We start from the raw sequence: 144,179 nt of genomic DNA on the forward strand, positions 1-144,179 counted from the left end.
AAAGACATAGTTCCAACTGCCTTGGTCGTAACATAGAATAGGAATTAGGTATTACATTGACTGCCATAATTAACTTCAGGGGAAACATTGACATAAATGAGGTTTCAGTTTCACCTTGGTATTATACATTTTCTAATCTCATACTTTCTTTTGTGTGGATTATTTAGAGAGTAGGAGTATAAGAGCGCTGCTGTATAACAGGCCTGCTGTTTCAGGATGAGAAGGGCTGTATCGTTATAAAAGCTTCTCTTTAATGCCAAAGATGAGTAACTGGCAGCTAGTTTCAGAAAGAAAAGTATATCCTCTATAGCTTTTTATCAACTTACATTAAAAAAGTCTAATTGATAACTCAACTGAACTTAAAAAGGAAAAAGGAAATCCAGTTTATCCTGTCCCACAACTGCCACATATACACTGTAGGATTTCACCTATGAACAAGTTTATAAAATTAGAGTAGACTATTTAAAAGGACACAAATGTAAATGGATAGTAAAAGTCCTTTTTTACACTGATGGAAAACAAGACAGGATTCAGCTCACTGAAACTTAATATTCTCAATGAAAATAAATGAGTCTGTCACTTTAATAGGCAGTGATCCTGTTGCTTTCCCTAAGTGGCTGAATTCTTACAGATATCCAGAAGTTAGAATGGCTCACATGGCACATACAAGAGAACCATATGATCAGGCCCAGTCAACATGGGCTTATGAAAGGCAGGTCCTGTTTGACCAACCTGATCTCCTTCTGTGACAAGGCAACCTAACTAGTAGATGACGGAAAGGCTGTGGTTGTTGTGTACTTAGACTTCAGTAAAGCCTTTGACACCATATCCCACAGCATCCTCCTGAAGAAGCTGGCAGCTCATAGCCTGGATGGGTGTGCTTTGCAATGGGTAAAGAACTGGCTGGACAGCCAGCCCCAAAGAGTTGTGGTGGAAGGAGCCAAATCCAGTTGGCAGCCGGTGACGAGTGGTGTTCCCCAGGGCTCAGTGTTGGAGCCAGTTCTGTTTAGTATCTTCATCAATGATCTGGATGAGGGGATAGAGTGCACCCTCAGTAAGTTTGCAGATGACACCAAATTGGGTGGGCATGTTGACCTGCTGGAAGGTAGGAAGGCCATACAGAGGGTTCTGGACCAGTTGGATCTTTGGGCTGAGGCCAATTGTATGAGGTTTAACAAGGCCAAGTGCTGGGTCATGCACTTGGGTCATAACAACCCCATGGAGGACTACAAGCTGGGGGAAGAGTGGCTGGAAAGCTGCCGGGCAGAGAGGAATCTGGGGCTGTTGATTGACAGACAGCTGAACATGAGCCAGCAGTGTGCCCAGGTGGCCAAAAAGGCCAACACCGTCCTGGCTTGTATCAGGAATAGTGTGGCCAGCAGGACTAGAGAAGTGATTGTGCCACTGTACTTGGTGCTGGTGAGGCCATACCTTGAATACTGTGTTCAGTTTTGGGCCCCTCATCATAAGAAGGACATTGAGCTGTTGAAGATAGTTCAGAGGAGGGCGACGAGACTGGTGAGGGGTCTGGAGCACAAGTCTGATGAGGAGGACCTGAGGGAACTGGGGTTGTTTAGCCTGGAGAAAAGGAGACTGAGCGGAGGAGACCTTATTGCTCTCTACAGCTACCTGAAAGAAGGTTGTAGCATGCAGGGTGTTGGTCTCTTCTCCCAAGTAGCAAGTGATAGGACAAGGGGAAATGGCTTCAAGTTGCGCCAGGAGAGTTTTAGATTGGATATTAGGAAAAAAGTCTTCACAGAAAGGGTTGTCAGGCATTGGAACAGGCTGCTGAGGGAAGTGGTGGAGTCACCATCCCTGCAGGTGTTTAGACAAGGGTCTTAGGGACATGATTTAGTGCAAGAGTTAGGTTATGGTTGGATTCAAGGATCCTGAGGGCCTCTTGCAACTGAAGTGATTCTATGATTCTAGGGACTAAAACTTGGGTTACCTAGGAATCTTAGCTGCTAAACTAGGGAGTCATATTCCCCCATAGATGCTCTACTTTTTGTGCCAAATCTTGGGAATCAGATACACATGCAAATTAATAGAGCTCATTAAGTTACCATCTATCAGCTGAACCATGGTAACCAGCCTAGAGTACTCGTCTCCTGTGGCAAATGTGAGACAAACGCTCAGTAATTCACACCTGGTTTCTATACTTGAGACTACTTAGCTGCCTGCTTTTTAGGCCAGAACAGCTTGGAGCACAAATTCTCCACTGGTGCTTCTGTTAAAAAGAAAAAAAAAAGGAAGTTTAGGTGCTTCCAGGGTTAAAGATGGGTTCCCTTTTTTGTTCAATTTTTGAACTCAGGTATGTCAAGGTCCTTTTTGGAAACCTTAGCGCCTTGTTGGAGTTTAGCAAGAGTTCACAAGGATGTGAAGCAAGGTTAGCGGGACCTGCGTGGAAGGGAAACTCTCGACCCCCTCGCGACTCAGGGCACGGTGGCAGCAGCAAAACTGCCTTTTTCCGGGCACATTCCCCGTGTCCTGAGCGCCAAGGCACCCGCTGCGACCAAGTCTCCTGAGCCACCTGATGCGGGGCCGGCAGCGAGTTCACAGACAAAGGGACGCGCCGGCCGGTCGGTCGGCCATCGCACCGGGCCGCCGTAGCCTCAGTCGCTGCTTTGCCCCGCGGGGTGCTGGTGGCTGGGGAGCAGCTCCCGTGCCCTCCCAGCTCCCCACAGCGGCTGCGGGGACGCGGCCGGAGTACCTAAGCGCCCGGGAGCTGCAGGCGCGGGGACGCGGGCGGTTGGCAGCCTCAGGTGGTGGTTTGCTACCCCACACCGGTCCAGCCCCTGCGCGCCGCGGGCAGGGCTCGCTCGGAAGCAGGAGGGGCGCCCCTTGCCGCCTTCCCCCTCTCCTGCCCTCCGGCCTGCCCCACGCCGTCCCCCACTGAATGGTTTCTGTCCCGGATCCACGGCCGGGGCCTGCCCAGCCCGGCGGCGGCAGCGCCGGCAGGGTTAACCCTGAGGAATGCGGCGGGAGGAATGTGCATGCAGATGAGATGGATGCTAATCTCATGCTAATGAGCGGCGGCCGCGGCCGCCCGGGGCTCAGCCGGGCTCCCCGCGCCCAGACGGCAGCTGGGCTCCGCCGGTAACCCTGACCCGGGCTGCCGCGGCGCGGGCAAGGCGGCAGCCCGGGCATGGTGGACTGAGACCCGGCCGCGCATGAGGGCTTTCCTGGGCTTCCGTGAGCGGCCTGCTGCGTGTTCCCAGCCCCCCCTCCCGGCCCCTTCCCCGTCCCCCCGGCTCGGGTGGGGGCTTTTTCCCGCTTCCCGTCTTTCTTTCCGTCCCTATGGAGCAGCTACCCCCGCCGCCCGATCATGCCTAGGAAAGCGGGGAATGGGCAGCTCCCTTTACCCGATGGCTGGGAGGAGGCGAGGGATTACGACGGCAAAGTCTTCTACATCGACCACAACACCAAGCAGACCAGCTGGATTGACCCCCGGGACAGGTGGGTGCTCGGGCGGGGAGGTGGCGAGGCCCGGGCCGGCGGGGTGGGTTCGGAGCGGCGCTGCCGGGCCCCTCGCCGCTCAGGCGGATCCGTCGCAGAGGGACGGGGCGGGGGGGAGCACTGGAGTGTGCCTCTCTCGGGACGGGGGAGCGGGGTGAGGAGAAGCCCCTGCTTGCAGCCGGGCACGCCGTGCCCTCCTTCCCATCGGCGTGGGTACAGCCTGTTGAGTGAGCTGATGTTGGCGGGGTGTATGTGTGGGACGCTCGTAGAGTTCTTCCCGGAGGCCACGGGGGTCGCTGGCGTTCGAGGAGGTCCAGACAGGTACCGAAGTTGCCGAGTCCCTCCCAAAACGGAGGCGCTGGCTCTTCGCCATCCCTTCTGCTCCGGGCTCCGCGCTGCGGGGCCGCCTCCCTGCCGGCCGGCGGAGCGTCCTGGCCGCCTGTCCCTCCCTTGGCCCCCCCACGTCCCGGTCCTGGGCACTGCCTGCCCCGAGAGCTCTGCGCTGCTGGGGGTGCTGGGCCTCGGTGCTAGCTAGGCCTCAGCCAGCCCAAATCCCCTCAGCACCCCGCCAGCCGGAGCACGGGCTGTTTGCTGCGCTTTCCCGGTCCGAGCGCTGTAAATCGGCAAAACTCCTTTGAAAGTGCTTCGGTGTGCGAGGTAAACAGCTCACAGGCTTCTCCGCCGGGAGTCAACGGGGCAAGACTTGCAGCTGGGGAGGGATTCTGGAGCTTTGGGTGGGCTTCCATAGCCGTTTTTAAATAGCTGGATGATAGACGTCCAAGATACCTCTTTTAAAACGTATATTTTGTCCAAAGTGGTCCCGAAAAGAAATTAAACCCCAAGCTTTGTATGTATTATGAAATACAGTGTTGCTATTGAAAACAGCGTGGGCTAATTATCAAAAACTTTTAAGACATTATAAATGTATGCAACAAGCTGCACTGAATTATAAATGAAGGCTTTGGCTTGTATTTCTCTGGTGAAATTAGAAAAGGTAGTTGTGGTGAAGCTTGCTGGCTATAAGTTGCATACTGAAAGTTCTGACAAGCATCATGTGCTGGTTAGGCCCACTTCCCTGTGCTACTTGCTATAACAGCAAATTCCAGTAGTGGCAAACTTAATACTTAAATTCCTTCGTACTTCAAAACATGTTAAATGTTAGTTAGCTGGTAAGGTATACATGACAGTGTTATTAATTACACCCAGCCTTCTCAGATGATCTTTTTTTACATCAGACAGCAAAAACTTCTGGTTTTACTGTCTCTAGAAATAGTGGATTTGAAGATCTATATAGTTTTAGACTTTTCATTTGTGTTTGCAGAGCAAAATACAAGATGGTATAATCATACCATGAGGTATGGGATATTGGAGTGTATTTGTTATAATACCGCCTCATGAATATAGTAATTTTAAATAGTTTTTTCACACATTCTGTAGTCCTGAAAAGTTCAAGAGTATTCATATTGGGTGGTAAAATTTGAGCCTTCACTCTCATAAACACTAGACAGCTAAGTGGGTAACACTTGTATGTTTGCCACTTTATGGGAATAGGATGAATATTGTTTCATTAACACCTTGATTGCAGGTGATAAAGAAATCAAGCTCTGAGACTTGATAAACTGTAATGAGAATGAAGGAAGTAAAGACCTTTTTCCAGAAAGAGTGGTGTTTGAAATAATTGTTAACCTATGTCAGTCATGCAAAACAAACAGAAAGAGGGATTTTGCCCTGGGTGCTTGAGAGAATTTGTGCTTTAGTTAGTGTACATAGCTCAACTGTGAAGCTGAATTGCCTGCACAGAAGAGAGACTGATAAGCCCATTTAATGTGCAGCTTACAGTATTTGTATTTACAATATCTGTATTTACAATCTGCATTTATAATGGTAACGTGGTTTGGAAAAGCGAATAAGAAATGCTTGAAAGTCCTGTGATGACTTTGCTCTAGATTCCACTGTATCTTCCAGGTACTTAGAGAATATATGTTCAGAAACCATGCAGGACATAATTAGGGCTTGCTGTCAGAAAAATTGAAAAATCATCTTCCAAGTTTGTCAATACAATAAAGTCTGGATTCGTGCTGTTTCTAGTACTTACCTTAAATTGTCAAAATGCAGATAATGGATTCTACAGAAAGATTGAAAACGTGTTCCCTTGTTTGATGATACTTTAGGACTCTTTTTTTTCAACTATTTTCTCTGGTCGAGGTCATAAAGTTTTCATAACATACTTGTGTAACATTATAGTACATGGGGTCCTAAAATCTTTCATTGGTAAAGCACGTGTAGAATACATAGATTTTTATGGACAATATTCCTTCTACTGCTGTTATATTGCATTCCGTGGATGATTAAATAGAAAAGACACACTGATGTTTTAAAACCATTTTTATCGTCTTTGATTTAGAAGATACAAATAGTGAAGACTAGTACTGTGAGACATCAGCCCTGTGTCTGTGGGTTGCCAGGTGTATTTGAGAACAATTAGAAATGTCTTTGTTACTGGTTTAAAATATTCATGTCCAGAAATAGGCAGACAGTTGAAAACGCCATATTTCAAAGCTGCTTGAAAAAATTTGTGGTTGGTTGGTTTATTTTTAATATAGTGATGCTTTTTCTCATATGCTTTTTGTAGACTATTCTGATAGTACATATTGTAACTGCTTGTATGGTGCAGGTCTGTTATTATAATGATAGCCTTGTGTACAGCTGTGAAAAAAAAAAATCAGCTTCAAGCTTGGGGCTCAGTTTTCAGTTTTGCCCCCTTCATTTATATGAGTAATCTGTTTGTTGTCTTTTAGGAGTGTTGTGGAAGCTATTTGAGTTGCTCTGTTCTTCAGGGTTTTTTAGTGTTGTACACTATTCAAGAATGATTTTTTTTTTATCTTCAGACACTTTGGGTACTGTGTTGATTTGTTTTGAAGACTGGTGAAGAGAGGGCACTTTAACATATAAAGGGTGAGAAAGAGAAACATAAAGGCAAGAATGTAGGAGTTGTAGCAACATTTTCACTCACTAAATATATAGATGTTATTTCTTTGTTTATGACTCTTCCAAGCTACAGCAAACTGAGAACTTGCTGATCTTGACAGTTCTTCTGAAACTGGTTTATTGTAAGATGGGAAATAGCCCAAAATGCCAATCGTATCCTGCTACTACTTGACAAAGTTATAAAAAAACAACTGTGGACTGAAGAGGATGAGCCAGATGAAAAGGTGAGAAAGGGTTAGAGGAATTAATACTTTTCTTTGAAGTTCCCTTGAAACTCTTTCAAGTTCCTGGGATATGGAGTTACACTAAGGTGTTGGTATGTGTATCGTTTTTGTTTGCTTGTTTTTTCTCTGATAGACAATTAAGAGAGGCTTAGGATGGAGACAGAAATTTGGAAAGGAAATTTTTTTCATTTTTTCCATTGTTCAACGTGTTATCAGTAGGCCTTGTGTTTGTTATATTCCTTAGTGGAACCAGCAGAATAGAGTGCCAAGGAGGAGCGGAATAGGAATCTCAGTACCCTCAAATCCTCAGCAGTTGGATGATGTTGAGCTTTCTCACCAGGAATGCAGGGCTTCTCATCTTCTCATCTTGGTTTCTGTACAGTAAATTGTCCATACTCCACTGCTGATCACCACTGACTCAAAATAGATATGTTGTTTTTTTATTTTTATAGCTTGCTTAAAATGAGTTCCTCATCACAAATTCTGAAGCCGCAAGTGTTCTTTGTTAAAATGTTTATCTGAACTCCTGTTGGAGTGGTAAGGAGTGAGCTGCTATGAAAACAAAGCTATCCTTCAATTCTGCCTCCTTTTTACTTCTCTTGCCACTGAGGAGAAAAACCTGTTTAAAATAAATGAGTCCCTTTGAAATAGTTGGTAGTATACGTTTGCTACAGTGTTTCTAGAGTACTTGCTAACAATATAACCAAGAAAGTGCTTGAGAAACATGGGATGTGCAGAAAATGGAGAACTGTACGAGTTAAGACATTGTGAAAGAGTTTTCTTTGTGGTGATGTGGAGAGGGAAGGCAGTTTGCATTGCTGATTTCATCTTTTGCGGAGGTGAAAACAACAGAATTTTTATCATAGCTATAACTTGTGCAAGATTTGCCTGAATTAGAACCTTTTCCAGGTTTCGGCAATTAAACGTTGCATGCCCTTTTCCCTTAGAAAAGAAGGGCGCTTTATTTCTTACTTTTTCACTGGAACTTGCCTTCTCGTGTCCTGTGAACAGCAGAGGCTGTGAGGAGTGAAGATACTGAGGTTGAAGTTACTCGAGCAGGGGGACTTTGGTCCTGTGTCTCTCCTGGGCACTGCTGTAGCCCAGGGTGCATGGTAGGAGGCTGCCAGTCATAGTGGAGACTCAGAGAAACAGGAGGCATGTAAGATACTGTGGTGGTGAAAGTTCAAGGTAGCAAATAAGAGGTAAGCAGAAAAGGGGATAGCATGACAGGAGGCATCATCAGAGGCTGGAAAATACATTTGTATCTGTTCTTTTTTGCATGGAAGTGAGCTGTACTGTGACAGATGAATAGAATAACTTCTACTGTCTGAAGTGCCTGGTGTCTGAGGCAAGTACTGTTCTGTGTGAAATTGGTGACTGCAGGACTTCAGCTAACACAGGAAAGAATTCTGAAACATTAAAACTTCTGGGTGGGTGGGAGTGAACAAAATTTAGCTGAAAAGCAGGAGTATGATTCATCTATCCTTTGAAGAATAATGATGTTAAATTGAAGTGTTCATTACATTTTGAAAGGGATGGATCTTAATTCTATTTTAAGTGCAAATCTCAACATTGCTGATTTAAGGTACAACTAGAGCAACTACCTGATAAATCCTTTCTTTAGGCGGTTGCTTGCTAAAAATGACTTAAATGCAAACCATTACCGAAAGGTTTCTGTTCTCATGCCCTTTCTATTTTACCTTGCAACTCCCTTGTTTGCTAGTAGCTGAGGAGGGAGTGGGTCTTTCACATTTTTGGTGGCACCCCTACATAACTGATGAAATTCTAACCTTAACAAGAAGTAATCATCTGCCTATTTTGGAAAATAGTTAGAGGATCAATCACTTGATGACACTTCAAGGTGTACAAATTGCAATTATCCTGTAGTGAGATAGCACAATGATTTTTTTTTTTTCCACTCTGCTTCATCCTGAAGTATCATATGCTGGTTTTTATCCTAATTCCATATAATCTGTTCCTGTCTCCTTGTCTGCTCAGGAATGTGCATATTTCCCATGAAACTCTCTGATATCCCATTCTGGTTTCACTGACAGGTTGGGAACTGCTTTTACTTAATTGATGTATATTTATTCAAAATAAAACCCGTGATACAAGTACTGAACTTGCAATGAGAGACTAGCTGTGTCTGAACTTCTGACACCTTCATTTGTTTATCCAGTGTAAAGTAGAATTCTAATATTACAGTGCTAATATAGCTGTGATAGCATCAGACAGTGTTAAAATACATAGTGATTGTTGTATGTGGGTTTTTTAACTAGTCTGTCATTTGCTTGGGGCTATGTGTTGTTGATTTTAGCATTAGTGAAAATGGCTATGGTAACTCTGAGATAATGCATTTATTCTTTATTTCCTTGGGAGTGATAGGGCTGCACTATATCTTTCATCTCAGAGCATGTGAAGTTAACAAGTCAGGAAATGCTATGGAGTATTCGCTTGTGTGTGCAAAGTATGTACCACTGCTTAAAGCCAAGGACTGTGACCCGGTATGTGAAGTGGGGCAAGTGGTCTAGATGGTGGTTTATCCAGACCTGTGTCTGTAGTACTTGCCTACTGGAGATATTTTGATTAAAACCTATCTCGACTTACAAGATAGTGTTACTGTAGTTGTAATGCACAATGTAAGCCTTGATGAGAAATTGTACACATGAAGAAAAATACACCTTTTATCAAATGAATGGAACTGAGCTGTTTGCTGGAGATACTGTCCTACTACAATATAGTTAAATGAAGGAATCATTCCAAATTTAGACTTTCAGAGAAGAGGAAATGGCTTTACTTTGAAGTAATGGCTGTGAATGAAGTTTTCATTTCTACAAGTAAGGGTCAATATATAGATCAAATAGGACAAATTATTTACAACTTCAGAGAGCTGTGCAGATTACATTAAGAGTTCTTGTTTTCTTCCAGTTAAATAACTTGTGCTCAATCCTTTGGTTAAAATTCTGTGCTTTGAACATGTTATTAAGGTTATTAGAATAAGAGGGTTTCTCAACTTCCAGTCACTAATGAATGTAACATCTAGAGAGCAGTTGAATTTGGTGAAGTAGATTTTGCTTCAGTTTTCTTGCTACTTTTTTCTTTTTAGCCTAAAAAATATAATAGGTGTTTGAGATTTCACAATTTTTATATCACACAGGTGACTAAAAACTAGAAGAATAATCATGGAAGTGATGGAAAAGACTGAAAATGGATGAACATACAGTACTATTTCCATGGTGACACACCTTCAGAAAGGCAGGAATAGAAACAATGCTGACATTCCACAACTGTTATGCTGGGACATGTAAATTTTTATTACAGTGACCTGTAAGGGAAATGGCAAAGGATTGCAGAGGGGTAACACAGTCCACTGAGTGTGGGCTGTCATGATTCTGTTTACCTGTCCCTTTCCTGCCACCAAAGAGTAACCGGCCCCCAGGAGATGATCTGGCTAACATGAAGCCCCTTGGTTTTAGGGTTGTTTTGCAGCAGAATCAGCTCATTGTGTCACTGAATGGATAGCGGTGTGAGACAGGAGGCAAGTCCAGAGCTGGGAGCAAAAGGCAAGAGCGATGCTGTAGAAACCAAGATGCACATAATCCTAGCTGATGTGGATCTGTCTTTGTAGATGTCTGTTTCTTTTGTTGGCTTTCTCCATTGTTTTCTTGTGTGTGTCTTTGTATTCACCTTTGCTTTACTGTGAACCACCAGTACAGCTGTCCCAGACATCTTGATCCTAAACATGTTTTCTGTCACCAAGAAACCTTTATGTTGTTAGAAACTTTTTACCAGCTTTTTAAATGTTTGTTACTGTGAACCTCTTGTTGAAGAGAAATTTTGTCATTGCACAGTTGCAGAATTAGATCCCGTTTTTTGGGAATGTGTTGCTGTTGACAATATGCTTATGAATAGCTAATTTCTACTGCTTATGAAAGGAGATCAGAAATTCTTTGACTTTGGTGCATTTTTTTCCTAATTATTCATAAAATATGTTTTAGAGACCGCTGCAAAGTATCTCACCAGAATGTTGGTGTAGTTCAAGACTTAAAATGTTTTAACGTGTGAAGCAAACTGAAGCCATTTGTCTTCCTGTATTTGAGGGAGTCATCTGTATGGACAAATTGACTTGTCTTTCATGTGGAAGAAGCAGCTAGTGGCTGCAAAGGGGAGTGGTACAGTAGTTATGGTTTCCATTTTATGTTGCTTGAGTATTTTGTAAGAATTTGCTCTGTGGGTGTAGGGTTTGGGTCTTTTTAAATAGCACATTTTAAGTGTTGCTGAACACAAATGCTCTTCCCACTAAGTTTTTCTGTGCAAAACCGTTAGTGACAGTGAAGTTCCTACCTGATGAAGTCAGTCTCTGGCTCTTGTTTTTGAAATGCTAATGAACAGGCTTCTTGGGGCAGGGGGAGGTTGCTCTCCTCCCCAACCCCTTCTACCCCTGCCTTTACGTATACTTTTTTAAGGCTAATTTGCTTCTGGAATTTTTTGGTTGGTTAGGACTTCTGGGCTAGAGGCAGACTGTCAGTGGTATGAATGTATTCTGTCAACTGAAACAATCATTTGCATCTCATAGAACAAGATCAGATGCTATCCTTTGAACTGTTTGTACTTGAAGAAAGGCAACTTTATCTCATCAACTCTGAATACATATTGTATTCAAAGGGATTGTTTGGGTATGTAAAGACGCATTTTCTTGGGACAGCAAACTCAAATTTCTGCAAATTCTTGCTGCGTGCTGTAAAATACTGTGTATTCGACCTGCTTTACTGTGTCTGTGCTATTTTTCTGACTTCGTTAGACCAAACTTCAATTGTTATTTGAAAAACAAAAACCATACTGGGATGCCTTCCATAATATGCTGTTTATTCCAATAATCAGGCTTTCAGTGTCTAGAAACACTTTTTTTTTTTTTTTTTTTTTTTTTCTTTCAGTATAGAGGAAATGATGTAGAAGAACATGTATTTTAACTAAATCCTGCTAGGACACCCTCTTTGAATTAGCAACTTTCTCATGTTGTTATTGAAGGAACAGTACTTTACACACCTATTGTTTCTTTCCAAAGTACTTTTAAGTGCTAAACTGCAGTCCTGTCCAGATAAGCCTATCTTATGGCCTCCAGATGTGACCTGTGAAGAATTCTTACTCTGATTCAATGCCTTGCCCTTCGCTCTTAAGAGCTCACCACCCTCCCAGAGCTGGGAATGTCTAACAAATATGTGGGTATTTTTAATAATGTAGCAGATGAACTTTCGATATTCTGCAAATTATGTGCAAGCATGTCATGCCAGTGGTAGTAAATATGCCCCACACATGAGGAATGGTGCCTGCCTTTTAGCTGTGGGGCAGGCATGTAGGCATCTTAGTAGCATCTTGTCAAGTAACAGGGTTTGACTGAAGTGCAGTTGTCCCCTGTCATACACCTGCATGGCAGTGTATTTATTGGGATCACACTGTGGGGAAACAATTCTGGTTGCTCTTTGGGGCATTTTTGGTCATTGGAGGGCAGGGTGATTTGCTCTGTGGTTCTCTAATACTTCCAGAAGAAGAGGTATGGCCTGTTTAAGCTGAAAAACTGGGCATTGTGGCCTCACTCACTGTCTGTGGTGGGTTGCAGAAAATTGCCAGGGAAAGACTTTCTTTGTTGTTGGTGAGGAAACAATAGGGTGGGATTTTTCCTTTGTTTAATACCGTCAATTGTTAAACTGTAGTCTAGTCCAGAAAGGCCTGTCTCATGGCCTGATGATCGGACTGAGAAACAGTACTCTTATTCAAAGCCTAGTCCTTTCATTCTTGATTTCCTTGGTTATGCTTAAGTGTTTATGTAGACTTACAACTTTCTACCTCTTCACCAATGTTAACAAAATGTTTCTGAGAAAACTCTTATTTCTTGTTAGAAATAACCCTGTGCAAAAATTCATTTGGTTAATAAACACTGTGTATCAGAGAAATAGATGTGATTCAGATTTATGAACTAGATTTTTTAAAACGCTTTTGTTTAACAAATGATTACAGTGTCGTCCTGTGTTGCCATTCATGTTCATGAGCCATTCCGGCTGTGCAGGAGCTCTAGGTGAGTGCTGCTCTCCTCACTGCAGCCTGAGACAGAGCCCAACCAGGGGCTGCTGGTTTGGGTTTCCATTCCACAAAGACCCCATGGAGACCAGTGGTTGTGGAGGAAGGTTTACGGTGCAGTAAGGTTGGAGTGGCTGGGAGCTGATCTAGGGAGGGGACATCTGAATGATTTTTTTTTCCTGTTGAGAGGGCAATGGGGAAAGTGGCACATGTAATGGAATCTAATGGACTGTCTGTGGTTACCATTGCTTACGGTTGTTAAGCTTCTTTGACCTATAGTAAGCCTTTGGTGTTTTTGTCTGAGGTGTGTAGGATATAAAATTTCCCCATGAGCAAAATGACATTTCTGGTCCATAAATCATCCACCACTCAAATGTACTTCTCGAAACTTCAAAATGTGTGTTGGTAGCTGGGGTTTGGTTTAAATTTTAAAACACTTCTGCTCTTGTGAGTTACACTGTGAATACCCAGCTTGAGGTATCTTTGTACATATAATTTCTTGGTACAGCATCACATAATGTAATTTAAATTTTTTATTATTTGTAAAGAGATGTGGCAAGTATCCTGTGAGAAACTCAGGAGCCTTCAGAAGTTTAGGAGCTTAGTAGCTTCTTTTTTTTTAGGAAGTGATAGCTGTGTAGGAACATACCAACACATTACTTCTGTTCTTAATTTGTTGTTAAAACTTTGACAGAAGGTAGATCCTGGTTCTGCCTTAAGGAATATGGGGGACTTAATTATGCATTTTGTATACTACTATGGGGATGTATTCCCAGGTGTACCTAAGCCCAGTGTCCATCCAGATCTGACCACCATATTTCCAAGGCCTGTACAGTGTGTTCTCAGTGTGGTCACGTATTACCAAAATAAAAATCAAGTCCTTTTCAGCTCATTCTGTCAGTGGCTGTCTTTTAACACATGCTATCTTGTACAGCAATTTGTGATAAATTTTCAAGTATGACCTTGCAAATATGATTGTATTTTATTACATTGATTTTAATCACATTCCCAGTAATGGTCAACTTTCTTGTCTGCAGGATCTAACCCAAATGGTGTGGTGGTTTTTTGTCTGTTTTTTATTGCTTGAGACTTTTAGTGCAAAGACTTGCACTTGCCTCTCCCTTTTTAGTTTGGATTGAATAGTATAGTGGTGAACAATTCTATTTTGGTGTACCATGGACCTCTCTCAGAGAGATTTGCAAAATAAGCTGTGGTAAGAGTTAAAGGCACAGAACTATTCAGTACTGAATTCCAGAGTGAACAGTGAGTGACAAACTGCCAAAACTGGAACTGCGATGTCCACAGAGTTGGAGTGAAATAGAGAAAACAAATACTGCTCAGATGATGTGATCTCTGAGGGTCTGACGTGAGTTTCACCCTTCTGAAGTAAGTAATAGTGTTCCCTTTAATTTACTGGCTTGGAATGTAGACCTGTAGAGAACCCTCAGAAATTGAGGTTTTCTGTGTTTCTGGATCTTAGTGTTCCCGAACAGTAGGAGTTTTGCCAAAGCTTTTCCTATTTCCCACATTCTTTTGCAGTTGCCAGCCTTGTTTGATGCAGAAGTGGCAGGCTGCAATGGGGCTTCAGTGGGTTACAGCGTGAAGAAGGATCATTTGGAATGGAAGTATTAAATATTTAGAATATATTTTGCTGAAGCATTGAATAGTAAATGCTTGTACATAAGAGGATGCAATTCAAGACAGCAACCTGACAAGGAGTAAAGACCTATTTCTGTCATGTTGTGAGTATTGCTATGTTTGAAGTGAACTGTTAACATATTTACAGTAATTCTGGTAAACAGTAGAATGCTATGGATGTGAATAATCATTTGAGACCGCTACAGGACATTCCTGAAATAGTGTTCAAATGACTAGAGAAATTATGGGATGCAGCAAAGCACACAAACACTGTAAGCCTTTTAGCCAGGCTAGTGCAGCCAGTGGTTTACTACTGCAGTAAGGAAGGCTTAATTCACAGGAACTTACACAGTAAACAGATGATTTATTCAAGTTTCCCAGCTTCGCATGTTCTTTTCTGGTTTTTCTCTGTTATTTATAATTCCTAGGCTCTCTTTTTAGATCTGCTCTTTGAGAGAAAGACTTCAGTGAACTCAAGTTTGAGGTTTGCAGAGGAGTTGTTAATTGGTTACACTGCTGTGTTAGCTAAACTAACGATACTGTGGTCTAGAAGGAGAATTGCTCATAGGAAACATTATTATGGTGATATGGATTACACTTTTTGGTTCTTGTTTGCTTGTCTGGTGGCTGTTCTGCCTTGCTAGCATGACTTATGATGATTAAAATGAGCCATGGGCTTCTGTGCTGTGGCAGGGTGCTAATTTGCACGCAGGACCTGGCTGGCCCATTTGCTCAGAATGTATGAAGCCATCAAAACTGTATTTTTTCAGGGAAGATTTTGGCAAGAAAATGAGCTTTGAGGACAAATGTGGAACAGTTAAGGGTTTTGTCTTAAACATCTTTAAAATCTCTTATACTTGATGTTTTGTGTCCCTTTCTTTCCAGTTAGGTTTTGCTGAAAAGTTGTAAGGTATCTTCTTTCTGGTCATAGGTGTGGTGCCTAACGTGGCTAGTATAGTAAAAATGTATGAAGAGTATATTAAAACAAAAACCACACACAGAAAAACAAACAAGCAAACCAACAAAACACACAACAACCAAAAAAACACAAACAACAAAGTAGTGTTCCCATAATCAACACTTCATTTGTTATTTTATTCTAAGTTTGGCAGGCGTACTAGATAGTTAAGCAGCTTCAGGCAGCTGCCTGCAGTTCTTGTGAAACGATTCCACTACAGGTGGCTGTTGTGGAGGGGTGACAGTGCTTATCACAGGACCCTCCATGTGGCAGTACTGTCATTGCTGTTTATTGAGATAGTAGGTTTCTAACAGATCTTTGGGGAATAAACTAATTAACAGCTATTTTGTAATACTTGATTTGAAAAGCTTTTAAAAATGGGCAGAATTAGAACTTTATCTGAATGCTCTCTTTTTCATTGGGTGTAAACAGCATCCGTTTGAGACACACAGTGATGATGAATGCAGTAACATTCAGATATCATGAAAGGTTTCATGTGGCCTTGAGGATGGCGATGTCCTGATGGGGATATTACAGTTACATAAAAAAAACTGTATAAGAACTGAAATACTTAACATTAAACTTAAGACAATAAAAGGTCATATCCCAACAAAAGCTTGTAGTACTACTGCATCAGTGAAAAGTTAGTTTACTTCCTTTTTATTTTTCCCTTTAAAAAAAAAAGGATCATCTTCCTTAAACTAGCTTTGGAGACTAAGGATAAGTTAGGTACAGAAGGTCTACCAAATTAATACTGACTGGTATTCCATACAGATGTTGATGTATGTGAAAGTAACAGCAGGCAATTGATGAAAAGTATATTTTTTAATAGAAGCCACAGTGTTTTAACATGGAGATAGAATTTATACTTTTTGTTATGTTGAAAATGATGGGCCAATATATAATCTGTATCCCCAAGGAGCTTTAAAAATAATTGCAAGTGGAATTGCAATGATTTACTGAATTAAAAAAAACGTGGAAGCATAGACTGGGATTTGTGGGCAAACACTAGAACACACTGCTCTGAGTGGTTGTGGACACGACTTGGAGAACCTGGTCTGATTTCAGAGCTGTCCTGCATTGGGCCAGGTGTCGGACCAGGTGACCTTCAGAGGTTCCTTCCCACATACATTATTCTGTGACTACCTTTTTTTAAAAAGGGAAAAAATATTTTCTCTGGAAGACTGGCCTGCTATTACTAAAAGCAAATATTTCAGGATTTTATTACTGGCCTTTCCTTCATTATTTGTCTGGCATGTGTGGGTAAATGTGACTTTATCAGGGTTAGATCATCAAGCTAACTAAACATCATATTTTGGAAAAAAGACTGGTTTCAGATAAGTAATGTGTTGATGTAATCTGTTGAAATTTAAGGAGAGTACTTACTACCATACCCTGACACGAAGTCCTTAGTCCCAGACACCTGTGCCTTTAATAGAAAAATTGGATGATGATGAAGTAGATGCAGAACAAGGAGACTAAAATGTACTATATTGGAATTGGATTTTGAGGGTAATAGGAGGGTTACTAGTGCTGTTTTGCAATGTAATGGCAGTAACTCAACCACTGTCCATTTTAGTAATGTCTGTAAAATGATCTAAAGTTTCATTTTTCTCTAGCTGTCAATCCTGCAAGCAAAACTATGGAAATTAAATTTTTTTCTCACTTTGAAGACCAGCTCTGCTCTATGTTGTATAGATATGCATCTCCAACACCCAGCAGTGAGCATGTACTAATAACCTGAATTTTAGAATTTGATAAGGGAAGTGTATATTACGTCTAGTGATTGTTTTATTAAAGATACACTGCAAACAGAATAGTGCCCGCCCCCCCCCCCCCCCCAATGTTAAAGTTACTGCTACTAAATATACTAAAAGCATCCAGTTATGATTTTTTTGTGTTCCTTCAAATGTGACTTCGGAAGGCGCAACACTTTAAAGTTTATTCCAGAAGGCACTTTCAGAGATGGATGATTGAAGACAACTCTCCTGAATGGCACCTTGCTGTACTTCATAGATCATAACAGCTTTTATTCACCACTGTGATTGTTTTTTAAATTACTACCTGTGGATGGACTTGGATGAGTTGGCCTGCTGGCTGCATATTTGGTTTGATTGGGGCCTATCTTGAAGTTGCCTTTACATTACATGGGGTTCTTGATGACCCTAACATTTTCTAATCTTCTTTGTACTGCATGGCTTGTTTTATTTCTTAGATTCTTGCCATTTTACAAGCATAGTAATTTTATCATTAATTGCTTTCTTGTTAAAAAAAAAGGTGTCATTTCAACCTAAGATATACAGAGATGCTTCTTTTAGAATGACAAAGATGCTGCTTATTTTGCATTGTTTTTCCACTGGAAGCTGTAGATTATGTCATGAATAATTATTATACTAATAGTTGCTGATGGACTGAAAACTGTTTAATTTATAAGAGATACATTTGTCACAGGGAAAGCTCCAAGTGACATCCATAACAGTGGTGTACAAAAGCAATACTGCTTGAATACTTTATTAAAAATATCAATATAGCAGTGGCAAGTTACTTGTTTTTCCACAGGTGGACATTTCATTGGTCTGTCACTAACAAGACAGACAGATGAAAAGAGAGAAAAGGAATGTCATAAGACAAAGTGACAATTGAAGTTAATTGAAGTATTTTGAATAAACTTTTTTTTCAGAAGTTGCAGTGTTGATAAGTCTAAATAAAACATTTCATTCTTCTGTTTTGATTATTTTTTTTTTTTTATCAGGGGCTCTTTTGGGAGTGTAAAAGACTGGGAAGATTTTTTTGCTTGTTAGGCAGGGTATTGGTCTGGAATGTGAAAGAATCTGATTCCAGTCCCTTTCCTGGCTCAGAATGACTCGGTGCTATTGAAAAACCATTTTCCTTGAATAATGAGACAGAAGAGCGTACCTGAGCATCCCAGGCCTGGTTCCTGAACTGTTTTAACCCAAGGCAACAGGAAAATCTAGGTTACAGTTTTGAAAATTGAATATTCTGAAAATATTCTGGGGAGAAAGACAGATGAATAAAAAGAAGCGAAGCTGTAGAAATTCCTGTGAAATGTAGTTGTTGTCCTCTAGATAGCTCTAAGAGGTGTGTGCCTATCACTAGAAATATTTAACCAATCAAAGGATATCCGTAGTCTCCATAAATTCCTCTCAGATTTTTATCAACAGCAGTTCCCAGCTTCAGTTGCCATGTCCCATGTTCCCTCTGTTCTAGCATTTGATCTTTTCTCTTTTCATTCAGAAAATAGCTTGAGTGAATATGCAGAAGACAGGAGTGTGGTGGAAAGAGTGGATCTCAGCCTATTCAGATATGTAGCTCCATCTGTATGAATAGTATGGGATAAATAAAAGGTGCGTAAGGGTGATGGCAACAGGAGAACACAACATTTTTAAATGCCCTGAAATCCTCAAAACGTTTTAGGTTGTTGACGGCTTAACCACACAACTAGGATTGTTAGCAACTGGCAGGAGGAGCATGATTTGCTCTGTTAGTTCTGGTTCTTGGGCCACAAAGATATGCTTAGCCAGGCCTTCCTTCTGCAGACCCTCAAAAATTGAGTTCTGGAGGCCTAGCTGTGTTTTGGGCTACCTTTGCCATTGGAAATTGCTTTCTCCCTTTCTTTTCCCCCCCCCCTGAGGCATATAGCAGCTGAAGGGAGCAAAACAGAAGGAAACAAAGACATGAAGGTCAGGGTTGGGGTGTTCTGGTCCTTGTATTGTCTTAGTGGGGAGTTTGCAGGCTACAGATGTTCCCCATACCACAGCTGAGGGATTTCTCTGACCCCTGTCCACCTCAGTCTGTCCCTAGTGACTGCAAATCGTGTTCTGCAAGTGATACTCTGCTCTACGGACAAATAGACTTAGCAGTCTTTCTGCCCAGTGTGAGTATCATACCACTGGTTCATTTTGCCTCTATCCCTACTGTCTGAAGCAGTTACCACACTGCAGCAGACCCTGTTACAACCCATTCACAAGTACTCGGGCCACCTGTAAAGGACTTTGGTTATAGCCTAAGTGTAGTGAGCATCAGTACAGTACAGGTCCTTTAGACATCAATTAAACTTCCTAGACAGGTTTGTGAAAGGAAGAGATTTTGTTTTCCCAAAGCCCAGTGAAAGGGTCAAAAAATGCTCTAGCTTGCTTTTTTTTCAGCTGGCACAGTGGATTGCCATGCTCCATCAGACAGACTAATTCTTTTGCTGCCAGTGAGGGTCACCAAGCACTGCTGCTTCCTTGTGTATCTCCCAGCAGCTGGTTTCAGAGGGACAACAGGAACAACAATCCAGGCTTGGAAAAACAAGAAGACGACATTGTTAGTTACTTCGCAAACTCTATCCATTTCTTGTGCTGAAAGCCATACATTTCTTCTGCAGGCTCTGGTCAAAAGAAGACAGATGTCATTATTAAAAAACCCAAATGTGGCAGTGTTTGGTTTTTTAGGCTTTGTGTGTGTGTGTGCGTGGTTATGGATTCTAGGATTCCAAATAAAAGATGTCTGTTGTTATAATTAGATTCTTGAAGGCAGGAACCACTTCTAGACAGAATGTCTTGTATGTGTTGATATAGAAATGCTAATAATGGTTGAAATACTGTAATGTTGAGGAGTTAGCAGCACTGGTACCTGGAAACTGCTCTGGTACCATTTGGTGGAAGTCTCTTGTTCTTTAAAGTGATATTCTGATTCATGTAAGTTTATGCACACCAAACCAGAGACCTTGTTACAAGCTGTTTATTGTAAATACAAGTGATAAAACTTTAACATGGAAAAGGCAGTAAGGTGAAGGAGAGCAAATATGATGGGCAAAATAAAATGCTTTTTGTATCTGTGGTATGAAGCAGTGAAGTCAGCAAAAAGGACAGAAGTTAGATCCTTTCACCTGGACTTCCAATGAAAGCGCAGAATTTTTCCACTATTCAGTGTAAAAACTTATGAAACACAGGCGTTGGGTTGAAAAAAAGCAGTGAAAAGCTATGCAGATCACCTTTAGGAAGGAATGTGGGTGCTTTATTTTATTGCAAAACCCTGCATTTCTTCCTCACTGTTTTTGCCTATAAAAGTTCAGTTCTTCATAGCATGGCACAAAAAGAGATGCTCGGTATAATGACAACTGAAACCCTGACATGATCAGCCTGCAAGTATGTTAAAAAATGTTTAGAACTAAAAGAAAAGAGTGGATTTTTTTCATTAAATAAGCACGCAGCGCTGATGATTCCTGTTAACTTCTACCATTTCAAAGACTTGACAGAAGATCAAATCTCCCTTTTTATGGCTGATTTAAATCAATCATTGTTCTGTCTGGCAAAATTCCAAGCCCACATATTAAAGCTCTTCTGAGAATTATCCTTCCCCCACCCTAGGTTAGATCTGCCAGATCAGGAAATTCCAGCTTCTTCTCTTAAATTTACTATGGAATCCCGAGAGTCTAAAATGCAGAAAACAGATTTTTTTCTTTTTTGGCTTTCCTTGGACTGTGAATAATCACGATCCTCTCTTTCTTCCTAAGCTTTTCACATACTTTCTAAAATAGAACTTTAGCCACTCCGAGTGCCTGCAGATAAGCTAAAAAAGAATTGCATGGACTGTCATGAGCTTGGAAATCTGTCCTCTTGTTAGGTCAGATTCCATGCTTGTATGCTTTCTGACTGAATCTTAATTTTACTTATAGTTGCTTTACTTAATATACTGTAGAGCACTGAAATGCTTGCAGGTACCTAATGGTATTTTCAACAGATTAGAAGTTTGACTCCTATTTAATTACAGTGCACCTACTTTTAAGTTTTCCAATGCTTCTGGAAATTGTTTTAGATGACTCATGTCTATGGGACGAGTCAGAAGCCTAGCCTCCAAGTAGATATGTTTTAAAATAAAAGTTTGAATGATACATAAAGTAATTTCCCAAAGGAACCTAAGGATATCAGGTAGAACTGGAGGAAAAAAAGAGTATCTCAAAGTATTAATATTTATGTTAGAGATTTTTCATGAAAGCAAACGATGTGGATTCATTTATGAGAGATAGTAAGGTACTTCCATTGAGAAGCTTAAAGAGATTGCATAAGTAAGTAGTAGAGATTTATATATGGACTATCTTTTAAGAGCAATCTTTTCTATTCAGTTTAAAAGAATAATAAGTGGCAAATGGAGATGTAATGCTTATCTTGGCAAGGAGTGACTGTGTATTTCTACTGTGAGAGCTCATGTTGAGGTTTTTCATTACTCAAACTGCATAAAAACTTTGCATCTAACAAAATACTTAAAGTGATTTTTATGAAGTAATCATTTAAAAATACCATGTCTAAGAAATTCAAGAAGTCTGTGAAATTGCAGCTTGCTAGTCAGCTGAATTTATTGAAACATTGCTTATATGGCAACTTGTCTCTTCCAGTACCAAATATATATATAGCGTGGGAGATTACTGTTTAATCAATTGTTTATGCCTAGGCGTTGCTTTTCTCTGAAAGTGCCTCTGCTTAGTATTTGAGAAAGTATGGTAGTTTTCAGTGTCATTAGCAGTTGTTTTTTAAACTGTTTCCTTACTCTAGAGCCTAGTTTTGGCTAAAAAAAAGTCAAAATATCAAAAGTAAAACCTCTCACAGAAGGATAAAATATTTTTAGGTTTTATTTTGGCAAACCTGACAAAAGGTAACTAAGGTATTAATCACCTACAAAGTCTGCTTATAGCATTGTTGTGGGCAAGGGCAAGGCTGCCTTTGGTGTAGAAGGAGGCTGCACGTGGAAGTTTCCTTGGCTTGTTCTGTGAAGTTGTGTGTCCTTCACACTGATTTACATTGTTCTCCTTTGAAATTCAAGTAGCCAGTAGATCAAGGTATTGCAATAAAAATAAATGTTCCTAATTGCCCAAGGATTTCCATTTCATAATACAACAGGAATGAAATGCTGTTCTCTGTAATTTCGTCCCTTTTCTCGGAAATATGGCTTTGCAACCAGCTAAAGTTCGTTGTTAGTCCAAAAACCCACCAAAATCCGCATAAAATCTGCACAAAGTAGTTAAGCACCCCTCCAATTTTGCATGCTTAGTCTTTATATGTCTGTTTTAACAGCTTAATTGTTAAGAGTAGTAGTAGTAATCACGTATACTACAGTACTGCCCACAGTTTGCAGCAAGAACCAGGGTTTCCGTGTCTGTTCCTAACTGTTGTTTCATGACTAGTTCACACCAATCTGAACTGGGACTGCAAGTGGTTTCACCCTCTCTCTTGCATTGGCATTTGTACCAGTAGTGAACTTGTTAGGCAGCTAAACTGGTTTAAAAAAAAAAAAAAATCAATTTCTCCTACTGTTTTATTTCTTTGAACTGACTTACTATAGAGTCAGATGAGTGCCAGCACAAGTAGAAGAGAAGAAGCATGTACATGTAGCATGGAGGAAGAGCAGAACTGTGATAGCCAGGTTAGATCCACTTAAATTGTTATGAAACCTCAGTATTTGGTTTAACAAGTAACAAAGAATATTTTTTTGTAGTCAAGATACACACTGGCGGAGTTCTAAGCTCCAAGAAATGAAGGCAAGGCAGGAGTGAATACATATATATGTATGTGTGTGCATGTGGTTTGGAAGTATGGTGACAGCAAAGATTTAAAAATTATATGCAAACCCCATGATCAGCTGTGAGATCAGAGTTACTCAAGTACAACTTCTTGGGGTAGCTTGTTCCACTGCATGCCTGTCCTTATGGTGATATTTTCTTTTTCCTTATATCCAGTCTGAACTTGTTTCAGCTTATGCCTGTTTTCTCTCATCCTCCCACCATGCCCACTCCTGCAAAGAGCCTGATGCAGTCGTCTTGAAAACTTCCTTGCAGGTAGGAGCTGCCTCTTCTCCAGGCTGAACAAACCCCTGTCCCTCAGCCTCTCCTCACAGAACAAGTGCTCCCAGCCATCCTGCTGGCCTTTCTCTGGATTTGCTCGGGTTTTTTGATGTTTTTCTTGCTGTAGGAGACCAGAACTGGATGCAGTCTGATTTGACATGCAGTCTGCTGAGTGCAGAGTGGAGGGGGTAATCACTTCCTTTGATCTGCTGGCCACACTCTGGCTGATACAGGAGACTGTTGGCCTTCTCTGCAGCCAGGGCACTGGATCACTGCCAGTTCACTGCCCACCACGTCCCCAGAGCTGCTTCACAGCTGATCAGTCCCAGCCTGTGTCCCTCTAAGGAGCATTTCTTTCCTGGATGCAGGACTTCCCATTTATTATTGCTGAATCTCTGAGGGTTCCTGTTTGCCCATTCCTGTAGCCCAAGTCCTTCTGAACAGTGGTCATGTCCTTGACAATATTGATTTCCACCTGCCCCAGTCTGATGTCATCTGCAAGTCTGATGAGAACACACTCTGATGCCTCCTCCCAATCACTGATACAGAGGTTAAACAGGACAGGTCCCTCCAATAATCCACTTCTTACTGACTTCCAGGTAGAATACAACCCACTGACCACCCCAAAAGAAGCCAAGCCTGGACTGCAGGCTGCTCATACAAGACTAAAACAGATGGAGAGAACTGGTATCATGTTTTTAGTCAAAAGTGGAGAATAATTGTGACTTCTTTCCATTCAAGATGGAACCTGTTGCTGTGAGCATTGTGGGAGTTGTACTGCAGCAGTAATTGATTACTTTCTCGACTTGGGTTACCTTTCAATTTTTATTAGAATTCAATATTGACCATATGTCATTTCCCAGAAATTAGATTACTGTAAATCTAAGAAATGTCAAATTTGAGTGATATTTATTTTTTAAAAACATCGTGTGTGCATATAACTCTACAGAAGAAGAAAAAATAAAAAAGGAAAAACTCTAGTGGCTCATTATAAAATGTTAAATAAGTGTTTATTAAATAAGAATACATTAAAGGGACTTCAAAGATGTATTTGCTTATGAGTTGCAGTAGCTCTGTAATGCTCTCTGTAGTGAGGCTGTTTGAAGAATTCTTTCTAACAAATGTCCAGTTTGAAGTGTGTGCACAAGGCCAAACTATTTTTTTCCCTCCCTCTGGGAAGCATTCTCTTCACTTTCATCATTGTGATTTAACTCTTAGGATTTGTCTGTTATGTGTTCCTGTCTGTTGCCAAAGAAGAAAGACTGTGGCATACTGTTTAGCTATGCTGCTATTTTAGTAGCTGTCTTGAAAAGTATTGCCTCTCTTATGGGCTTTCGTTTGTTTTGTTGTCTTTAATCATTAATGTAAAGGTGAGCATCTCCTATGTAACTACTCTTTTATTTAAATTTACTTTGAGACAAGATATTGTATCTGACATGGTTTCTGTCTTTGGAGTTTGAATGGCCGGTCGTAACAGCCTCGGGAAAGGAAGGAGTAGCAGATTTAATTAATCTTTCTGCATGTGCTAGCAGAGGAGCAAATTTAGAATAGAAACTCCAAAAGAAAAATTTCTGTCCTTGTAACTTGGTAACCAAGCTGTTTGGTGTTTTGGCTTCTGTTAAATGTTGAGCTGATTCAAAGAGCCATCCATGCAATCACAGAATGGTTTGGGTTGGAAGGGACCTTGAAGATCATGTAGTCACAACCCCTTGCCATGGGCAGGGACATCTTCCACTAGACCAGGTTGCTCAGAGCCCCATCCAGCCTGGCCTTGAACACTGCCAGGGATGGGGCATCCACAGCTTCTCTGGGCAGCCGGTTCCAGTGCCTCACCTCCCTCATGGTGAAAAATGTCTTCCTTATATCTAGTCTAAATCTACTCTCTTTCAGTTTATAAGCCACTACCCCTTGTCCTATCACTGCATGCCCTTGTAAAAAGTCCATCTCCAGCTTTCTTGTAGGTACCTTTAGGTACTAGCAAGCTGCTATAAGGTCTCCCCAGAGCCTTCTCCTCTCCAGGCTGAACAACCCCAACTCTCTCAGCCTGTCCTCATAGGAGAGGTGCTCCAGCCCTCTGATCATCTTCATGGCCTTTTGTCTGGAGTTTCTCCAACAGGTCCACGTGTCCTCCTTATGCTGAGGGCTCCAGGGTTGGATGCAGTACTCCAGGGGTCTCACAAGAGTGGAGTAGAGAGGGAGAATCACTTCCCTTGACTTGCTGGCTGTACTTCTTTTGATGCAGTCCAGGGTACAATTGGCTTTCTCGGCTGTGAGTACACATTGCTGGGTCATGTTGAGCTTCTCATCAACCAACACCCCAAGTCCTTCTCAGGGCTGCTCTGAATCCATTTTCTGCTTAGCCTGTATTTGTGCTTGGGTTTGCCCCAACCTAGGGCAGGACCTCAGGCTTGGCCTTGAGGAACTTCTTGAGGTTCACATAGGTCTACAAGGAGTTGAATGACTTCTTCAGTGGTGTTGGCAAAAATACGTAATGTCTCCTGCTTCAGCTAAAAGTTAATCAGCAACTGAATTTGAAAATGTGCAAAATAACCTCACTCTGGTATTCTTATCTTCTTTTCCCTTCTTGCATACACTTTCACCTTGAAAGACAGGGCTGATAAAACATTGCTGTTACGTACTCACAGGAGTATTGTGAATATTGCTTTGATGTTTGTAGGTTTATTTGAAGAAATTATGATAATTTAGTCTGTGCTATTAGCAACTATAGCCCAGGACTAGGTTTTAATATGTACTATGTTCTCTGAAGTAAATTTTTAACCTGGATTAGAATAATCTTTTTAAGCTAGTGATGCAAACTGCTAATAAACCTGAAGGAAGTGCATTTGCACATGTGAGAAAGGTACACAGCTCTATTCCAGTCTGGTCAGTAGAGCATTAGCTCATCTGGCAGTTCCAGGTTCCCTTTTACAGTATCTCACAGAATTCCTCAGCAATCTTTGCAAATTACTGCCTTGGAAGTATTTTCCCTGCTATGAACAACTGCTTGTGCCAAATGTACTGAGTAAAGAGGGATATGTGATAAGCAATTGTATGCTGGGGGTAGAGGAAAGGCTTAGAAGGGTTCAGTGCTTGGTTTTGTTCTTTTTTTTTTTTTTTCTTTGTTTATCTTTTTTTTTTTTTTTCTTGTTTGAACTACTTCTAGGAACCAAAAAGCATATCTGACCTGAAAGATGTTTAGTCAGTTTGACATGAGAGGCATAAGCTGGTTTCTTTTTTTTTGTTTCTTTTTTTTTTTTTTTTTTTTTTTAATAGAAAGCCACACTGCAATAAACTGCATGTGTGCTGCGTTCCTCCTAGTGACTACTAGAAAATTTGCGGTATTCATTACAGGTTTTGGGGTGTTTTTTTAAGGCAGTTTCTGGGAGTGGGGATGAGGCAAGGAAGTCACAGCAGAACACTTAGGTGTTTCCTGTTGGATAATTGTTGCATATTTCCCATTCCTCAAACCATACTGCCACTGGGAAGAAATTTAATTTAAAACTTGAATTCAGTTAATATTGTGAATAAAGAAATACAAAAACAGTAGAAATACTGAATTAACTCTACATTGATTTTGTTTATTATAATACTATTTTGAGAGTGTCTTGGAATATGTGAAGAAAGGCAGTTTAATTTTGATAAAAGCATTATGAACTAGAGTTCTACATACTAAAATAATTGGTGGAAGGGATTAAATGTAGGCCAGAATATCTGTATATCTGAAGTCTTTTTATAATTGTAGTTTCACAATACTGTAATGTTACGGTACCCTGACACTTCTGCATCTTGCACTTTTAAGTTCAATGTTAGATTTGTGTAAAGGAAACATACTTGCTACAGCTGCTTCTTGTTATTTCACTTTTGTGCAGTTTTACTAATATATGTCATGCTGTGGCTTCCATCACTCTGCTCTCAAGAATGTAAAGATTTTTCTAGAGGCTGTATTCTGTGAAACCATAACTGAAGTTATTTGAGGGAAGTTTGTTTGCACCAAGGGTTGGCAGACTTTTTAATGGTTTACTATTAATATGAAAATATAAATATATTCCTTCCTTTTTTTTGTATTATGCTGCTTGTAGTTTTATAAAATCAATGGTGTGTTTATTCATTTTCCATGCAAAAAATTAATATAGTAACACAATAAATTATAATATCTATAAAATGTATTATAATTTTAATTATTAGTATATTAATACATTAATTATTAGTATATTAATACATTTTAAAGATTTCTCTTTCTCTGGTAGCATCTGGAAATAGAGCTGCCCAGTGCCCAGAGGCTGGCCAAAGGACTGCACACCCTTTGAGCTCTCATCTAGCTGTGTTCTGCAAAACACGTAATGATTTGATGAAGTATGCATTAAAAATTGCTAGAAAACAAATGATGGGATGAGAAGAAACTTCTCAGTGAGGGTGACAGAGCACTGGAACAGGCTGCCCAGGGGAGTTGTGGAGTCTCCTACTCTGGAGACATTTAAAACTCACCTGGACACATTCCCGTGTAGCCTCATCTCAGTGTTCCTGCTCTGACAGGGGGATTGGACTAGATGATCTTTGATGTCCCTTACAATCTGTAACATTCTGTGATTATGTGAAGCTAGAAACTGGGACATGAAGAACTCAGTATGGAGAATAATGTTTGGAGTGGAGTGCTGTCTCCCTCTGGGCACGATTTGTAGGTCTGTAGCTGAATTGCAGTGACCTTGGGGTTTACTCAAGTTCGCTCCTCCCACCTTCTGGAATGATTGGAGTACTGGCTGGAGTGCTTTACAGCGCTGAAGTCCAATGTTTGTGAGGTTATTTGAGATGTTCAGATGGATGGTAGTTTTCAGAAGTGCTTGTCACACATTTAAGTGTCCTGCTACTGAAATTGGCAACACTCCTGCTGACTTCAGTGGGAGCAGAGTTAGGTGAGGAGAGTCTTCAAATGTCCTCTCTATAAATCCAAAGGTTCCTTGCAATACAAGTGTTTGTTTACAAGAGGAGTGAAGGGGAGTTTGCAGCACCAAATTTTCAAACTAATTTTCTATAGCTGATGAGGTGAGTAGTGGGGTGATTTGGACTGGTGTCTTTATGAAATTACAGAAAGGAGGAGGGGGAAACATCAGGGACAGGGAAGATTTTTGAATGCTGACGTTAGCTATCGTGACTCTTCTCTGGTTTTGACTGTGTTCTTTCTTGGAAATGCATTTCTCTTCCTGAGCCTTAATTTTCACACTACATAAGTCACAGAATGTTAGGGATTGGAAGGGACCGCAAAAGATCATCTAGTCCAATCCCCCTGCTGGAGCAGGAACACTTAGATGAGGTTACACAGGAGTGTGTCCACGTGGGTTTTGAATGTCTGCAGAGTAGGAGACTCCACAACCCCCCCTGGGCAGCCTGTTCCAGTGTTCTGATACCCTTACTGAGAAGAAGTTTCCTCTCAAATTTAGGTGGAAGCTCTTGTGTTCCAGTTTGAACCCACTGCCCCTTGTCCTACCGTTGGTTGTCACCGAGAAGAGCTTGGCTCCATCCTCGTAACACTCACCCTTTATTTATTTGTAAACGTTAATAATGTCACACCTCAGTCTCCTCTTCTCCAAGCTAGAGAGACCCAGCTCCCTCAGCCTTTCAGTTCTATACTTAACCCTATGGTAGTTAACTATCTGCCATGAAGATTGCTTTTGATACTTAGTGCCTGACAGAGAGCCAAGCTGACAAATCATCCAAAATAACAGAATAAATGTTTGAATTCCCTATTATAAGTGTTTCAGTTTTGATTTATTCTAATAAAGTATTCCAATCTATGGACATTTTCCTCCCATTGTTTGTTATACCATGCTTCAATTAAATGGTAAACCTTTGGGGACAGATGTTTCTCCTGTTTGCATATGGAAATTATTGCAGAGTTTATGCCTTTTTTTTGAATTCCACAAACCAATGCTTGACTGGGTCTGTGGTTTTGGTGGTTTATTTTATTTTTGTTTGGATGGATTTTTTTACTTGTGTATTTACTTGTGTATTTCTAAGGGTACATCTTTGTATTGTAGAGGAATGCTTTGACAATAAACGTATGAAATGAGAAGCAGAGTGGTACAAGACAGGTTAAGGAAACGTTTACAAGTCCGGTTTGCATGTAGAAATTGTAGAATTGGGAGCACTTAAAATTACTGGGAAAATATAATGCTGTTCACCGTCTCAGATTAAAAGTAATAGCTGAGTGTCTTAACAGTTCTCCATTGATGACAACACAGTTTCCCTCTATCAAGAGCATACAGCCACGTATATACAAATAACCTATAGCAACCCTGCACATAATAGCCTTTTCATAATGTCACTGCATTTGAGCTTTCCGGGGGAAAGCTCAAAGGTCGTATCGTTGGTTTATGGCTGTGGAATTATCCCTGTGCTAGGGTATGGTTATCAGACATTCCTCACATTCCAGGTGTCTAATATTATAGTGCTTACAGGCCAGCACAGGACCAACTGCTGTGTCAAAGAAAACCCCAGGAGAAAACATGCATGGCATTAACCCATTTCCACTCTTCTGCTCCCCCTTCCCCCATAACCTTTCAAAATGTCTTCTTTGCATTGAACTTGGCAATGTTAAAGGGATAAACAAATTACAAGTAGTGATTTGGTTGGGGGATTTGCCCTACAAAAACAAATAGCTAGTATGCTGTGCTGGAAAATATTGGTTCTCCTTTTTACTTAAATATTTGGTTCCTTTCAGTACCCTCAAGGATAAAGTGATGTAGCAAAACATAGAGCTGTGTTCAACATGGGCTATTTTCCCTTCACTGATGGTAATTGTTAAGTGGAAGGCCAAAACAGTTTATCATAATCGAAAGGAAAAGGAAACAAAAAACCACGCCAGCAGGCAGTTTGACCTGGTCCTGCAACCAGTGGGTGTGGGTCCCTTCCTTCCCAGCAGCATTCTTCCCCTCCTGGCTCTGGGCTATTCAGTGTATGTGTCTTTTCAGAAGCACCTGTGAAGGGGCAGGGTGAGCTGACATGGAGCTAATGTTAACCCCTTTGTCACTGGGAAGAGGCAGATGTGCTCTGCTTCATTGTTGTTATAATGTGTTTTCATGGCAGCTACTAACACTCATGTGGCATCTGATGGTCAACTGGAAGGTGGCGCGTTCCCCCTCCACTTGCCTCCCCTTGTCTTCTGCTTCTGGTACTGAAACCTTTAAGTTGTGTGTTCTCTGCTTGCGTTCTCTCATGTGCGTGTGTGTGAGAAGGACAACGGTTCCCTGTTTTGTGTGTTTTTCTGTGGAGGACAGGCAGGTTCTTTAGAGGACCTGAAGATTTCCATCCTTAACTTTTCTGTATTGCATAAAGCTTAGGGAGTTTGTGGATGTGTAGGATTTTTGAGCACTGAAAATAAGTCTTTTAACAAAAATTACTATCCTTTTTATTTCTTTATTTTAATATATTTTAAGTACTTAGTTGCTGATGATTTTGCAGGATAGTTGCAAAACTAAGTGAAGTAGGATGAAATTTTTGGGGAAAACTGTGTGTTCCACCATATAAGTTTGGGTGGGTTTTTTTAAATTAATTTAGGTTTGATTTTTTTTCCCCCCTTTGGTTAATTGGTGACTTTCTGGGAGTTTGGTTTGCTTCACCACTGTGGATTTTATTTGTCTCTCTAAGACAAAAAAAAAAAAACCCAGCTAGCTGTCCTTAATTTGTCTAAAGGGATAGCATTCATTATGTAGGGTTTTTTGTCGTTGTTCAGTTATTTTTGTTTTCAAGTTTTGTCTTTGAAAACTTACTTGTTCTGCTGTTAAAATAAGTGGACTCAAATTCTTTACAGTTATAAGTAGATTTTTGGTTTAAAGAACTTGTTGCTCCCAATGTACAATGCATCTTTTCTAGTAAATACATGGCTGTATTGACTTAAAGTTGTTATGTTCGTAATAGATATTGGAAACTAAGAATGTTTGAGATTTCGTTTTTTTGGTGTTGCACAAGTTTAGTAAGTGATGAGTCAATATATTGAATTTAGGATTTTTTGTTGTGGTGGGTTTGCAGAAAGGTTAGGTGATTTGTTTTCATCCTTGCCCTGGCAGTTAAATGTTTAACTAGAACAAGAAGGGTAGTTCTGGAAAACATTTGAGGAATGGAGCACAGTTTTCTACTGCGGTTAGTGCTTGCGCTCAAGACCAGTCATGGGTGAGGTACCAGCTTTTCATTTCTAAGCAGCGCTTACTGAATATGGTGCATGGTTGTGTGCCATTGTTCAGTGTACAAAACTCCGAGCTGGTCTTCAGGAAGGGCTTTTGGCAGTAGCAGTCAGAACTGATCACGGGCTGATCCTGCTGTTTCACATGTGCTGTTAAAGCCGCTGCCTCTCTGGAGGGCTCTCTGACTGCAGACTGAGACACCGTGCAGCACATGGCCCTTCCCAGCAAAGCTTTTCAGAACAGCCTGGAGTACTTTGCCTAAATTACAGAGAAGCTGCTCATCCAGGACTTTAACAAGGTTTAAAAAAAACCCAAAGCCTATGAGGACAGATAATGATTAGATTTTAATTTCTGCTTGATCTGTGTGCTTCCTGAACACAATACTGTGTTCACCTAGGCTGCTGGCTAGTTAGATAAGTCTTTTAATGGGAAATGTATTTTTTAGTCTTAGGTGTTCCTTGAAACATCATTGAATGTGGTCTAGTCCTATCTACATGAACCCGTAGCTGTCTTGTAGTATGGGAGATGATGTAAACCACTGTCACGACAAGTTCAGTACTGGAAACCAAGTTTTTGAACTTGTAAAATACTTGTGAGAGCCCATTATCCCCGTAGTACCTACCCAAATAACGTCCAGCCATTCTATCTTGCTGTAAGGTGGTGACCTTATGTATCAGTCTTAGTATAACCCTCTATCTGCATGGGTGTACATTCTCATTTACCAATAAAACCCTCTAAAACCCAATAAGAGTTTTAAGTCCTGCAGCCTGTTTTAACTATTCAAGGTCTTAATATAATCATAGGGTAGAAATTGCATGCTATTGAAGATGACACTGTGTACATCCATGTGTTTTTTAGAAAACTAGAATCAGTGCCCAAATATCTCAGGTTTCCATTATTTTCATAAAAATTTGACTTCTTCATCTTCATGTTACCAAGAGCCAAATGAGCTGAAATCTGGAAAACAAGTGAAAATTCATGAAATGTGTCCAGGAAGTACTTGCTGATTGATTGAATAAATCAAAAGTGTTTAGCTCTGCTGTGACATTATTCTCTACAGCTAGTTTTTGAGTATCCAGTTGTGGTGCAAAAAGGTGGAGGCATGGTACTGTTCATGTACTGCTGACTGCCCCGTGTAAATGCCAGGAGTGTGGCTGGGAATGTTTGCCTGTAAACCTGTCCTGTTGGGTGCAGGCATGTGCGACACAAACCAGGCATAATGGTGCACGTGCTAGTGGCTAGAGGCATGGAGCGGCATAATTTAACGTTCCTGAGAATTTTTTGTAATTAAAGAATGGGGTGATATTTAGTTTCAAGTACTCTTATTTATTTTGTGTTGGTGTAGAAAAGGTAACATGCATGTTTGCTGTCTTTTAAATATAGACATTTGTTAAGGTTTTGTTGCACACGTCTTGTGAACAAGGTAAACAATGTATGACCTTACTGTATTTATTTATTTTACACCACTATCTTAAAGCAGGGGCTTTAAGCTATCTTAAAGCCTCTGTGCTACTCCTTAGTTGATGTGTTTTAATATTGTACTGATGTCCACTTAGTCACTCTTTCAAAATAATACCTGTAATAAAGTGGCAGTATATCTTGGTAATGCCCTTGTTAAAAGAGAATGTACCTAAGCAATACAAAGCTTGTACATAATGTCTTGGCCTGGCACCTGAATGGGAGGCACTACTGTGTTAAGAACATGGTGTTTAGAAGCTGAAATCCTGTCAACAAACTTATGAATGAGCTTTTCGGAGAGAGGAAGGGATTGTGTGTGGGATTTGCTAGTTTACTGAACCGAACGAATAAAAAATATGGTAAAAGGGTGCTTTATGGGCGTGCAAATTCTGCCCTTTTCTACAGATAAATGGCCCAGTCACTACTTTTAAAGTTAGGAAAGTGACAGCAGTATTATTAATAAAAAGTAAATGTATTTTGTCGCAGCTTCAGCCACTGTAATTTGTAGAAGAGAAAATTGTCTTCCTGATGTAACGTAACTTTCATGCTGTTAATGGATACTGAGCTCAGCCATAGGGAGCAGTACTGCCTCTTTTTAATTCTGACCTGCAACGTGGAACTGGAGCTTGGTCTCTTTTGCCATTTTATATGCACTTTGGTGCCTGGTATAGTATTCGTCCTGCTTAAATTTAGTTACCTTGTATGTGCTAAGGAGCATTGCATTCAGACTCCTTCTGTAGTTACTAGTAAGAGAGGGAAACCTTCGATGTGATCAATCTTTAAATAGATGTGTTGAATCAGACTCTCTAGGGAACCTAAAGGAGTAATTTGTGTTAGACAACTAACTTTTGAAGTTAATGAGATCGATTGCACCCCTGAGTTTTATATAAGAAATCTGTCTTGGGTGCCTAAAGTGAGTAAAATCCATGTTTGGGAGTATATTTGGGATGCGATTAGAAACATGTTTATAGATCCTTCAAAGTCACAATGTCTATTGCGTTAGAAAGTTGGGTAGGAATTGAATTGATTTTAAGATTCAACTTGAGCACTAAATTCAGGAGTTCTAGTGAAGAATTTAGAGCCTTTTTCTTCTATTTATACATTCCTTTCCCTGATCAGTTGATTTAAATTTTTACATTTGCTGGTCTTGAGCTGCCGGATCAAAATAAGAATTAAATATTTTGTCATCCTTTTGCGAAATGAGAAATTAGCAGATGCTGATCACATGTTCCTATTCTGTGTCATTGCGCTAACTGAAAATACTTGTGGGGAAGTGCTCAGAGGAAACTTTTTGTGTTACTGTTGTGTTATTGGTAAGTCATCTGTACACCGTTCTATAATGGTGTGTGTAGTTAAATGAGCCAGATTCCAGGTAGGTGTGCACGTGGTCCTTCCATCACTGGGTTGCTCTTGTTATAATAGGTGCTCATTCCTGCACATCTAAATGGTAACTTGTGTTTTGTCTTCTCAGTTCCCAGAGTGTGGAGAAGAGGTATGTTTTTCAGAACAGTTTCTGTCTAGAAAAAGTGATAATGCATTGTAAGAGAATATAAATAATGTGTAATGTACAATATATGAGAATAAATGGATGTGAAATTTAGTCAGTACAACACTTCATATAAGTGTCATGCAAGATCTTGCTACATGGCAAAGAACATGAGGTCATTTGGGTAGGGGATAATTGGGTTTTAGAGAAAGTTTTCAAATGTGTGTTGAAGATGTTATAGAAGTTGAGCATTGACCCTAGTTATAATTGAATTCAAAACTACAAGTCTTGACTGTAGGTCAAGCACCACACAGCAAAGGAGTTGTTCTTGGAAGTAGTTTTGAAAGAGATTTAGATGAACCTGTTCATAATTCTCAGATGTTTATGTACCTCTTACCAACGTGCATTTTCTTCCTTTCTAATTGAGGAAGTCTCAGATTTTTTTTTTTTTTTCCCCTCTCTGTGTCTCTTCCCTCTCCCCCTGCCTTTCCTGAGATCCAACTACTGTAACCTTTCTCTCTTCCCCACACCCTCCACCACATATATTAGAAATCACAGTGTATCAGTCTTACAAAACTGATGCAAATAATTCTACCTGAGTAAAACATGTCAAGCTGTACTCGCATAGTCCTTCAGAGTGTGGGTAAAATCAGGTCTTGAAGTATCCTGAGGAGGTCAGTGGTGCTGGTATCATCTGGCTTTAGAATAGAGAGAAGACCAAATTCCTGAGTTACCTGTTGATAAAGCAGAGTCATAATCATAATATGGGTAACCTCTGGTTCAGTGTTACAGTTTATTTAATCCTGCGTGGATTCTGGAGAAAAAAGGAGTCAGAGCAAGAATGCAGCATTACTCTTGCATAGAACAATGTGTTGAAAATAGCATGTGTGTATATATATACACACACATACATATGCATACAGATTTTTAATAACAGGCACATTGATAATCTCAGATCACAAAAGTGTGAAATAATACAGTGGATTGTCCATATCTTGACAGAAAGATAGCATTCACTAGTATATGTAATAAATTTCTCACTTTTTGTGGACCCTGACCTTAGGAAGAAACCTTTCTTCTGTGAATTTTTGTGGTCTAGGGAGTACAGCAAGCAAGAAAGTGCACAAAGTTGTCCAAACGGAACAACATTGCACCAACAGTCCATCAGTCTGTAGTTATGTTTCTGTTTCACAGTGTCATCAACCTCTTTATCAACTTCAGATGCACATACAGACTCTTATAGGTGTGGCTGCAGCTGCAATAGCAACTGTTGATGATAACACATGTATCAATGTAGAGTCTACATTTTAAGATCTTAGCTTAACTTTATATTTCGAAAATGTTAAAGAAAAGTGTGGATTTGAAGTGGCAGTACAGCTTCTGAATTTGCAAGCTGTATTTGTCTCCTGTGTTTCCCAGGGCATCTGTGAAGTGATTTGCAATAGCACAATTATATACTGTTTACGTAATGGAAATAGAGAATTCTTCCTGGTTTTCTTAAGAGTAGCTACTTCTTGTTACACATGCCTGCTGCTTTTTCTCTTGATCTGAGGAGTACGCTTCTATCCGTATGCTGAAATTGGACTGTTGCAGCCATATGGGGTTAAGTAGATAAAAATGTTATATATGAGCTAAATGCTAATAAATTAGTCTTCACTTGGAAGGAGTTCTATAAAGTTAAAAAAAATTAAAAGTGCCCATAGCTGAGAATACTTGAGCTTAATGATATGTATTAACCCCCACACACACCTTTTGTTAACTAATTATACTTCACAGTATACTAAATGTGGACTTTAACTCATCCTTTTTAGAGTATCAACATTCTTTAAGAACATGTAAATTGATGACTATAAACGGAAGAAGAATTATAAACCACCTCAGAATATCAGTGCCCTGAGACACAGCACTTAATCCTCTACTATGGTGCAATAAACCTCATTTTTCTTGGGTCATGGTTAATTAATGTAATGGCAGTCTGTCTGTCATAGCTTATTATGTCACAGATAATGATCTTCACACAGACAAGATTCCTTCAGTCCTTGCTCTCAGGTATTATTTCCTTTCCAATTACATCTTGTAACTCTCTTTGCTTTCAACTTTTGTCTTGCTAATTTTCTCTTCCACTTTACTTATCTTCATGTCATGGTAATCTCATCCATTTGCCATATATATGTTGAAAGAAAATATTGTTTATGTTGGGACAGTTCTGAGGACTCAATGCAGTCTAATATCACCCTGTGCTGATTGCTGCTCAGTTGTAAAAGTCCACATCAGGCTCAAAAAATCTTGTGCTATTGAAAGACTGGAACAAAAAATAGAGTCATAGGGATGTAACACTCTTAAGTAATTGTGATCTTGTTATGTACAAACCTTTTCGTGTTTTAAAAATCTGTTCAGGAGCAGTTTTCCTGACATAGTTCAGATCTTAAGGCTGCAATGTCCAAGAATGATCCAGCAGAGCAGAACTTGTCCAGTACTGCCTGTATTTCGGGGCCTCTGTCTCCCTCTTCTTCTTTTGTTTAAGGTCCAGAGTAAGTCACTCAATTAGTTTTCCAGGTTTTTTTAGTGTCACTTTAATTTATGGAATGTCTGGGATGAGAGAGCGGCTGCTATTCATTCTCATGGTGTCTGACTTCTGACAGGTGATAACACCTGGACAGCACATCCACATGGCCAGAATGGTCTGTGGTCTCACCTACAGAATGAGCTATAACAGTAATAAGTCAGTATTTGATTAAAAATAAATTGATATGGAGTGCAGATGAAAAGCCAGGATAGTACTGGGATTATATCCTTCCTGTGGAGGTAGTTTTAACATCAAGTCTTGTGATTGTTGCTAAGTGAGGTGTGTATTTTTGATGAAAGTTGAATGCTTATGTAGAGTTATAAATGAATTTATTACATACCATCTGGGCATGTTTATGCTAGTTTGTTATGATTTCTGCTAGACAGTGTTTCAAATATTTTTACTACTTGAACTACATGACCTGTGTTTTGAGTTAATGTTAAAACATTAAGGCTAAGGATGACATTGAACTTTGTTTTTTTTTTAATTCGGTTTATGACATGTTTTACAAAAATCCACATTTTTAATGTAATTTGAGGTGGGACTTCACAGCAAGATGTGCCCTATAGATGGCACAGGTTCACATGACTAACCAGGTTTACCAAGGGGCTGTTGCTTTTACACGATTGACGACGCTTCCTCTGAGCGGTTGTGTCCTGGGAACTCTGACATGGGTATCCGTGTTCCGTCCGCTGTGTGCTGTGGACAGCCTGGCCAAAGTTTGATTGTGTGCATCGTCCTGGCTTCCAAAGGCTTCTCAGAGCAGCCTTGCTCGGAGCAGTGCCGTGTCCGGGTTTAAAAATGAATGTCAGCAGTGTGAGAGGATACAACAGGTAGGCTTGGCTTACTACTACAGACCTGGTCTCTCCCTAGAGATCACTGGGAGGTTTAATGAATTCAGAAGGATGGAATAGGGAATAACAAACCTAAAGCCTAAGCTTTAAGAGGGATAAACCAGCTTGCTCCCTTTTCTCCCTGCTATATTTTTTTAGCTTCTGTCTTAATAGGTATTCATATGGATAACAAACATATGTATGGAAGAGAGAAAAGCTATACCATTAACTTGTTTCTTTGGTTTTAGGTTAACAAAACCCTTGTCATTTGCGGATTGTGTTGGGGATGAACTACCGTGGGGATGGGAAGCTGCGTATGATCCTCAGATTGGTGTATACTATATTGATCACATCAACCGTAAGTATTTTTCAGTTCGCCATATTGATTATATAAGAAGGCTCATCATGATTTAGAGTTTCCTAAGTAGCTTTTAAAGCATGACTGAGAGTACGGAAAAATTTATTGTGAGAGAAGTGTAGTTAAAGTAACAATTTCTGATTTTCAGTGGACAAACTACCCCATTTGTGTGTGTGGGTTTGTTGGGGATGGTTGCAGATGTATTATAGCTGGCTCAAAATTATTCCTATGACTCTTCATCTTTTGCTGTGGAAGAAGTCCATGTAATGTGTAGTAAATAAAGATAGTTTACTTCTGTTGGTATCTGTAAAGTATATTATGTTTGGTGGCTATTAAATGTTCAGTAATGCACACTGGCAGAGAGAGTCTGTATGAGTAACAAAAACCGGCTTCAGTCTCACTACTGAAAGGAACTACTGTGGATAAGGTAGTAAGGAGTGTGTGGGCTATTTGTAAAAGGGTTACAAGAAAATCTGCTGATACAAAATGACTACACCTGATTTCACATATATTTTTTATTTGCATGGGAATTATGTCTAAGCCATAAAAAACTACAGCAAAATTTGAAATACAATGCTTGTTGACTTATTGAAATGAATATATTCCTGAAAGCATTTTAATCTTCTTTTTATGGGTCTGTTACTCCATATTAATTGACAAATTCCATTTGAGATCAATACCTGAATATAGGTGCCTGCATCTGTGCTAGCAGTGCTGTGTACTTAAAGAATGTTAAGGTGTCTGTGGCCACGTGAAATGCTTTAGGTTAGCAAAGCCAACTGCATGAGGTCAGCAGGTATGGCATGGACAATAAGAGACCAGTGGTCTTTGGAACAAAGGTGGAGATGAGGCTCATTACCCTATGGCATTCTGAAATGTATGGGCAAGTGAATCAACTCTGAGATGTTTAAGCTGCTTTTTCAGTCAATAGTTATATGGTCAATACAGCCTGTGTAATGTAAAGTGTGATGTAGCTGCCTGTTTGGGTGACTGCTTTGAAGAAGAGCTGATTTTGGCTCTTTTGGTTGGGTTGGACTGGGATGCTGATAACCAGAATGAGACATTAGACATCTACTGTGCTTATTGAACCACCTGCAGATAGACACCTAATCTTGAACTGAATCCCATCCAGTTACCTCAATTGGGGTTTTATAGCCCTGCTTTATTGGAATAGCAATGGGAGTCGTCTGATCTTATGTGTGGTGTTAAATGTTTTTGAACTTTAAAAAATTAGGGACATACTTGGTCGAATTCAAAAGGTGAAGAAATAAAAGGATTTCCTTCTGAATCTAAATGCTGTTATAGAAGGAAACTTGTCTTTAGCTTCTGCTTTGGCTAAAACTATAAAATTTAAAGCTATAAAATTTTGAGCAGGCAGTCCACATTTCTGGGTGTTTTGAAAGTGTTTTCAGATTGCTACTCTTCGTCACTCTGATAATTGTGCTCTTTTATTCCATTGTCAGTTCTAAAAATCCCAGCCTTTTAGTTTTGTTGCCTTTAAAAAAAGGGGGGGATTACATATTTTCCTTATGGTTAAATGCTATTTCTGTGCATTGAAGGTGAATTCCTGAACACTACAAGCTGTTCATGGGTTGAAGTTCTGCTTCACATATGTGTAAACTCTTAAGGCTTGGACAGCATTGTCCTGGAATTCTCTTGACATTTGTTAATATGCTGCAAACACTGATGTTTTACTTAATAGAGGAGTTGTGTACATCCATCTGTGCACATCTTTCTGTGGCCGGGCCAAATAAGTGTGATTAGCTAGGTTTCTTTATATTATGTTACTGTGTATGATGGATGACAAAGTGGTATACTTCGATATACTTGAACTGTTTTCCATCGATTGTTCAGTTGTGCATTTGGTTTCTGTTACAGTAACATACACATTGCATTGTAGCGATTTAAATGAAACTTATTATTTTGTAAAATGGTATATTTAAGTTTTGTGTGCTGTATTTTGCAGTGTTTTGGTGAGAGTACTCTTGAGTCAATGGCAGGTGAACTGTTGAAGTGTTTAATGAGCAGATCATTTGCCTGATGTGCCAGGTGTGGAGATTATAACTTCTGCTTTATCTCACTGGAGCACATGTGTTGTTTTGGTGCTATTGAAATCTTTGGTATGGAGGTCACTAATAATTAGGGAGGGAAAAAGCCTTTCTAGAGAGTGTTTTTTGCGCCTGCTTACTGCTTTATTAGCAGTGCAATAATTCAGATGTGTTGAATACGCTTTTTGGATTTGAAATGTTAAAATACTCAGTCAGAACAATGGGTATGTTAGAATGAGGAAGATTCCTTTACTCTTTTACCTGCATGAGTTTTGATTTTGTTAATTCTTTCTTTTATTGGACCAAGAAGCTCAGTGAGAGAGAAAAAACTGCACGTGCTGGTAGGAGAAGGACCAGATGGGTAGATGCCTGAAAAACAGGTTGGATGACATGGAATTTTAGGACCGTAAATGGCAGCTTGAGGGAAGAAATCTGCTCCCATGTATTAAGTAGGGAGAGTTGACTAGAAACGTTTCATGTTCACTGCCTTCTGCCTGGATTCATTTCAGCAAAATGTTTGAAGGAAGTCCCATTGATTCTCTTCTCTCACATCCCATAATTAATTACTCTGAACAGCTTTTCTATTATCTGCTCTTTTCCCCCTTCTTTTCCCCCTTCTTTTCCCCCTTCTTTTCCCCCTTCTTTTCCCCCTTCTTTTCCCCCTTCTTCTCCCCCTTCTTCTCCCCCTTCTTCTCCCCCTTCTTCTCCCCCTTCTTCTCCCCCTTCTTCTCCCCCTTCTTCTCCCCCTTCTTCTCCCCCTTCTTCTCCCCCTTCTTCTCCCCCTTCTTCTCCCCCTTCTTCTCCCCCTTCTTTTCCCCCTTCTTATAATGTCAATTCTTCAAAAAATATTTAAATCAATGCATATTTTTAAATAAAAATAAATATTTTCCAGATCTGTGTAATTACCTGTCTCAGTCCTTTACCTTCCCTTCTCCCATACAAACCTGAGAAAAGCCTGTTTTCCTTAGCTGCTGGGAGAAACTCAGTTTCTTCTCCACAGAGGGGAAGAGTTGGCTGTGAGCAGTCTGCAGTTGTAAAACACTCCTGCAGACGTGAGGAACTTGCTTTTGGTGTCAACATGTCTAAGTGTGATTTGTTTGGTTTTGTCATCACACATTTTCTATAATTTTATATATTTGCTTGAAGTTTGTTTTTTTGTTGTTGTTGTGGTTTTGTTTTTGTTTTTTGTTTTTGTTTTGTTTTGTTTTGTTTTTTTTTCAAATACGGTATTTGTGTTTTGTTTCTGTGTTCTCCTAGCTCTTACTGATTGTCTTAGAGCTTTCTCATGATCCTTTTGGATGAGGTAACACGCTTTGAGAAACACTGACTGAGGTCATTACCTTCTGAATATATTACCCCAATTAGGAGTTTTAATGTGATGCTTTCAGCTTCAAGGGAGACCAGATTACGGGCCATCTGGCAAGGCAGAACATGCATATGATGTGGGTAGCTAATACCATAAGAACCTAAATGCTTACCCTGTGGTTCAGTAGCGCCCTTTGTAAGAAGGATGACTGAAGGGATATGATTTGATGGTCAGGGACTGGGGTGTTCCTTTTGTGCAGAATCCGTCTTACTGTGGTTTGGGAGAGTCAAAAATTTTTATAGCTTACACTATTCACTCTTACAGTCATTATTGCTTGTATGTACTCATGTATTTATCTACTTCAGCTGTCTAATTTGCCAACATTTACTAATTTTGCTAAATAACATAGTCAGGAACTCAAGGCAATACTAAAAATAACACAAACCTATTACTCTATTTTGTATATCTACAGGCAAAGTCATCACTTTCACATTTTTCCAATTCTTTTGCAGGGTTTTCAACATCAGGTGTTAAGTGGCTAAGATGCAAACATTTATGCTCTTAGAGCTTGGATTTGCAAACACTTTTAAGCTGATATAATCTCTGAAAGAATTAGTCCTACTCTATTGCTACCTCTGGCCTTTTGTTCTGTTCCTGCAATGTTTTTGCTTATACTGGCATGAACATTTGCATGGCCAGACAGTGAATCAGATCAGGGAGCTGATTCGAGTTGAAACTAATCTGGTATGGAAAAAAAAGTTGCTGTTTGTTCTCCTTTCCACACCCCTATATATGCAAGCAAGAGAGGGAAGGTGACCTGGGAATGCAAATGGTCAGGTGGAAGAGACAGGGGACAGCTGCTTTTCATGGTAGCACTGGTTAAAGGTATTTTAAAATTACAGCTTTGAACTTCCATCTGTACAGGTTTGCCAGGAAGCAGTTTTGACTCTGAGGCTGTGATTTGCAGGTGCACTTCTCGGGTGGTGGCAGCTGATGCAGCTGTCATTGTTTGCTCTGGTTCCTGCTCCCACATTGTTTCAGCATGAGGATGTGTAGTAAACGCAGACAACGGGGAAGCTCTTGGCTTTCTGCCGCGTGTGAGTTGTCATTCCCCTCCTTCCCTTCCCCACAGCCGCTCAGGTTTTCTGATCCAGATTGTTGCATGGGATGTGTGTAGATAAACAGCTGTGGAGTTAATGGGAGCAAGAAAGGGAAGCTTCTACTTCTGGCTTGACATGAGTCTGTGGGAATCCTGAGCTGGGTGAAACAAGTTCTGTCTTGCCTTCAGCACCCTACATCTTCCTAAATAATTTATCCTCTTTACTTCCAGTTCTCATTTTCAGGCTCAGGAATAACCAGGCAAGTGGTTTTCTTCATTGCATTGGTCTAGTTATCCTGTAAAATACATACTCTGCTTTTAGCAACGTTTAGTGACAAAGGTAACAGGAACTGAATCACAGTATTTAAAAGATAAGAATGGGAAGCAACAACTACTCCTAGCCCAGTTGTATTTCAGACCATCACAATCACTTTATTTTTGCCACTCTGTACTTTGTATTCAATATGGTGATTTTTCTCCCTGCCCTCCATCCCCAGAACTTTTCTTCAAAACAGAGTTAGACATCTACCTTCTCTGCTTCTGCAGCTGCTCCATGCTTAGTTTTAGTTGTCCTCTTTGGAAGCATGAATGCACTTTTCCGAAGCATGAATGCACTGTTTTGTCCTCAAAGAAAAAGAAAATTGGGTCAGAGTGATGCTAAAACCTCAGGAAGCATAGAGGTAGAGGGATTTGTGTTTGCTTAGCTTGACCATAGAATTCACTGGAGGTCTTCATTTCCGCACTTGGTTTCCTTTCTTCTGAAACGTTCAAAGCCTCGCTATTTACTTACACCATTTGACACTCGTAACACAATATTATAACTACAGGTATCCTATTTCTTGCTATAATCTTAAAGGCTTTCAAGCCAGTTTGCACCTGTGAACTGGTTTATGGGAATTTTTGTAGATAGCCTGACTCTTCTCTACTCCAGCCTGGGACTGTAGTACATCTGCATCTATGAAAGTATGGCAGACTGCTTCAGACAAGGGAGAAATCTGAAAATCCCACCATGAGTCAGCAGTTACCATTAACTTGAGGGAGCTGAATGATGTATCATGATCATAAATGTGCAGTCTTTGTTCCCACAACCCATCACTGTCTTCTAAGCAAGTGGTGACATGCAGGCATTTGGGAAACAATTGTGAAGCCACTTTACTGTCAGCAAACACACGGTGAAAGCCTAAGAGCAGTATATTTTATCTTGAATCTTATTTACAGGTAAGTATCTTCTCTGCGCCCTGACTCCCGGAAGGGATTAGGGTAATCTGGTGCCGTGCTGGCTGCAGAAAGAGGGCTCTAGCAAGGAAGCCTCTGGATTCAAGATGATTTTAGCTGCTGACTTTTATGTAAACATCATACTTCTCTGTTTTTCTTATGTCTCAGTTCTGATTGCCACGGCAGTAGAACATTACCTACTTACTGTATAACGTAGAGCAAAATGCTCTGAGTTTCTACTGCATTTGACTGAAATATATGAGCATGTGCTACCCAATACCTAGAGGAAACTAATGTGCCGTAAGGATAACATACTTAATATTTCTTCATAAAAATTTCTGAATAAATATTTCTTGGAAATCTGCTCATGCTTGCACAGTGTAGCTGGAAAATTTTCTCTCATTACTCAAATTCAAGCACAGAATCATTTCATGGAGAAGTGAAGAAGGTGTCTGGTAAAGAGGAGGCATTTTTGTGTGCAGGCTCCGTGGCAGGAAACAAACTGTAGAGAGCTTGGTTGAGAGCATACTCTGAATAACCTAATTTTCCTCCATGTCTCTCTTTATAACCCATATTCCATCTTATTATGTGGTAGATTGTGATTTTCTACGAGTATCCAGCAATGTGTTAGATCATTTTTAAGACACTGTATATGTCATCTTGTTGGGCTGCCTGGTCTTACTGAAACTGCTGTCTCTGTAATGTGCTATTCTTTATTTTTATGTACCGATTGAACAAATATATCAGTGTGAAATGATGTAATATTTGTTTGTGAGTTCTTCCTCTAATTTTTGGGTATGAATTGCCCTTTTTTTTTTTTTGGAATGTGAATTGTAAGTATTTTTAAAAGTGGCGGGAGGGGGAAGCAATAAGGAAAAAAAAAAAGGCATTCAGAAAGCCTCTGGTATGTAAACAATAAAGTGCATTCCTCAAGCTAGTCAGTAACACTTGGTTATTCTCCCTGAAACTAGTGCTGGTACATTTGCTCCTTTGCTGTTCATTAGGACTTGCATCTTAATTGCCTACAATATTTGTTATGCCAGTTGAAGTACAATAAAGTGATATTTGCACTCTTTTTTTCTTAAGTGTACCTTTTTCTGATTGCAGGCAAGAAGTACTGGAGATTTGAAAGCCAGTTTGTTTATCATGAAACGTGGGATATACTTGTAGAATAAACATATCCGCAGGGATTACATAACATTGTTGATAAAATTGCTGTCGCCACCCGGCACTGAGCTAACTCGCATTATTCTGTGGTGGTTGACAGCAGACACCATTTTTCCTCTTCTGATGTTTTATGTTTGCACCATCTTGAAACATTTTTGTGCGAGATACCGTTGATATCTTGATTCTCCTTTGCTGCGACTGGCTCAGTTTGGCTTACCCTCAGCATGCAGTAAGCTGCTTCCCAGGTATCCCCTCCTCCTCAAACCACCTCTGTGGAGCAGGATGTAATCCTGTCACAGCAGAGACATGGGGGGCTGTTAAAAAAACAGTCTGGATTGAGCTTGCGCACTTTTTTGAGCCACTGGGGTTCAGGAGGAGCACCAGTGATGAGCTATTTGGTTTGGGGTTTTGCAGCCTGTGTTACTCGAAGATGGGATTTTGTTTGGTTGGAGGTAGTAGTCCTGCAATTATTATGCAAGACAACCAGAGACATTGGGTGTAATGGAATTATATTTTCATCACTTACTATTTCAGGCAGAGATATTGCCACTCTGACACAGAGTGCCTGGCTGAGCTGTGACATGGTGCAGCCCAGAGCACAGCCGGCTGTGTGGCCACAGACTTCTGTGGTGGTCAGAATGTCTTTTCAGGGCTCAGCCACTGCAGTTTTGCCACCTCTTGTCTTGTAGCCCTGGTTTCCAGGTCTGGAAACTTTCCTGTAAGTTGTATATGAGGGAGAAGGTGCATGGTATTGATGGGTAGATCCATATTTAAGATTCTAGTGGATGAACAGATCCGTAAGTGGGCTTGCTGCTGCCAGAAAAAAAGGATGTCTAGTTCCTTCCCCAGCTGGATTCTTCTTCCTTTATACTGGCTCATTGGATCTTTGGTGACATGGCACAACTCACCTAACCTGCCAGAATGTGGTGTATCTTCATGTTACCTTTTGGAACCAGTGAGTGTTTGGGTGGGTTTCGTGTTTTGTGCTGGGTTGAGCGAGCACCAGAGACTCTGCGAGACAGAACATGCGAATGTGTAACGTTGGGGAGTGTGGGTTGAGGTGACATGGTGGAAACCATCCCTGCCAAAAAGGAGGGCTGTTACAGCAGCTCCAGCTGTGGCACACAATCTCCTGTTGCTTTCATCCTTACAGATCTTAGGTCTCTGGTCCTTGTTTCTAAGCAGGTCAACCACTTTCCCTTGGAATAGTTGCTCTTCTGAGGCGGTGATTCTGCTACATTTACAAACTGAAAAAATACAGTCATATGTTTAAAAAGGTGAAACTCCTCTCTTCAGGGTGAAAAGTATAATGTCACAATTTTGTCTCCTCTTGCTATGTGTGTATCCTCAAGTAGCAATCTAACATCTCCAGCATTTTTTTAGTGGGAGCCCTTGAGAGTATTCATGCTCTGTGTTGCCTAAATGCAACGTGTCTGACCGAACACAGTTTACATGTGGGTCATTCTAGGGCCAATCAATGCTATTGTTTTGTTTGGCAAGGGGAGATGTTGGAAAACTATTGCTTCCACATATTGTTAATCCTGTAGTAAAATGTCCAATTCTCTCTTGTCTAGCAGTAGGGCGTAAGGGAGCCATTCCCTTCCCTGTGGGATTTTCTAGTGGGATTTTAATTTCATGTACTTTTGGGAAATACTGCTGATAAGGTAATAGTTTCCTTCTGTTCAAGTAGACTGTAAAACATTGGCAGAGCTTCTTGGTAGCAAACAGGAACATAACATATGAAAATATCACATTTTAAAAAAATGGCATGCCTGACTATTGTCTGTATCCTATGTATAATATATATCTTATGTATAATTACACAGAGCATGCATAATGTTGATGCCCTTGAAGCAAACTCTAGCCAAAGGAATAAATGAAACTCTCAAGGTGTAAAGTCAGTCCTGGCATTTTGGCTTTGAATTATTGTTCGGGCCAAATTCTTTGCTGAATTTAAGTGCATCAAAACTGGCTGGCAGGGAGCCAGGAAGGGTGCATTTCACAGGGGCAGTGTGATTAAAGCCAGCACAGCTCGCCCTTCTGAGCTGCAGGACTGCGATCATCTCAGTGCACAGGAACGTCCTTGGGTGGAGCTTGTACGGTCCTGCTGGGCGAGACCTCAAGTGTTTTCCATCTCACAGAATTTCCCCCCAGCATGGGTAGTCACTCAGATCTTTAAAAATAGGAGGAAATACACTACTTATATTTTTTTATGAATCTATTAACTATGCACTTGCAGTAATTTGTTTAAAGTTAAGTCAGTTGGTTTTAAATCAAGATCTCTTAATAGAATTGGGTAATTTTGATCTGCAAGTGGCTTTACCAAATGACGCTAAAACAAGTTAAATTAGGAATGTGTAACCAGAATATTAGGTGCACCACCATCCCCTCATCCTGTTAATATGGATTATTGTGATTGGACAGAGAAAGTTGGTATGTAATTTTTTTTTAATTTTTTATTTTAATCTAGGCAGTGCTTTTGATAGAGCCCGATGTACAACTGTAAGTTGTTTAATGATCCATTTTAAGGGGATTCCTTTAGTTCATATGTAAGTTCATGCCACGGAAAACCATAGCCAGTATATAATTTTCATTTTCTGTACAAGAAACAACTGAATTCTTGAATTTAACTATCTAGTGATGCAGAAAGTGTTGGAGAGGTCATGCTCGGTGATTTGTTTGCTCTCCACTGCTGATGATTGAAGTCCAGTTAGCAATTTCTAGAACAGATACAACCCACAGCTCTGGCTGGTGTTCACAACCAGCGCTTACTCCTCACCTGACCAGCAGAAACAACATCATCTCATCTGTCTGGCAAGCAATCTCTTTGTTGCATGATTAGTACCTGCTGCAGATGAAGTTGTAAGGCATCCTATTGCAGTCACCAGTGGAAACATTTATGTGCCCTAAAAGAGGGAATGGCACCTCCCAAGTTTGTTTTACATCAGCTGTTGAATAATAAGGGTAGGAAACTGTTTGGATGTTCTTTGTGGTTTAAATTGCATTCTTTGATTTAAGCGTGAAGGGCTTCACATCTCATTTTGAAATGTTCAGCAAGCTGTTCCCTCAATGATATGCATGTAACTATCTCAATAATATTCTTGTGTATACAAGTTTGACCTTAACAGCAGGTGCTTAAAACATTCTTGTCCAAGGAAAAAAATCCTTACCTTTGTGAGGTTTTATTCTGAGAAGTATAAATATTTGGTTTTGAAAAAACTCTGCTTTTAAAAAGTTTTTATTGGCTCTTGGAAGATGGATGTGCTCAAATGAACATGCTTTTCAAAATGCAGCACTATGGTACCAGAATTAATATCCATAGTTGTCTTTTTTTTTTTTTTTCTTTTTTTAAATCTGTGGGGTAAACCTACTCATTAAAATTGAGACAACTGAAAATTAGGGATGAACAAGCAGATGGTGCTGCTACACAGGCACGTGTTTATAGTTATACATATATCTGAACAACTTGGCAAACAAATTATATGCTTTTTTGAGTTTTCCGGTTCATAATATTTAAGAAAAATACTCCAGAGCCTTCTCTGCTTGGTAAAAGTTGAGTAACAGTTCTGCGATAGTCATTCCAGTACTGCTTTGCTTTTTCCAGAATTAAGTATTTTCCTAGCTGAATGTTCCTTCCAAAATGAAATACATGCAGATAGAATAGCTGAGAATAATTTGACCAGTCAATGTACCTACACGGGCAAATACCCAAACCTCAGTACACTGCAGTTAACAGTGTGCAATTTTTAAAAAGCAGGGTCACCTTTAACTCACTTATGACTCTCAGTATAAAAGATTTCAGCTCATGTAATCATAGTATTGTTCTGCACATGCAGCCTGGGGAAGCAAAAAGAAAATGTTTGATTGTATTTGTCAGCAGTACGAAATGATCTGCTGTTGATCAGCTTTGTCCTTCTCTTGCAGTCACAAGGACAGGGCATCTGTAGGCCACATTTTAGGACTCTGCAGGCTACATTTGGTCTTTGGGCTGCATGTTGAGCAATCCTCCCTTAAAACCTACAAGGCAATTACCTGCAACATGCTTGAAGATGAGACCTTCCAATCTTGTAAGATTATTTGGTGGCTGCTGGTTGCACTCGTAAAACGCAATCACATCATTACATTCTTGTAAAAAAAACAGCATAACTGCTTTTATCCTATTTGATCATTGACCCATGAGAATCCTGCTTCATGTTCTTCATCCTGCTCCACAGAAAAGGACACCTCTGGATACCAGCACTTCTTATCTTGTGTAAAAAACTGTGAATGTGGAGGTGTGTTAAAGTACAGCAGCAATAAGCGGCCACAGATGGGGACATGTGTTGACCATTTAGGAGAGAAAAGGGACCAATTTGCTTCTTTGTGTACCCGATATCTTTGTGGGAAAGATCAGGTAGCTATAAACTTGGAAATATATATGCGTGTGTCCGTAACTGTAGTTAGTTTTTTGGGAGAGAGTGTTCCTGTTGGGATTATTGGAAAACCAACTGTGTATAAAGCTTCTCTGCTTTAATCTTTTATGCACTGCACTTGGTTTTACATGATTTATGCTCTCTATGTATCTATTTTGTACATCTGAGAAATACCTTTCCCAAGTATAACAGAAATGCAAAGGCTTGTCATGTTTCTAAATGGGGGAGTGGGGTGGGTATGTATATTTATTTGTTTTTAAAAGCATCAGTAGTTCCACAGGCATTGTCAGTTCAGGATTCTGTGGGATTAGTTTTATGTGATGCTCCTTTTTATTTGCTTGTCTTTTGTTTTATGTGATATTAAGACCAAAAAAGGCTTTTGAGAAACTGGTAGTCAGTCAATATGGGAAATTGTTATTAACCAGAGCTTGTCCTGATTAGCTTTGCTATTACAAGATCTTTTTTCATCTATGGAGCTGAAAGAGTGCCTTCTCCCCAGGAGTGCACTTCAGCTGCAGGTGAGAGCAATCAGGTTGGTTGTGCTGCAGTTCTTTTTCCCCCCATGCCTTCAGCCACATGTTCTGTTTCCACACACCCCTCAGCATTGGTTCTCACTGTAAAGCAATTTAAAGAACTGCCACTAAAGTGGCAGAAATCTGACCCAGAGAATAAACTTACCTCCTCCTTTTTTTTGCAGAAAAATTCTGAAGTAAATACTCTGCAATTAAATACTTTGGTACTGAATGTCACTTTTTATCTCTGATCTATGTAGATTTACAGTATGTAATTTACAAAGAAAATGGAGCGTGGTGCATGTTTGCATTTAGATTTCCAACTTTTCATGGCTATGTCTTATGAGAATGTTTTTGTATTTCTAGCTTTAAAGGAAGAATATTCATTGTACAGCTTCAAAAACTGCTGAACTAAGTCAGGAAATACTAATGATAAGATTGAACTTTCAGCATTAGCTCTTCCTCTTTGGATGTTTACATTAAAAAATACATAAAAATCTTAAAACCTATAATTAGATTGATCTTATCACATACTTTCTTAATATGTATCACTTCATTATGTCTAATCCTTTCGTCTACACATTCTATGTAATTCTGGCTCCTGTATGGCCATGGTTGCTGGAGTTAAAATGGTTGACCTGAAGCCCCTTGTGAATTAAGGGCCTGTTCCAGCTCACTCATTTATGTTACCTGGGCAAGTCAGTGGGAAGCAGCAGACACCTCAAAAAGGCAGTTTGGTCCCGTGTATCTTGGCACCTGTCTTTGGTGGAGCCAAGTGCCCTCTGAGGGCGGCCCTCGCTGTCTGTTGACCGCAAAAGAGAGTTCTGTCTTAGCTCGGATACTTAGCTGTGGTCAGGGTAAAGTGAGGTGAGATAATCTGGAGAGTTAACACTCTGGTAGTTCAGTTACAGGGAAAGTTCAGAGAGGGAAAGGAGAGAGATAACTGCTATAAAACATGAATAACATATGGCTGTAAAAATTAATGAAGTGGGGAGGAGGGGGGGGGTTGAAAAAATATAATAGCCGGGATTACTTTTCATTTTTGTTCAGAAATGTGTTCAATAAAGTTGAAAGACTTTATTGATTCCATCATTTCTGAGTACTGTGGTGCAATTTTTTTTTTTTCTTGAGTTTTAGGATGTTATTAATTCAAGGTTGAAGATGTAGGAGTGATCTACATAAGCATTTACCTATTGTACCCTAATTCCTAGTTTCGCAATTGATCCCTTAAATACCTTTCTCGCACATGCTATTGTGGCAAAGAAAAACTTAAATAAAATTGAGTATCTGCTTACCAAAGACAAGCTATGATTTATATTTCTATAACTGTGGATTACAGGCAAAGAAACAATTCAGTTGCCAATGGATTTCAGCAGAGGTCTCTTTAAATCCTTTCTTTTTCTCCTATAAAGAAACAACACAAATAGAAGATCCCAGGAAACAATGGAGGCAAGAACAAGAGAGAATGTTAAAAGATTATCTTATGGTAGCCCAGGATGCTCTGAGTACTCAGAAAGAGCTGTACCAGGTGAAGGAGCAGAGGCTGGCACTTGCACTGGATGAGTATGTACGGTTGAATGATGCCTACAAAGAAAAATCAAGCTCTCGTACAAGCTGTAAGTACAGTAGAGAATACAATGTAACTTCATTGATCCGCACCTTGCAGGGGGTCTTGTTTCTCTTTAGGATGAGTTTTCAAGGTTTGCTATGAACACCTTGTACTCTGGCTTTTTCAGAGATATCATCCCTACTTCTTTTTTATTCTTTTTTCTTTTTTTAAAATATATATATAAAGATATTCTGCTGGAGAGAGCCCTCTTCTCTCTGATACAATTGAACTGCTTTGAACCCTGGTTTGGAACAGTTGGCTCTGAAAACTGTTTTTCATGCAGTTTGTCAGAACAAAATTCTGCCAAATCTAGGTTCAAATAGGATCTCTTGCACCTCATGATGCATACTGCAATGACCCAACTGTGTTGACAGCTATCTGCAACAGACCAAGGAGGGAATTTGTTGCTGCTTTATGAGAAAAGCATACAATGATTTTGTAGCCTGTGTGCAGTGATCAGGGGTGAAGTAGAGATACACGTAGAGGTACATACTACAACACTGGGCAAGGAATTGGCATGCAGTAAAGTGCTGTCAGAGGCTTGTTGTTGGCCAAACATCTCTCTCAGAAGCAGATGGTGTGATAAAAGTAACATGTACAGCTGTGGAGGAACTGAGTGGCAGACCTCTGAGGCTTCTGAATAAATCTGCTGCTTCTCAGAAATCCCCTTAGAAGGTTACAGCTTCCAGGAAGAGGTGACCATGAGATGGCCGAGCTAGAAGAGTGGGAACAGAAAGCAAGGGAAAGAAGGCCACGGAGAATGAGGTGCTACTTTAGGATCCTGGGACAGGCAAAGGCGGAGAGATACCAAATAATAGTAAGGGAATAAAGGGGGAAATTTTGATTATTCATTAATTATATCCATCCTGCAATGCTGGCTACTCTATAACAGGCTATATATATATATATATTTAAAGTATTATATGTGTTTCTGCACTTTGTAGTTTTAGATCAATGTGGATTCATTGAGGAAGGGACTAATTAATTATTTAAAAGTACTTAAATATTTGTCTTTTTTTTTAAGTATTCTCAGGCTCCTCATCAAGCACAAAGTATGACCCTGATATTTTGAAGGCTGAAATCTCCACTACAAGATTAAGGGTGAGAGTGATTAACTTATTTATTTCTATACTGTGTGCAAAGTTTATGACTATGGAATGCAAAGCTTAATCTAGCCAGAGGCATCCTGTACCCTGATACTGAAACCTCCTAATATCCTCATTAAATACCACTCAGAGGTTTTTAATGAACTTTTGGAGCTCTCTGTTACTTTCAGGTAATCCATTTTGGAGTAATTTTGACAGATATTCTAGTTAGATCTGGTTTAAATAAAGCTGATAACTATTTTCACTTGTATGCTTTTGTTTTTAAAAGGAAGAATTGAAAACCTTAGGTGAAAATAGAAAAGTAGTAGGCCAAGGTGAGCTGCAGCTAGATGACTGTTTTTACGCCGTTTGCCTTCCATGAGAAATGCACCATTAACTACATGAACAGCCTCACAAACTTACGTTGGTTTAAAAAGCACTTTTCAATAATGGTGTGAAACTTCACTCTGTTTTGTCAAAATGGAAGAGTTCAGATCAAGAATGAGTTTGTGTTCATATTTTGAAAGTGCTGCCAAACAAAAATCAATTATTTGGTTAACTCTGTCCAGTATGGTAACTAACAGACTCCATGTAAAGAATTTTCATTCACAGGTTAGTGTCTACTGAATTAATTGTGAATAAGGAGGTGATGGTGTGGAGGGCATTTAAAATCTTTATAGGGAGTGCATTTATTTAAGCTGTGGCATATAATGCTCTATGGATAGCCTGAGCTTTTGGTAGTTTATAATGAAAAAAATTAGATCAAACCATGGAGGTTAAAAAGGCAGCACCTCAGAGCATGGGCTTTTGATGATGGCTGGAACACAGACACTGCAATACAGACGCTGCAAAGCAACAGCAGTTTCTCAGCTCTTCCATTGCCCCCTCCTGGTTTCCTCACAGACCAGCACTCGTAGAAGCTTCCCAGAGTAACATCCTTCCTCCTTCACCGGGAGTAAGAATTATGATGAGGAGTCTTAAATAATTAATGTTTAAAAGGAACTGCAGAATAGCTCATTCAAGTTTTAAAACCCAGTATAAATCAAGGAGGATGGAATAGACCGTAAAACTGGTGTCTGGATGTTGCCCTCCTGACTGCTTGTACACCTGTTCATCCTTACCCATCTCAGTGTGTAGTCCCTTGTCCTTTAAGGAGAAGGGAAGGTGGTTAGTGAGAAAAATTATTTCAGCACTGGAGGAGGTGGGAAGAAAAGTTTTTAAGTTTAGTAGGGAGAATCAACAGCAGTAAAGACCCTGTCAGGAGCAAGAATGAAAAGACAAGGCGAGAGCTTCTTTCTAAAACGAGTGGAGCAGTAACAGATGTTCCCTTTGGCAAGGGGATCACTAGTATATTTGGGAAATTAACAGTAATTAACAGTGTTCTTGAAGAACAAAACACAGGAATGAATTTAAATATAGTCACAAGTCAAAGAGGGGAAAACTCAGACGTAGTCCTGTGCTCAGTTTCTCCAGTGGCTTAGATCTGTTCACTTCCCAGCTCAAGATGAAGGAACACTGGATCACCTTTTGGCTGCAGATTTACAATTTGTCTGTTCACTGAGAAGAGCAGGTGTGTTAATCACAGTAATTCATTTTCTGGAGGTGCTTTCCTCTCTTCATTGTTCCTTGGAGTCAAGGAACCCAATATCCTGCTGGTTCCAAACACCTGATTTATTGGCATTGCAAAGTCCAAGTTGCGTATGTGCCTAAAATAGGTGACCTGAATCTTGTCTGCAGAGTTTAGAAGGGTGCAGTCCAAGAGTATCTGTGTCAGCATAAAGTGTGTTGTCATCCAAAGACACTGGATATGAAAATCATTGAGGTAAGAAAAAGGGGAGCCCTGTGATTCTAGGACTGGAAAGTGGTTTTCACGGAAGATGGCAAGAGAGGTATGACTATTATCGTAGTTTACCCTTGTTGGAATGTTTGAGGATGCTTGCTACTGTGCCACCTTTTGGCATTTTACACTATATGCATGCGTGGACTTAATGGGAAACAAAGTTAGTCATTAGGAAGCTGCTAGCTAGCTATTTAGAATTTGCACATTGTTTAGTGAACTATTAGGTCAGATGTACTAAACCTGTTTCTCAGACTGGCCAAGGCTTTACTGGTATCATCAGGTTAATGGTGGCTGAAGGGGGGGAAACTCGGCATTTGAGGAAGTTCTGAATGGGCCTTTGGCCTTTTCCTTGTTAGCTGTGCTTAATATATGCGTGTGGAGCCTTTTGGATAAATGAATTGCCTGTTGTGCAATAGGTTGTGGAGAAAATATGACAGAAATCAGACAGCCGTTAAATTAAATAAGCAGAAGAAAGACCTTTCTCGTTAGATCAGAATTGAAGGATCTGATCCTGCAGTGGACTTTGGGGCTTTAATTAGTAATCAGATAATTCAAACAACACATATATCATCACAGTATGTTTATGCATATGCAGTGTGGAGGGGATGCACCTTTATAAAATAACAAGGGGGGGCTGTCGCTGTTGTTCCCTTAGTACTTGAGCACTGAGAACAGCAGAGGTTTAGCGCAGGAGCCGGCTTGAAGGTGCGATTAGGAGGAGGAAGCGAGAGGCCTGTCAGGTGACTGAAGATGATGTGCAGAAGCAGTAGGAAGGGGTTGAAGGATAAAACAAGTGAAGAGTTGTGAAAAAGTGGGAATTATATGAAAGTTTTGAAGGAGAAGACAAGGAGCACGAGAATAGCTTAATGTAAGTATGATGCAGTAAACAGAGTTTGTATTATGATGTAGGTCACATCCTTCTAGAATAATGTGCCTAACTCACATTTCTTTATAATGAAATGATGATGAATTATGGCAGAGGACACTCAGAAGATGATCTTGAGGAAAAACATAAGGGTTTCTGAGAGATCCAATCCTCTAAGTTGAAATCAAGTGTGCTTTCTACTATTGCTAATAATTATCATTTCTGATTTAAGAAAAAAAAAAAAAAAAGTTGTGTGTGTTTCTGAGAAAAGTTGGGACTTCTTCATATTTGACACAGTATTTTACCTGGAACACAGAGGTGATATCTGTTCATTTTCTATAACCTTGATCAGAACACTTAAGAGATTATTCTTGGGGTTTTTGTGCTAGTGAAGGAAGAAATAGTTAAGGAGCACTGAATGTGTACTTAAGAGACATTGCCTATTTATCATGCTAACTATTCAGTATGGTCAAAATAAAAACAGTTTTCTGTCAAGCAAAGCAACTGGAGGCCATATTTTGCAAAAGCCTGGAACTAACCCCTCATCTAAAGAACAGATATTTTATAATAAATATTTTATAGTGTATTTATATTTGCTAATAGCTGAAATAGCAATATTAAGATCAAAAAGCACGGAATATGCAAATTTAGGGAAAGCAGGGAAGGTTTTGCCAGAGACATTTCTATTTAATCGAGGTGCATATTTGTGATCCAAATGTGTTCAGTGTTTGCTGTCTTTCAATGAAGCGAATGTGAATCATATATTTAGTGATCCAGTGTCTGTAAAGCTTTATAAGAAAGGATGGTTCATAGGAAAAAAAAAAAAAAAAAAGAGTCCACACTTAGTCTTTTACAGTCCAAATGATTCGAGAGCTTCCTGGAATGAAAAAGTGAAAATATAATAAGCCTGAAAATAAGCAGGCATGTCCCTGTAGGACAGTTGGAATGCATGCTTAACAAGTAAGGAGTAAATTACTTGTTAAAGTTCTCTCAGGTTTAATAACACAGTGTGGTATCAATACAAATAAGGAATGTGATTTAATCTGCTTGTGTCCCTTTAATACTAAAGCATGTTGCCCATAGACATCAGGAAGAGAACAGATCCTTTTGTTTTTAATATGTGTCAGCAGAGCAATCTACTCTTTTTTTGTCTCATCTGATGTAGAGAATACATTAATTGTTCAAAGCCATGTGTTACGCTGTTTTAACAAGAGGAATTTTCTAACTCTTGCTTTGATTTAACACACAAGGTTAAGAAGCTGAAGAGGGAACTCTCTCAGATGAAGCAAGAGCTGCTGTACAAGGAACAGGGCTTTGAAACACTGCAACAGTGAGTAAAAGAAAATAGTTAAAACTGACCTAATTAAGTCACCTGATTTTTTTGGCATGGAATTGAATCCATCTTATGTGAGAGAATTATTGGAGGAGAAAACGAGAATCTAATAGCTCTTTTTGTTGTAGTTAGGAAGCAGGAGACCTGTAGAAATGGCAAACCTATTGTGTAAGTGTTAACATGAGAAATCTGGTCCCCTCCTATTTTTTTCCATGAGGTAGGTTGTGTTGCAAAAAGGTAGAAAGAAGGACAGTGGTTAAAGGTTCTGAGGAAGAATTTAGCTGCTCTCTGTGTCCCGTTTAAAAATTTTTTAAAAAAGGTAATTAGGTCTTTCCTTCTTCCCACCTCTAAGATCAAAAGAGAGACAGAGAGGAGAGTGTTGTTCTTGGAGGTATAAATGGTGCACAGCTGTGTAGGGTTTGAAATGAGTCACAATTTCACAATTTGAGGATTAGAGACCTGACTTTCTTTGTTCCAGTTGCTGGGATGCCTCGTGTCCAAAGGGCTGATGCTGAACTGGGTGAGCATTCTGGGTATTTAATCAGTTGGATTATTAGGGAATGAATTTTTTTCAGTCTGAGCATTCCCTGCTGCTCCTGACTTACAAAGTTGGGCCCTAAAATATTAGACATAGCTGGAACTGTCACCACAGAGAACTTGCTGCAGAGGAAGCCTTGCTAACAAGCATGTTTTCTTAACTAATGCGAACAGAAATTTATTAATGCTAGTTGTTTTCCATATTGTGGCACGTACCCATACCTTAAGGATACATTACGTGCTGAGTTGTGTGCTCTTCGTACACCAATTCCAGTAGCAGAAGCAATGTTGCAGCATTAATGTAATATTGTCTGGATTCATTTACCCTTTTTCTCAGGACCTCCTACGTATGGCAGCGTTCTGTCAGATAAGTAACAATTTTTATCCTGGAGAGCTTGCAGGATATATAGGAAGATTGACAAAAGATGGGAAAAGTGCGTTTCTGTCTTCCAGGTACTAAAATACAAAGTGATTTGCAAAGGATGACAGAGCATCTGTCTTTGAAGCTGAGAGATTTGGGTTCAGTTCTCAGTCCTAACCAAAATATCTTGTAGGCTGTTGCCTGTGTATTTTAAGATATCAGTTCTGTACAGTAGGATTTTTTTTAATTGGGAGAAAAACATTTCTGGTCCAGGAAATGGCCACTTATAACTAGATATGTGAAAACAGACAACAAATATTTTTCTGCTATGAAGAGTTTGAAGTCAATTTGGAACTGAAACCCCTCAGCATCTTAGGAGGATGCCAGTCAACTCTCTATCCTCCTTCATTTTGACTAAAACAGAAATGTAAGTTTTGTCATTTAAATATATAAAGGCTAGCAAGGAGTGAAGGGAGAAAAGGATTGTTGATTGAATTTATTTGTTCATAAATCAGATTCATTTGAAGCAAAATTTAGAAGAAGAAAGACATATTGATTCCAAAGCTTAAGGTAATAAAAACTCATACTGCTGTCCCAGGATTAAAGGTTAGCCAATCATGCTGGTTTTATTATATTAATTCAACAGTGAAGTATTGTTTCAGAGCAGCTTGCTCACAAGCCATTTTGATAGGAATCCAAAGCATGTTTCAGAAACTGTCAACAGCATTCCACAGAAACACAATGGACATTTGTTGTTAAAATTCAGTCAGCCACTTTCCAACAGTACTAATCCCATTAATTTAAAACAGGAAGATGAAATATCTTACATGTTAGAGATCTGTTTTGTCCATCTTAATTATCTACAGAGTTAAGCAGTTGTGATTTGAATGTGGCACATCATATTACTTGGCAGCACGTGGTGTGTTACCCAGTTGTTCATTCATGATCCCAATTGTTGGCATATTCTGTATATATTTGACCTTAGCAACCTGATCAGTTACCAAAAATTGAGTGTTGTCAGACATTGAGTGCATGCCTACCTAGGAAAGGGTTTGAGGAACTTTCAAGCTGAAACAAATATATCCTTGAATAGAAATCTGAGTGCTGAGTCACATAGGTAATTTTGTTACAAAAATGCAGTTCTAGTTGTCAGGAAGCCAGAAATGCGGAGGAAGGAAAACAGACGTGCTCACAGCTTAAAATGCTGCTTTAGAACCTTGGTATCTTAGTGCACAAAACTGGAAGTAAAATAGAATACTGTTACAGGTGTTTTGTGCAAGCTTCTGTTCTTGCAGGGGTTGCTCGGGATAACTTCTGATCATTAAAATATTTTTTCATTCCTGACTCACAAGGTTAGTGTCTTCTAGCTAAGATGATGGAAGATGATAAAAACAGAAAACCAATTGCATTATAAAATAATTTATCCTCTACTTGATACTTGACTTTTGTGAAGATGGCTGTTGTTTTTAATTTTGTGAAGCACAGCTGCAGTCATTTCTATATGCTATGAAATATTCAGTTAAACCAGAGGTCAGAGAAATGTGTTTACAAACCTTACTTCTTGACGTAAATAAGGAAATACTAAAATGAAATATCTTTTTATCTATAAGTTTGGGGGCTTTTTTGTTTTGTTTTCACAAGTTACAGTTTTAAAAATCATTGATAGTCCAGGAATTTAATAATAAATTGTCCAATGAAAGACAGATGGTATTAATTATCCAGAGATTTTGTGAGTAAAGAGAGTCTGGTGACTGACTGAGCAGAGCAGCTGTTCTAGACTGTGTAGTGCCTGGGATTATGGTGAACGAGAGGGAAGCTGTGACAAGAGTGGAGCTGATTACGCTGCTTCTCTGCAAGGCTGATGAGTACCAAGAAACCTGCTTGTCTGCCCATGTCAGGATGTGGGTCTGGGTAGAGGAATACCGCTGCTTTCTGTGAGGGTCACGGACAGTTAGTGGTATGCAAGGTGTACTCAAAAGCTGCTCTCTGCTGCAGAGAGCTAATGGTGGGGATGGGAACTTTCATAGTCGTGTCAGCAATGCTGCTGTACTCATGAGCACTGTGTGTGTGTTAGCTTGACATTTTTCCCCATGATTAAATAGTAAGTATTTTAATTGTGATTTCAATGTCCTTTTTCCTTTTTGCATGTCTGTTACAGGAAATGCTATCTCTTATCTTCTTCCCTTCTGTTTCCTAATTATGCTTCTGCCTGAAGCTGAACAGCAGAGATGTTACTATTATTTTCTGTATCCAGTTTTAATACTCTGTCTTCCCACAGAATTGACCAAAAAATGTCTGGAGGTCAGAGTGGGTATGAACTATGTGAGGCCAAAGCCATCCTGAGTGAACTGAAGTCCATCAGAAAGGCAATAAGTTCAGGGGAGAGAGAAAAACAAGATTTAATGAAGGTACTTTGAATGGTTGACATAAATATTTGTGTGGATTTGTTTTAACGTGAATAACTTTCCTGATACTAAATACCTAGCATTTTTTACTTTTTAAGCATTTCTCAAAACTCTTTGAGCCAAACTAATATTAAAATCAGTTTTCAGATGCGGCAGCTGAAGCCTGTAACTTTCCTAATTCAAAAAGCCACTATATGTCAGTCAAATAATACAAGTTTCTGAACTTCTATGTAAGGTACAATGCAGATGTTACCTCCAAAGCACTACTGAAAATATTAAGTGGACAAAATTGAGGTGTGTTTCTGTGATGCCTGGGCATTTTCTAACTCAGTGAATGTTTTCCAAATGGAAATTGCCCTATTTCCTTTCCTGAAAGCAGATTCTTTTTTTTTCAATCAGCTAAGTATTTAATTGTTTGACAAGTTTAAAAAGAAAAGGGCACAAAACCATGTGAGTAGCTTAATATGAAGTAAACCCAGAATTTTTATATTCAAGTCTTCTATGTAAACATCTTTTGGAGATAAACTGGTATAAACACAGTAAAGTACAAAGGAACTTTAACACCACTGTCTTCTCTGTTTCCTGGACAGAGTCTTGCAAAGCTAAAAGAGAAATTCCATCTTGACCAGACCATTGGAACATCTCAACCAGACTTGAGTTCCAGCTCTGTAAACTCCCAGCTGTGTTTTTCTAGACAAACTCTGGATACAGGGTCTCAGACTGACATTTCTGGTGAGGTGAGCTTTCTTCCAGTTTGACAAATGTAAAGAGAAATTGAATCAGAATGTCGCGGTTAATGGAACTGGAATAAAATGGTTTACTGTTGCTGATAGGGGGGGGTGTGTGTGTGTGTGTATATATACACGGGTATATATATATATATGCATACATGTTTAAGAGAGAATTACTTAGAATTTTTCTCCTTAAATTTTAAATCAAGATTCAGATCAACTTTTTATGTTTGTCATGAAGCATTTATGACAATTTTATTTAATCAAATAGTTCCAGTACAGTGAAGATCAGCATAAGTAGATATTATTCTTCTGGTCTATCTGTAGGGTATGTTTCACCTTGCAGACTTAATTTGGGATGAAGACGTTTTTAATTTTCAGAAACAAGATCTCACAATTTAAATGTGCAATTTCATTTCACAGAGCTGAAAAACTGTTAGTGAAACTACTTTTTCAGTGATTCATTAAAACCTCTTCTGTTTCACTGACAGTATATTTACATACACAGAAAGCTGTGCTTAATTTGGGTACTTTCTTTGAAGTTCTGTGAACTAAGTTTGTAAGGAAGAGGCTGTGCAAGGTTTTCCAAGCAAAGAGCTAAGCTTGTCTGGGTTTTATAGCAAATTTATTGAAGTCTTACTTTGAAATGCACTGACTTAGTTCTAAATTCTGAGTTCAGTGGAGTTCAAAGTAGGAGATGAAAATTTTGGGTGCGATCACTGCAAGACTTCTTTGAAAATGCTTTTGCTTTACTCTGGTGGGATACGGACAATTGGTAGTAGAGTAGTTAATAAGAGATGAACTGGATCAGAAGAAAACAGCACTGCTTGGTACATCTCAGTAGATTCCTAACTAAGCATTTAACAGCAAGTGCGTGGCTGCAGGTGAGTGTGGTTTTAGTTTAAGTCATGATTGTTCTAGCCTGTGCATAGTCTTTGTTGATTAATTTAGCAGCTTTACACAGCAATAAGGCGATTTTTTTTTTTTTTCTTTCTCAACAGGTTGGAGCAAGAAATAGATCAAATTTAGCAGAGAAGGTCAGATTAAGTCTTCAATATGAAGAAGCAAAGAGAAGGTAATAGGGCTGGAGGCTTTGTTAAGTTACAGGGTTGCGTTGGAAAGGTGGTGTATCCCCCAGCACGAATGCTGCGCTTGCACTGACATCTAGTGGGCTTCTCTCCCGAGGCACCGTGGGCTTCACGGCAAAGTGTGTGTATTTCTTCAGAGGGCAAGCGGCTTTCAGGAGCAGTTGGTGCTTTTGAGCAGTAGGCTTTACATTCAATGCTAAGTTGAATGTGTTTAAAAAAAAAAATGCAGGCGGTGACAAATTAATGGCCATTTCCTCTTGTCCTGTTGCTTGTTACCTGGGAAAAGAGACTGACACCCAGCTCACTACAACCTCCTTTCAGGTAGCTGTAGAAAGCGATAAGGTCTCCCCTCAGTCTCCTTTTCTCCAGGCTGAACAGCCCCAGTTCCCTCAGCCGCTCCTCATCAGACTTGTGCTCCAGGCCCCTGACCAGCTTCATTGCTGGGGTCAGCTGGCTTTCCACTGAAGGAGTTACCAGGTTATTTGTGTCCATTATATCCTTCTTTAGGATAGTCATTTTGGTTTATTATTCAATGAAGGCTCTTCAGCTTTAGAGTTGCTCCAGACTTCCAGTGCAGATTTAGTAGGCTTAATTGTTTCTTTTTTTTTTTTTTTTTTTTTTTCCCCTGGGACTTTGAATAATTTAAATATTTATTTTCACTATGGAGTTGGGTGTTTTTAAAGAGTTTAGCCTAAGGAGAAAAGAAATCAGGAACTGCTCCATCGATGAATGTGGAATGCCTTTCAAATAAAGTTCTGCAGCAGTCGCTCATGAAAGCAGTGCCACTTGGGTGAATTGCCACAGCACTGAAGAATGGGCATCAGAAAGCAGAACGTTCAGCGTTACAATGATGTGTTTTCTGGCACACCAAAAGTGTGGCACAATACCAGGGAAGATTTTACAATTTAAAAAAGTGTGTGGGATATCTCTCTATCAATAATTTATGAAGTGTGTTGTATTATATTCTAATACTTTTCACAAAATTAGGTGTCAGCTATACAGAAACCTTATAGTTTTTGTTATGGAGGTGCTTTGTAATTTAAGGGGAATAGAAATCTAAAAAGTTATCCCATACTCAAAATTCCCTTTTTACTATAAAGAACTAAACAGGGTGATAAAATAAAAAATAACACTTTTCTCCAGATGAAAACTGTGCCTAAAATGCCATTTAATCTGAGATTTAAGTATTATTTCAGTTGGAATACTGTGGCATAGTCAATTACAAAACTAGGAAAAGAAATTTGCAGCTTGTAAGTACACAGTAAAGGCATAGTTAATTCTTATGTTTTGAAGGCAGGAGGCTGCACAACCAACGGGTTTTTTTGCTTAATTTCAAATATATACCCTCCCCATACAGAGTAGTAGCTACCATCCTTGCCAGTAACAGCAGTAATCCTTTATATCCTCATTACAGATCATAAAATTTTATTCTATATTCAATGCATTCAGCAAAGAGTGCTAAAACTGTTGTGTTTGTTTAGTATTGAGCATGTTTCATTTTGGCTCAGAATCATCAGGTACACAATGTTAATTGTCAGATGGTGTTTTAGATGCCGATAGATGGCATTTTTTTCCTCAGGTGTAACTGATGCAAAACCAGATCATCCGCTCTTTTGACTATGTCTTAAAACCAAGCAGTCCCATCATTGTGTTCTTTCATCTCTATCACCCAACAGCTATCAGTAACAGGTCCTTTCAGAACAAGGTTAGGGGGAACCAGTGACCTGGAGATGAGTCTTAACAAATGTCTGAAATCTGAAATTATTCGGTTGTTTTCCCTCTGAGTACTGCTCCTCTAAAGGACTGTTGAATATAAATGATACATGTAACAGCTGCAAAATATGTTGAAATGCTTCATTTCATCCCACCATTTGGTTATGGTAGTACTGCTGATAGCATTTCTGTTTATTTTACATTGTTTTTCTGTGAAAATACCTTGAGTCACCCTTGTTCTTGCAGGGCTTTGGTGGGAGTGTTGGTTGTTTTCATTTTTTAAGCTGTTTTTTTTATATTGAGGTGCAGATGAGAAGGAAATATTACCTGTGGAAAGAAAAAGGGGAGTGGTTCCCTTTAAGCTTCTAGTATAAGCAATGAAATAGTTAGATTCAACATTAACTATTCTTAGCTTTGACCATAAATAAATGCCTCAATGTGCTGTAAAATTAATACTGGAGATGCAAAATAAGCATTATATTATTAGTTTTGTTAATCACAGAAAACAGACTGGAAATAAGAAAAATATATTCCCCAAAATCTGTCAGAACTGCAGAAGGATTATACACACCACATTATTTGTGTGTATTTATGAAGTATGGCATGGGTCATTACCTTAGGTGTAGTGCCTGGTAACATTCAAGTTGCACAGACTTTTAGCATTTGTTGAGATGACTGAGGTGTATTTATCTATGGCAGTTACAAATAAATGAAAGTAACAGATCGGTTCCTCTTGCCTGAGATTGTATGGAAACTTCTTCCTATTTTGATTTCTCACTTCTTGGCCTTTTTCCCAGCCTGCAAGAGGGAGGTGAAGCAGGCTAGGAGCTGTTACAGAGCTCAGAGCTTCCATATCTTTAGCTATGCAGCTGCTTCAGGTATGGCTAAGGCTGGAAGTGACTGAAAGGTATCATCCTGTTAGATATGTGGCACTTCTAACAGGAATTTTTAGGCTTTCCCAGTGGACAATGAGTTTTTATTGCAAGACCTGCACTTTTAAAGCTACACTGCTGAGCCCATGGACAGCATGATTATGGAGACTGAACACTGGAAATAACCTGCCCTGATCAGGACTGAGCTATAGTACAATAGTACAATAACAATGTAGGGAAGTTTCTGCTTCCATTATATGCGTGTATCTGTGCAATATGTGTGGATAATGAAGTCTTGCGTGTCTTAACTCTGTGGTTCAACATCCGCAATGGGAACACCAGTTGCACAAACTCACACGTTTCGAGTTAATGATCTCCTTTCTCTTTAGGTGGCCACTATACTATTACCTTTATTATAATCCCATAGAAGAACAATGCTTTTGCCTGTTAAGATTTGCATACAAGCATGCTGTTGAGCACCTTGCTACGGTGTGTGTTCTTTCTCCATTGTCATTGTTGTTTCTGAGGAGCAGTCAGCCTCCAATAGCTTAGGAAAAATCCATGGTACTTCTAGATGTGCCACTACTACATTACCAGATATTTATTAATGTTCTGATTTTTACTTTGGCTAGGCATTTGAACAGGAGCAAATAATTTTTAATGCATATGCATGTTGCTTTTGGCCTGGATAGATGTCCTGCTTTTCTAGCATAGTCTGTATCCTTGTGAAGCACGACTAATTAAAGCATGACTTTGAGTAGAAAATGTTGTGATATCCTGATACATTTCATAATATTATATCACTTCTCTCTTTGCTGGGATTTGTGTGCTGTGCTGGGCTCAGACAGATCTGCTGTGTTTTATTTTAGCATGGCTAACTTGAAGATTGAACTCTCTAAGCTAGATAGTGAAGCCTGGCCTGGGGCATTGGATGTGGAAAAGGAAAAACTGATGTTAATCAATGAAAAAGAAGAGCTTTTAAAGGAACTCCAGTTTATTACACCATGCAAACGTACTCAAGATGAGCTAGAGCAGCTAGAAGCAGAAAGGAAGAGGCTTGAAGAAGAGCTGCTCTCTGTAAAAAGCACACCCAGTCAAGCACTTGCTGAAAGGTAAGGGGTTGTCTTTTGCTAACATTAAATGCTGCTTTCTGCAATCTAACCTTTGTACTCATTACAGACCCTGAACTATGCCTTGATGGGCTCTTTTCCTTCAGTGACTGTTCCATGTAGAGCTTAATTAAATTTGTTATTAGCCCACTGGGCAGAAACACAAAGAACTCTTCTGTACTGTGAGAGAATGTGAGCACCCTGTATGTGCTCTGCAATATCAGTTGCTCTGCCTTTGTTACCAGCATGAAAATGCCTGTGACAGATGTTAAATAACTGAAGAATGTCAACATATCAGCAGGAGGGCAATACATCATTCACTCGTTTCTGATAATAGCTGTAAACTATTTGAACTCAGGTTACAAAGATTATCTTGATTGTTGCAACATCTGAAGCCTTTGATTGTGAGTTTTATTGCATACAAAAATGCAACCAAAAAGGGGGGCAAAAAAAAGTTCAGAGGAGGCACATAATTGCTGCAAAACTTTTCTAACTTGCTTCTACCTAAATGGTAACTGAAACAACTCCCACAATAAATTGTTTTAGTCAGATTCAGAGTTCGAGAACATCAAAGGTGACTGCCACAAATGGACTTTTCATCAACTGTAAGTGGAAATAAATTTATGGGCACCTCTAGCACACATAAAATGCAATGAACATGAAATGTCATTGCGTGTATTGGTGTAGAAGTAATACAATCAGCACTGTAACCCTTTCCTACTTCCCTCTGCTAGGAAACACCTGCTATTGCTCCAGTTTCACTGAATGGCGGAATTCCTCTTAGTGGCATTAGAACTTGGGTCTTAAACTGTAGCTGAGCAGTGAGGCATTTCTTTTGTTTACAAAGTACATACGTGTGTATTAGGCATGATTTTTTTAAAATGTATTTGAACACTTTATAGTCATTTAAATCGCATTATATTGATAAGCCTTCTTCTAAAACATGTTTGGATTATGTCCTCCTGGAACTATATATTTTTGTAGGAGAAATTACCTGTCTGTAGTAATAGTGGTATATAAATTGCCATGGATCCATTGCTTTCTGACTTCCATTTATACATGGAGACAAAGGGATCAATGATAAAATCACATTCACAAATAAACAATTTGAATCTAAGGTTCTAATAATGTGCTGTTGTTAGTAATAGCTAAACCTTGGCTCATGCTTTAAATAGGTAGGCGGTTTCTTAGTCTTGTGTTTTAGATGTGCCAGTTTAGTGCCAAAGAAAGTTCCGCACCTGATCATTTTCGTGTATGTTTCAGATGCCAAACTTTGCGTACCAAGGGAAGTAAAATTGTCTTCCACTGTCAAAAAGAAATGAAACAGCATATTTTTCCATGTATGTGTGACACAAATAGTTGTTACAGCTTGCATTTTTTCCCTCTATTTTCTTAATTTTTTTCTCTTTTGATTTTCACTCCTGAAAACGTGGAATTTTTTCCTGAGGTTACTGTAAGATTTCATGTCGTACACTGCTGGTTGAGGTAGGATTTATGGTGGCTTCTGGTTTGCTTTTTTGCCAGTCCAGTGAATTCCTACCTGCAACTCTTTATGATATTAAAACTCTCTCTTGATGACTTCTTTCACATTAAGCTATTTTGAGGTTTATTTCTGGTATTTCTGCTATAAACATAAAGAAAATTTTCATTTTGTAAAAGGATTCAGATGGTGAAACTTTTCCTGAAATGTTAATTTGAGAAAAGGACACAGTTAATTCTATCTCATCAACCATCAGCATTTTAATTTTTGGAGATGAGGAAGATTCTCCTCTCCATTATGAGTGGAGGAGCCACACCACCTCCAAAGCGCTGCACTGTTGTTGCATTACTATTTTCTTTCATAAAGTTTCATGAATGCCTTAAGTTTCCAGTGTTCGTGCACGTACCGATACTGAAGCAACAGCGTAAGAAGCTATGGATTGTGTCAGAGTTTGATGTGATGAGGATTTTTTGGTGTGGACTTTTTTTTTTTTTTTTTTTTTAGTTTTTTCTAAAGAGGGGGAATAAACAGAAGACTTGCTCTGACTTAAAAATTTTACAGCATAGCCTGGGGTTATTTTGGAGTAGGATGCTGAAATTACCACTAGTAGATGTGCTCTGAATCAATTTACAGAAGGAGGGTATAAATCATAACATATCAGCTTCAAAAATGCAGACAGGGCGTACTCTGACTGCTTCGAGAAGCCCCGCAGCAACTATATAGCAATATCTAGAATGTGCAACTGTTGAGAACTATTTGCTATTATACTTTCTTGCTTCTGTGTTCATGCCGGGGAGATTCCATCACTCCTTTAGTCCTTGGCAAAGTCTTCTAAGTAATCACAGACAGTTAAACAGATGCATGATTTAACTACTTGATTGTGCTGTTGCCTGTCATAAACAAGTCCATGTAAGTTTGCACTTTAAGTTTGTAATGTTTTTCAAGAGTCTATGCCCCTCTCAGCAATGTTACAATTTAAGATCAAAACTGGAGATAGATGTCTCACTGACACTCAAGTCACTCCTGCAACAAGTAATAGGTTAATTTAGATAGGAGGGGTGCAAACAGGCTAGATGGAGATCCATGTTAGAACAGGTAACAGGATGTTTAGGTGTTTACATGGGCTTTGTAATATTAAAGTTCCTGCTGAAGCTATAAAGAGGGAAGGTTCATTGTTGGAAAGTTTGGGGGGTTGTTTGTTTGCTTTTAATTTGGCCTGATGCAGAATGAAAAAAAAATTCCTGAAATGACAATTTGTTGTGAGATAGTAAAAATATTTCCTGTGTGTCTTGGAACTTCCAGGAGCGATTTTATCATCTGGCTTGTGTTTGTGGCTTGTGACTAACATCTTTCTGAAATTTACTTACAGGTATTAATACTAGTTCTTTAATGACTAGTAGCTCAAATTATACCCAGGAAAGATTTTTTTTTTTTCCAGGAGCTAAATTATATGGGATAAGTTACGTTTTATCAGCTTCCTTAAGATAATAAAGGAAGACAAACTTTCACTTGTACTTTGGAGGAAAACAAACAAACAAAATCAAAACCAAAAACTAAACCAAAACAACCTTTTAGTTTAATAGTACATATTCAGTGGAACAACCCTAGCTGTCTGTTTTGACGACTCCAGTCAGGGAAGTTCCTAGGCTTTTAATTTTCTTTCTTGCCTTTTGCCATTGGTAGCTGAACACATACAGCCATTTATGTGCCCTTTCTTGAAGACAAAATGATAGTTTAGTATTGAAAAGCCAGAAAAGAGTGAAGAGCGCTCTTTCCTGGGAAAAGCAGGCTAGATTATGCTTTAAAAGAAGGCAGAAGGCGATGATAAATAGTAAAATGGTAGGAAAGAGAGTCTGATGCCATGGATGAGCATAATTCTTGGTTTGGAAACCTGTGTGCATGTCTTCCTGAGCAAAGAATGAAGCACTGTGGATGCTTTTAACAGTCCTAGCAGGTTTGGGCAGATGAACACATTAGTGTCGTGTAAGAGCACAGGCAGCGGAGTGGAAGTTCACACCCTGGCTGACCTCGGGGTAACTTATTCACCTTTGCATAACCCAGATTTGCTCGCTGAATAAGCATGGGTGTAAGCAAGTGCTTTTCATGCTTTACTGAATTGAGGACTTAATGTCTTTTTACTGGTATCTGACACGCAAAGAGTGTGAATTCTGGGAACTCTTGAGTATTTCGTTCAGTTTGCATTAGAAAGCAATGGTTGGTTTTGAGGGCTTGTTCTTTGAAGTGTTCTCTGCGTTTGAATTTTAATTTGTATGCCCTTGAGATGCCAGAAAGGTCAAAGGAAAGATTTCTGAGAATAAACAACAAACCTTTTTTTCCCTTTTCTCTCTTTTTTTTTTTTTTTTTTTTTTTTTAATGGAGGTAGGTAATTTGTCCCTCAGATTTGTTGCCTGAGAACTTCTGACGTGTCAGTTGACTGAGCAAGGGCTAGAGGACAATATACTAATCCACAATTACAGGAGGGTTTAGCTGAATCCACTGAGGGAACGCAATTTATTTGGTGTTGTAAATGGAGTGATAAAAGGGAATTATAAAAGGAAGGATCAGTGTAAATGTTAGTGAATCCTTTCTGCTTGCAGCCAGCCAAAAGGAATGGGAGAGTTCTACCATTTGTGGTTTTAGAGTTAGGTTGGATAACAATGCAGGAAGCAATAAATCTTTCTTTTTCATAAAGGTGAACCTTGATAATGAGCATTACAATGCTCTGTGGCTCTGAGGTGATGACAAAGCTGTTGGGGATGTAGAAATCTTTACCAAGGACTCCTAAATATGGTCCATCATCTCAGAACCTTGTGGTTGAATGCTGCTTTGATTTACTGTGCTTTGTCTCTATGTGAAGACTCTGAAATCAAAGGGAGTGCTTTAATTTTAAACTTCCTGCAGTGCTACTCCAATTTCTTGTGTTCTCAGAACTAATGCTGCTATTTGTGTTCCTTTTTCTTTTATCTTTTTTTTTTTTCCCTGAAACTATATAAAGTGAGGAGCCAGTCTACAGCATGGCATTAAAAAACTGTATTAGTGCAGATCTTGTTCTCCTGAAGTTGCAGCTATTTTCCCAGAGCTTACCTGTGACTCTTTTATTGGGTGTGCATTTCCCTTGGTGCAGTGTGAGTCCACCAATGCTTTGTACGCTTAGCAGGTCTGTTACAGTACTTAGTATTCTGCAGGTAGTGTCACTCTGCTGGTGTGGTTTGGCTTTTACAATACGACTGAGAGCTAACACAGTCTCTTTGATTTTAGTAGTTGGCAACCAGATGAAAATATGAGGGATCTTCACTTTGTTTCTGTCTTATCTACAAAGTATTTTAGTCTCTGGGTTATTTTGTAATGCTTTCCTATATTTATATATATGTCTCTTTCCAGGTTGAAATTGGAGGAGAGAAGAAAAAAGTTGGTACAGAAACTTGAAGAAACTACAAAGCTAACTACGTATTTGCATTCACAGCTTAGGAGGTGAGGTTGTACTGCATATTGTAAAGCCGGTTTTCAGCAACAGCCTAGTGGAGCTGGCTGTCTGAACTTCATTCTTAAGTTGTTCTCTGAGCTGGAAGCTGAACGAAATTTGTTTAATATTTACGTAAGACAAAAAAGTCTAACGGCTTCAAGCATTTTGCCACCATACAAACCTGATGAACCTTTATAATTTCAGTAAGCACTCGGGACTGGATTGAATGGATTTTTTTGTGCAGCTTCTATAATTAAGCAGGGAGACATTATTTTGCTTCTGTGTAAATAAATAAATCAGGAATTCTCTAATTGGTCATATCTCCAAAATGCTGTCATCAAGGAGATCAAATAGCTTCTCAGATTTCTGTCTAAAATAAGTTATTAGAACTGTAGCCTTTATTCTGTGTAATAACAGGAGAGGCTCAATGAGTACATGTATGCACATAAACACTTAGGTGAATAGTTGATTCTGGTTTCAGTCTTCAACACTGACTTATGTTTTCTATAGACAGAGAAGTACCCTCAGCAGGATATTTTTTTTCCTGGCAGTTATTGATTCAAAATTTGACTCTTGGTTTATGAAATTCAAAGTGATAACAAAAAAGCAATCAGGTACAGCGACTGTGAACTCAAACTCATTGTTCTGATAGGAATTCTGATATTTAATGTCAATGTAATCTCCTAAGGAAGGGTTTCTCTCACTTCTGGACTTGTACCCTGGGCCACCAAACCATATGTCCATTATATTTATTTAGAAAATCCTGAATTTGGTCAAACTGCTTGCATAGCACAGTGGGATACACCAATCAGACGCTGCATTGATGTTTACCAATTCTCTTAGAAATCAGAAAGGGGCTTTAAGAGGGAAAATGTTTTTAGGTATTCTATAAAGGTCCTCTCAAAATAAGCCATGCCATCCCACTCCTGGGATGTAGGCTGGCTTAGCCATTTCAAACATAGGGGAAGAGTCTTTAAATTCCTTTTTTCTTTTTTTTTTCTTTTTTTTCTTTTTTTTTTTTTTTCAGGGTGCTTGTTTGTTTGGTCTTGTGAGTCTTTTTATCCCATTAAACACAGTTTTCTAGTCCAGTGGCAAAATTTTAAAGTTGATAGCTTTCCTGTTGTTCAGTAAACATCTTTGAAGTGTGTAGAAAGGACTGCCTCGAATTACTTTTCCTGACACTTTTTCCCAGCAGAGTCCTCCTGAGCCCAGGCAGTGACACTCGGTTTCTCTGGCCTGGCAGGGCTCCTTATCTTCTGTTATTAACAGGAAAAGATTGCACGTTACAGCCTTTGCCATGCTTATGTAGTTGGATCTACTGTGCATGTAGAGTGTGTATTGTCTTATAGACATGCAGCAGTTCTGCTGTAGGTCATCTGCTCCTACCTACCATCTTTTCCAGGTGCTCGGGCAGGGGGCGGGCTGCATAAATTGCTTCAGAGGTGGCAGCACTGCTCTGCTGCCATAACATCCTTCCTGGGGATCCCTTTCCCGTCACATGGACCCCATGAGCGCCCACATCAGAGTGGAGCAGGTCACTGAGGGAATATGGCAGCTGAGAAGCCGCTGTTACTGCTGGACCAGGTTGTCAAATCTGCAGCTTCTTCTGGAAGAAAAGAAGCTCTGGCAACAGGCCGTAAGCTGGATAAATTGCCATGATGGTGTGCAGATTGGGTATGCCAATCTATGCCAAGTGTGGCTGCTTAAAAAAATTAATGTTCCAAGCAGCATTCAGTTGTAAAATGTTAATGTGCAGCTCCAGTCAATCTTGTCTCTCCTCGTACCATTTTGCGCTGGTTTAGTTTAGTAACATCAGTGTATATGTTTGTGCTTTCCTTGCAGCCTCTCAGCTAGCACGTTATCTGTGTCTTCGGGGAGCAGTTTGGGATCCTTGGCATCCAGCCGGGGATCTCTGAACACATCAAGCAGAGGGTCGCTGAACTCGCTCAGCTCCACGGATCTCTACTATAACCAAGGCGATCAAATAACAGATTTGGACTACCAGTATAAACTTGACTTCATATTGCAAGAAAAGAGTGGTTACATTCCTTCGGGACCTATCACTACTATTCATGAAAATGAAGTGGTCAGTTCCCATGGGAGACTGGGTTACAATGACTCTCCTTCATCTGCAGACCATCCCAAATTGACTGAACCTCCCAAATCTGTGACATCACTGTCTTCCAGATCCTCTCTGTCCTCCTTGTCCCCCCCAGGCTCTCCATTGGCTTTAGAAGCTGCGTTTTCAGTGTCAGCTCAAAATTCCCCTCTGCATCACCTCACTGCTGACTTTGAAGACTCTGACCTTTTGGGTGATTTTGCAGGCATTAGTCTCTGTGAGAGCCAAATATTATTGGACTCTGAAGCCAGCACAGGATCTCAGATTCCTCCAGATGATAAAGATCTTAATGAAGGCGTTAGGCAGCCTCTGCCTTCTCTACATGAAGGAAGTTCAGGTAATAAAAAAAATCTTATGCCAAATGTATATGTTACATGAAAATTTTGAACTAACAGCAGGTTCTTGAATGGGGAGGTACCTCATGTAACTGAAGAGTATCTTGATCAGCACAGTCATTGGCCATGGTGGGCAGTCAGTAATTCTGAGGGATGTTGAATCTAGTTTTGGGTACAGAGAGCTATGATCGCCCCAATTTCATCTACACTTTTTCAATAGCTGCCTCACAAGGAAAGTTCACGTATTGCAGACTATGTCATGAAGAAGTAACAGAAAATCCTGGAGCTGGATCTTAAAGACACGAAGGATGCACGGTGTTCCCTTGTGTTCCTAGGTATTGTCAGGAATGTGTGGGGATAGAGCCAAAAAACCCTCTGCTGGTTGTTGGTAACTTGAAATCAGATACTTTGTTTCTCACTGACATATAAGTTACAACTGACATCCGAAGTAAAAGAGATTTCTGGAATTCACGTTAGAATATGTGTGTATGTATATCTAGTTATTTGAACCTGCTGTCCCTCAAAGATCTGCAGTTCATTGTTTGAGTCAAGAGATACAAGTAGCCACATGCCATGCAAGTTACAGTGAGACTCTCCCCATTTCTAGCATGGATGGAATAGCTTTTAGCTTTTTAGCCACCTGAGTTGGAGCAGAGCTCCTAAGCTAGTCTAGGCTGCCCCTGCAGTCTGTGGGTGACTTCCAAAATGGTGGGTCATCTTATCTGAAAACATACTTTCCTTTAAGGAGGGACTCTGTGAAGGACTGATGTGAAGGACTGATGGACTCTGTGAGTTATCAAGGTACCCTGAGTCACTAATTAACTTTGAGATGGCTGAATTAGGTGTAATGAATTCCACTTGTAGTCTGTAGTAAAAGCCATGCAACATATTGAGTCACCTTGTATGGTCAAAGCCTTTAGCAGAGTTGGAACTCTGAAAACCCCAGCTGTCATGAACTGGTGGCTTGTCCTGAGTCTTAGACCATTGACTTTGCTACCTTTTGTTAGGGTTGACAGTATGTTGTGCTTTCGCTGCTCATTTATTGACTTTTTCTAGTGTCATTGTTTTTAAGTACGTTGCAAACCATTCACATGTTTACATTACACAGTGGCTCTGTTTTCCCCAGGAGGAACTGGGGGTGCCAGATCTGCGCTAGTGCTGGGCACTGTCAGCCCCATTTGAAACCTGAGCAGTACCTGGTGTACCCTGCTCCACGTGTCCAGGCCTGAGCTGATAGCGAAGTGGCTAACTAAGGAGTTTGGGTGTCTTAGAATAAATACAGCCTAGCTCTAGAGAGCACATTGTCCAAATTCGCTGCCAAGCTTGAACCCTTGTGCCTGGAGTTTGCCGGTTTTTAATAAAAGTACCTGGACATACTGATACAGATATATATATTTTAATGAGAAATTTGCTTTTATTTATATATAAAAAAATGTTGTAACATCTGTCAGTTAATCAGATTAGGTTAGTGCAGTACTGTCGTAATTTCAATATTGACCAGAGCAATGTGGCACCAGAAGAGAAATTTATGGTATATATAGTACAAGCTGGGACTCCCCTGCGTTGTTCAACTGTGCAGAAAGAAAAAAAGAAATTGACTGAAGTCCTAATGGTTGGAACCTGTGAAATGCAAAGTGGAAAAACATGGAAAGAGATTAGGGAGGGAGAGGATCATTTTGTCCTTTGTCTTTTCAGCATAGTGGAACATAGTCTTTGCTTTAGAGCTATATTATGAAAGTTGGAAAAAATAATCAATTTTCCTGCGCATATTTCAGCAGCGCATCCTTTCCAAATTAACAACTTTCAGTCTGTCTATCTTTGTAATGTGGCTGCAACTCACCTAGTCTGTGAACTGAATTTAAGATGGTTTGTAATCTGGGAACACAAAGGGTTATTAGGAATCAAGTATTGTATTGTTTTATATTTATTGCTTTAGACCATTATTTTCAGATGCATCATGAGGTTGTCTAACATTTTTAAGGTTTTTTGATGTCCTGTTATTCTGGATAGTGTCAGGTTGTCTTTTAAGTCTGTAAGTAGTTATGGTTTTAACATAGAACTTCTTCATACTGATACTTCCTCAGGTAGTGTCATATATATGATACAAATTATCTTTAAATCTGTATTAAGACTGTCAAAACAAGCACCCTGATTTTGAAAAGCCAGATATTAATTTATTATCCTTCAGTACCTCTGGTGTCCATGGTAAGATGGGCCTTGTGGTGAGGCCTCAGCACATTAGCAGTGAGACATAGACCTGGGGTTGGTTCAGTTTTTCTACTCCAGTTTCATTCTTGGAACTGCTGCGATGCTGAATGAGAAAGTTTTCAACAAACTCAGCCGGAGGCGGAAAACCTGCATGGAAGATTTCAGCCCACACACTTAAGACAGCAGATCTGAATACTGCTGAATCTTAACTTGGAGGCAGACAAAAACATACCCCAAGACAGTCTAGGTAGTATTGTCATGTAGTAATCTGCATTGCCTCTTTAGATAGAGTGCTCACCTGCTTCTCTGTCTGTGACTTTTCTGTACAGGTGAACCATACAGATATTTGCTTCTCTGCACATGTCACTGCTGTCAGAAACCAAGTTGGAATATCATGTAGTTCTTCCACAGTCACTCTCTGTCATTGTCAAAGTCAATTCAGGCTGCTGTGGTAATTCCTAAGGGTAATCAATAAATCATGTCATCACCTTCACCCCTCGCATGGTGGGGGGGAAGGGAAAGAGCACTTCATCATCAAGCAAAAAGCATTCCTACTGCCATAAATAAAAGCACAAATGCCGCAATCAATCATCTAATCTGAAGCCTTATATTTTAAACATCTTAACAAGATGTAAAGTCATGATTCAGGTAGGGACAATAGCGCATACCAATATCCTCACCCCTTGGCAGACACAAGTACTGCACAGGCCCTCAGCTCTCTGTACTGCAGAACGTGGCTTTCCCTGAGTGCTGCTGCTTCACCGCGTGACACTAGCGTATGGATGCGAGTTGAAGATTAAAGCTAAGTAGTAGTTGATAGTAAAGAGACCATAGCATAAAAAGGTTTTGATGATAATAAGCCAGAGGGGATTTTTCATTTCTAGTAGTTTTATCACTGGGGACAGGGTGTCTGTCTGACTCCTGAATATTTAATAAACAGTAGGCAATCACTTTGCATGTAGCCGAAGTGTTACTGCAGTGCAGAATGAGAACACAGCAAATACAGGTTTAAAGATGAGGATAATGAGGGTTAATAATGAAGATAATGAAGGATAATAACTAGCTCAACAGCTACGGGTGATGATAGGAGCCTGTAACTCTGGGAAGGAATAATAGTTGTACATTTTCAAGTTCATCAGTTTGGTTATATCCCTAGCCAGGATATGTGGTAACAGCAGTACAGTCTCAGAATGTTTAATGATGTGAAACAATGCTACTCTGTGATACTCAGTTATGGGTCACCACTTTCAACTTAACGCCTTTCTAAGCTATGTGCTTCTCTCTTTCTGACTGTTCATCTCTTGGACTAATTTTCATTCTTCTTTCTTTTTCTAGGTGATGACTTCCCGCGGAGAACAGGTCGTCACCTGCTGGACGAGAAGACAGCCTGTGTATCTGCTGCCGTGTCCGATGAGTCTGTAGCTGGAGATAGTGGTGTATATGAAGCTTCTGTGAAACAGTAGGTTTGCGTAATAACACAAGTCTTTCCACCAAAAATTTAAATATATCTATAAGCAATTACATAATATCAGCATAAGCAGTTTATCAGTCTTGCCTTTTTTAGTAAATATTTTGTCCTTTCACATTGAAAGGAAGGCACATTTGCCAAACAATGAAGTTTAATTGCTTTTTTAAGCTAATAAGTTTGCATTAGTTTGCTTGTATAACTTGCTTAAGTAGCATTAATATGCTACCTTCTAATCCTGGGTTTTTTTCTTGCTAGAAGGTATTCTCTTTCCTGAGAGAAAAGCTATATTTAAACTATACAGATTCTGCCATGTGGCTGTATTGACTCTACTCAGAGTGGCTCTTACTACTTCTTGTTTTGTTTAGGTGTAATATTAAGATTGCATAGTGTTTTGCTTGAATATTAATACAGATTTTTTTAAAAAAAGAGGATACAGGAAAGAGAAGATCCTCAGTTGTGATGTCAGTACAAAAATAATCCAGTATGGGGTTTAATATTTCATGCTTCACTGTGGTTAACAGGATACAGGAAATGTATTTGCTCTTGTTGCTTTTTGACAAGACAGAAGTTCTACAGGATTCTTCATACTAGTTTATATGGTATTGTCTGTTTTCTGGCAGTGAGAACACTGGACTTTAGACTGCCTAACAGAGGACTATTGCAAACTGTGAGAGAAACTAAAATCTTTATTTTCCACCTCAGTTTTGGCAAGTTCTTCACATTTAGGATTTTTTTTGTCCTTTTGAATATTCAGAGAGGTGTTTTGGCAGGATCCCTACAAAGATGTAGATGCATGTCTTCTGTTGCCAGGCAAAAAGCTTTTCTATTAGGACAGGTGAAGGTGCGTTATGGTATCATAAATGCATTTTATTGGCCTCTGATAAAATTACTTCTACTTCTCAAGTCTTTCACAAATTAAAAGGTAATAAAATGGAAGAGACCAAACAAAAAACCTGAAATACAAAAGGGATTTTTCCTAAAGTGTTACTATGGCTCTTCAATTTCATCTTAGGTCATTGACCCATATTTCACCCTGAACTCTGCATCCTAGTATTAGTATGCTCGATGTCTTTAGTTAGACCGAATGCAACTTCTCAGGCTGAAATAAACTCCCATCTATTAAAAACTTGGCCTTTGCTTGACTGAGCACCAGTGACTGTGTATTTTGGTTCAGTAACCATTGTTGTCTTCCCATTTGGTTTCAATTCTGAGCCAGTGTGATCAAAACTTATTCTCTGCTCCAGTTATAAGCCCAGTGGATGGAAATGAAAAGGCACTGCACTAAAAGCCATGGATGGTTCTATGGAGAAAGTCTTTACCTGCCCTCTCCAATGGCTGCGAGTGGTGGGACAGCTGGAAATCAGAACAAATTCCTGTCTTCTTCCTGTCTTTACTCACAAAAAGACAAAAGACAATAGTTGCGTCCCTTGGACCTGTGTACAAAAGGAAACTATTGCCATTGGTGCCAGCTGAGATTTACAGACACTAGTTATGCCATATTAGCTCCAGGTGTGGATACTCTTAATTCTTACTGAGTAGGAAATAGTGAAGAGGCAATGAGTGTCTCTGTGTGAGTTGCTTATGCTTAGTACAAGTGTCTTTATGAACACTGTGTACGGAATAACTTATAATTTGTCAGTGTGCTCCTGAAGTTACAGTACAGCGATTTCTACTGTACAGACCAGTTTGTATTGAGGAATTTAAGGCAGGGGAAGAAATAAATGCACTCTATCAAATTAGGCATCAGTCATAAAATGAATAGTAAAAAAGAAACCTCTAAATGCAGAGTCTTAAAATAACGCTGTCATGTCTCGATGAGGCGTGGGATGTCTGTGTCATTCTCCACTTTTCCTGTCTTGCCATTTCTTATTTTGATCTTGTTTATTGATCCCAGGAGTCTAGTTTTAGAAATCAATGAAACACATTAATACCACATCCTCACTCAAACCTCCCAGAAAATGACTGGAAATTATTTTGCCACATGGATTCTCTGTAATTCCATTCAATGCTAGAGTTGCTCTTCAGCTGTGAGACCTGAGTCGCTTTGGTTCTTTGAAAGCTTCTGCAAACAGGCTCAGAGGAAAGATGCTTCTTGTTTGTACAGAAACCTCTTCATTTTCCAAAGCTTCTGCTTCTCAAATATTCTCCAAAGCAGCATTTCATGTTCAGTTTATGTATGGTTTGATGTATTGAAGAAACTTTAATTTCCAATTTTTTATTCTGGTGAGTAAAGAAATACTAAATATGTATAGGAAAATGTCATGAGGTTTTGGGGGTGTTTTTTCCCTTGTTAGTTTGGCCTGCTTCAGTAATCAGCCTGAGGCTCTTCCGACTCATTACCAGAGTTGTCAAACAGTTCAGGTAGCGACTGTCCCTAAACCAGGTATTGCTATTGTGTAGGCTCTAAAATTCTCAGTTGGAGTGCATGCTGTAATTAAATCAGCCTGTTTAGGAGGATGTATATACGTTCTGGGTATGCATACCTTAATTATTGCTGAAAGCTATCTATAATTTTCCTAAATTTGAATATTTGCCTGTTTCCCTAGACCAAATGAAACTGAGGACATTGTATATGGTGAAGATGATGCAACAACTCTAGAGGCTGCCCAGGTACAAATAGGACTCAGGTAAGTGACCAGTAAAGGGAATATTTTTGTTCATACATAAATGAAAATAGTAAACTTCCCTCATGTTGTCCTTTCTTTAACAGATACGTCCACGGCAATTCAAGTTTTGTGATAATCATAGCACAGCTCAGAAATCTTCCAGTGTTTTCGGTCCCCCTTGGCTCTAAAGTGTAAGTCAGACAATCACTGAGCAGTAGTGTTGAAATATCAGAGTATAATAATAAATGATACAAATTTTCCAAAGGAAGGGATTGATTTACTGCTTAATGGCACTAAAATGTGTTCAAAACTTTTCAAACGGTAGTAGTATTTAGCTTTCACGTATTCCAGCAATGCTGCAAGATGAAGTTATCAGGAAATTTGTACGTTCCACTGAAGTGGAACAAAAAGGATTTTTTTAAAACAATGCTTCATGTAGTGTTTCTAAACATTCTGTAGCTTTGTGAGTGCAGAACAGCTACTTGGTAGTTAATAAAAATATTATTTTGATACTTTGCCATTCTTTCAGCTCAGAATGTGGTATTTTTATACTTATCTGGCATTTCAGTGTAAAATGACGTTAAAGTAGTGTGTGTCTTTTAAGTGAGCATTTAAAGGTAAGGGGTAATTTGATAAATTGCAAGTGGACAAGCACAGCCACATTGAGATACACCTGCCCTAGCAACGGGAGCTTGGAGGTCTGTTAAGAATTAGTTCTTGTGTTGAATTGGACAGGAAGATCTAAAAGTAATAACAGGGGAAATCATATGTAGGAAATGAGCAAAAATGCCTGAATAAGAATATATCACCACTGAGATTCTAATCCCAAACTCTCATCTGTACAAATAAGTACAGCTTGCGTCAGCTCCTTGGGGACACTTGAACTTCAGTGAGCTTTTTTGCAGACTGGAAAGCTACCTTAAACTGTTGAGAAGCTTCATAAGATTAGAATAAAACATAATCAGTCCCTGGAAAATTGGGTTTTCTTGCTGGTTCCCTTCCCCCTGTCTCCTGTCACCTTGAATTTGATTGGCAGATCAATAGGAAGCCACTGAATATGGAAAGGATGCATAGGGATGCAGGTCTGGGTGCTTGTTGGATTTTTCTGTTTGTTTTTAATAACAAATGGTTGTCTACTGCCATCCTTCCTTCTCTGACCTCCATCTTTCCACTGCTGACCTTCCAAGTCCTCTAGCATTTAGCACAAGAATATAGAATAACTATTGAAGAAAAAATTGACACAGCTGAGAGGAAAAGTAGATAATGTAGAATCTAAAAAGAACGTCAATAAAATGGTCAGTAAGATAAAGTTAGGTCATAGCTGGCATCTTTTTAGGAATTGAAGTATAAAGTTGTAATTAATAGTCAAGCATCTTCAGAGCAAAAGTCCAGACCTGCTGCTGCTAAAAAGATTTAATAAAACTAAAGCTACCCAAAATGAGGAGGAAGAAAGGACAGGGTAAAAGAAGAACTTTGCAAATAGCATTTTTTCTGTCACTTATGATTGTAGGCATATATATAGACTGTACAGATATGTACAATGATAAAAAAAAATTGGCTGTGGAAAATGATGCGATAACTGTATTTTCTAGAACATCAAATTGGATAGATTAGTATTTTATTGAACCTTTACACAGAGAAGAATAGATTTGACATGAGGCCTTACTGGTATCTGTTGCTTCTACAAAGAAGCTGTTCAGTTTTAGAGTAAGTAGAGCCTAGCTGAGTACTTATTATTTGTGTCAGGATCATTTTTTTCATCAGTTGAGAAGTCACAGGTTTGTCACAGGGAAACCTGAGGCATTGGCTGACTTTTCAACTCTTTTAATTAAAATGAAAGTAAGCGCTCCTGTAAAACAAGGCCAGTGAGCAATTTTTCTTTTACTTCCCTGTTAACCCCTCATTCTGGCCTGATGCCAATAAGTTGGCTAACAGTTATTACAAGAAAGCTCCAATGAACCACCTTTTAAACATACTTTTAATGTATTTTATCTTCTATTCCTACCTCTTTTCTAAGTGTTTCCTAATTGCTCAATCTATTAAAATCGCTGTTTTCAGTAGACCATGCAAATAGCTCACCTACATATCTGTGAAAACAGCAGCAGCATTACTGGAATTACATTACGCTACTGCTTAACTTTGGGATTGGTTTGTCAAAATGCTGGATACCTGCTCTCCAGGCTATACATGCGAACCAAACCACTCAGATCTTACTTTTTATTCCAAGAAGCTTGGCACAACTGGGGAATAAAGGCTATGCCAAATAACAAAATTAAGTATCTCACAGACCTAATTTCTTTTGGTTTAATTAATGTAAAACTAAGTTTTAAATCATAATAGCAGTAACATTACCAGAAACAAGTTTTTTCTTTGGTCCACTTTTTCTCCTTGCTTCATTGTTTCATTGCATTCTATTCTACAGTGAATGTCAATTATATTTAAAGCCAATACTGAAAATACACTAATGCATAGACAGAGAAAAGATGTATAACAGCGACTGTGCTCATTCATGTGTATGAGAAGCTGTGCAATAGGTAAATAACATGTACAGATTGCATTAGGAAATGTCTTTATCAACTAATGCAAGACCTGCAAGTTAGCAAGTGTTACCTGTATCCACATAGTAGCCATTCATATTTGTCTATAAAAAGAATGCAGCTGCATAACAGTTTCAAGTTATTCCCCGTGCTTAAGTTCAGGCTTGCAAGATGCGTTCTTCTAAGTCTCACTTCATGTGGCCCGAGCTGTTTTCTTCCTCAGTTTCCTTAGTTTTCTCTTTTTTTTTTTTTTCCCAGAGATTTGGTTCTGTTTCTTTCAAAGAGTAAAAGACATTACTGCTTTTCAATGCTGCTCACATTGTTCTAACAGTTTAATTTTTACATCCAACCAGATCTTTCATATTTTTTAATTAACATTAAGGTCATGTTTCTTCCCATCTGTGACATGATCTTCAGTGTTCACAGTAATAAACTGGGGGATAAATTTGGATGGAGACAGGAATAGCTACCTTTCTTGCTGCTACCTTACCAGGCACAGGAATTCCTTTTTGGGAGATGTTTGTGTGAGGGGCAGGAGGTGTTTCTCACTCCTCTTTTTCACTCACTCAATTTCTGATTTGTTGCTCTTTCGTTTTTCTTGCTATGCAGCCCATTAGTCGATGGGGTCAACTTCTATCATGTGTCACCAGCGAGTACCACTTTAAATACAGGTAAAGATCTGTTTTGTTTCTGGCAGGTATATTAGACTTGCAGTACTTCCATCCTCAACTGACATCAGCTGTCTGTTCCGCACAAAAGTTCATCCAGCCACGGAAACCATCTTATTCAACGAGATATTCAGAGTAGCGATTTCCCAAGTAACACTGCTACAGAAGACGCTGAGAGTAGATGTTTGTGCTGTCAGTAGAAGTCGTCGGGAAGAATGCTTGGTATGCAGTTTTATTTCTGGCCTCTTTTTTTTTTTTTTTGCATGCATTTGTTTATAGTGTCCCCTCTGATTTTGATGGTCAGGGCTGCTAAAATTCCCCAATACTTGGAAACAAACTCTGAAGTGTAACTTAGTTGTTGCGACAGTACTTAAAATACTGCCTTTCTTGGAAATTCCTGATACAGAAGCTAATCCTGGATGGAAGTTTCAGGAGGTGTTTTGGTAATTCTAACACTGCATTACCTTAACCCTTTAATTACAGATTGATATTCTGTCTTTGCAGTTTTATACATAAAAAATCTCACCAACTTGCAACATTAGTCTAACAGTAGGTTTTAAAGTAAAAGCTGAATAAGATCAACAGTATGTCCAAAAAACAAAAAAGCAAACCCGTGTTACCACAACTTGCCACAAAGAACAAATGAAATTATATTTTTGCATGTTGTCAATTATATGATGTCCACCTTTTTAGTCTTTCTGATCTGCAGAAATAATAAAAAGGCACGACAGTTATAGACCAGCCTATTGGAAACTGGCACTTTTAAAATTTTGTTATTAATTGTGGCCATCATCTAATTTGTGATGCTTCATTTACTTTCAAATTGCTTTTGCATGGTCTGGTACAACTCAGTTTAGTTTTTCACCATGAGTCTGACTTAGTAGCACAGCAAGATTTTTCATTACAAGATGCTGAAGAGATGCTGGAATCTGGTGCTGTTCATGTGCCCTGACTGCTGGGCACAGCCTCTCACTGTCGAAAATGTAGAAATTAACTTAGTTCCTGGGGAATGTGTTGGCCTTTTTCATTATATAAGAGGTTTCCCCTCAGCTAGGGGAAGGGCAGCACGACAAAAATGCAACAGAATGCAGGATACAAAGGTGAAGAAAAAACCCATCAACAACAACAAAGACGCACAACACCGAAGACATAAGAGTTAATCACAAGATCAAAGAGTTGGGACTACCATCCCCAGCAGAAAGCCCTGGGCAACATGACCAGAGTCTTGGCAAGAGCCATGTATGCAGCCCAGTAGCTGTGATGATGGTTTGTTTTGCCAAAGAACAGAGTGTTTTGATCTCCAAGGCACAGCCCAAACACAAATACTTCATCAGTTTTCCCAGAGTGCCAACTCAGTGGATGTCGGTGCTTGTCCAGATGAAAGGGTTTCTTAATCTCTTTTACTGTCTTTTCATCTGTTCTTCACTGGTTAGAGCAAACAAGGTCATCCGTTATTGTTTGCCATATTGATGGTTTTTGTGGTGGAACAACTGAAAAATTGACTGAAACTTGCTGTTCCATGAGTTGGTGCTGCAGCTTTCATTGACAGTTTTTCATTATTGAATGCTATAGAAAGCAGACGTGTGCATTGCAGTGATATAGAGGGTTTTGTGTGTGTGCATGTGAGGAGAAATGCTGCAGACTGAAGAGATGGCAGAATGGACAATATGAAGGACCTTTCCATGTATTTCTATGTGTTTCTTTTAACTAGAAGTGGAGGGAAATAAAAATTGTATCATTAAAGAGGGAATTAAGATTCATGTCAAATTTGTGCTCCCTATTTTACATGATACATACTGCAAAATTTCTTTTCAGCTGTCTCTCAGGAAGGAGAAAATATTTAAACAATTTCCTCCTCTTTCTTATTTTGTGCAGGCTGGGACTCAGATCAGTCTGGCAGATTTATCATTTTCTCATGAGACTTGTACTCTTTGGTACAACCTGTTGCCTTGCAGGCAGATTGCCAGCAAAAAAAACAAGGAACAAAATGAAGAATCCACGTTTCTGTTAAGCAAGCAGGCATCGGACTTACTGGACTTGGTGAGCAATGTGTTGGCTATTACTGTAATAGCAAGAAAAACCCCATAGATTCTAATTGTGCTGTTGCACTGTGATTACTTGAATATGTAAGTTGTCCTACCCTGAAGGTCCAAGGCCCTGTTGTCTTGTAGGCATTTTTGTCTATAGTGCCTTTGCGTGGGAGAAGCTCCTATATGGGATTTCAGGCTTGTTAGCAAGTGTGGATGGAGCTGATGCTGCTTAGTGGGATACAAAATTGCACTCCAAGTTGAAACCCTTCAGCTGTGTTTCATTTTAAAAAGAATGTTATTGAAAAGCTTCCTTAGATTTACCGTTGATTTTAATATGCACACATTAAAAATTGCTATTTATTAATTATTTGAATTTGCATCCTTAAAGCCGTTGCACTAAAAATGCTGTTTATGCGAAGCACATACTAATTCTTCTGGTTAAATAAGTTTTTTCTGCTTTAATACCTCCTTGAGAACTATGTTAAAAAATGTAACTTTTAAGAACAACCTTTTTTTACAGAGGCATATTACAAGTATGAGAGGGAGAGACGAGACATTAAAGGATGACAGGAGTGTATTTGATTGCATCATCATTTTACAAACAATCTATTTTTGATTTAGATTTACTCTGTGTGTGTATATATATATATATATAAAAAATCTGTTAATGTGCTAAACACTGACAATTCAAATGCCTTATAGTTGTGATCTGAGTCACATTTTTGGTGGCATCAGGAAGAAGCAGGATAATGCAGCTCTTGTAAGATTTGTCTTTTTTTTTACCGATGTTATGTATCACTGAATTTTGGTTTCATCCTCTCTTTCCTTGTGAGCAGGATGCTGTGTCAGCTCTGCTGGAAAGGACATCGGCTGAGCTGGAAGCAGTAGAACAAGAGCTGGCTGAAGATGAGGAGGAGGAGGAACAGGACCGAAGGGGCTCTGAGGAAGACTGGTAAAGCCACTGTTCCTTCCTCACTGCTCATGCCTGAATGACTCCACTCGTTCCTCCTATTCTTAGACAAATGAAAGGGTTGTACTTTTGGAGGGTATCATAGAATGCTTTGGGCTGGGAGGGACCTTTAAAGATCATCTAGTCCAACTCCCCTGCCATGCCATGGGCAGGGACACCTTCCCCTAGACCAGGTTGCTCAAAGCCCCGTCCGACTTGGCCTTGAACGCTGCCAGAGATGGGGCATCCACAGCTTCTCTGTGCAGCCTGTTCCAGTGCCTCACCACCACTGGAACTGGTGTTAAATCTTGTTCTCTTGTATAGTCAACGCATTCACCTTCTTTTAGGTTTACGGTGTCTTGGCTGCTCTGTTAACTCCTGCTCCTGGTGCTCCTCCATTCCATGTACATCTTCCTGTGAAACCACCTGGGGAGCCAAAGCACTGGAGGTGTACTAGAATGTCTCATATCAACTATTAGTTGCATTAACTATAATAAGCAACTAATAGGATTTGAAAGGAGAGAGCCGCTGTCTGACAAAGCGTGTGTGTGTGCTTCCACTGATGCTCTTGTTTTTGAGGCAGTTCCCAAGAAACAGGTTTCTTGCTGTATTGCAATGTTGAGTCCTGTTCCTGTGCAATTTCTTAGCTGCAGTGTAGAAATAAATACATGCTGTATGGTGAGCGAAGGGGAGACTTACTCATTTGTTTTATTAATTTATTGCAACCAAAGTCCTTTGACGTTTTATCAATATAAAGCTATTTAATGTAGTGCACGGTTGTCATCATGATCTCAAAGGTAAACTATAGTAGAGCTTGCTGGGTTTTATTGGAGCATACAGTGAAATGTGCCTTCATGTGAACTTAATGGAAGTGTTTGGGTGATACTCTTGTTTTCCCTGTCACAAAAATCTGTCTGTTATAGCTGGGTAAAGGCCTAGGCCTTCTGATACCTTTCTCTGGTGGGCTTTTTCAGTTTGAGAATAAGCCTGGGATACTTCTGTTCATGCAGGTTAGAAATGCTCGCAGAAGCCCCTGATGAAATTGTGGATGAAGAGGAAGATGACATTAAGCTGGTAGTAGAAGACAACTGTACTGATGACATGAGGTTACTCACTGATGCACCAGAAACAAATGAAGACAAGGACAGGGAGAAGAGTGATGAGGCCCTTCAAAGCCACCAAGCTTCTTTAATACTAACACTGGTGAGTATCTTAAAATACACATTCCTGCACTATCTCACTGTGTCTGAAGATGTATTTCTGAGCAGTTAATGTAGAAGTCTGCTGCACCTGAGCATTTACTGTTTGATGTGGCCTTTGCTGTAACACTTTGCTGTACTTTTAACGGAAACGGTGTGGTCACTTCTGAACTATGAAGAAGGCATTTAGCAGACATGCTGGGCAGAACTTCGAAGTCAAAGATAATTATCTAAACATGTCTATCTTCCCTTTTTTTGTTGCATAGGGAGAGTATTTAAAATACAAGTGCAGTTCAGTAACTTCCATTTGTGCACATTTTAAATATTTTTGCACATCTGGTTCATCATTTTTTTTATTTTTTAATCTGATAAACAGGGGGGAAGACAGAACAATAGTCAAGATCTTTAAACCAGTGAGGGGATTTCCTTATTTCTTCCTTTTATTTTAGGATGTGAAATACAAAAACTGGCTTAGCAGAGAAGAAGAAGAAAGATTAATGAACAGAAATTTCCAAAACGTGTAATAAACTATCCATGTGTAATTGAACTACACACATGCTGCACATAACAAATCCTAATTCCATGTTCTTGTTAACTGTTTGCTTTAAATTACATTGCACCTGTCTGAAAGCACTTTTAGTAAATTTTTAGTAAATGTATCCCTGATGTGGTAGCACATGTTCTTGAAATAAAATTTTTAGAACACCTTTCTGCATCTTAATGAAAAATCTGTAAAACAGCAAAGGTAAAAAGGCAAAGAATCACATCTTTTTCCTTCAATTTTGTGACGATACAACAGTCTTGACACTTCAGTGGACTTGCTGGAAACTGTAATTAACTTCCAATTAACGTGGCAAGATGCCAAATGAGCTAAGGCCATGGTATTAAAAGGACTGACAGTCTGCTGGGTAGCAAGCAAATATAGATCAAAGCCCTAACGCAGCAAGAGGAGGCATCAAGGGCAACATCTGAAGGTTGGGCACGCACACAAGTGTTTTGCTAAGCCCAAGCTGGACAGACCTGGACAGTGAGTGAAAGACACAGCAGAACTCATTGTAAAGCCAGCCACAGTATAGACCTTTGTGTGCCAGATCCTCCCCAGGTTGCAGTTGTGTGATTTAGGTCATTGTATTTATCACCTGCACGTTGAAAACCATGAACCTCTTTAAATTACCCAAGGTGAAGAAAATGCCCCAGTGCACATGGTTAACAACAAATCTGCCAGCTGCTGCGGTGCTTGTTCTAGCCGAGCTGTCAGGATGATTGCTGCATGTAAGCACGGGCTGTGCCACCTACGGGGAGGCTGGCACCTGAGGCTCCCTGTGGCTCGTGTGGGCAGCTGTAGGAGGCAGCAGGCCCTTCTGAGGGACAGCAGCTAGCAGAGACTTTGCCCTGGGTTGATAAGGCTGGTGCAGCTCTGCAGATTGCCCTAAAGCAGCCCCACTGCCAGGGTTTGGGGGACATATGACAGTATGTCAGGATGAACGTGGGCAATGTAACTTTCCCAGCTGCCCCTTTAGTGTGCATGGGCACCATCTCTACCATGGCAGAAACTTGCTGTTCTGCAAATGCAGAACAAAATAAATATAAATGTGCAGTAGTAATAATAACATCTGCAAATGGCAAAGCAAAACACTTGTTGCACCATGGTTGCATCAAACCATTTGCAGGGCAGCAAAGGCCTTTCTGCAAAAGCCTTGGTTTATACTGGATACAAAGGTCACCTTTAACGACTCCTCACGCACTGTGAAGTGTTTTGGAATTTTGTGTTTCTTTACTTAGTATAGCTTCTCTGTATGTGCAAGATACTTTTTGCCCCTGATATTTTTCCATCCACTGCAAAGTAACAAGAATGCTTGTAAATTCCAAAGGCACAAAATCTACGTGGTGGCATGTGTCTGGATATAGTGAGTTCTTATAAACTAAATTCCTTTTCATAGGTTGATAAAGAGACTAACACTGAGGAATCTGTTAATGAGAACGCAACAGTCCGACCCAAGGACAGAGCCAGCTGGAGCTCAAGACAGCGTCCTTTTGTCAGGAACAGCATGATAGTGCGCTCACAAACCTTCTCTCCAGGCGAGCGGAACCAATACATCTGTAGGGTAAGAGGAAAAACACTTGGAATGAAGAGCTATTAACTAAAGAGTCATTTAACTTCTTGGGAATGATGCATTAATGACAGTGAGTCATGTACCAATTTTCCCTGCAAGAGGCAGAGCCTGTGCTTTCTCTAGGTTCTTTCTTTCCCTACCTGACCTGATGTGTAGTAGAACTGACTTTCAGCAGAGTTGCATACTCTTGCAAAACACCTCAACTAGGGCAAAATTACATCCCACTGGAGAGAAGTAACACAGATTCCTGTGCTGGCTGTCTGCAAAGTGTTTTGCTACATGTCAGCAACTACAGCTCTCATAAAGCAAAACAATTTGTTAAAATGTAGAATAGAGTTCACTGTAAACTGCCATTGCATTATCATATTTTAATAATGTAACCATTTAAGGGTAAGAGTGCAGAAAGAGCTCAGTCATCAATTCTAAATCTCACTTTGTATCGCCACTGGTTTTAAAGCCCAAATCCTGCTGTAATTATATCTTTGAAAGGTGTGCGAACGCTGCCTAGGGGCTGAGTTTTAAATATGGCTTTGGTAACAAAGCTCTCCAGTCTCTCTACATCTATGGTAGCATGGAAAAAAAAGAATTAAATTATCAGCCCTGTTGCTGCTAAGCTAACTGTGAAAATCATGTGTTTAAAGATTCAAGCATGGAATATCAGCTCTATGGATTTTAATTACAGACACCCAAGAAAAGGCAGTTTATTTTTGATCTTTAGTTTTTATGGGTTATTCACACAAGTATGACTTTTTAAAAAAAAATACTTATGCTTTGATTCTTCTCCGGTTCAGTTAGTGGTAGTTGCCTTAATTATTTGGGAATATTGAAGTTCATCGCTTCTCTGTGATTATCATTGGCTTAAAAAAGATACATATCTATAGTCAGTATCTATGTACTTAGATAACTGTTCCATATACCCTCCAGAGTGAAACACAGCAGATTGTTTTATAACAGTCTTTACATAATTTGGATAGATTACTGGCTGAATTCAGAACCTAGCCTTCATCTTCATTCCTCTACACTGGAAATTAGTTGTATTGGCAAAAAATGTAGCCTTAGTTTACTGCCTGTGGAGGTCTTCAACAGGAAGTAACACTAGTTGCTCTGATAGTTTAGTTACTAATAGTATAAACTCCTGAGGTTTTTGCATCTGGAAAACTATTGGCCTTCTGTAGCTTTGAACATTGCTATGTACCCACTGCCAGAAGCCAGAATCTAAACCAGCATCCCTTGAATAAACCATTCTCTTTCTCACTGTGCACAGTATTACCTGGAAGCAAAGCAGCCTAGGAAAAATGCATGTTTGCACAGATGTATCTTTTGCAGGTTCAGAAATACTTGTAGTCTGCTGTCAGGGCTCGAGACTGGGCACTGCAGCTGCACTGGAGTCCACCAGGAGGGCTGAACAACCCAGGTCTCCCCAGGCCTGGTCCCCAGCTTGCACCACAGGGATATCCAGCCTCGCTTGCTTTGTGGTGCTGTGCCAGAGGAAAGCATCTGCTGCATGCGCTCTGGCTGACTACCAGCTGCTCTCTTCAGAAGAGATGGCCTGGCTTTAACAAAGCACCTACTCTCATATGATGTTACAGCAAACACAAAGATTTTTGAGGCGTAAGGACAGACCCGAAGTCTGTTTGTGCTTTTGAAAATATCCCTTGATAAGTGGTTAAAGAACAGTGGTGATGATAGCCACCTGTGCATGCCCAGGGCTGAGCGCCCAGTAGTGGCTCCACAGGGAAAAGACAGATTTGTCTCTCAAGAGGTGCATCCATATTGCAAGAGGTTGTATTTCTCACCCTCAGTTCCTAGTCAGTCCTGCGTAAGCATGCTTTGGGGCTCTGGCTTTGGTTATTGGAGTGTCAGCAGGATGATTCTTTTCATCTGTCCTTTTCTGAGAGGTGAAATAGATGTCCTGCAGATAGATGCTTCTGCTTTCTCTGAAGGTTAAAACCACATGTGCTGACGTATCTAGCAATGAGTCCACACTGATGTATGTGGAACTAATGCCAGAATTAAGAAGCAGCTATTGCTGAGCTGTGGTGCGTATTTTTGAGAAGCAGAAAGTGTTTCTGAAAGAAGCTGTAGGCACACATATACTTGTTACAAAAAATAATAATAATACAAAAATACCATTTGGACAGGTGCACGTCTACAGTAATTTACCTTCCCTATAGTACATTTGTTAAAAACCTATCCCAGGTAAATGAAATCAATAGTTTATAATCTGCAGTCATATTAAAGCCAGGCAGTGACTTGGCAGTACTTAATAACCATACTTATCTTCCTTACATTCCTAAAGAGTCTGTTGACTATTCAGTCAGTGAGATCAATGTCTGTCTTGCTTTAGCAATGGAATTTGAGAGTTGACACGTTCTAGTTGAAAAAAAAAGTTATACTAACAGTGACCTACATGTGTATCAATACTGATGTTTTGTGACTCATATTATCAATACAGATGTATTTGTACATGAAGATGCTCTATATCTCTGTTGTATATGTTTTGACAGTTGAATCGAAGTGACAGCGACAGCTCCACACTAGCCAAAAAGTCTCTCTTTGTGAGGAATGCCACAGAACGGCGGAGCCTACGAGTTAAACGGGTATGTGCTATGTTACCTGGACACTGTTTAAAACAAACTGTGGGGAGAGTAGGAGTAGCAAACAACTTAAATCATATGCTTTTTTACAAGTGTTTCAGCAAAAGCGATGCAAGTGCCACATGTAGTTTCAGGTTGAAATCTCAGTGCCATGGTCTCAGTCCTGCATCTTCCTCCACCAACAAAGCTTAAGTTGTTCTAGTTAGAGCTGAAGCCACTAGCAGGACACTGCTGTCCAGCAGAGGTAAAGAACCCAAATACTACAGAGTGACCCAAGGTGGCTTATGCTGCACAAAAGTCAATAGCAGCAACATATCTCTTGAGCAAATTTTGGTGGAGATTTTAAGGATTCTGATGTCCTTTTAAAGGTGGGTTTACTCTTCTCCAGGAGTGTTTTAGCAAATTAGCTGAAGGACAAGAGACTAAGACTCTATTTCTCTTGCATGGAGTTAATTCTTACATAAGTTGAGAGAGCTGTTGTAACTAAAAAACACTTCTGCAGAAGAGTTTTTACCAGAGTTGTCATATTTGGCATAAAAAAGAAATACTGAATAGTCTGGAATGGCTTCTCCTGCCTAACTTATTCATGTGAAAAATTGCTGTGAAAGGACAGTAAATAAAATGTGAAATACACTAAAGAAATGCATGTTTACAGAGTTCATAACATTATGTGTTTGCTTAGGCCTTGAAAAAGCAAATGCTGATAAAAATAAATAATGTAGTTGAAACCTATGGGGAAATCTCTGTAGTTTTAGTCTTCTGGCCTTGTGTCGTCCTGGGGATCAGAATGGGTTTTTTGTTTTTAACTTGTAAATATTGTACACCTGGTTGGAGAAAGTTGTGCATTTACTTTTAGCTAGTGACTGAAGGAAAATTCCAGAATAGATGAATATTTGGACTTGGATCTCATCATAGCAGCTTTCTGCTAAAGAAAAACAAAAAATATTTGAGCTTTTCTGCATGTTTTATGTGAAATCCTACACGAGCCTCTCTGGATATTAATTTTTATTGTTCTGTCTCCCGAACAATTCAGCCTGTTTGCCAGCCAATCATGCGAAGAGCTACACAAGAGTGCCCCATACGCACTTCTCTTGACTTGGAGTTGGACCTCCAGGCATCACGCACAAGACAGAATCGCCTGAATGATGAGCTTCAGGCCTTGCGGGATCTTAAACAAAAGCTTGAGGAAATGAAAGGTAGAGGAGAGACAGACCTTCCCCTGTGTGTGCTAGAGGATGAACAATTCCAGAAACTCTTGAAACAAGCTGAAAAACAGGTATGAGCAGCATACAGATATTGTGAGAATGTGTATGCATATGCCCCTGCCTTTCCCATAAATTCATCATAAAAATCAGTCAAAGGTTTTTACAGAAGCTCACATTTTGACTAATTATACATCTGAATTACATAGTGTAAACAATATTTCATTATTAGTTAATACTACAACATTGAAACCTAGAGTTTGAGGTAGTGCCTTTCTAGTATCCTCTAAATACTTTGGTAATTGAGAGCAGAAACTATTTGGAGTAACAGTTGTGGTTGATGTAGTAAAATAGTATAGACACCTACTTAATTTAAAATTCTCGCATCCCAGACATACTTCTACAAACACACATGTGCTTTTTGTCCTTCAGCATCAGTTGATTTGCAGTCTGCACAGAACTTGTAGCCAAAAGATCTTTGTAACGGGTAAAGAGAGGCAGTGACAATTACATACAGTGATGGTGGCATGTGGGAAAGGCTGTACTGCCACTGTGGCCTATTTCCTTATGCAGGACGTTCAAGTTTTGACAAAGGAAAGCTGAATTCTGTTCTCTGTGTTACGATCTCTCAAATAATACAAGTATAGGCACTGTCTCTAAAGTGCCATAAGGTAAGACGGGATGTCCTGTGGATACAAGACAAGAAACAGGATAGAAGGAGTGAGAGCCAACAGCGACAAGTTGGAACATGGAAAATTCTGACAAGATACATCAAAAAGTTGGATGTTGTGGGATTTTTGTTTTGTTTCGGGGAAGTTTTTTGTTTTTATAAATTGCGAGGGTGATCATACACTGGAATAAGGGCCTAGAGAGGTTGTCAGAGGAGGAACAAACCCAACCAAACAACAACAACAACAAGCCAACCTCCATAGCTGGAGATATTCAGAACCTAACTGGACAAGACCCTGAGTACCCAGCTCTAGCTTCACCTGCTCTGAGCAGGAGGTTGAAGCAGATGTCCTCTGGAGACCCCTTCCCAGTGTCAGTCAATGTACACCAGTTTTCAATGAGAGCAGGTTGCTACTGACATCCAGGAGTGATTTGTACTCTTCAGCTATTTGTGGTTGATAGAGATTAGTTATTCAGAGTAATAAACATGGTAAGCAGTTTTAACAAGATGCAGAGGACCTCCTAAGATGGGACCCATAGTTGTTGATTTATTTTTTTAAAGCTAAATCTCAGTACATAGATTTGTATAGAGCAGTGAAGAGATGATCCTAATCTTTACATGTACAGAGCTGAGCTCTGAGTTAGATGTTAGGAATGAGATACTCCAGATATTAAAAAAAAAAAAAAATCAGCAAAAACTTCACAGCAATCAGCAGGTGTCAAAAAGCAAGTAAGGCAGGAATTACTAAGAAACTGGAACAAAACAAATAATTGCTTTATGATATAAATACATCTTACATATGTAACTTAAACATTGTGCAGCTCTGGATCCCCTTTCAAAGTGGATAACAAAACTACAGACAGTGGAGAGCAATGGTCAAAGGAGGAAACATATTAGGTGTGGCTAAGTAGCTACAACTGAAGTCTAGAAAACCGTGAGTGGGGTGAAGGAGAGCAATTAATCGTCTTTTTATAAAACAGGAAGTAGGGAATTGAAGATGTGGCAGGTTAAACGCAAGTAAACAAAGCACAACACTTAGAAACTGTAAAAATCTTTTCCACAGAACACTGAGTGCTGCAAGTTTGCATAGGTTCAAAAAAAGAAATTGATAAATTAATGGAAGAAAAATCCATGACAGGTCATTAACCATAACGATACCACATACTTCGAGAAGTCCTTGACCATCTGACAGCTTAGGAAACAAAGCTTTTTCCCCTTATGTTCTCCCAGCTCTGCATTTATGTCCTGTTATGAACTGTGTGTCTTCTACTGTCTCTCTTGCCTTGGCATTTTCTATAGCTAGCACTATACCTTGGCTGTAGCTAGTGGAGTTCTAAAATGGCTATAAAATACAGGCAGAGTTTAGGCTGAGTGTTGACAAGCGTTCTGAAAAACCCTTGGGTAAAATGGGATAAGACAGCACATCTGAACATCACACAGTGTAACTGTGTGGGCATTTTACCATGTGAATTCACTCTATGAATTTGATCTTTATAAGTTTTAACCAGTAATAATAGAAGCTTATATAAAAGAAGCATAGCCAAATTTATTTAGAAGTTCATAGTTATATCTAATGCTGGATGCAGGATAGAAATTATAATTTTGAATTGTTTATTTAATTTTAAACTACTCCCCCTCCAAAGCTATTCCCACTAGAACAGAGTATGCCTCTGCAACATTTAATATTATAAATCCTTTGGATTTGTGCTTTCTTATTTCAGCTGACTCTTTCAAGGCAACAGATAGGTTGGTCAAATTTTGTATCTTTGGTGTCAGTGATCAACACCATGACACAGGCTGTGATGAGGAATAAGGGTAAAACATACATTCTTAAAATATATGCAGGCTGCAGCACAGCATTTAAGTCCTTCTTTCCAAACTAAAAGTCACAACAACGATCACGGCCATTCCACCTCTTTGAAGAGCACTTACAAAGTTTCTAGAAATATTTTTACCCTTAAACTCTCATTGCAGCCTTTCCCTGCAGAGCAAAACAACCCTGAAAACGCTGTACTCTGCTGTCCGTGTTTCTTCTTGTTTAGCAAAACACAGCAGCCTAGACAACATTGTCATAGATTATTTTTTAGATCCTGCAGGCATTATAATGGCTCAGACTAATGCAGCAGCTGGAAGTGCCAGAGAAATTGAGAGTCTCAAGTAAGAAATGAAACCACAGATGTGGGGGATGTTGAAAATCAGTGGCTGCTTGCTAGCATGCAGTTACTCTGCTTGAAGCCAAATACACAGACTCTGTACCTTCCCTCCCTTCCTACTACACCTTCTTAAGTACAGCAAGTACATAAAGCCCACTAATACCTGCAGATCAGAAAACAGAAGGATTTTCTCTTGTTTAGTTGCATTTTTGTGAGATATCGTGCAGTATTTTAGATTTTGAGTCTTAAGTCATCGTACAAGTTTTCAGGCACCTAGTATCCTCTGAAGTACTTCTTCTTTGTGTATGTCCAAAAGCGATTCCTGTGAGTATCTGTAAAGATCATCTTTATTTCTTTTCAGTACATCTTCTGTGTAAGTAATGTGTAATTAAGTCATTAATAACACAAATATGTCCTTGTGCCAGTGTTTTGGTTTTTTTGCACAGTTAACAGTTTTTCTTTAGATTCGCTTCATTCTTCTATACAAAAGCCACTGGACAAGACAGGAATTTGCATTTCAGCTTTAATTTTGATAGTGCTGCTTCTTCGTTATCTCATGCTTGAGCAAAGTGCAGATACAGACACTGCTATCTGGCTCTTACTTTTGGCACCTATTGAATGTATGCCCAATGTGTGTGTGCTTTTCTGTATTTTATATGATGGAGGGTTCACTATCTTTATAATTAACTCAAGAAACATGATGTAAATATAAACCTATTCATGTACATACCTTCTCATGTGCATACTCTTGGAGACATTGGGCTGAAATCTAAGTTCCTCTGAGAGCATCCTGAAAATATACAAGGATTAAAACATGAAAAAGGACTATAAGGTAATGGAGAGTATTAAAACAAAGAAGTCATCTTTGCTCTTATCTTGAAATGCAGTAGACACAAGAATCTTCTGTATAGCTAGGGAAACAATAAAATTAGAAAATTTTGAAATATGGTATATTTAGTGCTTTGATGATAAATATCAACTAGGGGAGCTGATAAAACATATGGCTAGTGACATATGTAAAATTATTACGCTACCAGTTGTAGGTTGCAAATTTATGTTCAGTAGCTAATAAGGAAAATGATATTTATAGGTTAATTTTAGAGTCGTAACTATTTTGGAGTTGGGGACTGAAGAAGTTAACAGCAGTACAAGCTGACTGGATTTTGAGTGCGTTTTTGAAAGGGTGGCGTCCTTTCATGTAAAACACTTTCAACTGGAGTGCGTTTCAACAGACAGAGGGTACCACTACCCTACTGTGAACAGATTTCTATAAATACCCAGTATGAAACTGAGAGTATGGACTAACTTTTATGAATTAGTTGCTTTTGTTGGTTGGGAGTCTACTGGATTGAATTCAGAACTGGAGATGTGAACTCCTAAGTTTCAAACTAACTTCCAAGATTGCTGTTTCTGGCTTGGGGGTGTATCTTAATCTGCAGTAACAGAACAGCATTTTCAAATCTGAGTGCCTGAAGTTATGCATCAAAAATTAACCTCTAAAGAACTTCAAAAATTAATAGAAGCAGTTCATGTTCTTAAACAAATTTTGATGGCTGGCAAAATTAAAATACAACTCTTAATAGTAGTCTGTTGCCAAAACGGTGGATGGTAGAGCTGTGACTATCCTGTTGATACGGCAGTGCTTGGTAAAGACATATGTAATAGAGCCAGCAATGGTGAGGTACAGAACTACCGTAATGTACTGCTGTGCGTGTAGTTGCTCAACAATGTTCACATCAAGAAAGATCCTTGATCTCTTGTTACCACTGGTGTTCTGCTCACTTGCCTTGGCTTTTACAAATGAAAGAATTGAGTCTCTTGTGCAAAACAGGTGTTGTGTCATGAATAAAAGCACGAGAGTTCATTAATATTAACTTTGCTAAAAAGGTCAGCAAAATTGGCAAGTGTATTTTGAAAGCATGCCTTCTCTACTTTTTTTTTTTGTCTGTCATTTTAGAGTAGGTATAGGCAACTTTCGTGGGAGCTTTCATAGGAAATAAAAGTATTTTACACGAGAAGAGAATCACTGTATCCCAGTTCTAAAAAGATACTTGGCTAGACAACATTTGTTCATACAGATTTAGGTATTGTCTGTCTGCAGCCCTAAGAAATATTCCATCAAAATTTGCAACACCTAGTAGCCACCTGTGATGGCATGGGATTTGCTCTATTTATTTTTTTAGGAAAAGCTCCATTATCTTATTTTGTGCCTGTAGCACAGGCTGGTGCTGTTAGTCTTTTATATTGCTGACTCTTTCTAAAGAGATTTTCATAGAATTATTTAGGTTGGAAGAGTCTTTTAGGATCACCGAGTCCAACCATAAACCTAACACTGCCAAGTGTTTTGTGTGACACAGAAGAATTTGTCATTTCTTTGAAATGAGTAGTTGGTCATTGTTAGCAAAATGTGGTGGTTTTCCCCATTTACAGGCTGAGCAGTCAAAAGAAGAACAGAAACAAGGTTTAAGTGCTGAGAAACTTATGAGGAAAGCTTCTAAGGATGTATGTCGGCTACGGGAGCAGAGCCAGAAAGTGCCGCTGCAGGTGCAGTCATTCAGGTATGGCCTGTTTTGCTTTTCATGCTCTTTTTATTTTAGTGAAGTAACACAAATTATTTCCAAATATAATCAGACATGCTCTGCAATATTAGTCAAAAATCCACATGCCTTTGAGTTGCAGGACACATCATGCATTTCTAACATAGCTCAAAGTTGGAGTTTGAAAGGGCCAGGCCTCGCTCACTTGCTCACATGGCAGAAGCGGCCAGATGTCAGCTGAGGTGGGGAGGAAGCAAAGTGAAAAGTTTCAGACCCCCATGTGGTGTCTGCTGTGGGCAAGCACACGTGTGTGACCACTGCCATGGCTCAGCAGATTGACAGTAGACTTTAAGTAATGGGATCTTTTCCAGTGGCAGCAGGTACTTGAAGCAAATCACCCCTCAAGAAGTACAACAGTATCCAGCTCATCAGGAAACTGATTAACCCACTACTTGTGCCTTGCTCAAGGCTTATTATTCAAGAGAAATCTTGAATCCCTCCTTCTTTTGGTTGCAGGAGCAACCACCAATTACCTGAGGCAAATGAACTGTTCTTGCTTAGTCTAAGTGAGAATGGACACTTTCTATCTCAAACTTAATTCTAACTGGTCTAAATTCCTAAAAGGCTGGACAATAAGTGGCAGGCTAGCAGCCCAAAGGCTACACTTCTATATAAAAATGAATATAAACCTGTTGATTAAAAAAAAGTTTGCTTTTCCATACAGAAGCAGTACTGCAAGCTTATTTAGTCTAGTTTGTCACTAACACATTTTTAAAGTTTGATTTCTGAATTCCTGTATAGGAAATTTAAGTCAGCTGCTAATATGTGTCAGGATTTTTTCCCTTTTTCAAGTGAGCAGTTGGAGAAGTCCATAAGCAAATAGGGAGACACACATTGCAAACCACAACTGTAAGTGATGCAGAGTCAAAGCAACAGAGAAAGGAAAGGGGTTCCTCAGCAAAGAAGCATTGCAGCTGAGCTCTTTTTCTTCAGTATCACATTCAGAGCATCTTCAAAGAGTTTTTACTTTCTCTGCAGGTCTTGAGAAAGAGTTTTGGTCAGTGCTGGTCATTTAACAGTCATCACAGAGTGCTGCACAACATTGCAGGAATATGTAATAGTTCTCAAGGTATCATTCCCCTGCAAAAAGGGTATTGTGAGACTCCATTCTCCTTTATCTTCTAATCACCACACAAATAGCCAAGGAATACAGTTTACATAGTTGATTTTGCTCTGAGCTACTGTTTTTGATGGGAACTCACGCTTCGCCAGTGGAAAACATGGTTTAGCCTACTGGACAAATAGTTACCTTCTAAGGCTGAATTGCACTCACCCTGCTAGTTAGATTTGTTACATTACTGTGGCCTTGTGGTGCCTTGACCCTCACTGGACACCAGGTGCCTACCAAGCTGCTCTGTCACTCCCCTCCTCAGCAGGATGAGGAAGGGGAGAAAGTAGGATGGAAAAAAACCTCGTGGGTAAGATGAAGGCAGTTTAATAAAACAAAAGCTGTGTGCGGACGCAGTGGAAAACAACACATTTATTCTCTAGTTCCCATCAGCAGGTGATGCCCAGCCTGTTCCTGGGAAGTAGGGCTTCAGTGTGCGTGGCTGTTGCTCCAGAAGACAAATGTCGTAATAACGAATGTCCCCCCTCCTCCTCCTCCTTTCTCTTAGCTCGTATTGCTGCGCAGATGTCATACAGTATGGAATGTCCCTTTGGTCACCTTGGGTCAGCTGTCCTGGCTGTGCCTGCTCTCAGGACCTTGCCCAGCCCCAGCCTCCTCGTGAGGGGGAACGTGGAGCCAGCCCTGAGCCGTCACCAAACGCTGGTGTGTTATCAACACCTGCCCAGCACAGCACTGTGAGGGCTGCTGTGGGGAAAACTAACTCTGGCTCAGCCAGACCCAGTGCCAGCCTCCAAGACTAATCGCACTAAGGCATTTTTGAAGCTCTCAAGAAGAACAACTGTTCTGAGCTTTAGTTTTTAAGCCCCCAATACTTATCTGCTTCCTAGGCTGCTGGCAGACAAGTTTACACAAACTCGTTATGCTTCAGTAATCCCTCAGTTCATAGGCAATGGAAATGGTAACAGCACAGCGGCAGCAACTAGAGAGTAGCTGACAATTCTGCTTCTCTGAGTCTTGTCCAGACTCAATTATGATTTTTTTTTTTCCTCACTTTTCCCAAGTCAGGATAAAATGTTTTATTTTGCCTTTTCATCCTCCTACTGAAATATCATCATAGGAAATTTAGTGACTAGATCAATATTACAGTCTCATCATTGGAGGTATTAATGAAATATTGATTTTTTTATTTTTTTTTAATCTTCCAAAATTGGAACTGCTTTTTACATAAATCTGCGTAAGAAGGGAATTATGTCAGAATGCTCTGGTAATCACATTTGTTGTAAATAAACTGACTGTGGATTTTCTTCACTGTATGTTTTCCAAACCTGTCTTTTAAAGATCTATGCTGTAACATCAGCAACTCTACAGCAGATGACATTGGAGTCATGCCATAAATAGTAAAATAATAACTTGTTTTCTTTTCTAATTTCAGGGAGAAGATAGCATACTTCACAAGAGCAAAGATCAGTATACCAGCCCTCCCAGCAGATGATGTGTAATTGATTGTGATGATGCTTTTCATTGAAGTGTTTTTCCACTTGCTCATCTCTTTTCAGATGAACTTCGTAGTTCCAGTGACCTGCTTTTGAAGATCTTCTATTTTATGCTCACTATTGATGTGTTTCTTTGTAAAATATGATGAATTGAATTGTTGTATGCTTAAAAAATGGCAAAAATACCAACCACCGGAAAACCAAAGTAGACTAATTTTGGTATACTGATGCTGATTTTGTACAGTTTGTATGTATTGCATGTGTGTTTTTATTTTGTAAAGATGGAACAAAGGCAGTACCAAGCATGTATACTGTTGAACTGCACTGTGTTGAGAAATATTACGTTCAACAGAAGATTATCTTTATTTTCCTGTCAGCAGACTGTGAAGATGGCTGTTTTGCCATGCAATATTTTTGTACAAGAGTGTGACTTTTATAGTTTAAAGTTAACCACAAGTGAAAGCTCCTTTCCAAAATATCAAGGCTGCCTCACAACAGCTGCTAATCAAGATTCAGCACTCACACTGGAATTTTGTTTCTGAAAACAAATTTTTCTGGTTTTGTATTCTAATGCTTTGTAGGAAGCTACGGAGTTCAGAGTTTACTTTTGTGAATGGACAGTACTTTAACCTGTTCTTGTACCTGTAGGAGAGTGGGCCAGGTGAGGCAGGCAAGTAACGCTAAAAACTTGTGAGACTACCAAAAAGGGGCAGCTGCTTTCTGAACTGAAGGGTGAATCAGATTCATAGCACCAACATTGAAATTGGAATAGTTATAACCACTGTACACTTAAAAATGAGAGATTCTCTATGTTAATCTTTTGTCCTAGTGGCTGTCTTATTGCCAGCTAGGAATACATAAAAGTGTTTGTTAGGTTTACAAATATGAAGGTGTTTTCATTGAAGTATTTGTACCAGAAGAAAAATCTGTCACATAGTAACTCAGATATCAGAAGCCTTGCTGGAAAGGTAAACCCTTTCTGAGAAAGAAAAGTTCCTGACTAGAACTCTTCACATATTTTGGTACAATAAAGTAACATTTTTTTCAAAATACACGGTTGACCGTGTGTGCAGCTGAGGGTGCACGGGTTTAATAAATAGATGTGAATGGCATGTTTCAGATTTCTCTTACGTGCTAAGGAGAAGCATCAACTTGGATATATTTTGTTAGAAGTCCAGAACATCAGGTGTAGGTGTTGAAGCGGCCCTGTCTTGCTGAAGCAGTTGGGCTCTTCTGTGGGTACCGTGTAAGTAGGTGGACATTGCAGATAACAGGATTATTTTATTTTCCACTTAATATGTTGCACTCAGATGTATTTAATTAATTGGCGGAAGTTTTCTTCCCCGAGCAACAAGCCATGTATATATGAACTTCATCTTTCAAAAAGGCTATAATTACTTGGTGAGAAAATGGAAGCAAATATAACCACAATATGGTAGCAGCTGTCTCAAATTCAAAGTGACAATTCTGTGAGGAGAGGTCTGTGTAACACCCAAGGGTTTTCTTATGCACAAATATATCAGTTCACTTAAGTGTATAGACAAACATGCTACTTTTGGCAAGATGACTGATTGAACATCCTTTGTGAATGCCCCATTTGTTTTTCATTTCTGAGGTCTGAGATAACATTCATGTTTGAAAGGTCAATTTAAAAAAAAATCTGCAATTATTTATGTAGAGGTGAAATGAAGGTTGACAGTTTCAACTTCTCAATTTGATTATGTAAGTTGTTTGTAGAATGATGTTTAGAGGTGTACTTTATGATTTTTCTTTTATTTATTTACAGTCTTATTTATGTTCTGTTTAATATAGTTCAGTTCTGGCCATAAAAATATTTGACATGGAGGATGCTATTGTGAAAAATATTTAGAGCTAAACAAATTCTTGCCAGGTTAGCTATATTTCAAAAAAAGTATTGCAGTCTGATTTGTAAGGATAAAGTGAGGTTGAAATTTCAGTATTGCTGGCTTTAGCTTGCAAAACTCATTTCAAAATGAGACTTAAGCATATTCATGTTCCTTGTTTTCCAAATTGGTCAAGTTGAACATATTTACAGGCAGCTTTTAACAATTTGGGGGTTGGTGTTTTGGGGTTTTTCTTACTAATTCAGATTACTCACACTTGAAACACTCAATAGAATAAGCTAAAATAATACATACAAATAAACCCCCATCAGTTTAAAATTATAAATATTTCTCTTGAATTGGAATTTACTCTGCACAGCAGGGGAAAATGAATGTAATTAGTTCTAGTTCCAGGTACCAATGTCACTGCAGTTGCATATATCAAAGTCTAAATACTACTGGTACAAGCATATTTAGCCAATGAGCAAAGTTCAGCAGAAATTGTAATAGAATACAAATCAAATAATTTTAAGGTTTTGTTTTTTTTTACTATTGCTATGTTTATTCTATATTAAATATCAAATGCTCAGGACTGAACTAAATATTTAATCAGGTTATATTCTGAATGTGTTTCTGTTCTAATTTTGTCTGTAAAAGTATGCAACTACATCACATAGATTAACTTGTCTCTGCACTTTCCATGTGTTTCAGTGATTGCAAAATACATTTTTTAACAAAGCTCTTTTCCAGGCCAGTGTTTCATGTAATTGTTTTATTGCTGTTTTATGTCTTTATACGCTCTGCAGAAACAGATGGCTGCTACAGCTTTGTCAATGTAAAATCATTGCAATTTATAGAAAGTTCACATCAATCACTGGCAAGTCTTAGGATAAGTTATATAGAAGCTGATTCATATACTTGAAGTTAGTTCTTTACATTCATTAAGTAAAAACTCTAATAGCAATGAACACGGTCAACTCTCCACTGGACAAAGTCTCCTTATTACTTGGAGACAGTGGCTTGCCAGAGAGAGAGATTGTGCAGGGATACATTCCATCTATCTCTCTCCCCTTGTATTACATGACATTATGTCTGGGAACATTTAGTTTACACTGGTGTAAATGATACAGGTCCAGGGAACTTCATTCAAGGTAGTGCTATATTAGGTTTTTGTAATGCATATTGAACTGGCACTACAAACTGTTTCAGGACTTAAATACTATTTTTGTAAAAAAAAAACATTGTATCAAGCAGCCTCAGTAGGAGTTCTGCCATTCAAAATCTGGTCAAGTCTCCATATATGCCTAGAGATAAAAAAAGTTATTAAAAAAAAAAAAAACACCAAACCTGCAATTGATCAGATTTTGTGCAATACAGTGGTGACTTTAATCACCTTCAATTTTAATTACAATGATTGATGAACTGTGGAAAGTAGTGACTAAAGGAATTACTTAGCAAGAAACAGTCCCTCCCCTCCAATCTTGTAAACAGTAACCTGTCTGTTCAGCAGACCTCTCTGATTGTAATGCAGGAGTAAGAAATCTGAAAACCTGAGATCTACCCTTTTTAAAGTCTTTCATTTCCAGATGTTGCTGGGTGTCTTGCAGATCTGGCATTGCATACTTGCTCTGGTAACTGATGGCCAGACGATAAGTGGGTTGTGGAGAGGAGTAGAGAGATCTCTAGAATTATAAAGAAAGCCACCAAACCAGCCACTGAGCAGTGCATCCCCTGGGATGTCTTCATCCCAAAATTCTTGCATTATATGAGGGACAACCCAAGAAACAGGGACTAAGGGCAGAACTCCAGCCATCCACAGGAGTAGTCCTCCAGGTACTAACAGCTGTTTCTGTACTGTCTGCTCTGTATCCTCCACCTTTTAGGCAGTTTCAACCACGACCAGAGATCACATGGCTCAGAAGTCCTAGTCCATGTGATGTAATATTAAAATCCTGGAAATCTTGAATTCTAGAGGCAAAGCTAGGAAAGAATCAAAACCTTCACACCGTGTCCCTTCTACACATTGGAGTATACAGATTTGCCAGGGTCCAAAGCTCCAGTACACTTAAGTCTAAACTGAGATTTTTCCAGTCTGGTAAAAAGTTACAGGTAGCAGTTAAAATCCATCCTAGTACAGCCAAAGAAATCCAACTAACTGTAGCCTGTGTCTGTGGACCAAGTTCATTTTTAACAGTAACAGAAGCTCTAAACCACTCACTTTTTTCAGACACCAGTCTGTGCAATTCTTTGTCATACCAAACATAAACAAAAGTTAAACAATGCTCTATAAAGCATGAAATACTCCTCCCCCTCCTGCTTTGTGTTGCCTGGTTCCACCTGTAGTGTTTGGGGATAGGGAGGTAGCGAAATAAACCAATAACTGAAGGGTGTGACCACAGCTGGGCTGACTTTTCATTGGTTTTGATTATATTAAGAAAAACATATATTTTACTTTCCATCAATCTGCTAAAGTATTACAACAGTTCTGCCGGTTTGGCATCTCACAGTTTGTTTTCAAATTAAGTTCTAACACCACATTGATAGATTTCTGCTTAGAGCAAATGAAGCTGTCTGCTTTGCGGCTGCTTAAATAGAATTTGTTTAAAGTCAAAGGTTCCATGTTCAGCACAACATGTTGCTGTAAATGAATGGAGCTTAGGGAGCCTTTGATTGGAGGCATAATGCTTCCATACCTGTATCAGAAAAAGAGCGTGTATTTTTTAAAGTAGCGTTTCCCAGACTATTTTTGTTGCATAAAGTATGCAGGTGCCAGAAACGCTTAGAATAACTTGTATGAGCAGCTTAATGTGCCAGACTGGGAAAACACAACTCGGTTGCTATGAAGCACCCACCCCGTACATCTGCAAAGCTTGCTAGAATTTCAGAAACCTACAGTTTTCTCAGCACAATTTCCAAGTATACAGGAAAACAACTGGATGCAATGCATGTATTTAGTCTGTTTAGGATGTGAAAACTCTCAAGTTTTTATGTCCCTAGATTAGGCAAGTGGAGAACTGCAACCGGGAGTCAAGCTTTGAGGCTCATTTAATTGGTGGATATAAAAAGGAAGCATATTCTGGTTAAAAGCCAAGCTGTAAAGGAACATGCATATTCATTTTCAGGATTTTACAGTGCAGTTGAGAAAGCAAAAGCAACTTTTCTGTGCAGTCTATGAAAACTTCAGCATTCTGCTGTGAAACACAGTTTTAAACAGGTGAGAAAACACACCACCTTCCAGGACCAGTTATGGAGAAAACACCTAAGTTTAGGAAATCAGCTAGATAACAAAGAGTCCTTTGAATCACCACTGGAACAAGCTTCTGGCTTGCATGAGGGTTTGAAAAAGATAGGGCAGTCTTTCCGTACCGCTTAAAACTTTCCATTTTAAGGCCTAGTTTCAGTTTCCGAGTGTTGACACTGGTCTTGCTGTTCTGCTACTGTGTAACGGACCGAAGATCGATGAACTTCAGTCGAACAGATTGTGCAATTAAGTAGAGATCCTCCTAATATGAGACAAAATCCAGCAAGCCAGCCAACAAATAACGCTTCCCCAAAATCCCACCTGGGAACAATATCTGGTATATTCTCATCCCAAAATTCCTGGACTGTGGAGTGGGCAACCCAAGAAACTGGGACAATAGCTGTAATCCCCGATATCCAGAAGAGCATTCCTCCAAACAGCAACAGCCGCTTCTTTTGTTCCTGTTGTCTTTCACCAATTTTCAAACAGTCCAACCCAAATCCTGAGACCAAGAGGCCCAAAAGCCCTGATCCATTGGAAAAAAACATCAAAATCCTAGAAATCCTGAGCTCTGGAGGCAAAGCTAGGAAAGAATCAAAGTCCTTGCACTGCATCCCCCCTTCTTCCTGGACAACACAAGCTTGCCAGAGTCCCATGGTCCAGATCTCCAGTTCATTCAGTTCCAAGTTAAGATTTTTCCACTGGGGTAAATAGGTGGTGAGACAGGATAGGACCCATCCCACCAGAGAGAAGAGCATGCCACTTAATTGCATCATTGGTCGATGCACCAAGGCCATTATAAGGGCAAAGTCTTAAAAGCTTGCGGAGGAAGGTCTCCCCGGCAGTTCTGGAACAGCTGCTACCTTGAGGGATGGTGGAAGCTATGATGATTTTACTTCTCTGCTGCCCCAAATATAAGCCTTTGCTATTAACCCTTTGTAGGCTCTGAAACACTTTTTTGTTCTTCACGAATATAAAGTTTCACACAAAGGACGAAGGACTTCACTAAACCATGAGTTAGGCTTTCCGATAAGGATTTGATCTGTTACCTTCCAATTTGCTTGGTAAAATTATATCCCAGTGCCTGATGATTACAAGCCTGAGGATGAACAAAGAGGGCTCTATGACCCCTCACCCTAAAACACAACAGAAATCTTTGTGCTTCAATACAGATTAATTAGATTTTAAGTGGTGATAAAAAGTCAGCTCTGTGTGCAACAGGAGTTCATTGTAATAGCTAAATTTGAGATTTCAGGGATGTAAATCAAGGCCTTGTAAAGAAAGGTGGACTGTTCGCCTATAATCTTTATTCTTAGACTTCCTCAACATACATAACAGCTTATCTTCCACTGCCCTGTTTTACGTCCCCAGCACTGTAAAAGACGCTTTGTAAAAGATCCTTATGTTTCACATTTTCTACATTCATGTCTTTTAAAATAGGCTTTGTTTTGACTGACTATTAAGGGGAAAAGGAGACGGATATGGTGAAAGTCCCATAGAAAATGAAATCCTAGACATCCCCCCACCATAATGAACCCAGGCATGTCAGCAACCAGCGTAAACTTTACTTGCCCCAGGACTTCACCATGGTAGCAGCTTACACCAGCTCAGTGTCCCCTTTCCTAGCGCACATGTCCCAGATGGCACAGAGTGTATACACTTAGTGTTTAGCAACATTTGGCACTCAGTGCTCCCAGGGCCAGGAATGCCTCGTACCTTTCTGATCAAAGCAAGATACCATTATGCCATTACCCCATTAGGAAACCCTGCTTTTTTTCTGCTCTCCTATCAGCTACACTTGTGCTTGTCCACTGAGTCAGGAAGGAGAACATTTGTCTGCTGTTCCCCTATGCAGACGTAAGAACACAGCCTGTACAGGAGGGAACACATACACACCTGTACAACACAGAGGTGCTTCTCAGTCTTTCTTTACTTCATTTCCTAAATGCAATAATGTACTCGTCTGCATATTTTAGTTCTCAGTTGCTCAAAATGGGTTATCACATGATGGAAAAACACAACACTGATTTTGAAGGTTTGCAAAATCCTAAACATTATTATTAAGAAATTTCACTGTGAGAGATCTCTTCTTCATTTCTATATTGAGTCTTAATTTCTAACCCTTATGTTTTTTGTGTCAAAAGCTACAAAGAGCCAACACAAAGAAAGATTATCATCTCCTTCCTTTTGCTTGTGTACCAACCCAGTCCAATGACTTATACCTGGTCAAAAAATTACCATGCACAAGAGTAGCAATCACTAAGGATATCACTGACAACACTGGTAACAAACTGATGCAAGCGAGGCTCTAATTTTGGCCATCCACTAGCAAAAGAAGAAGAAAATACCAACCCTGTATTCATTCAAACTCCAGATTGTATTTTCAGATTTGGCAATGTAATTTCTCTTCCCTGTCTGTGTTCAGAGCAAGAATACTAGTTCTGGAAACCATCACAACATTCAATGAGAAACTCCATAACGCCGTTTGAACAATTTTTGAGATAAACAACTATGCTTCGGGAGTGCTTCTGCTCATTCAGGGGCTACATGCTTATTTGACTTTTAAATCACAGCTTCTCTTGTCCGTGAACTTTTAACATTTTCTTCCCTGCTCTTAATTCCAACATTCAAAACAGTGTGAGAGCACAGGATCAGGCATGTGAAGGCCAGTCATTTTACTAATGTTGACCACAGCTGGAGCAGTGTGACAGCCTTTAAATTTCAGCAATCAGAAGCAATCAGACTGCTGCATCAGTAAGATCTGCCAATTAAATTCTGCCACTTACTGTTAAGCATGCACTAACTTAGAGCAAGCACAGTTTCCTTATACTATCCTGTACAAGATTATAAAAGAATCTGGGTGGATGGGGCGGGGGGAGAGGTAGGAAATAATTCTCTTATTCTATTCTGTTCTATGACTTGTCACCTGGATCATAACAAGGGCTGAAATTACTTAACTCGGAACTTACTGATATTATGAAAATTCCAGCAGACCCATAAACAACAACAATGAAAGAACTTGTAGCTGAACTGAGATACGTAAATTCTTGGCTCAGTAACGGCCTTAGTCCTTTCTCCCTTATCACTCTTTCACATTTTTTTCTCCCCACTATTATTTTGTTTATTATCCCACATCTAAAAATGTCTCATTCCCAGAATAATTTTATTTTGGTAGACTCGTGTCTGCACAGAAGGTAACACATCAGAGTTACTGCAAATCCTAAGGGCTAGAATTGGGCAATATACAGCAACCACATGTACACTGCAGAGGTCCATGTCCCAGCTGTGCTCAACCCAAGCTGAAGGGCCTTCTCCACCCCTGAGCCCAAATCTCCCATCAGTTTCTGTTTCACTGTTCAGGGTAATTTAAAACATAAAACCAGAGTGTACTTTTACAACGTAATGACAAAAAACATCTGCTGCTACCGTACCACCTGCACCAACAGCAGCTGCACCGGCCTGATATCTCCAGGGGTTGCAGTGAAGGTGGCCACTGCCCTCCAGGCTGGTGGTGCAGAGAAGCTGCCTGCCAGGGACCTCCCCAGCCATTGCCACAGGGCCACACACCGGTGAGCTGCTCCAGGACAATCTCACCCCTTCTCCTTCCCCTGCTCACCCTGCCAGCCTCTGCACAAGGACTGTGCTTGTCTAACACAAGCTTGTCAAGAAGACAAGGAAGGGCAGGTACACCTGTCACTGAGCACTGCACTTTCAGGTAGGGGGATGAGGATGAATTTAGAGGTGGTTTTGACTAGTTTTAGAGCTGCTGCCTTTTTTTTTTTTTTTTTCTTTACAGACTTTAAATAAAGTCTGATGTGAGCAACACCCACAGCAGCTTAAGCAGCTAAAATAATCCAAACATGAGGAACTGAGATGCAGAGAAGAGAGACTTCTGGTCACTTCCCCAGGGCCTGCAGTGCCTGCCTCATGCAGGAGCCAGCAGAGACTCTCTGGAGCATCAGCCCCACCAAAGCCAGGCACTTGCCAAAGACACACAGATTGGTACATCTTACACATGCTGTTGCCATTCGACCATTTCAGCAGCCAGTTCTGTGAGACATTAAGCTTTTGTAGCTCTCATTACACATGATCCCCAGGAAGAATAAAGCATAGGTCACAAGCAGGTTCCTACAGTTCCAGTAATAGTGTTTAAGGCATCAGAGATCACATCATTCCTTCAAACTAACTCCAAGCATCATTTTGCAAACTGATTTTTGACTAGGCTAAAGCAGAATGGGGATGGTCAGCATGCATATAATTTTATCCAGGTACGTGCCTTAAATTTTTACTCCCCATAAGACCATTTCAGGCTGAACACAAGGATTCTGAATCCTATTGCAAGTAATATGTATTTTCTTTAAAAACTTCAGGACTATACTAACTCTTACGGGAACCCCCTGGCCAGAGACAGATACAATAATACTTTATCCCCTACAAAGATTATTAGGGAAATGTTGTCTTTGCACAGCTCTGCAGCCCACACAATTATCCAGATGTTTTATACTCAGCATAAGTGGAAAGAAGTATCAGGTGCAGCACTTTGGGGGCTGATTAGGCAATTTAATCCCACAAAAGCAGTTGGTGTATTACAAGAGACTGATTCTTTACCACATTTCAGTTCCTTCGTAAGGCATAAGCGTCTTCAAGTTGTGGGCTTGTTTATTCTCCTCCAGCAGTCCAAAAGTGTGGTCATTGCTCATTTAAATAGCTAGTATTTTCATTAATCATTCACAGGTGTTTCTTATCTTTAGATTCCCATCTTATAGACACGTATGCAAAATACGGAAGTAAGAGCCAGTGAATAGATTTTCTATAACGGAATCTCAATTACAGCCAGTAAAACATAGCTGCTGTCAGAAGTTGTCAAGGTAGTGTCTTCATCATCTTACTACAAGTGAGTTAATTCATTCAGCTTGGCAGTCTTTTGCTTTCCACCTTATTGCTTGACCTGGAAGTTGTGGGAGTTAGCATTTTCTTACCCAGCTAAGAACCCATCTCTTTGTGAGGCTGGAGCGTATTTGGGTTTGCATATCCAATGTGCTCTTCAGTGAAACTCATCGAAACATCAAGCAAAGAACACAACCCATACTACTACCCATACAGACTTACTCTAGTCTGCATTTAAGTCACCTTTGACAAAAGTAATTATTTGTATTGGTAGATCCTAAAGTTTCATGGTGCTTCTGAGAGCATCAGGGTAGAGAGAGGCTGACTTCTCCCTGAATAATTATCTGTGTGTCTCCAGTCACTGAGAGTCATAAACTTTGCAACAGAGCGATAGCAGGTACCTTCTGGCCTGCTAAGAAGTGGACTGATCTGAATTTTATTTATTGCTAAAATTCTGGTTCTTCTTCCATTTTATTTCCTCTTTGTTTGCCTCATTGAAATTATAGTACCAAGTTAGACATAGGCTCATACAGAGCTCAAGGGTAGAGGCCATTGCAAAAGCAGGGTCTAGAGGTTGTATGGAGAGGGGGACGCTGGTGATGGAGACAATGACAATTTCCATTTTGGAAGGGTAAAAGAAAGTAACTTTTAAACACCCACACAGAGTTAGATCTTGGTGTCATTACACTTTCATAAAACATCTAGCTCAGTATTTAGAGGTGATGATTTATGAGACTACATTATTTGTTTCTGTAGTACATCTGGAGATAGTGCCCCTCAGGACGCTGCCAGAGCGAAGAAGTCACAAAACAAACAAGCAAATGTTTTGCGTAGAAGTTACAGCAGAAGGAGACAGCCCAGCAGAGACAAAGCAAATCATCACGAAGGCCACATCACCTCTTTTGATCCACCCTCCCTGATGCAGGCAGAGAACATACCCCAGCAGTGCAGCCACTGCTGACAATTTGACACCGCTGCAGCACCAGGGCCAGCAAGGCAAAGTGGGGGCAAGGGCATCCATGGAAGGTGAGGACTAAGTGAGCTCATGCCACCTCAGCACCTTCAGAAGAGCCAGGAAGGGCCTGCAGAACCTTCTCACAGGGGAAAATGGCACAGCCATTGCTGGGCCTCTGAATAGGACCTTCCTCCTCAAATAGGCACATTCCCAGGTTTTCAGTCTTGCAAGGACTGCCCATCCCTGCATACCTTCCCTCTTCAAGTACTAGATGGCATTTATTAAGCATCTTTAACAAGAACCTATTTTATATGCAAAAGAAATGCACTTCTGGGAATGAAAGACCTTGCTAACAGTTCTGTAAGATTAATCAAAAGCTTGAAATAAGATGTCATGTGGGATTAATGGCAATTGGACAAGATCTGGAAGGGAAAGGCACTGAAAGAGTTAAGCACAGCAAGGTGAAACTGCCTATTTCCGCTTTAGGGACTTATTCAAAAGATTGAAATGAGAGAGGGTAGATTTTGAATCATTATACTGGAAGAATAAAGAATGCTTTAAGGCTCAGTACTTCAAACTTCGCAGAAACTTTTCCATCACCATCCCAATCCAGACTTCAAAGTGAGGGCTGACTGGGTTAGAAAATTAGCCTTATTCTTCAGGGAACTATTTTTGACATACTGTCAATACAGGAGATTACTGTAAGTATGAAAACTCATGTCACTTGAACAGTGATTGGAATGTGATTTCCTTGAATGATGAAAGTCTAAGAAATTAATTTCTGAGCTGTGAAATATGTAGGTTTCTTTATCATTATCCATCTCTTATTATGAGATTCTGGTTTAATAGAGTGTTACACATATATATTTCTATAATGTTTTTCATTTAACAGCTGCAAACAATTATTATAACAAGCTTTCTCATTCCTTAAGATGTGTTTCTTATTATCACTAAACTTATGAGAAGTTATTTGTACTACCCAATTGAACCTACATGGGGAATTGTTATTGCATGACTACAGGGATTACAAAAATAACATGGACTTGTTAACCATAAATTAGAAGAGTGTACATACCCTTTAACATCAAGCTAGCCAGACTGTGAAATGAGCCATGAGAATTTCTGACAAGTTAAGGAAGTGAGGGGAACCTGTGGTGTTTTGCTCATCTGCCATAATTGAGATTTGGGGTGAAGGGAGAAAAGAAGCTGAACAAATTATGTTAGTTATTTGAAATATGATTGTTCTTCAGATTCTACTGTGTTAAACTGTTTTAGTGTTTTACCTTTTAAGGTGCAAGGAGCTAGGAGACAGAGAAAGGGAAGGTTGTTCCTAAGCAAGCAATTGTTCTAACATTACAGATCTTTTTGACTGAAAAAAAAAAAGGCATCTTAAAAGCTTTCTTCCCTCACAGGATTTAACCAGGATTTAACTATGCCCTCAAAACTGAAATCTAAGCAAGTTTACAGTTTAAAGAGTTCATGACACCCTGTCATTAACAAATTAAACCATTAAGATTTGTCAGTATTAGTTAAAACTTAAGTATACGCCTTGCTGTCATCTTCTGTCATATTCATCCCTATCCCTTTTCTCTACTCCCTCTTGCCTTCCCTACTTTACATGAAAAAAAAGCTAAAAGGCCTTTATCCAGGTTCCTTCAGGGAGGGAAGTGAGGAGGGAGTCAAGCAGAGATGTCTATGGCTCCTCCTAAGGGAGGGCAGGAGGGCGCAGGGAGGGAAGGAGGAACAGCAGTTTCCTCCCTTCACTTTCCCCTGGCCCTGCCGCCAATTGCGGCCACCCAGCAGCATCCTCAGATGTCAAATACTGCCTGCAGAGGGGAAAAGGATCACATGCAGAATCCACTAAGACATCTAATGCATACTGTATTGCAAAACACAGTATCACTGAGCCAAGTGAGACTGCAGGAGTTCTGATTAATTCTGCATCAGGAGATTGAGATAATGCCTGACCATGTTCAATATCATCCCAGAGAGAGGGAACTGCTGAAGACTTCTAATATCACACCTCTGCAATAGTTATGTGATAGTTATTTTTGGTTTAACTAATTGGTGATGACTGCATATTGGAAAGGAGCTAAGTATCTTCTGCAAATCTAAACACACTTGCATAGAGATGAGGGCTACCTCTGTACCATGGATTTGAACATTAAAACACAGTGCTTTATCCTAAATGAAAGACTGTGGAGAAGCTTAGGTTCTAACTGCAAGAAAATAATTGTGAGGATGATTACAACTGGTATTTCCCAATATAAAGATAACCTGTGTTCACTTGAGCAGACATCTGCTTTGTTTGGTGATGTCTCTTGTGGTGACCCTACCTTACCACTGTCAGGAGTCAATACAGTGTGCACACTATCATTCCGTAACAGAATTAATGTGGGAAAATAAACCTCTTCTTTCACACCATGACCATCATGATTGTCATAGTTCTGTTTGTGTTCACCATGCACTTTAGCACAAAAAAAAAAAAATCATTAAAATCTTTCCTGAAGTTGGAAATATTGTGAACAGCACCATCTTGTTGGTATATTGGTATGTTGGTATCTGCATTTCACCATTTGGGGAAAATAAGAACTCTAGCCCAAAAAATTAAATGGAAAAAAAAAAGAATTCTCTCCACAGTAGTCCAATTGAAATTCAGTATCTTCTGCTGTAAGATATGATTTAAAAATGGGTATTTTTTTGTTTAAATAGGAAGGATACACTCCCAAGCAGATGTAAAAACAAGTTTCCTATAATATTCTGCCAGATGCACAGATGGCATGAGATTAGGAAAAGGGCTCCCGGCACCAAGTGCATGAAGATTTTCATAAAGTATAGGTTCTGTGATTGGGAATAATGCATCTGTATTCATGTGAAAACCCTTTATGCTACATCATATTATCATGCTTTGTCTTTACTTAATCATCACTTCTCTGCAGGAGAGTGACCACAGAATTTGCTGCTATTGCAGCATAAAGAAAAATGGGGTATTATATCCCTCAAGGAGGGCAAGTGAACTTCTCTGAGCTGTATGTCCAGTTACACAAACCACAGCCCACAGGAACACCACTGACAGCAGGGTGCAGAAATATTTTTCATGTGGGGAGTTCCCCCACAAAGGTGGAATAAGATTACATGTAGTTTCCATATAAATTGAAAGAACCATTAAAAGTAATTTTGTCCATCTTTTTCTTACAAGACAAAATAAAGCAAACCTACATTAACAGACAGTTACTTAGCTTTTCTTTAAAAATTTCTGCTGACAGAAAAAATACAGCATTCCTAAGCTACCTATTCTAATGAAGCACTGGAATACAAATCATATTTTTAAGGCCATGTCTTTTTTCTCCCCTTTTGTCCTCCTTTCTTAAGCAATAGCATCTAGAGGTTAATGTCACAGAGATGGGCATTATCTGCTCTCTTACAAATAACATTCCTCTTGTTGCAATCCCAAAAAGGAAGTAGCTTGTTGTTGTTGTTTACACCATTGTTAAATCAGATTCAGTTTATGATTCACTATGATTTTGAATTCTGGTATGATGTTCCCGTTCCATGCAGCACACACATATGCGTTCTGTCTTCTGATGATGTTGAGAGGACAAGGACCTGTCCTAACTCCTAGCACATGTAGGGGAGAAGATGGGGGCTGACAAGCATTCCCCTCCCTCTACTCCCTGCTAGATGTGATGGAGAACATGCAGGTATCCCTCCATGTAGTCCTGGCAGAAAAACCTTTGTCTCTCACCTCTGCAAGTTGGTTGCTTTCAGAAATGTTTGATTGCTGAGCTCCCTGCTGAACTCTTACTACATCTCCACAAATGCAAGAGAGAGGCAGCCTTTTTCAGGTTTCTGAATCAGAATCAAACGACATCCAAATTGTGAAAGGCTGGAAGTGGGGTGGCTTGAGGAAAGAAAAGGGAAAGGATACATCTTGGGAGCATCTTGTTAAACATTTGGAATTCAGTTCCTAAATACTGTGCCCATATAAGGCACAGTATGTATCAGAAGGTGAGTCAGGATGCAGCTCTGGCACTTTCTCCCTCTTAATTACAGAACAGTCACATCTCTTTGGATTATTTTCTAGGGCACAGAAAACTCTAGTGTGCTCAAATCATCTCACAGCCACCACACAGAACATTTACCTTGTCGTCACACTGTGTTCCACCAAAGACAGCAGATAAACTGGCTTCTCAGAGTCGTACAGGAAAACACAGCTCTAGCTCCACTTGATCTGGGGTAGCCCAAGCTGCAAAGCCAGCAATCCTCATGGGGCTGAGGAGACCAGCTTCCATGGAACCAGCAGGAGGAAGGAAGAGCTTTTATCAGCATAGAGCAATAATGCTGCACCACAGTCCTGAAATCCCAATGCAACAGGATCTTCTGACCCACTGTAGACTATGGAGCTATGTTATTTGTGCAAGACCAGAAGTGGGCAAGGGAAAGGTCTGGGAGATCCTGTGGCAAAACAATAATAAAAATCCTGGCTCCTTTGTTTTTTGTGTGATTTAGCTTTCTGTATCAGGGAAGAGCAGAAGTGAAAATACACTGTTGGAGCCTAGTAAGTGACCTAAACAACCAATAACAGATAAAAAGATCTTGGAGTGTGATGGAAGGAAGATACCCAAGTTTCAGTAGAAGGATCTACAGTGTCAAGTACCGCAGCACAGTCTGGGACTGCCACAATCCCCAGTGCCAGTTGGAATAGAAATTAAGGGCAGACATGAATGACTCTTGTAAATGAAACAGGAGCTACAGATGCATAATTTGAGAGTTTCCAACAGCTCAGGGAAGAAGCAGTAGCTGATAGAAAGCTGAGAGCTGCCTACTAACATTTCAGCAATAAAGGCAAGAAAGATTTACAGTCAGCTGGGCAAACTGGGACAAGAAGCTTTCTTTGAGTGTCCCTCACAAAAATGCTGCAAAGTAAAGCACATAAAGATCTTTGAAATGCTACATATATTAAGTATTAGAAAAGTCATAAAGAAAACTCAAGACTCTGCACTGCCAAGAGCATCTGATACAGATAAAAACCTAATTTATAAAGACACACCTAGGGCCTTGAGGCAAAAAATAGAAAAATTTAGATCATAAAGCAAAGAAACCCCATTGTTAGAATTTGACGAGAAGCAGTCAAGAAGGTGGGTTGTTGCAGGAGTGAAAAGGCAGTTTGTATCTAAATACATCTTGAACTGTCTTTGACTACCTTGTTTTAATTTGCTTTTAAATGTGGGGGCTCAGTTATTTTTGAGAGCTCAAAGAGTTTTAACTGCAAACATACTGACAGCCCCAAACAATAAGTGTTCTGTTGCCCAGACACACACAGATCATGCTAAATCCATTAGGAGCACAGACCGCAGCCATACACCCAAGCACTGCTTAGCCAGCATCCTATTTCTATCAGGAACTAGTGGTGGGTGCTAGAGAAGAGAGCAAGAAGATAGTGCTAATTCCCCAACATCTTCTCCAGCTTCCACCTAAATGCAGGTCAGGGGCTTCCTAACTCTAGAGGTGGTGTCTCTGCATCCACTAGACCTACACTGTTCTTTCATCATTTTGTCCAAGCACTTACTGAAATCATATTCAGCTACAAAAAAACTTCTCAGGCCAAGCCTACAACAAACTCTTGCCAATGAAACGGTGGAAGCTTGTGGTGATAGCCAGTTCTTTCCCTCCCTTTTAAAATCAGCACCTAAATATGTTTTTCTGCTTGAACAGCTTATTCCCTTTTGAGGGAATACAATATATTAGACAACAAGACATAATAGAAGGTTTTTCTAGTTCAGATATCCAAGCAAGCCTATTCTAGCCTTTAGAAAAACAGCCAGGTGACAGAAATATATATTTAATAGCGCCCACAGAAATTAAACATTTAAATATAAACAGGTATGTTTGTTTTGGTATTACATCTATTTAAAAAAAAAAAAAAATCCAAGCTGTTCCAAATTTTGTTTTCTGTGAATCAAAGCTTACGCTTTACTTTCAGAAATTGAATGCTGTTCCCAGTAGTCTCATCTCATCCATCCTTAAAGCATAATACTTACACTACAAACTATTTCTTGCGGTTCTGGAATAACTGAACAGTGCTTTATGCCTTCTCTTTGTTTTGTTATGTGCAAACTAAACACTAATCCCCTCCAGGCAAAAACCAGACTTATTGGTTCTATGGAAGTGACAAGAACCTCAAGGGTAGCATAAAGTTATTGTCCACCAGTAATCACAACAATAAAATCACATTTAATGCATTGAAATAAGCAGAAAAATCCCAAAAAAGCATTAACAAGTAGAGCTTCCATGAGTGGCCATGAGAAGACCTGAGCTCAAGCTTTGATCTCCACACAAACTGGCTTGCTGACAAATAATCACCGTTCCCAGTTCCATAATACAATCTGGATTCAGCGGCTCTCTAGCCCGAGCAAAGCAGTATGTAACATGCAGAACAAGGAAAATGACCAAGGGCTGGAAGTCAGGCTCTGGTCTTTTTCTCAAACCTGATAATGAACTTACTTTTAAGAAGCAATTTACATTTTGTGTAAGTACTCTGTTTTTCTTCACCTATAAAATGGGATTCAGAGCAGAAAAAAATCATTGCACATCTAAGGTGGCCAGAAAGAACAGAACAGTTACTGTGTAATGTATTTGTACAAGAAGCAATCTAATTTTGCATACTTATAAGGCAAATCAACTTTCAAAAGAAAAAAGGCTATATTGGGTGAACATTTTAGTGCATAGCACATTTAGGAATAAGTCTAGCAGTGTCAGTATTCTGATGAAGAAAGTGGTCCTAAGGGTTGATACATCTTATGAGTATAGGAGAATTGATGGAAGAAGAGAATTCTTTGATGTTTTATTTAAAAGTTTTGCTCAATAATTCAATAAAGAGATCCATTATAAATCAGGAAAGTGTAAGAACGTGCCACGAGTACAATCCAGTAATGAATAAAAACCAAACCAACACAAGGATAGCAAGTATCCGTAATTTAGGAAGCATATAATTCACTATTTAACCCGACCGAATTAAGTTACCTGGGGTATAAACCAGCACGGAGTCTTGGATCTAAATAGTGACCCTACTGTAACTCCCTCATCCTGTGAGAGTGAATAGATGAAAATTACACAGCAGCTCCAATGTTTTTATTAACAGACATGCAATGCTCTAGCTTTTTGATCACCTATTAATGCCAGATTATTTCAGGCTTCCAGGTGAGGCAAACATAAAAAGTAAGATGTATGTGTTTTGTTGCTGTATCATTCCCACTCATCCCTGAACTAGTACTGTCAGGTCAGTTAGATACCCCGATGCCTATTAATTAATAAAACTCTGTTGCACACAAATCCCAAGAACAGGATTAAACAGTATTCATCCCAAAAAGAGGATTAACCTTTATTTCATGGAAAGATGTGTTGCCTTAGTGCTCCCAAGTGTCAAAAAGAACATGTGGCACAACACAATTGGCTTTCTAGAATTTCTGGTGGGCACACCTTCATGGACACCTCATTTCCCCTTCAAGCTGCCTGTATTTAGTCTCACATACAGATGATTAAAAATACAAATTTCTTACATTCCCACATATGTTGCCATTCTGCATTTTCTAGCAGGAAGCATAAAATTATTTCACATAACCTCACAAGGAATCTGCTAGCAGCAAGGAAGCCAAACCAAATTAGGAAATGCACTTCCACAAGTCTTCCATCAAAACACAGCAAATATGGAAATTTCCAACAACTCAGCAGGTTGCTACATTGCCATTTGCCCATAAATTCCTATAATACATAGCTCTGGGATCCCATTAGCATCCTAGAGAGTGAATAACAAGTGAGCTATAAATCTCAAGCCCTATAATCACAGTCACGGCTACCTATCCCAAATCTTTGAATCCAAAAATATTTTTTTTTTAAATTGCATTAGTTGTTTTTACTTTATTTTGTGCCAAAATAAGCAATTCTGAACTGAATGACACCTTTTGTCAACTTCAGCTGTAACGCTGTCATCTACCACCACTTTCTCTAAACAAGACATCCAGGTAGAAAATAAATACCTAAAAATCTGGTGTTCAGGATCTGTTATTACAGCAGCAACATCACAATTAGATATAGGAGGCTAAGCACTTTGTGCTTCCTTCTCAGGAAGTAATATTTCTACCTCTTGCTATTCACGCCTGTCCTCCCAACCCCTCTCATACCTATTCTATTCCAGATAGTCCTGATTGTCCCTTCAGAATACATCATACTTTGTCCCAGATGCTTCTCTGTAAGTCCTGATTAAAATAATAATCACAGCTATCTTTCTTCCTGACCCAAGTACCACTGATGCTCTCAAGGTCAATATCAACACAAGCCAGAATTTAGCAGGACATGACAGTGGTAACATTTGCAAGGAAAAAGATCTTGCTTTAATCTGTCTCCTGCTGCTTTATATTCTTAATCTGAAGGCAAATGCCACTAGGTTTATATGCCTTCAGGTAAAGAATAGCTGCCTTCGTTTGTTCATCCTAACAGGATTGTGAAAAGAAAATCAATTTTAAAAAATCCATGTCTCTAAAAGATTACTTAGTGGTAAGTTCTGAGAATCATATAAACCTTTCTTATGCTATGATGTCAGGCACAACTGGAAAGCCAGAAGAAATGGAAAATATAAGCCTGAAGAACTAAATGCAAGTGAAGCAGAACTAAACCATCTCCCCTTAAGCATCTTTTCTATTTCTCTTTCTCAGTTTTGGAAAGCTGTAGTAGAACTCTCTTCCTTTACAGACATCCCATAAGTATTCAAATGTAAAACTTCTCAGATTGTGTAACAAGTCTTCAACCTGAGGCATAGGCTTATATAGCTGGCAATGAAAATTAGAAGTTTCTATTCTTGCCATTAATTAAATTCTTAAAAGTCAGATCTGGCAGTCATCACAACTATGCTAGGAGCTAAACACTAAAAGGGTGTGTGTTGTAAAGGGTTGTGGTGGCATTTTTATGCTTATTTCATCTGTAGGATAGGGGGTTTATGTTTATGCTGCTATTGTCTCTGGATATTCACTTTCAAAAAGGCTAGAATCATTTACTGTACCATAAACTAGCTCAGACATGCCAGATTTACCTCTTTTTAAGTAAAGCTCCTTCTTTTAATCAAATGACGTAACAAGTTATTCATATGCACATTGTTTTCTGTTGCTATGTATACTAATATCCTTTAATGAGAATACAATTTTTAAACAAGCAAAATGTAAGTGTATTTCTGCAAAACCACGATCAAATAGTAGTAAAGTGATGGGCAACAGTTCCAGGCAGTTTTCCCTCAAATAACTTTCCTCTTCACTTACATGAGAAACATTTAGGGATTATTTCCAGAGGCAGTTTATGTGTATTCATAAACCAAACCAATTTGTTACATACCTCAGAGAAAGTTACAACAAAACATTGATTAATGTTATATTTACCTCTCTTACAACTTCTCTTATGTTGTGGCCTGAGCCAACAGCGTTTTCAAAGATTAAGTTTTCAATAAAATGCAGCTCTAGTTCTTCAGCATCTGAGAGACTAACTGCTAAACATCCTTATTACATAGCTTACGTTTTAACACCAGTGCAATAATGTAGGACAAGTTGATTGTTATTGTTCTAACATAAGAAAGGGCATATGGTTCCTGTCAGACTATTCTGTTTATTTCATTCTTACAGCTGTTGTGGAAGCAAATAGAAATTTTAGGTAGACCTCTCAAAACTTTAATTGGTTTCTGTGTGCATAGCTATTTATGCTAAAAGCTTTCATTTAAACAAATACCTTAGTGCAGTTTGCACAACGCAAAAGCAATTGAGAGTCATTCACCATTTGTTTTTCCTTTCATTATATGACTACTCAGTGATCCCAGGCAGAAATGGAACAGCGCTGGGAGACATGCTATGACAGCAGACAAAATGTTAGTGCCTGGTCCTGAAGGACTTTCAGTCAAAAAAAAGATTAAATCCTTGTGTAATAGCTTCCCTGCAGGCCTGATGAAAAAGCCACATTTAATATTATTGCAAAAGTTCACTGAGGCTCTAACCAGTGCACAACAAAGCTAGATGCTGTGCTAAGTAACAACACTTGCCTCAACTTTCTTTCTCTGCTCTTGAGTCCCCTTTCTTACTCGGAGCACAGCCCATGATCAGATGGGCAGCCTGGGGCTACTTAAAGAAAACATTCATTCTCCTCAGCTCTATGACAACTATTAAACAAACAGTTGTTTAAAACTGCTTCCAATTTTGGAACATTAGAAATGGCCTCAGTAAAAACAGATCTGTAAGGCACAGAAGGCTGCCAGCAGTGAGGAACAAGTTCAATCAATAAAATTTACTACCTCTCCATCTGATGAAATCTGACATGTCTCTTCAGACTGTAGCACATACATGCAAATATGTTCTAACAAAATATTTATTTCATCACATCTGGAAAGATTATAGCATTGTCCCCATGTAAATGAAAGCAGCAGCCTGGTAGTATGTATGGGCAGAGCAGATTCAAGCGGGAGTACCAGCTTCTGGAGTCCAGCAATTACATCCAAATCTATGCTTCCAGTTTTCGATCATCAAATATAGCAAAGCATGCGTGAATTTGCAGAAAGATGAATTCAATTGCTTTGGCAAATGCAAGTAACTTCTTGATCGTGCATGGGTTGTAACCTCATGACTCACTGCTAGACCCAAAGAACATGCATGCCTTCCAAAACTGAGCTGTACAAACGCAATGGCCTCAGCCAAAACTGATGCTATACAGTCCATATATTATACTTATCTTCAGTAAAGCCTGCTTGGTATTGCTCCCGGCACTAATCTAAGGGGGCATCTGGAAACAGAGAAGACTCACTGCTTGGTATATAAGCAAGTTTTAGAACAGTACGCACTTATAAATTTGAGTCTGTCCAGAATGATTCTAGGTGCGCTTGTCATTAGCATATATCTAGCAAGGAAATAAATCCTACAAACTACATCTGTGCCCAGACAGTAGAATTAATAAGCAGAAGGAATAAGTGTGCTTCACATTTCTATTAGTAATGTATTATCTTGCTGTAAATATTAACTTTGTGGTAGTTTAGATCGCTAAATGCAAATTAATGGAAAGCTTATGGGAATATAGAGAGACTATGCTCTTAATGATCTTCTTAATACTACCTTTCAGCATACCAGTGGGAATTATGGAGAGATGCATTGTGAGATATTAGTTCTAGTGCCATTAGATCCTTAAGACACACATATAAAAGTGTAAGATGACATAAGTATGCATAAGGAGGATTTTAGTGACTTTTTAAATGACTTCTTAATCATAGAAGTGTTTCCAATACAATTGTTTCCAGCATGTAATTTACATTGAAAGTTAATTTTTAACAGGAATAGATGTAACGAACCAGTTTTAGTAGGTTTTCTTATTAGAATACCCCAGTGTTGCCAATTAGCAGAAGCTGACATTTTAATATTATACACTGCCACAGTAAAAGACGACAGCTCTGAAGGGTTAGAAAATAAGTAACACTGCTTCTTTGTTCAGCCCTGTTTTGTGACAGACACCAAATACAATTTCTAACATGCCATTTAGAAGGGTTCAGAGTGGAAAAAAAAAAAACAACAAACCAAAACAAAACCAAAAACACCCATTTACAACTTATTAGGGAGAAAGCAGCTGAGAACCTTTATTATGGCAAGACAAAACATGTATCACAGCTACAGGGAGACCATTTTGTGGTTGCAAAAGAGATAATTCCTTAACACAAGATTAGCATAGATCATCTCTAAATCAATTAAATGCTTCCCCTTTAAGCAAAGTAACTTCTAAATGGAAACAGAACAATCTAGTGAAGCTCTGCTGAATAACATACAAGTTCAAAACAGTAGCCCCTGCAATTACCTAGGCAGATTTGCTGATTTAGCTCTGTCCTGGACAAGAGTTTTGCAACAAGATGCAGCTCTTACACCACACCAATATGATGCAAGACATGCTCTGTGTCACCAGCAGTAAACTCTAGGGCTACAAAAAGGCCTCAGGTAACCTATAGATTCCCTGCCAATGCCACTACAGATACAACTAAGTAGTGTAAGAGAGGAAACCTCGCATCATTTGTGTCTCTCCTTGACCATTGAAGTTAGAACCATGTGCAGGGCGGGGGGTGGGAGGGGAGGAAGCAGTTTCCTTGCCTGCATTAACTGATGAGATATACAGAGGTATTACACCACTAGCCATTTTGAGTCACAAATTCCAGGTTCGGGTAAGCCTATGAAGCAAACAAGTCCTACAGTCAAAAACCCCAAGTCTAATGACAAGTCTGTCAGCAATGCTGCCTGTACCCCTCCTGGAAAGCCAAGTTTCAGATGCCTCCATCTCAGCCATTAGAAAGAAATCCATGAGCATTCATTCAATACACCTGTGTATCACCAGACATTCACATGAAGGGGACAGACAGGACATTGCTTATGAACACCAGGAAACAACTGAGAAAAGCACCATAATATTAATACCAAAGCACCCACTGCCCTGCCACAGGCACACATACATGTTGCTATGTCTGTCCTCAGGGAGGTAAAAGGTTAATTTGTGGGACAATCCATCAAAGCTATCAGCCTCTTTCCAAGTAACACTCAACACTTCCCTTTGTTCGATCTAATCTCTGTCTGCAAACAACAACTTTCCACATCACTGCTGCCACACAAATCCTGCTGGACTGTGCAAACTAGAGCCTCAGTCAGGATTTAAGCACGAGCACCACAAAAAACAGAGCTGCTTTCAGGGTGCTCAGTAAGGCCTTGCTGTAGCACTTCACCTCACAGAGCAGCACAGCCTCCTCTACTCCTGCATCTCTTGCTAAAAACACTGCAGAGCAAGAAGGTCTGGCCCTCTCACAGCACAATTCTATGCAGAGTTCCCATTTAACCCCAGTCTTCCCTCACTCTAAGTGCAGACCATAACCTCAGTTTCAGCTCCCACCTGCGTTCCTGCAGCTCCCTGTTTCCTCTTTCAGTTCACAGGGATTTTCTAAATTTGCGGCCAAACAGTGTCACCATAGAGTTCTTCTCCTCTTGTAGGTCCTTCCTGTCCACCTTCCCTGCTGCAGCCACAGGTCCCTCACACCCCCAGGCACAGCTGAAGGCTAATGAGGTACCTAGACAACATTAAACCTCCTCCCTGCTAATTCAGGGTTGTACCTCTGCACTGGGCTAATCCCACAACAACTTCCCATCCCTATGGTGCGAAGAGGGCAGACTTCGATCCCCCTTGTGCACAGAAGTCATTCAGGAGCTTCTAGGTTGCTTTTGACTTGGAACAATGCAAGAACCAGTCTGCTTTCTACCATTACAAAGATTTGCAGCTGTTTCAGAAATATATTTTGGTTTGCTTTGAGATGGACCTGTATGGTTTAAAAACCTACAGGAATAAAATGAGATAAACCTGCTCACTGCAGAAGAGTAAACAATTCTGGTTGTTCAGCTGAGATCAAAGACCATCTATTCCAATGGATTCTGACCTGTGCCTCTTAGATTTCAAATGAGCGTCCCAGTCACTTAGGTATGCTCACACACGTGTACTCGCTCTTGACTCGGAATGCCATTTACACTGGAGAAGTTTGCAGTGAATGGGTATGTTCTTGTAGAAACTTCTGAGTTACCAAACTAGCACGTCCTACAAACAAAACCACTTCCCTTCCCCCAAAAATATGGATACTTTTGCCTTTAATGCAGCAAACTGAACATGAAGTACTCCCACCACCATGCTTCATCAGGTTCAGGAACAGCAGTGAGGAGCTGCTCCTCAATCCAGGGTGAAAGTACTCAATTGAACAGCCCAGTTTTTAATTTTTGCATGTATGGAGAGTGACCTCTACAGCCTGGTAGTTAGATCTCCACAAGGGAGGACACATGGATTTCAGTCCCTCTTTTGGCAGCTATCTACACTAATTATCCATAAGAACCAGAACCCCACACCTTCCCTTTTGTTTGGGAGTTCTCTCACCAGCAAGTGACACACTCACTCTTCCCGATCCAAAGCATATTTAATTATTGCATGCAAAACATCACTAAAGGGAATTCAGTAAACAGAATACTAGAACACTTTATAGCCCAGCAATTAGGGCATTGCCTTTCAAATTCCTGCAAGCCATGAATGAAATGGACTTTGTGTACCTACTGTCTGCATGAAGACTCTAATTGTTAAGGCTCTGGATAAACAAGGGGAAGGTATAGGCTACTCTTGCCTTTTACCAGCTTAAGATTGTAAATAAAACATTTCTATCTCAAGTTCATTTTAAACACAAACAAAAAATACCAATAGCATGTCAACCCACAAAGAAGCAAAACATTTTCTCTATCCTTTCTCTACCTGACTCTTCAGGCCAGAGTGCAGGAACGGGCCACCATCACACAGAGTCATCTGGATGCCCACAACCCCTGAATATCCATCCTTTCCAGAAGCACTCAGCTTTAGACCACTCATTTCTCTTTCCGGACACGTAACCAGTTTACACTGTTCAGTACGAATCAGGCACCCACAGGTTGTTTTATTAAGTATTATGGCTTATTAAGTATTCTCCTAGGCCTACAGAGTACCCCTTTCTCCATATTTCCTCTCCTAAAAAGAACCACTGCCTGTTCCTGAGATAACTGTGTTTTGCATGGAGCCTGTGCTTGTTAAGTCCAGAATGACAGCTGGATTAATTTCCATATATGAAGGAGGTACCTTACCTGTGAACCTCAATGGAACCTACATAGATGAGAGGGAGTGCAGAGCTCTCTAGCATCACCAAGTGTGAGACATGCCCAGGCACGGCACATGCTATGTGGGAACTTTATTATCAGAGAAGCAGGCACCTGTGGATTATAGATCCTTCAATGCAAAATTGCAGCAGAGTATAAATCTTAACCTCACATACATAAATACCACTTAAATCCATTTGTGGATCTAACCTTTAGGCCTTAAAAAAAACCAAAACAAAACACTAACCTCAGCAGGTATTTTTCTCACTTTACTATTAATACTTTTCTCTTTCCCATCTAACCTGGAAATTTAAAGAGTCAACCAGTCTACAACAAGGCTACAAACCACAGTCTGGAAAATACAGAAGGCAACTTTGCTTAACATCTGCCCCACTCAAATGAACCCCAAGTTCATTGGGCATTTATCCTTAAAACACACAAAAAACCTGTTGTGGGATAATCGGTTTATGCACATTCACAGAGTGTGCCATTCATTGCATGCCCAATACAAACCCCTTTTCTGTGCTAAAAGACAGAAGGGCTCTGTAGGTTTACTGGTCATAAATGATAAGTCTTGCTCTATATCACAATATAAGCTAGTAAATGTATCATGAAGCCAAGCCAATGCATTACAGTACAGGATAACATTTTTAAAAAGCATATCAAGATACCTCTTTAAAAACAAGTCAGACTATAAATTCATAGGATAGCTCCCTCCCAGATACGAAAAATATGAGCTAAATGCTAGTTTCAAATCCATGCAGTAGGCTCCTTGACTAATATTTGGCTCTCAATAAAAAGATTACTGTAGGATTAAGCCTTACCTTGGGAGGTAGGGAAGAAACAAATCTCTAATTATCTCTACTCTTGTACTCTGGCCATGATTTCTTTTTCTCTGGGGAAAAATAAGCTTTGTATTGTCTAAAGTTTAATGTGTGCATTCTTTCAGTTAGTTTTAGTATACTTTAAAGTATTAATAAGGTAAATTGTAACTTTTATTTTCTAATTGTTACATGTACTTTTTAATAGGATTTTTTTTGGTAATTGTTCTTGCAGCATATACACATGTCCATGCTAAAAAACTCTCTTTTAAATGTTTTACTCTACAACCTGAAATTCCCTTTTATGTATGACATAAACCACTTGAACCAATACAGGAGAAGGAATTTTGGATTTGTAATCAAACAGTTTACTTTTTGTTACTATTTAACTAATCTATTGACAAATATTTGCAAAGCAAACTCTCTTGGTTAATGACTAAACACCATCAAGAACAAATATAACCTTCCTCATTTCGAGAGGAACACCATTCAAGGGGGAAAATTTACTATCTTATTCTTCCTCCTCGGGGCAAAGTTGAAACTGGAAGAAAAATAACTGAGGAAAAAAACAAGGAGGTCTTATCTAGAAAAATAAAATCATGGCTCTTCTGAGTGAAGAGGGAAGGAAATTGAAGGAGCTGCTTTCTAGTAACATGAGAGAAAACATAACTCGGTGGGTGACTCCAAGGGACAGAATGGGAAGTTAGCGGCAGACAGGAACTACAGTTTAAAATAACTTTAGAAAAGCACATGAGATGGTGCTTTTGGTGAATTTGGTGGAGAAAAAAGAAAGATGAATGCAGAGAAGGAAATATGTATAGAAATGAGGGAGACCGACAAGCCATCACAATGAGGTATGGGAAGAGAGTAAGGAAAAAGCATGAGGAAGTTGTGAGAGAAAAACATGGATTAGTGCATGAGAGGAAAACCAGGATGAGTGCTGACATTGCACATGCATAAGGAATTAAAGTCAACAGTAAAAATCCACTAAGCTACACTGGGCAGGGGAGGGAGAGGGGGAAGAAAAATAAAAATTAAGAAAACCTTAAGTTATCTGTCATTTTCTCATTTGTACTAAACCTAATCTAAATTACACACACTTTTGTTTGATTTAGAGGAAGTCAGGAAAGCTCTACAATTCCTTTTTTCCCCTGAAAAATGAAGTGTACAAATCACATTTTTCCTGAAATGTTTCTATTATTTTAGGAAAGCAGAACAAAATATGTTATTCTGAGCTAAGCTGAACTGGTGCTAAGTTTGCCTAACCAATCAAACCCCCTTATTTGGGGTTAATCTATAACTAACTTTTCCTATGTGAATTGTACAGTTTCTGGGGAGTTATTGTTCAACTACCACATTCTATTCAATGAATTCACTTTCCCAAGGAGGATTGCAGCTTCTCATCTGCCAAAACTGTTACATTATACACTACTTGCAGGAAAACCAGTATGTCACAGGAGACATCACCTAAACAGACACCTAGTCTAGAGAGGAAAATGGGAATAAGGAACAGAACTGTTTCTTTCATAGAGGCCCCTTCCCACTTGTACTCATTCTTTGCTTCCAGTCCACAGTCTTATTATGGTTTTCTATTTCCTACTCTCACCTCCTCTCACACTGAAGGATATTTCTTCTACACTCCATTCTATTACCACTACTACCACATTTCTTTCCAAATTACTGCTGCCTTCTCTCTGCCCTCATCCTTATTTACTAGACACTGTCTGCTATGCAGACTAGTATGTCTGCTATGAAAAGTAATATGCTCCCCTTGGTATTTCAGGCACATCAGCCTGTCCAGGAACCTTCATTCTCCAATGACTGTCTCTCAGACCCTTTTCACAAGCTCAGAAAACAAGCCTCTTTCTTAGCCTCTGCTATTTAAGGGGTCAGTGGAGAATGTGAGTGTGTTTGTAAAACAAGTCCTTGGTGTGCGTGTGCTCGCACAAAGGATACATATTTATAGATTAAAAAAAAAAAAAAAACCAAACATATTTATAAGCTGAAAAAAAAAAATAAAATAAAAGACTCAGTACCGACAAAGAATTTCAAGCATAAAAAAGAGAACATTTTTCAATTACATGTTGTGATGTATATGCCCAGGGCATATACACGAGCACGTATGTGCTCATGGTAGGTATGTGTGCTGATGATAAGAAATGTTTTCAGTTCCTGCTGATTTCTGTCTTACCCCTAGGACTTGTTATAGAAGAAAATAGATTTCCAAAAATCTATTACACAAAATATGGTAAGATAGTTGAATTTAAGGTATACAAAAGGAATTTAGTCTCGGGTTATAGTTCAGTTGTAACTAGGTTTCTTCTGGCTTTTTTAAAGACAGCAACTTCATGTATTTTACAAACTAAATAAGCTTATATGCAAAATTAACCACCATATATTGCAAATTTGTAAGATATTTTAGCCTTTCCTTCTGGAATCAACTAACCTCACTCATCAGTCACACAGGACAAAACCTTTTCAAAGCTTCCCTCCAGAGAACATTTGTGACTGAATTGTGAGAGACCTAAAGGATGAACCAGTCATATGTTCTCCAAATCCTGACTAAATCGGCTTTGTGTTGTCTTCCTCCCCCACAAAGGAATTTCAAAGGTGTGAGTTACTCAATGTACTTGTATTTTTCAACAGAAATAACAGATGTTCTCAAGTTTCTCCAAGCTGTAAGTCCAACTGTTGTGCTGAAAAAAAGTCATAACCCAGCTCTTACAAGCATATTAAAACTGATTTTATTTCACTTTACATTTTATTAGCCAGTTATTTTATTTATACCATTAAACATGATGCTTTCAACGACAAAGGGACCCATCACACACTAATTGAAACCAATGTCAGCACTCCAACTGAGTGCCAGAGTCCTTTACACACATTGGCAAGCATATTCAGTGAACTCATGTTTAAAAATGTCCTATCTTTGCATAATTTCTAATGTCTTGTATTCAGAATACCAAAATAATAGCCACAGGAACCAAAGCAGTTTTTCAAGGGTCTGTCCCTTTCTAGTTACACCCCAAAACTATAAGGTTATACCTGCTTTCTCTCTGTTTTATGAAAGAGGTATTATTAGATGCCTGCTTGAATAAAGCACATGTGAATCAGTGACACAACCATGGTATAAAGCTCGTGAACTGCTAATCTGGTGCAGGGCAGGACTAAATCAAGTTCACAGAGGATAAGTGTACCTTTAAAAATACACAATATCATTTGCATGTACTCTTTAGTCCACTTTGTCCCCTACCTGCAAGCTTGACAAGAGGTAGCACATAATGTGCAATTTCTGAGTTACGCATGTACCGACTGGTCATCTAGCATACCTTAGGGAAATGGTAACAGCTGAGCTCCTTCCTACACCTCTTCACCACAATAACCTTCATGAGTTTCTACCCACCTGTCAATATTCACTAAACTTGCAGGATTCCAAGTGATTATGATATTTAAAAACTATTTTCTTCTTAAACTTAGCAGAAATTGGTGCATAGATTCAAAACTTATTATGGACAGACTGATAAAGAGCATGAAACCAGGTAAAATAGTGGCATTGCACAGAATTAATGCTGCCTATGCTGAATACATTAAAATGCGTGATTGACAGATCCTAGAAAGTAATTACCATGGTAAAGTCATTAACTAGTGTTGTGTTCACTCTGTGGAGCTCTGCAAACAAAGATTCTCTTTTAGTCTGTCAGCGGCCTAAGAGAATAATATCTTTCTCTTCAGGATTTATGGGCTGAAATACTAAAAGAGTTTGTTATCCAAGTCATACAAATCTATCACAGTAAAGTCTTCACTTAAAATCTCTGTTGATAACACTAGTTGATTGTTACAACATATTCATAATCCCAAGAAACTTTCTTAAGCACAATACAGGTTGCACTTTAGTACTCTAGGAGATATCAGATGATTACAAGCCACTAAAAAGTATATTTAATTTTGTCTCTCTCATAGCAAATTAGACAATTTTTAGTTTAATAAAGTCAGATAGAGAATGCCTGTCTTCTCACAGCATTGTCTCAATCAAAATATACTTCTGCAACAAAACGTGTTTTGACTGCTGACAACTGAACTGATTTTATACAAAATAATTTCTCTAGTGTCTTGTTTCCTACACACACCAGACAAACATTCAGAGCCTCAGGTCTCTACAGATTCATGGCTAAAAAGACATGAATGTGTAGCCTTTGAGCCTTTTTCACATAAAGGAGGGAGGCTTCCTCAACTGTAGTCAGAGAGGTTTTGTCTATGTATGATTTATTCATATAGTGTGTACATTATTTGAATGACTTAAGAGTATGTACCTGCTAGAATCAATACTTAACATCCAGATGATTAATGGGGTTTTCAGCTTGGGAATCAAGTCTTTCAGAATACTAAAGAGTCAAATATCTAGCGGTGTTTATTGGGTGTATAATCACCTTTTAAAAGCATAAATATTCTGAAACGTCATGGCCTGTCACCTTAATTAGCCAAACCATTAGGCAATTCAGACATTTTATTATCAGTGCTTTTTATTCCTGAGTGCTAGAAAAAACAGTTTTGCCTTTCATTGCCTGCATGGAGAAAGTGCTGAGAAATCGACTGAGAATTGTGCTGAGAAATGTAATTAAATCACTGAGAGAAAACTTCGTATAATTTAGTATCAATAAATGGCATTAGAGACTGATCACCATCACAGAGGGGCTGAAACACTCCACTCTCAACTGGCATGTGTGTTCACACTGCCAGGGCTCCTGTCCTACTGATGGCTTGGAGAGCAGTTTTCGCCCTTTCACTATTCAATCCATACACTCTGTTGATTAGTCCTACGGCATGTGAATGATAGCTGGATATTTTTCAAGGTATCTATATATCTATTGTGAACTGGACTGAGTCATGCCCTGCACTAGGCTCATTTTAAATTAGCACCTCATGAGCTTTATTCCATGGTTGCAAAGACTGGACCACTTTAAACTAGGAGCATTATGACATAATAAAGTAATGGAAAACATGGAATGGAGTCAGGCTTACTGCAGGGAGCTGTGACATAGCAAACAACCATACAGAAAAACAAGTTTAATTTGTTTGCTTCACATACGTCTCTTCTATGTAGGCTGCTGTATAGAATAAAACAAATGCCTAACATAAACTCTAGTGTATTATGTCAATAGAATCATCTTTATCAAATGTACTTGTAATCTTGCCAAATATTTTTTTTCTCTCTTAGTGTCTATGGCAAATTTGTTCCTGAAATCAACAGATTTAAGCAACTTTGGTATGGCAAACTAAACATCTTATGTTGGAGCTACTTCCTGGATGTTTGTTACAGACTTACAAACAAGACAAATAATTTGATTTACCCTGTTTTTATTATTAATACTGGTCTTAAAATTCCACCTAAACCCACCCTTCTTGTAGCTTGCACTGTACAGACATAAAAGGGTTGTTTCGGGTCTAAAGTGCTTATTATTTTATTACTAGGCTTATAGAGAGAAGATGAACAGGATGAAGATGTGATACTGAAAAAGTATCTCTAGCAAAACAGCTATGTAGCTATGCTTGGACTCTGACAAACCTTGAGGCAAAGACAAAATGCTTGAAAAAGCAGAGGAAGATGGGCTTAGGGGTATTTACACAGATTTTGTGCTATACATAATGAGCAGCATTGGTGAAGCATGGAAGTGAATGTACAAGAATGCTTTAAAAGACTGGTGTCATCTATATTATGGCAGTGAGGGACTAGTTTTTGGTGTTGTAGATGAGACATGGCTTGGAAAGTAAAGAGAAGTCATTTGTATTTCACACAGTGAACAAAAGGGAGCCAATGACATTGTGCAAAAAAGAGGAGTGACAGGACTGCAACAATGAGCCAAGAAAATGACCTTTGCAATTGGATTGAAAGACAATGAAAGTGTTGTTAAGTGCATATATGTTATGCACATAGCTCCCAGCAGGTTGTTCTAGGGGGAGGGAGGCAGGAGGCCACTGGGAGCTGAAAAGGTAAGATATACCTGAAAAAGATAAAAAGCAGCAACAGGGCAGAAATCAACCTTGGAAACACACCAGAGCCCACAGATTAACAACTAGAACAGCTGGTTTGGATGAGAAAAGAGCCAGCATACTTGCATCCTACCATGAAGTGTCCTGCTATTAAAGGTTAGAAATACTTTCTAGGAAATTCATACAAATCAGACACTGCAGTCTGGAAAGCAGTGGTAAGGGAGACCTGCAACTCAGAAACAGTGTCAGTCCTGAAATACTTAAGTACATGCTGAACTTCAGGAAAACTGGGCAGTTCTTGGTATTTGTTTTATTAAAACAGAGGTGAACCTCAATTAAGTTTAAAGCAATTGTATTATAGTTCCTGTCTTTCTCCCAGTGTCTCTGTAGTTTTCCCACTAGGACTTAAAAACTGTGAGCAAGCAGAGATGAAGGACAAGTCTTAAGAAAAAGCCTGTCTCCTGCCAGAACTCTTCAGCACTGATTTGGGGATAGAACGAAGATGTGGATTTGGATTAGCAGGCTACCCATGGATTCTCCCAGCATACTGAATTCCTCTGGATTGTAAGGGTCTGGCTATAGCATAAACAGTAAAACATGTCCTGCTTTGTCCAAGAAAAAACCCTTTATTTTCACATTCTGTCCAGGTGTTATTCTGCCAGGGAAAAGAGATTTGCCATAAGCCTTTAAGTGTTGTACACTGACCAAACTCTATATAAAAAAGTTCCATGTGGACAAATCAGACTACAGCACACATTTAGGGAGACTTGGGAGACCTACAGGAGCACTTTCATGCAGTGATAGCAAAGAATAATCTGACAGCTAGAAAAATTCTGCTGTGAGCTGCTAATTATCGTGTGCTCCAAACCTCTTTTCACAGGCTAAAACCCTTTGCAGTTGAAGCTCTGCAGTCTTTGAAAAGCTTATCTGGAGTTTATCCTTGGGAGGCTGTGGGGAGAAGGAGAATGACCCTTTCCTAACTAATTATGTAGCTTTATCTGCCTTCTCAGATGAAAGATGAAATTTCAGTTTTGAAGGCTTTTCTATAGTCTCGCCACATTTTTTGCTGCTTTTAAAAAATAGTTACCCAGTTTTGCACTTACTGAAACAAACGCTTTTTGAGGTATAGGGTTCTAATAAATGATCCATCACCCTTTTCCCAGGAGGAGAAAAAGTTGCCTTGGTATAATCAATGCCTCTTTCTGTGCCTGCATACAGCTTGGTGGTTTGAGCCTAAGCTGCATCTAGCCTGGGAAGAAATGGTACCACCGCAAGGTTGCCTTATAGTAGGGAGATTATCACCTTTCCAGCATGGCCTGTAAGGAATCTAAGACAGGATTACCCTGTGCTAAGAGGTCAGAGCACTAAACAAGATGAAATAGCCCTGTAAATCTTTAATATTCTGCATCTATGCCTTGGTAGGGTTTCCCCCCCTTTTCTAGGACTAGAATCAATTTGCGTTTTGTTCCGATCTACAAGTCTACCAACTTCTAAATACACAGCCATCAGGTCTTGCAATCAGACAGTTCTTCATGATACTTTGTCTGGGTTGTCTGGCAGACTTTCACATGACACCGTCTTCTCAGCATAGTAATGTTTCATCTGGTCTTTGGTGGGACACAGATAGTTTAGATATCTTTGTTCATTATCTGCTAAATGCATTTCTGAGCAACTCTTCTTACCTAAATAAAAACATAGCTCTACATTTGGTGTTCATTTCTTACCCACAGATTCCCTCATAGTGAATTACAGAATGGTTACATTGTCTTAATTCTCACTATACTGTTTTCAGCTGTGGTGTTTTTCTTTAAGAAAGAGGGTTTGTTTCCTTATTTTCGGCTAGATTAAATCTGATAACTTTTAAGCCACTGTTCTGCATTTAAATATGAGAGGAAGAGAAAGTACCCTCTACAAACTCATCAGGAGTTTGCATCTCGGAGATAATACATCTGATCGTTTTACTGTATTCAGCAAATACAAAACCACAAGCTTATGCTTATGGTATCAACAGTCAAGGCTCTAGCTTATAAATAAAATTAATAACAAGGCAGCCAAAAGTTTAATATTTTGCTTGTGCTGTTGCCAGCTCCCTCTTGTTTGTGTAAATGATCTTCATGCACTCACTGTAGAAAAAGAACTCTGATGCTGGCCCAGAATAAGAATTTGATTTTTGCCCCAGTGTTATATTTTGAGTTCCTGTCTGCAGTAATTAATTATGAACCATCGTTCCCAGGCTGCCTTCTCTACTACTGTTTTCTGAACAGCAGCTCCTGATTTTGTATATATAATAATAATTACTTCCCAGGTGTATTACCTTACATTTATCTATATTAAATCTCATGTCTCTTTCCTCTGTCCATCTCTCAAAAGTTGCCCCTAACCTTATTCTCCAGTGAAGAGAGATCCTTTCCCAGAGCTGTTTTGTTTATGGGATGTATTGCTGGAAGTGCGTAATAGGTAAAATAATTGTGCAGCTCCTCCAGATTTCTCATTTCCTCTTCTCTGCATTCCAATTCTGCTCCCTCTCATGTAGTCATCGACTTCGATTCAATCAAGAACAAGCATTTAAAGAGCTGGCCCATTGTCTAGATAATGGCAGCAGTCCCGTTATTGAAATTTCTTAATCCTTTGTTTGGATTAAATTTCTTGTTCTCTTCTGCAAGAGGCATGGGGGATGAGAGAAGAGATTAAACTGTATTACACTGCATCCCAAGCCTACAAAAATATATAATAAAAGCAACTTGTAAATACTCTTACTGTCTGCTGTTTCTCTGCACCTGAAGGAATTTGTTTAATTTCATGCCAGCACTTTCATTTTGGCCTGTTTGGATTCAGTTGTGTCTCTACTGGACTGAAGTTTGATTTTTTAGCTGACAGATTTTTGGTTCTAGCTTTTGGCACAGCAGCCCCAGTATGGTACATCATCATTGATTTGTAGCCTGACGTCTCTCAAGTCTTCTAGAATTCTCTCTGCATATCAGCAAAATGAAGATGAACTATCTGAGAACAATCCTTCAGGTTTTACATAGACCTTTGACAAGACCTTGCCCAGGAAGTAGATTTGCCTGATCCCAGCCAGCAGCCTAACTGAATCTGGGCAAACTCCTCATACACATGAGAAAGTGAATATTTTCTGCCAGTGTCACTTGAAATGTTCTTGAAATGCTCTATAGAGGCCAACAGTTGCTGCAGTAGCCTGCTCAGAGTCTTGGGAGTTCCTGCTCCCTTTTTGGCTTTGGCACTAACGATCATGCAGTCCCGCAGGGAGGCAGCTCAGCCACAATGCTAATTACAGACTGCAGACAGGAACTCAAAATGTAACATTGTTGAAAAAATCAAATGTCTGTGCTGTTTTGTCTGCAGCTGGTCTCTAATGGTTGCATTTGGGGAAAATCTTTAGCACAGCTAAGAGCAAAAGCTCTCTCTGCTGTTAAGGAAGTATAGTAGTGAAGCATAGAACAGTAGCAAATGCAACAAATTACAAAGTGGCTAAAGCAAAATACAGGATAAAGAAAAATTAGTTCTCAACAGTTTAACAGTAGGGTGCTCTTAGGATAGTGCTAGAAACATAAGACTGGAAGAGACCACCTGGGTCACTGAGTCAGTCCCTGCAAACACAAGCTGTCATTCAATACACTCAGTCCGGCATGATCTACAGAATATTGACTCTGCATGCCTCCATACGCAACAGGCCTCTTTCAACATCTTACAATAATCTTAAGACCTACTGTGAACACAAAAAGTCACATCAATAATGTGTTTCAGGAAAAGAACATGTAAAATCATGGACATTGTCAGTGTCTAAGGACACAGATTAACAACTCAGACTTCCTCCTTTCACCGTCTCACCATGCGTACTAGCACACTGCCTCAGATCAGGTAGCAAATTTGTATGAAAACTCACTCTATAAAATAGTGGTTCATTTTCAGCCTTGTGAACGGCCTGAAACCAGTCAAAAACAAGCAGTTCTTTTTTTTGTTTGGTTGGGGGTTTTTGTTTGTTTGGAGATTTTTGTTTGGGGTTTTTTTGATTGTTTCTTTTTGGCAAGCTTAGTTCTTGGCTGCAAAGCTTCCTGGACCAACCTACTGCTCAGGTGCACAGACACCAGGAGGGCCCATGGTAGGTCTGACTTAGATAAGGAGAAACTGCTATGGAACTGCACTCCAGAGATGAAATTTCTCATTGCAGGAAAGCCAAACAAATGGCTAGCTGCTGTTGCATACAAGTCTGCCCCAACTGGCACTGCTGCTCAATAAACCATTCAATAGCTACTTACTTTCTATGGTGAGGCTTATTTTCCTCTAGTTCAGCTCTCCACAGCCACCAGAGATGTGGAAAGGCATAGCCAGGAAGGAGGAAGAGAAGTAGGACCGCCTTACTTTTTTGCACTGGGAAACTGCTAGGGTTGCGTGGTTGCATTGCAAAGCTGCGCTACATAAGAAGTTCACTTTGCATGCTCACACCTGGTCCTGTACCATTCGTGTGCCAGCACCCATAGTCATAAAGATGGATCTAATTAAACTCAAGAAGTCTGGAGGGAAAAAAAAGAAGGCTTTTTTTTTTAGCCAGGGGTGTTTCTTTATCACATTCACATTAGAGGTGAACAAGATTGACCCGTATGAACAAAAAAAAGTTGACAGATGTAGTAGATAAGGAGTTGGAGGAACTGTGGACAACATTTTCACATGATCCAAGGAGTCCATTCCTAAGCAAGTGTTGGCAATAGCCTGCTTCAAGCACAGAGCTGGACTATTTGACTTCCAGGTGTTCCTCCCAAACAACATTTCTGTGATTTTATAATTCCATACTACAGGAATTAAAAGCCATACACCAGTACTCACAGCAGGTTTTGTACATGGGCTAGATGAACTATACTAACGAGTGTATTTTAAACCTGCACAAGCTATTTATGACAAGTTTCTCTTACTGGTTTTTCATGTGTCCAGCGTCAAGCCAGCCAGCTCTGCTACATTTCAGCTTTTCTGGGGGAAGCCTCCCAATTGGGTGATATTTCTACTTTCCAGCTGCTCAGGAAAGCAGTCACTCAGAGCTTTCTCAGAATGCTGCCACTGCACTTTCTCAGTGCTTCTCTGCCCTTATTCCTTCTACTCTGAGCACAGCAACAGAATAGTTCCTCTGTTTCCCTTCCTAAGGTAGGACCTCTCCTACAGGAAGGGCAAAATTCACTTTTTACAACTCAGCCTTTCCCTCTTAATTTAGAAAATGTATATGTATTAGTAGGATTTATGAATCATCTAAGTAGCAAAAAGGGATGTAATATGACAGAAGGCAGGCATTGTTCCTTTAATTCAGAGCACACGAGGTACGGTAATTCAAACACACATTCAGGGTGCAAGTGTCACACCTCCACAGTTCTAGGGACTGTATCCAGCAAATGCCAGCTGTAATATATAATAACCTTTTATCAGCTATATAAAAAAAGAAATAACTATTAGGATGTGACCTTGCTGGACACATAACATCAGAAAAAAAGTGCCCATGATTCAAGAAGGATATTGAAACCCTAGAAAAAATTCAGACAGAGGGCAGCAAAAATGATCCAGAGATCGAAAAACAGTCGCTATGGTGTAAGAAATCTACTAAATGTATCAGGGTAGTGACTGGATGACTGTGCACAGTCAGATACACATAGAAAAGATACTTGATATTAGGGGCGGCTTTTCAGTCTTGCAGGCAGAAACGTAACAAGATATAATGACTGGAAATGGGAGTTAGACAAATTCATGATTGGAATAAGATGAAATTTCTTAGCAGTGGTAATAGCTAAATACTGGAACAACTTACCAGGTCATAAGATCACCACTGCTTGCAGTCTTTAAGGCAAAATGAGGTATTTTCCTTGCAGACATACTTCACTCCAGCCTCTAGGAAAACTCCTGAAGGAAATTAGATAAAATTATCACTAAGGTTGCTTATAGCCTTCCAGCCAGGAAGCCTCTTCATGCAAGTCTATGAATGTACCCTAACAGAGTCCCTGATATGCCGTCTGAGTTGGGGAACGGAGGCTGGGCCTACAGTACCAAATTTATTATGCCCCTCTGGAAGGAATAGTGCCCTCACATCCCAGGCACAAATTTGGTCTAAATATTTATCATCTGCTAGCAGCAGATGGATTTTTAAAATTAAATAAATAAACCAGAAATCAAACATATATTGCCTATAAATATTTACATAATCTTCATGGATAATGTTGGCTTTTGTGTGTCTCTCTTTAAAAGCATTTTGCTAAGTGCCATGACTTTAGAAGTTGGAGATCTCTAGCTGTGCATGCATAAATTTTCCTGGCAGAGATAGTGGAAAAAAACTAATTGAAGATAGCATCAAAAAGGATTTGAAAAAAAACAAAAAAACAAACTTCATTTTCTTTACTACTTCCTCTGTGCATGCCTTTTGCTTAGCAATATTAATTTTTAAAATCTGTGTTCCTGTTATCATGTGCTCACTATCACTGTCATACCTTGGATTGAAAAAAAACAAGGTTGATGACACTATAAAGTTTAAAATGATTGCTCAAATCTTCAGGGAACTGAATCCTTCCCGGTGACATTAAAAAATTTACAAAACACCAGGAACAACCATCCCAATATCAAGAAGATATTAATTTTAATAATTTTCATTATTTCACAGGTGTCAAATCTTAATCCATTATGACCAAGTATATAATAATGCTGCATAGTTCTTCGCTGGCTTGCCATGGGCTAATTATTGATGGTTCACTACTCTGTCACAAAACCTCTATCTCATCTGTCAAATGGAAATGAAATAACAGAGAGAAGTTGCTAAAATGACTACTCGAGATCCTTTAAAAAATATACAAGAGGAGAAAGATATTCTATTACCTTCCATCCCAAGGGCCATTCTGAACACTGCCTCTTGAACAATGTTTTGCTTCTTCAGTTTAACTTTTTCTTGCCAATAAGCATGCACCAGCCTTCATACAAACATCAACTTGAATCTTCAAATTATTTTGAAAGCATGCTATGTTCATGGATATATTAATCACTTATTTGAGAAGACAGCAATTCTGCAGTCAGTGCTTTGGGAATACACTTGCCACCCAGTTACACAGACACAGAATTTTTGCTGTGGTCATGATTGTATCTCTAACCTGAAACATCGCTTTGTCTCACTGAAGGGGAAAGGTAGGTCCCCTGATAAATGTACTGGAGGAGATTGTGCTTTGCTCTTTGCCATGCTGCTGTCTGCTTCCATGACCTTGCAGTAGATTCACAATTTCTATAAAGTTATGGTGGCTGAAAAAATTACCATCCCCATCTTTCCTGCCCCTCTGTCAGTACTTACTGTCTTAATTAAGAAGTAAAACAGCACAGTTTTAAGAAGCAGCTATGTTGGATGTCCATTATTACACAGCAACAACTCAAAGCCTGAAATACATGCTTAAAAGGGCATCTTCTGTTTTTACCAAAGGAGAGGTAATCCCTGGCACAAAGCCACATTTGACACCTGTACATGGCAAATGCATCTGTTACTGCAGCTAAACCCTACAGGGGTAATGAACAAGAGGCCACGGGCAAACCATTTCTGTCTCTGGACACGCACATATGGCTTGATGCAGCAGTCTGTGAGGAATCCTCCAGCCAGGTCTGAGCCAGAGTCACAGGCACTGTGTATCTACAAGACCACACTGTTGTATCCAACCTAATTAGCACCACGTCCAACCTAATTAGCACCACCTACCAACAGGGTTAAGTACTTATGGTGCAGCAACAGGCATATGCAAGTCTACAGCTGCTGCTTCCTATTCTGCAAGTAACCTGAGAGTGTGTGTTCTGCTAAGTCCTGTGCTCTATTGCAATGTGTAGAGGTGCCCTCTGTCATGTTCTTTCGTTTCAACAGCAAACACAGATAATTTTATTTCATTGCTTCCAAGGCAATGCAAAACTTCACTTACTGCTGGTTTTCCATACACTTTCTATTTAACTGAATAGGGAAAAAATGCTTAGCATACCAAAATACTAGAATAAAATATGTTTAGGATATGCTTCTACATATGTCTAAAAAGAACCCAAACAATGAAAACAACTAGGTGAAAAGAAATCCCTAAGCCTCTATACTCAGCTGCTCATGTAAGCGCTGACTCTCTGCTATCTGGTCTCTGGGGCACTAATTTACAATTCTGTAAGATGTTACTGTAAACTGCTTAGTAGCAATGCTATGTCCATTTCTACAAGCATGAATGATGATCCAAGGTGTGAAGAAACAGAAAATCAGCCTCTGGTGTTTATATATGACCTTAGGGAAGTACATCTCCTTCAGGGCATAGCTTTGTGAGTTTTTGTTGGTTTTGTTTTGTTTTTAAAAAAAGTGTGGCAGTTTACTCCCTTCTAGCTTCTCAAATAAGCTGATAAGACTATGCCCATTTCAAGCTAATACATGGACAAATTAAGTGTAGTAATGAAATCCAAAATTCCTACAAGCACATAAACTGGGCATTATCAGTTGGCAGTTCACCATGTGTTATGTCATGGTAGAAGAAATCTTGAGAGATTTAAAGGATGCAGCAATTGCTTCAGGGAGGGTATTCCATATGTCGCAAGTGACCAAAAGGACATCATTAACAAAGCTACAAGACAAACAGATGGAGGAGATATGGAGACTGAGAGAGAAGAGGACAGCAGATGACAGGAAAAGGCAAAGTAGTGAAGTGTGGTGGTGCAATCGAGAACACAGCTGAGCTGACAGAGCACCCAGCTGCTGCTGAGCGAGTGGGCTCCATGCGTACTTGGCAGAACAATCAGGCAAGCCCTTACAAGAAGTGAATGCTTCTGTGCCATGTTAGCTCCCACAATTGGCTCACTGGGCTGGGATAAGTACCAGTGTTGGCACAAGGAAAGCGTCAGGAACCAACCCATGATGAGGGGTGAGGAAGGAGGTGCAGCACCACTCTTTCAGCAGTAACTCGCTATTAGTTCAGCTTAGCTCTATCGTCAAAATCTGGTCACGGCTCAACAGCTACCAACAGTGCCACATACACCAGCATAAGCCACTGCTGCTCTGCAACCCCATGTCTCTCACCACTTCTCTCTGCCCCAGACCCAACCCCTCAGTTGCACCAGCAGAAGTGTTGCCTGATAAACTAGATTGGAGAAATAAGAAATAAGCTGTTTGAAAAACGTGCCTCCCCTTCCTCCACCATGCCACTCTTCAGCCAAATCAGGTTCCTAATCTGGTTTACTACACAGCTGAACAAAACAACTGTGCCAGCAAACTAGTGGGCATATCAAAGTGACAGGAGTGAATGGCTGGGAGCAGAGACTATCGTAGGCCAGCACAGCTGCCAAAAATATTGTCAAACTGCGCTCTCAAAGGGCTAGAGGGCTTGCAGAAGCAGGGAAGTCTACGGATATACTAAAGAGGTAAGTACAAAAAGAAGCCACAGAAATAGGCCATGGAGATAAGCACAAGAATAGTGTTTCAAGGGATTTTTTTGACAGGTCAGGTCAGGCATAGGAAAGGAAGCTGTCATAAGCAGGATGAGAGATAACAAAAGCCTAAAAAAGCATATCTGTGATATGGACAGAGATAAGAGGAGACTTGAGAGAAGAAAAGGAAACAAAATTCATATATATCAAGATAAACAGGTCAAAAAAAGAGAGTGGAGTCAAAGATGACTCCCAGGTTCCAGGTCTGATTGACAGAGAGTAATTGTGTGCTTTCCAGGCAGGATCACATAGTCCCTACCCAAGAAGAAACAGGGGTCCTTGTGTGGGGACTGCAGATGGAGTTTCAGGTCGGGAGGTTCTCTGAAATACTATACATTTCCTCAACAGGTGGAAGCTTTTCATTTTGAATGAATTCCTATGCAGTTTTTCAAATGAGCTCAAAAGTTAACATACTTCCAGCACTTGTTCATAGTAGAAGAGGCCAGTATTGACAGCACTGCCATGGAGAACAGGGACCAAACATTTTTCAGATGTTTTGCAAACCTTCACCTAAGAATCTAGAATGGGCCAAAGCTGCACCTTTTAGCCTTTACCTTTTTGCAGGGGCAAGGGGTAGTAATATTTCCACTCTGCTTCCACTGTAATTTTGCTACTGTTAAAACCTAGATCTATAGCTAGGAGTGTTTAAGAGCTGGTTTTGATGACAAATTAATACACCAAGATGGAAAATTAGTCCACATTGTCTGTTTCAGTAACGGAATGAAAATGTAAGCCGCTCTCTCTTTTTGGAGTTATGCTTAACTTCTGGAGATATTTCCATGCAATCCTGTCTCCTTCAGTGCCATCCAGTGGAATTAGCGTGAAATATGCACAAGGAGGATATACAAAAATACCGCAGCACACAAAACAGCTCTCTGTTTTCAGGAGGTGCTGTTCATAGCAGGTAAATTGCAGGTTGTCAGGAATATTGGTATAACAATAATGAAAAACAGAACCATGATTTTTCAATAGCAATAATTCAAATTACATCTGGCATTGTTGCCTGGAGTCTCAGGAAAGCTCCTTATATCATTTCTAAAATAGTTATTTGTGTCTGCAAAATATGTAGCACATACAAAATTCATACTGGTACAGCATGGTATAAAGATTTAATAGCATCCATTTGTGTAATGCACCTATCCACAACCCAAGCTAATATAATATTAGTTGTAATTTTTCTTTTCCTTCAAGGCATGAATAGTTTGACTTAAGCAGTACAAGTATCTAGATTTATAGGTGCTTACACTCTCAATAATACAAGTATTTTTAAAACATATTCACACGTATCTGTATTGTATTACATATGCATATGTATGTAGACATATATGTATACACATACATGCATACACACAAATAAAAATTCACTATGTTATAGGGTCATAATAGAATTTTTTTTCAGGAAAGACCTCCTTGCCCGTTTAGTGCTTTCCTGAATCCTCTTGAATTACAATGAACTCATGCCAATATTTGCATTAAGATTCCAAAGGCTGTTTTCTTGCTTTTTCCAACTCTAGGGTACAGCTGTCTGCCAAAGGCCTAAGGCTTCCTACCTAAACACTCTTTAAAGGTAGCTTGCAGGATGGATTTCTGCAAGTGAAAGGATTTCTACCTCTTTTGTTCCTTTATAGCACACAGAAAAGACAAGAAAATACCTTCTACTAAATTAGAATGGCAGAATATTTTCTTGGTCTTACTTACTGTCAAGGGTTTTAATTGCGGGGTGACAACAAAACTGTGGCAGATGTATTGTTAACCTCCTCTCCCCCTTCGGCCCCCTCCTCTCTCCGCCCTTCCCACTGAGGACAGGCAATCAGGAGGGAAAGGACAGAGAGAAGCGAGTTGGGAAAATTAAAAATATTTTACTAATGCTACCAATAAGAATAGAGAAAATAATACAAAATATAAAAAACCAATCTTGAAAGTCTCAGCAACCGCAGAGCCGGCACCTGAAGTCCTGG

The 144,179-nt window shown here is 39.5% G+C and overlaps 2 protein-coding genes and 1 pseudogene across 3 annotated transcripts; 1 reads left to right on the forward strand and 2 right to left on the reverse strand.

The window, feature by feature from the left end:
- Positions 1 to 3,325: 3,325 nt before the first annotated feature.
- WWC2 (WW and C2 domain containing 2) lies at positions 3,326 to 102,903 on the forward strand (the record flags this gene model as incomplete). Its single annotated transcript, XM_082050552.1, has 23 exons — positions 3,326 to 3,456; positions 37,945 to 38,054; positions 51,226 to 51,429; positions 52,447 to 52,523; positions 56,463 to 56,542; positions 59,722 to 59,851; positions 60,439 to 60,585; positions 61,581 to 61,654; positions 65,122 to 65,364; positions 70,223 to 70,312; positions 72,147 to 72,760; positions 76,302 to 76,425; positions 78,981 to 79,061; positions 79,145 to 79,231; positions 82,275 to 82,467; positions 84,121 to 84,285; positions 85,112 to 85,227; positions 86,235 to 86,427; positions 88,364 to 88,528; positions 91,045 to 91,137; positions 92,168 to 92,410; positions 97,590 to 97,717; positions 100,258 to 102,903. 23 exons carry the CDS (start codon positions 3,326 to 3,328, stop codon positions 100,322 to 100,324), a joined length of 3,555 nt encoding a protein of 1,184 aa, XP_081906678.1. The 3' UTR covers positions 100,325 to 102,903.
- A 710-nt stretch (positions 102,904 to 103,613) lies between these two features.
- On the reverse strand, positions 103,614 to 104,347 carry LOC309439503 (claudin-22-like; annotated as a pseudogene). The gene has a single exon. The product of its transcript is annotated as a claudin-22-like (transcript).
- A 1,199-nt stretch (positions 104,348 to 105,546) lies between these two features.
- Positions 105,547 to 106,200, reverse strand: LOC309438779 (claudin-22-like; the record flags this gene model as incomplete). Its single annotated transcript, XM_082050613.1, has 1 exon — positions 105,547 to 106,200. One exon carries the CDS (start codon positions 106,198 to 106,200, stop codon positions 105,547 to 105,549), a length of 654 nt encoding a protein of 217 aa, XP_081906739.1.
- Positions 106,201 to 144,179: the final 37,979 nt, after the last annotated feature.

Source organism: Streptopelia decaocto, assembly GCF_964273445.1.
Source record: "Streptopelia decaocto genome assembly, chromosome: 4".
Lineage (NCBI taxonomy): Eukaryota > Metazoa > Chordata > Aves > Columbiformes > Columbidae > Streptopelia > Streptopelia decaocto.